Genomic DNA, 121,896 nt, shown 5'->3' with positions numbered 1-121,896 from the left:
CATTTTTTATATGAAGCTCGTAAAATTTGTCGCGTTACATTATTAGAAAATAATGTATGTCAAAATTAAGTATGATACGAGAATTTCATGCATGCGACATTCGGCCATATACTTACAATGAAATTAAGGATATAAGTTAAAGATAAATGTGTATTTGGTAAATTGGAGATATTCGAGATTTCAAACATAACTCTTAACATATAGTCATGGCCAACATTTGCATGAAATAAATTGTTAAAAACAAATGTTTATGATTAAATTCTTCTAAATATTATTCAAAACTAAATCCTAATTTGTAATATTTCTAAGTTCTTCTTGAAACAGAAAGCTTAAACGAAATAAAGATGTATAATTTAACCGTAACCAATAACTTAATCTTTAATAAAATACTGAAAAAATTTATGGTAATTAATCTGTCTAAATCTACCGTCTACTGACTCAATTGAGATTGGCACCGTAATTGGCACATATTTCTTTAATTTTATATATTGGTACCCCTGTAAAGAAATAATCCAATTGTCAAATAAAGTGAAACTATAGAAACAATATAAAAAAAAAATAAACAATTTACATATTTATATTTTTGTGCAATGTAGAAAAAGTCTAAAAAAAAAAGATAAAAAAGACAAAATTTAAAAAAAATGGTGCAATCAAAAAAATCTAAACCTTTAAGGAATTCATCAAGTACACTTCTTTCAATGTGAGAAATGGTTTGAAATAATGTTTCGCACACAAAACTATAATAATATTTATACTTGTTCCTATTCTACCCACCTACATAAAATTTGTCTGTTCAAATTTTAGGTGCATTAAATGCGTTGCAAGAAACATGAGATTATATGAGAACAATGATTATTTTATCAAATTACCAAGGCATTTAAAAACAAAAATTATTCGTTTTATTACACGTTGCTTACAAGAAATTTATGTTCCAAGTTTCCAAATACTTCTAAATGATGCAATAACAAATCTAAATCTTGTTTCGTTTGACACAGATGATAATCTTTTACTTAATATTTCTATGAAAAGCACCAACATACAATCTTTATATTTTAAAGGAACATCAAAAAATTTATCATACGAAGGTAAATTTTTTATTTCAAAATTCTGTTTAAATTACGTATTTAATAAATTACATAATTAGGGATATTACAAGTTTCGAAGTTAAGACTATTGAAACAATTGGAAATATTTAATTGTTTTCTTGTAAATGATCAATTTATTGAAAATTTAGCTACTTCATGTACATCATTAAATCACTTGAGTATTCCTGGTTCACAAATATCAGATGATTGTTTCAATTCTTTACAAAAATTGGCTTTAAAGAATCTTAATGTTTCAAATACAAAGGTAAATTTTTTTAAATATAGTTTTAAATTTAATATTAAAACTAATAATTATATAATAATAAGATTTCAGATAAATTTCTTTACAATATATCAAAATCAGAATTGGTTGACCATTTAGAAGAATTAAATGTAAGTAATAATAAAAAAGTTACTAATTTAGGATTGAGCAAATTACCCTGGGAAACACTGAAGTATGTTGCATTTCATGGCTGCAATACTGATGGTAATTATAAATAGGTTAGAAGAAAATGCATTTTAAAAATTGGAATCTAATTAATTTTTAGAAACATTGTTTGATGTGATTCAACCAGCAACGAAGTTTATGATGTGGAGTGTTCCTTGCTAAATAATATAACAAAAAATAAAAATATGGCACCAGTAACAGAAGAAATTCAAAACTATTTTTTTTTGATTAGCTTTTTTTCTTTTTGATAAAAAAAAAATCTCACTTTGAAATTTTTTTTAATTTGCGCAAGTGTTTTTTTTAAGTGTTTTACAAAATTTAAAAAATTATGATGTTTTAATAAATCGTATTGACCTATTTTATAAATAAGCAATTTTTTTGAATTCTAAAATTTCCATTTTCATCTGAATCATTATATCTAAATAAATATAGAAATCTATATAATGTAAAATTGAAAAGAAAATAGAATCAGTCTCAAAAACAAAGCTGAGTCGAGGACATTTTTCAGTTTAATTAGTAGAAAGCAATAAGATGTGCAATAACCCACACAAATCAATCTTATAAAAAGGATACATAAAAGTTACGATGAATTTTAATTAAGCTCGATATTTGAAAAAAAAAAATTTTAAAAAATAAAATATAAATAACACACTTTATTCCTCCTAAATAATATAAAATAAGTTTTATTAAAATAATATTTCAAAAATTTAACAAACAAAATAAAAAAAAAAAAAAAAAAAAGAAGTTGCGTTTAGCGCCTCATATGCAATTTTCAACTAATTTTCTTACATTTTTCATTGTTTTTTCGTTTTTAAAGTTAAATAGAATGTGAAGAGAAAACAATTAAATCTACAAAGAACTGTTATGAGTGTATTTAAATCTATGGATTGATTTCTTCAATTAATATATTTTTTTTTTACACTTTTCATCTTTTATTATTTTATATTTTTCTTTTTAGAACTAGAATTCAATATGTTGTTATTTTATAAAATTTTCCATTTATAAATTGTTTAATTAAAAATTTAAGAATTTTACTTCCAACATTTCATAGTAATTAATTTCGGAAGTAATGATCTTACTTAAATTTCTAATATATATGTAATTTATATTGCACTATAAAATTTTGATTTAATATAATAAATTTGAAAAATTTTCTACAAATATAAATGGAAAATTTTATATTGATAATATTTTTTATGCTGTAATGTTTCTTTTGTCTAAATGTATTTTTTTTTTTTGGTTTTTTTTTTTGTTTTTTATTAATTTGAACATTTTTCACCTTACCGAATGAGATTATATTTTGTTTTTTTTTTTTTTATTTCATTTTTAATTTTATTTTTTGTTTTATTAATTGAGTTAAGCAACTTAATCTATTACATATTTCTAGTCAAACTTTAAAAACCTTTCTGTTTTATTTTATTTAAAAAGAAACTTGGTTTTATTGTATGTATTTGTGTATACGAAAATATTTAATAAATACAGTATAATTATTTTGAACAGCATTTTTAAAAAAAACTAATTTTAAATTTAAAAAAAATTTTTTAACAAAAATTATTTTAGCTTCTTGGTTACAATAATTTATATGCTGGTGTGATTAATATAATATTAAATTTTCAACATAAATAATTTTCTTACTTTATATAAAAAAATAAATTGAGTGTGACTACTAAAAAATATATAAAATTTTTATATTTTATATTTCATAATAATAGCAAACAAAAAGAACACATTTAGAAAATTACATAATAGACTAAAATAATTTAAAGTTTTACAAATCACTTTGTTTTAGCCAAAAATTGAGTGAATAAATTAAATTGTAATTGTAAAATAATTTCTTATTAAATAATAACAATTAACTTTTTTTTTCTTTAATTTTTATTTTTATAATACAATAGATATAAACAAAAGAAAATCTTTTATAAATAAATAAAAGAAGTTTTTTGTTTTTTTTTTGTTTTGTTAAATTTTTACTTTATTTTATAATTTTTTGCACTAATTACTTAAACTTTAATTGACTCTAAAATTCTGTTGAAACTTATATTTTTCTTTTTTTCTATCATTGATTCTCTTTTCTTTTTTTCGTTTTTTTTTTTTTTTTTGTTTTATAATATTTGAAAATAATAAAATTTTCAATATACATAAATTCATTATTAGATTATTATCAGGTATTTGTTTTAGCCTTCCTGAAAAATATTTAATTTAATAAGTTAATCATTTAAAATTGGTAATATATTATGTATATAAAGGTTCAGAAACAATATAATTTCATTTTATACAAAAATTTTAAGAGCTAAAATTGACTAATTTTAATATTTTTTTCTATTTAGAGCGAGAAATTTTTTCTAAAGCAATAATATGATAAAGAAAAAAGTAAAAAAAAAAAAAAAGAAAATTCATTTTAATTCTCTTAATTTAAAATCATCTATTTTTAATTTTTAAAATATCTATTTTATTTTTCAAATATTTATTAATTTTGTTCAAAAATTTTCATTTATACATATATTTACATATATAAGTATATATGTATATTTATAAATTATTTTTATTTTTTGCATTTCATTTAAATTATTTATGTTAATTTTTCTAAAATTGAAAATTTTATTATAATGTATATAATGCATCTATATATTGTATTTATATAACAATAACATTCTGTTTTTGCGATTTAAATTTATATTTTTTTCTTATTAAGAGCAGATTATTAATTTTTTTTTTTTAAATATGCACTTTTCTTCTACTCAGTTATTATTTTTATATTTAATTATCATGGTTTTATTACACAAAGATGTTTCATTTAATATCGTTTTTCCGTACAATACCAAAATATAAAACATCTTAGTTGGGCACTGATTGGCACAGATATTTTTTTAAAAAAATTTTTCGAGGTAGAATTTTTGCCGATAAAAATTATTAATTTTTTTTTTTTAAATTTTAAATTTTCTTTTCGAAATATAAAATATAAAAAATAACAAGAAAGCAATATAATAATATTATTAACATATTGTTACCAAAGAAAAAGGAATGTATGTATGTATTATTTTATATTAATAGTTAAATTAATATTGATTTGATATTAAATAAAAGTTATACAAAACAATTATGTCATAATATTGTCCTATTTGAAATATTTAGATGATAAAATAAAATAGATTTAGTATTCTTTCTTTAAATTTTGTTTTGATGTAACAGATTTTTATTCATTATTTTTAATAACATTGATTATATATATTTTTATTTTATAGTTTTATATAAATCTTTTTTTCGCTCTTTTTTTTTTCAAAATTAAGTTGCGGAATTTTTCTATCACACTGCACTAGTTTTACTTTCTTTTCACTAATAGTTGTTTCGAAATTAATTAGAAAAGTTAAATATAAGAAACAAAAATAGAAATAAAAGAAAATAAATTTTTAATTATTGGACGGAATAACTATTTAAATCTATGTATTTTTCTTAATAATGTTTTTAACGAATTCATAATAATTTTTTTTTATATAGAACATTTTAATTTTTTTAATATAATATAACAAGAAATATTTTACATAATAAAGAAATAAAACAAAACATAAACCAATTTCAATAAAAGTTAATCTAATAATTCTAATTTTTAACAACTTTATATAAGTATAACTATTTTATAAATTTATGAATAATCGAATAACATGTTAATATTATTTAACAGTTTATATATTATACAGTTAAATATATATATTTATATATATATATGTATATATATTTGTTTTATATGTATATATACTATATCATAAGTACTGTTATACATTCGATAAATATGTTTTTTTAATATATGTATATACATATATATTTTTTTCTTTATTAATTTTTAAATATATTTTATTTCAACAAATTTTAACATTTCTTACAATGAAATGTTTTACAAAGTTTGGTCTTTCTATTTATTTTGTAGGCAAGGTTAAAACTCTTTTTTTTTAGCATTTTATAAAAAAATAATGGAATCTACGTGTTAAAATTGTCTTTTGATAAATATATAACCATGTAAATATTTAAATTTATTAAATTTTTTTTTATAATCTTGTAAATATACATATTTTCATATTTAAGTACTATTATTCTTAATTTTATATAAAATTCATTTTCTTTTTGTCTAATGTTTTTGAATATTAAAAATAGATTTTTCCCTAAACTAAACTGCATTTCCTTTTCATAACACAAAAAAAAACAATAAAGAAAACAGTATACAAGGAATGTGAAAGACTTGAAAATTTTCCTATTATATTATTCATATAAGTAACAATAACAATCATTATTTATCGATATTTACATATAAATAAATATAAATTGCATTTATTTCATATTTGCTAATTTTTTCCAATAGATACTAATTTATATAATAATATTTTTAATTTTGAAATCTTATTTACAGTATATTATCTTTTCTTGTAACAAATGTATTTTCATATATTATATAAATTGTTCAAACATCTTTTCCAAGAAATATTTAATTTAATTACATTTTGTTTTTGTAATATTTTGAGTTAGCTTTACTTTTTAGTACTATTTATTTCTTATGAGTATGTATTATCATATACATATGTCATAAATAAGGTAACATATATGCATTCATCATGTTATCAAAAATTCATTGGTGACTTTTACTTAGTAAATGTGAATTGAATTCATAAACACCACCACATTGTTCACCACATATGTTACATTTCCAGGGATTACTTTCACTATGACACCCTTTATGAAGAAAATATAAGGTTTGATCAGGAAATTCAATTTTACAAAATAAACATTGCAAATTTCTGTTTAGAGAAGACATATCCATTTCTTGTTCGCTTGAAGTGATCATTCCATTAGATGTTCCTATATTGTTGCACGAAATTATTTCTGTTGGTAAACTATGTTTTTCAGTATTATTATTCATACAATTGTTGTTATTATTGTTAGTTATTGCTGCCACAGCTGCTGCAGCAGCACTAAAATTGCGAACTGCAATATTGTTCGCTTTAGCATTTAATCTTCTTTTTAAATCTTCTCTTAATAGGGATTTCAAAGGTGACACCTAAAATTTAATTATTTAACAAAAATTACAAATTTTATGAATTAAATTTTTTAAAAATTTCTACTTTTATCGTTGACGCTATATTTCTATTATTCAGTGACTCCGGACATTCTTTTCCCAAATCGGTCCCATTTTGGTCATCATTTTTATTGTGATTATTATTGTTAATAATGTTCTGATTATTATTACTGTTATTATTGTTATATTCATCATTTTCGTGCTCCTAAAAATATATGATTCATCAATGATTTTTCAAGAGCCTTTTGCTTAATTTTACCTGTTTAATAGGTATTAAGCTAATTGACGGTGTAATGGTGTCTTCAATTTGAAAGTTTTTCCTCAATTGTTTCTCAAGATTAATTGACTTTGGTGAGCTTGTAGATATGTTGCTGTTTGAATCTACAAAAGGAGGCAATGCTGGTGAGTCGTTTGTTGTTTCCTGTTTAGACGCTATTTTATAATTATCTGCCGGTTGCTATGTTTTTAAACATGTATATTGAGCTTGAATGTAAAAAATCTAAAAGATAAAATGACAAGGATTACCTTTGATGTGTCAACATTTTCTGTCATAGAAATTTCCACGTGGGGTGTTAGAAAATGTAATGGAGGCGTCGCATTATCTGTAGATCGTAAAGATTCACCACTATCGCTATAGCTTGGTGTTACAACTGTAGTTGGGGTTGTTCGTAGTGATGTTGAAGGCAAACAATACAGATTTGATTGCGATGGATTTAAAGCTAGAAGAAGTGAAGATGATGCAGAAGAACCTGGATTATCTAAATCGATGCCATGTCTTAAAAATTAGTAATAAGTAAATTAGTAACAACTTTCTATTTTGTGATTTTTAAATTTTTAAATTTTAATATTTACCTATTGAAAAAATGCACTCTGAGTGATTTCATTGTACCAGCTCGGAAACTGCATAGAGGACAAGTTTTAACAAGATCATGTTGCCCGACGTGTTCATTTTGAAAATGAGCTCTCATTGCTATTTGCCTCTGAAATCCACGATTACAAATTGGGCAGTGGTAAGGTAAAGTTTTAGTATGAGTGGTAAAATGCTCAGCTAAATGATCTTTACGGAAAAATCTTAAAAATATTGTCATTTGAATAAATTGTTTTTTAAATTCATAAAACTGTTTAAAAAATACAAAGTTAAATACATTTATTTTTATAAAGTGCTAATACGACAATGTTACATAACTTAGAATAACTTTAAGTACCTAATTAATTTATAATTAAAAAATATTTTTTGAAAATAATTCGGTAAATAGTCAGAATTATTCACAAAAATCAAAATTACTTTACCTTTTTTGACACACACGACATTCATAAGGTTTAACTGTAAATATTAGGTAAACGTTTATAAAATAGGAAGAAATAGAAATACGTTTTTGTTTTTTCAAAATTTACCTCCAGTATGCCTCATTTTATGTCGTCTCATATTGGCTCCATTCGAAAATTTCATTAAACACACATCACACTCAAACAGTTTTCTTGAAGATTGAGAAGACGAACGTTCTTCTCTTTCAGGTAATTGTGCCATTCCTTTAGAATCCCCATCTTCGGCTTCCTTTTTAGCTGCAGCTGTTGAAGAACATTGAAGAACATGTTCCAAAAAAATGGTATTTGAGTCGGTTTCAAAACTATCGCAATGGTTACATTTAAATTTCTTCATTTTATCTACACCTGCTTGTAATTCAGCAGCTTCATTTTTAACTTTTTCTATACCAGCTGATATTTTAGCCATTAATAAGGCAGTCACCACCTCTGGTGCAGTATCATTTTTAGCCATTTATGTGCCTAAAAAAAATTATTTTATTAATGAATTTTTAAAAACACTACAGATATTTAGGTAGGTGTTATATGCATATTACCATAATTATTTATATTGCAATATACTAAATAATAATATAATAATGATTCCTTTTAAAAATAAATAAATCTACAAAAATATATCCTTAAAAACAAATATAATCAAATTTTTAATTCAAAATCTATTAATTTTTGAAATAAATTTTTATTAATTTCTTAATAGTTAAATATTCCCCGGTATTAAATTAATTGCCATAATATCTTCTTTTGTAAAACTAGCCTATCTTATTAAGGTCATGATAAGTGTTTTTACATAAAACATACTAAACACTACTTTACTTTTTTCAATTAAATAAGGCTATCTTCCACATATAACTATTATAACGTATACATACATACATGTATTTAATTTTCCATATAAAGGGAATAAAAAAAAATTTTTTGATCTAGTTCATCATCCACCTACGTCCCTCTCAATACCATGAACTAATTTAATCAATATTCAAATAAATACCTCAGTATGAGTACCTTGATGATTTGTTAGGATAGGTGCTTTTCGTGTAGAATATAATTACAACAAGATATTTACGAATTCCAGAACTGATCTTACATAACACAATAATATTAAAGATACTGGATATCAACATTTTATGGAGTTAGAAAAAATTAGGTTAATAGGTTTACGACTAAATTTTAAACTTAATTCACTTATTTTTATTTCAAAATATAATTATAAGAAAAATTAATGTTTCTTCTTTAATTTTAAATGAAAAATAATAATTCTCACTTATTGAAAAAATTATTTTAATCCCATTCCTAATACAAAAACCAACCATACCTTCTTTCTTGACCTACAAAACTTTAATTGCCCTTACATTAACTTAATATTATTTAGTGCATAAATTCTTGTAAACGTATTTCTCAATCTTTTATATATAACACATCCAATATTACCACTTTTTTTTATTCCAAGGCACTATTTATCAAAACAATAAGTTTAATTAAATTTTGAAATCAAATTTACTATAAAAAAATTATTAAAATATTTGATTTGATTATTGGTTTTTATTTGAATTGAAAAACAAAAATAGGTCAACTACTGTCAAAATCATTTCAACACTGTCACTTATGTATCGCAACTATGTATAGAATAACTACATTCATAAATGTATATGCAATGTTTAGCCTAATTTCGATTATTTTGGTATTATTTGAATGATTGCAAGTAGTTTATGAAATTTAACTTACAATTTATTAATATTTATCAAATTAAACTTACACTTTGTAATATTTTTAGCCAGTTATTAAAGAAAATTAATAAATTAGATTTTCATAATCCCCCCAAAAAAAATTATAACTCCAAACTCCCACTAGAAATGAAAACTTTCAAATTACCTTCAAAAAAATGTATGGCCAGATAAGAGCAAAATGGTAAATAAAATAAATTTAAGATATTGCCACATTTTATGAATTTTGAATTTAGAAATTAAGCTGTCAAATGAAGCATATTACATAAATATTATTAAAAAAAATTACATTCTATTAAAATTAGTATATGCCGCACGCGGTTGTCAAAAAAAAATTAGTTTCATGGTTGTTTAGGATAATCTACGACAAAAATTCAAAATTTGAATATTTATGCAAAATCGAAATATTTTAGTAACGGATTGTTTACACTAGATTTGTGAAAACTATTTTCTCACCTTAAAAATACTCAAACTTTATGTACAAATGGCTCCGCCGTTCCATTTATTTCAAGTGCCGAAACAACTTGGATATGCATGCAGAACACAAATATAACAGTAACTCTGAAATCTCCATTTTACTTCATTATTGGAATTATCTTTTTATGGTTTAGTAATAATTATTATTATTAAAAATTTTTTTATGTGTTCATTATGTATGTCGGATTCGCAAAGAAATTTAGCTAATGTAACAAAGTATTATGTGCAGGAAATTCGCCCAATCGATTCGCAAATTTAACAAGTTTAACGAATGCAATTATATTAGAAAATAAGACAAGATGAAGTATCTACGGATAATGAAAATATGATTTATAAACGAATTTTTTTAAAGGTGTATAGAATTTTATTGCGATATTTTACTTGAAAATACTGTCAATTCTTTGCAAAGCTGCCATTGTACAAAAAAAAATTACATAATTTCAAACGTTATATATGAATACGCTATATAATGAATTCGCCGTACATAATAAACCTATTAATATAAATTATGGGAAATCAAAAAAATTTAATTGAACACAAAATTACTGATATCATAATTCTTAAAACGGGCTTCAATTGAATTAATTACGCGCTTAACGTTGCTTCAAAAATCTTTTGCTTGAAATATTTCGCTTTTTTGCAAAAGACAATAACTTTGAGCAAAATTGCTTAGAATACGTATCACATTAAAATCAAGAATAAAATTTTGTATTTAATTTAATCAATAATTTTATTTAGATTAATAAAAAATTAATTGTTAAAATGTCATCACTTTCTCGACAATGACAACCCCCTTATAATGAGCATATTATATATGGCGAATTTTACCCAAAATTTGGCAATGAAAATATTTGGTCCGCCCATGTATAATGTAATGTAACACATATGTATGCGCACTTCTCGAAAATTGAGTATATATAAAAAAAACATCGACGAATACGTTATCGTCAGGTGTGGTACCAAATCCAGTTCCAGAGAAATTTATAAGTTAACGAAATCGCCGTATTCGGTAATATCATTTTAAAATAAAACACATTAAGAGATATATATATATTTTTTTATTTTTATTTTTGCTTTTCATCAATATATTCCAATAACATTAAAGTAATTTTTTTTTTCTTCAGGTGATAAAATTCTATCGCATTTAATACTGCTTGAAATTTGGTTTTAGTATTTTTTTTTTTTTACTTATTTTTATAATTGATAAATTTTTTTTACATGGATTTTTTAAAAACGGAAAAAAAAAAATGATTATTTTTTTTTTAATTTATTATACCCAATAAAAAAAAAAAAAAAACGTGAAATTTTTCATTTTTTTATTATTTTTGATTTTTTTTTGTTTTTGTTTTTTTTTTTTGTTTTTGTGAATTTAGTCATGAAAATGTAGCAATGAATTTTTGTATTCTTCAATTTTTTTTTTTTTATTCAAATAGAAAAATTTTTTTCTTTTATTTTTGGTAAATTTATTTGTTTTTTTTTTTATTATTTCTATGCAATTGCAATAATCTACACTTGATTATTCATTTTTTTACTGTCCCTTTTTTTTCTTTTATTTTATAATATAATATACAAGTCATTTATATATATATGTACATACATACAATTATGAATATTATAGATTTATGCAAATATAATTTCATTTATATTTATTTTTTGTTTTGTATACGTATAATATATATATAATTTGTTTATATATATAGTTTTTAAATTCTACCTTAAAAAAAAAACAATATTTTTATAGTTGGATATTTTATTTAAAATATGTGGTATATATTATTATATGAAAATTAAAACAAAGGAAAAAAAATTAAAATACAATAAAATTATTTAAAAAATATATATATGTATATATATACTTATATATGGAATGACAATTATTATTTTTACAAAAAAAAAAAAAAATTTTTTTTTATGATTTATTTATAAAATATTTTTATTCAATTATTTAATTTTTATTTAAAAAAAAATGAAAAAATTAAATTAACAATAATTAAAAAAAAAAACATCAAAAATTAAGAAAAATGTTATTTGATCTAATTTTTTTATCATTATTGTCATTATAAATTTTTATTTTCACATATTATGCATATTATTATTTTTTTTTTCATTTATGTTTTTTTTAGGAACGAACAATATTTATGATATTTTGTTTTTAATTTAATAAAATTAATTAATTAATTGCAAGAGAAATTATAGTAATAAGAACACTGCAAAAACAAATAGAAACAATTTTTTTTTTTATTTTATTTTTTAAAAATTTAAAATTTTTTTTTATAAATAAATTTTGTTAATATTCTGTTTTTTCCTAATATATTCTGGATAATTCATACTTTGTTTCATTATATATAATTATTAGAGTATTAAAGCATAATATAAAATTTTTTATTAAATATTTTTCAATTATATAAATTATATAAATTAAAGAGGTTTTAACATATTGACGTTTTTAGTGCAAAACAAAAAAAAAAAAGAGGAAAATAAAAATAATTTTCCTCGAACTAGTGAACGACCGAAGAAAATTTTCGATATAAAATTGCAACAAAAAATTTACAATCATTAAGTATATTTTTTTAATTTTATTTATAGTTCGAAAATATTTAAGAAAATTTATTTAATTTTTTTTTAAATTCACAAATTATTTCTTTTTTTTTAAATGTCATTTTTAGAAATTTGCTTGAGGAACAAAAAAATTTATAGACAACGTTTTAGCAGAGCACATTACTCACTAGTGAGGGAATTTTTTTTTTTACATACAAATTGTTATTGTAGCAGTTTTGCAAAACTTTACTCTGATACATCAATACATTGATACAAGATATTTTGAACTAATCAGTGAATACCCATTATATATATATATATATTAAAATAAATATAATTTAATTACCATCATATAAAGTGATTAGATTATTATTCAAATAGAACAAATAAATAATATAATGAAATAAAATAATTAATAAATCAAAATTAATGTTGAATTTTGAAATTATAATATTGAAAACATAAATAAATATTAATTGAATAATATTCTACCAACAATAATATGATACATTTTAGAAAATAATATATGGGTTTAAAAATCTTTGAAAATCGAAATTGCGATACAAAATTTAAAAATAATAATTAGGAAAATTTTTTTAGTATTCAAATAAACTTAAAAATTTAATATAGATATTTTTTTTTTTTCTAAGTTATTTTTTGTTTTTTTTTTTTTCTTTTTTGAAATTTATATAATAAATATATAGATTATAATAATATTTATAGTTAATAATTATTTTTGTATAGATGAGCTTTTATTTTATTAAGTATTTAATAATTATTTTTTAATATAGCTGCTTTATAATATAGCTGCATTTTCGAAATATGTGTAATATACTTTAATATTGTATCGCTTGTATTTTCCAAAAAAAAAAAAATATAAAAAAAAAAATTAAGAATTTAATTAATATTACTAATTTTATTAAATTTTGATGTTTATAAAAAAAAAAATGTGTAATTTAAATAAAAATTAAAAATATTTCGCTAAAATACAATTATAAAAAAAAATGATTAATAAATTCTAATTTAAAGTAGTTTACTAATTGACTTTTGATTAAATCAGTCATTTTAGTAAAAAAATAATTTTTATTTTAAAATATAAGTGCATATTTTAAAATTTACGATAAATTTTAATGTTTTATTTTCCTTTATATACTTAATTTTTTTTTGTCAATTAAAATTTTCTTTTTATGGAAATTATTTATTTATGTATTTTACATAAAAATTCTTTATAATTGAGCAGTGAAATCTTATTCTTTTTAATATAAAATTGACTAAATTATTAAATTTTATTTTTTTTTTTTGAATTTAGAATTTGAGAAAATTACTTTTTTTTTAATTTATTTTTTTTTTTGTCTAATATTTTAATTAATAACTTTGTTGTTTTTTTTTTTTATTTTGTGTAAAAACATTAATTTTTTTATTTATTTTATCAATTTTGTTGGCATCTATTAATTAATATTTTACCTTTAGTTAATATTTTCTTTTGTTGATTTATTAATAAGTAAGTATATTTATTGATTTCATTCAATATCTTAATTTAAACGAAATTAAAAAATATTGTTTCATTTTGACATTATTATTATTATTTTTTTTTAATATTTTCAAAATTTTTTTAAATTTTATATTTCTAAAATTTCTAATTTGTTTTTGTTTATTTCTTTTCTTTCGTTTTTTTTTTCTTTGTAATTATTATTTTAATTATTCATTATCATCAAATATAAAATATTTTTGTATTTAAAATACCATGACAAAATATGCATACATTATAAATATAATTGTTATATAACATGTAAATACAATAATGTTTATAATGTTATCCCAGTAAAATATTAATATTGGTTTTCTTCAATTCTATATCTTTTATTGTATATTATATATATTTGTATATAAATAACTTATGATTGATATTATACATAATATGTACTCGTAATATTATGTATTTTTAAATATTGGCTTTACAACGAAAGTTAGTGAATTTAAAAAAGAAAAAAAAAAATACATAGTTTTAATAAAAAAAAAACCCAAAATATAAATATTATAAAAAAAATTTTTAATTATATTATTTAAAGTTGAAATATTTGATTAAAAAAAATTTTTTTTATTTAAAAGAAATAAGAAAATATTATTAAAGCATGATTGAAATTTTCTACAAAAAAAAAATTTAACAAATTTTCTACTTAAGTTGTAAAATCACAATTTATATTAAATTTATTTTTATTATACATAAATATATTTATTAATACATATTGTATATATAATATATTATATTTATATATATATATATATATATATATATATATATATATATATATTTCAAATGCATTTTTTTGAACTCCTTGAAAATTTTTCTTTATTTGCAAAAGAAGAAAAAAATCTTTTAAAATTTTTAATTAAAAATAAATTATAAAATTTATTTTCTGATTTAACTTAAAACAAAAGTAATTGTTATTTTATTTTATAAATGCAATTAAATCATTTCGATGTTTTTATTTGTTTTGTTTATTTATTTCGTTGATTCTTCAATTCTTTATTAATTTAATACATACTACTATAGCTTGAGTCAAATAATTTTATATTAATATTTTAGCTGCGAAAGGGAGCTGCTCAATTTATAAAATATTCAAGGAGAATTTATATAAAAAAAAAATACAAAAAATTGAAAAAAAAAAACACTAAAAATCAATTAAACTAAATTTTACATTTTGTTTTTTTATATCTTGTCTTCGCACAATGGCCAAAAAAATTAATAAGGCACTAGATATTTAATTCTTAATCGCATAATGATACAATTTATTAATTTTTTATTTTTATTTATAATTTTTTTTTCATTATTTTTTTTTTTGTTAATACTACATCTAAAATCTAATAATTTCTGTTCAAAGTTCTTGTTATACATATATACATATAAATATATATATATATATTCATATATAATTGTTAATAATCATGTTTTTATTTTGTTAAATGTTTTGATTTTCCAAATAAAATTAAAAAGAAAACCAAAATAGATTTTTTTTAAAGAAATAAGAAAACAAAAATATTAAAAATTTAAAAAAAAATAAAATCTGCATTAGTTTTTGGAGTAAAATTTATTCAACTATGTAATTATTGCAATGTCGTCATCAATAATTTTTATTTTTAAATTTTAATTAAATCCTTTGACTGTTTTTTATTTTTGTTTTCTTTTTGTAACACATGTACAAATTACATTTTATTATATTTTTATTGTATTATGTGTATGTACAGTAATATAAATATATATATATATATATATATATATAAATAATTGTAATATAATCTATTTATTAACTTTTATTATATTTTAATGTTTTCTGTTTAATTTATTTTAATAAATTTTGTTTTACTAGTATTGTGGTATTTTTGTTTTTAAATATATAAATATATGTTTTATAGTATATTAAATTTATGCAATTTATTTAGGTACGACACATGCTGAATAAAAAACCCAAAAGGTTTTTTGTTTCTTTTTTAATTTAAATTTTTCATTTGCGTTTTTTACTTTTTTTTTTTTTCATTTTGTCATATTTTGCGATTGATTTTGAATATTTTATTTATAGTTTATTTTAGTTTATAGAAATCACAAAAACAAAAATAAAAGAAATAAATTAAAATAAATATTTATAAAATAGATTATAGTATAGATAAATATATAGCTATAGAGAATAAGAAATAGATAGAAAAAAATTAAATACACTGATTAATCGTAAGGAACAATAATTTCAAATTTTTTACCAATATTATTTGTTAAATGTTTAATTTTACTATAAATTTGTTATGGTATTTAAAAGAAAAATTTTTTAAAACTCAAAAAGAATTCGTAAAAATTTACAAAATATAAAAAAAAAAACAAATTAAATATATCGTATATAATTTAATTAAAATAATATGTGTACAATTCCGTTAAGCATTTAAATATTATATTAAATAATTACAATGTAAATATTTATTAAAAATGGTATGATGATTAATTAATATAATAAATTAATATATTATAAAATGCATCAATCACTTGAAATGATAGAATATTATTAAAAATTTTTTTTAATTTTCAATAAATAAAATCATTTTCTAAATTTGAATTTCTTTTTCTGAAAATTTTTTACAATATTTTTGAATAATATTCCATCATTTAAAGTTATGGGTCTTAAAGAATATATAAATTTTTATATTATATTCGGGAAAGGTTTATTATTTTTGAAATTCGTAATAAAATCCGAATTATTTGTTTTAATTTCTTATTTATTTTAATACTAAAATATTTCTCTTTTTTTGTTGAATATCATTTTTAATAATAATTTATCTTTATTCAAGAAATGTGTTATACTGTTATATAGATAATAAAAACAGGTATGTATATATTATTAATGTAATTAAAAAACAAAAAGACTGAATATATATTTTTTTAATTTATAATAAGTTTTCCCATTTTTATTTTTTACATTGTATATATTATTTATATTTTTAATACAAATTTTCTTATTTTATAATAGAAAAAAAATTAACTGCATTAAATTTTTAGATAAAAACGATATGTTTTTTCTTAAATATGAAATATTTGAATTGAAAAAATAAAAATGCAAAAAATTGCTACTGATAATTTTTTAAATGTTTTTATTATTAATTTTAATATTTTTTATCATTTATTGAAAAAAATAATCAGTGTATTTTAAATTTTTGGTATTTTTTTTTTTTTTCATTTTTTCTTTTATTTATTTTTGTTTGTTTAATTTATTAAGATTTAATATTGATAATAGGTGCAAAATGCATTTAGATAAAGAAAACATTAAATTTTTTTTTTATTTTTTTGTTGATAATTATAGATTAATATGATTATATGTTCTTAATTAATTAATTAATTATGTCAAATTTATTATCATTTTTTTTTTTTGGTTTTGAAAATGTAAATTATTTTAAGAATAGATATATTTCTATAATAAAATAAAAAGTCATGCATTTTATAGAAAAAGGAACAAAAATTTACAAAAATTTTATGTACATACAGGTTCTTGTTTTTTTTTTTTTTATTAATTTTTTAAACTTATTTTGATGGATTTTTCTTATGATGGTATTTTTTAATTTTTTTGTAAGTCTAATTAGTTTTAATATGCGATATACCTATACCACCTGTAAAAAGTTTGATGTCACATCTCTTTCCTAATATAATTTTAATTTAATATTTTTTTTTTTTGTAATAAGGCCAAAAGCAACTTTCAATTGAACTTATGATTTAAATTAAAAAAATTAATAATATTTAATCTAACAATATGCAACGAAAGGGCAAGAAAGCTATGAAGAAAAAAATAGAAAAAAAAAAGAGTATAAAAAATAATTTGCCTCATCCCATTAAAGTATACAATTTCCTCTTTTCTTTTGATAATAAATATATAAGTAGGTAAATTTTTGTTTCATTAAGAATTTAATTTTGTTACTTAATTTGAATTTTATGGGATTTTAAATATTTTCGCAATAAATGTTGTTTAAACAAATTTAAACAACATACATTTTGATTTACGACTTTAAATTTTTGCCTTTTTTATTTTTAACATATTATATTTTAAATCATATGTGTGGTTATAACTTTTATTTTTCTTCTAAATATGTGTAACAACTGAACTAAACAATTTGTTTTATGTTGATTTTCGGTTTCAGTCAGCACATTTTCACAGAAAATGTTCTAAAATTTATATTTCTATTAATTTATTTTATATATTACTTTTTGTATATAATTTTTAATTTTACCATTTCAATTTTTTTTTTCCCCAAAGCTTAATAAAATTGCTACAACAAATTCCAAAATAAGTGATTTTTCTTAAACATAATTTTTTTTCCTTGTTTTTTTGTTAATTTTTTTTTTCTTTTTTTTGTTTGTAATTACAATTCAAATTTTCCTTACATTTATGCAATTTCAATTTTTATTATTTTAATACTTAAATTTAAATATTTTGGTATATAACTTTTCTTTTGTTGTAATGAAAATAAAAAGGAAAATCAAACATGTATGATTGGAGAACATCGAATTGAAAATGTATGAAATGTATTTAAACATTTTAAATGTATTTCAATGCGACATTCGTTAACATTTCAGAATTTTTTATTAAAAAGGTTTCTATTTTCGTTTTATATCTTTTTACTTCTTATTATATATATTTATATTTACATATATATATATATATATATATATAATTACATATTTTTTTAGTTTGATTTTAATATAATATATCCAGTAAAATATTTTATTAATATGAACTTTTATTTAATTTAAATTTTTATGTTTTTTTATTGTAAATAATAGGCGACAGTTGTGCTTCCAAGTTTCAATTTATACCTCTTGCCATAAAGGTTTACACTTATTATCTTTTTTTCTTTTAATTACACTTATATTGTATTATGTTTTCCATTTATTTCTAAATTAAAAATATTTCGTTTTTTTCCTTTGTTTTTGAAATTTTTTTTACAAAATTTCAGAGCATCCACATATATCAATTTTCATTTTCTTTTTTTAATATTCTTTAAGAATTTGATTATACAAAACTCATTTTATTATTAGAATGAATTTCTCTCTGGTGCAAATTTCTTTTGATTATATTTAAACAGTTTTTTTTTTTAAGTTTTTTTTTTTAAATCTTAAATTCAACTTAATTAATACCAAATTTTTATATTTAATAGTAGTTCAAATATGATACTTTAATAAAAAATTTTTGTTTTATAAGGAATTAAATTATAATTGAATAAAGATTAACTTAATTGAATAAGTAACTAAGTTGATTTTTCAAAATAATCTAAATATTTTAATAGAAAAATTAATTGAAATACGATTTATTTGATAAGAAAATAATTAGAAAATTTATCATAGCACAAAAAACTTTACAAAATTGTATTTTATGTATTCGTTTGCATTAAAAATTTTTACAAAAAAATATAAGAATTTGCACAAATTGTTTAAATCTTAGTTATAGTGCATTTTTATAGACAATTTTAAAATGAAAAGTAAGTATTTATTTTTTTTTAAATACAAAAATTTTATACATTTGATACTTAAAACTGTTGTACTAGGCCGACATTTCGATATTCAAGTTCAATTGAAAATAAAAATTAGAAAAATATTAATAATCCTTTTAGTGGTACGAAAAATACCAATATTTTTCTTAATTTTTAATATTTTTAAAACTGAGGTTTCAATTGAAAAAGAAAAAGCAAAAAAGAAACAAAAAAAAAATATTTTAATTTAAACAATTTTCTTGTTAAATAATAAGTAACACTAATAAATTTGATTCTTAGTTTCATTTGGTGCATTAATATAAGGCTCTTAATTAAATTATTTTAAAAACAGAGAATTATAACAATATTAAAACAAATATTATGCAAATACATAATTTTTAAATTTTTGATTTTTTTTGATTTTCTTTATGATTAAATTTTTGTTTTGATTTTATTTTATTATAAATTTTTTAATTATAGAGTTTCATACAACACTTTTTCAATATTTTCATATTACTTTTGAATAAATTTCAAATGTGTATAGTAATAAATTTTAATAGCAGAATTTGTTTATAAATACATTAAAATTTGTTTGTTTCAGAGTTGCAAAATGAGATTCCAAGAAGAAGTTTAATATTAATTTAATTGGAGTTTAAAATTAAAATTTCAAACAATTTTTGTCTTATTAAATAACTAATAGATAAAATTCTATAAATGATATTTTCATGTTATTAAGAACTAAAACTTTGTAAAAAAATACATAAAGTCTTGAATAAATATAAAATATAAATTCAATATAAAGGAAAATATCAACTTCGAAGCAAAACATATAATTTGTTTTACAAAAAATTTTTTAATAAAAAAATATGTATTTTACGATTTTTTTCTCAATTTGCAACTTTCTTCGGATTTAAGGAAATCGGTTTTGATCTTGATCTTAAATATTCAAATAATTTTTTACTATTCGACAATTAAATTTTGTTTTGTAGGATTTTTAATAAAAATTCTTAATTTGTTTTTTATTTTAAATATTTTTTTTAAATGTTATTGACGTTGCAGTTTATGTATAATTTGAACTCTAAACATAACCATAAATATCTATAATTGCTGGCTATTTTCGATAAATTTTATTTTGTTATAATGTAAATTGCCAGTCATTTTTTTTTTTAATTTTTTGGAAAAAAATTCGAAGGTAAATATTACGTTTACCAACGATAACTACCAAGAATTTTTTTTCACATATTTCTCCTATATTCAGTAATATTTATATATTAATATATATATATATATATATATATTTAAAGTAATTATTATTTTTTTTATAAATACAATTATTATATAAATATATATATAAGTAATTATTATTATATTATTATGTATTAAACATATTTATACTTATTCATTTAAATATATACATATTATGCTTAAAAGATGCGTGTATATTTATTTTATTATTGTACATTATTTAATGTATAAATTTTTTTTTGTTAATTTTATGTATTAAAAACATGTATTATACAAAATTAGAAAAGAAAATTACATCTTAAAATAAACATAATTATAAATAACAAGAAATAAAAAAAAAAAAATTAATAATTTTTGCGAATTAAAATATTAAATTTTGTTGTTTTATTATTTTCCAATTTTTAAAATTATTTTGATGTTTTTTTTTTGTTTTTATTTTTACTTGTATTTTACAACATACTTTAATTATATTACTAGTTATTATTTTTTAAATATTGAACCACTAAAACGAGTTTTTGTAGTAAAAACTTATCTCGATATAAAATTATATATAATAATTATAGGTTAGATCTAGATCTAAATATCTACAAAACACAAACATTCTAATATATTTTACATGTATACATAATTGTATATCAATATATGTATATATATTTTAATATATATACACATAAATATTTTTATAATCAACACAAAATAAATATGTATAACTTATTCAACTTATTCATAAATTTTTTTTTAAATTAAAAAAAAAAAACTAAAGATTCCTTTTTTTCTTCTCAATTACTTTAATAAACTCCTATCTTTATTATTTTATATCTTTATGTGTTTTGATTTTTATATTAGAAATTTTTTTTTTCTATAATTAGTTTCTACAATTAATTTATGTCATACATTATTATTTTTAATCATAACATAATAATTTAATATTACAATTTTGTTATAAAAATTCATTTGCCTAAAATTTCAGATTTTTAATAAAAAAAATATGTAATTAGTTAAATGAACAATATACAATTTAATTTTGAAATCAACATTTTCATAAAATTTAAAAATGATAGAATTATTGAATTGAATATTTTTATTTTTGGTGCAAATAAATGAATGAATTTATAAGAAATGAAACAATAAAATTTGTGTAGTATAAAATTTTAAATTATGTTTTAACATCATTTATAAAATATAATTTCTAAATGCACCCATAAATATTTATTTAAAATAATATTTATTTTTTTAATTATAAAAATAAAAGGTATTCCAACTAAATGAAAATAATCTATAATCTAATTTAATCAGCAATTGAAATTATATTATTGAATAGGTCAAAACTTAGTGTAAGAATTACATTTTAATTAGAGGCAAAATTGTTTTAACAATGTCATACATTATTATTAACAGATATTAATATAATTAATATCTTGTTTTTACTAACAAAATAAATAAAAAACATAAAATTATAAAAAAAATATTACAGAAATTAGTGTAAAATAAACACGAAATGTTTTCAAATACAAAAAATTTTAAATTTTAAATTCATTAACCAATCTTATAATTGAAAAAGAAATTCTTTTGATTGCATGTTGCATTGCGAGTTTTCAATTTATTGTAATCGCATACTTCCGCCACATTTATTTATGCTAAATTTTGTAATATTATTTTACGGTTATAATTTTTCATTTGCATAATAAATTTTAAACATTGCCAGGTCTAGGTTAAACATTGCCAGCTATTAATTTTTTAGGCTGATTTATTTTTGGCTTTGACGAAAGTAGGAAAACTATTCTTAAATCGCAATTATAATTATGTTATGACATAAAAAGATAGTAGACACTTGAATTTTTCCTTTTTCTTTCCTTTTTTTTTTTTTGAATTCAATTTTGTAATTTATAACTTTGCTTTCTTTATTTAAATTTTGTTTTAGTACGCTTGGTGTAAATATTTTTTGTTTTCTATGATTTTTTCATATTTTTTTTTTATTTTTCTTTTTTTTTATTATTATTATTTTTAATTATTAATTATTATTTTATGATTGATTATCGACAGTTTTAACAGTAACCAAAGTTCGTTAGTTGATTATTTTGTTTTCAATTGTTTTTATATTTGTTTGTTTTCCTAATTTTTTTTTTTTACTTGTTTTTCATTTTTTTTTTTATTAATTAATTAATTAATCCTTAAGTTTCAATAATTAACTTCTCTTTTGATGTTGATGTTTCCTGTGTTGAATTATCGTTAGAAACATCTTTAGCGGGGGTAGATGATACACTGGAATTTTGGGCGGGTAATTCAATGATTTCATTATCCAGATTAGTGCAAGAATTGTTAACGCTACAATAGAGTTCACCGTCCTAAAATGTATGATGATAAAATGAAAACGATACAAAAAAAAACAAAAAATGATTATATATTAGTTATAATAGAAAAATATTTTTAGAAAAAGTAAATTTTTAAAAGAAATTAATTATAAAATATTTTGTATAAAGTGTGATTTTGGTGCATTAAGAAAAAATATAATAACTTCAAAAAATATATTTTTATTTTTTTTATTTTTTTTATTCAATTTCAATTTGTATATCTAGAATATAATTCGTGCTTTAAAAAAATAAATTCTTAAAGCGTGCATTCACGGCAGAAAATAAATATTGAGCTAAAGTAAGAATGAAAAAAAAAAAGGAAATTAAATAAAAGAATAAAGAACAGAAGGTAGAAAAAGGAAAACAACTTTTAAACCACACATATTATAATATTTTTATACACGGACATAATAAAATAGTTGTAGATAATATAACATTTTAATTTTTAATAGAAAATCATTTGATTAAATTGCAATCATATCCGCCCCATTACGTACGTTTAAATTGTAAACACATATTTAAAGTGTTTCGGCTCAGAATTAACTCTCCGCTGATAGAGAATTAAATTTTTTTTAATGAATAACATAAAAAAACAACACATAATGTACAGTATGGTATGTTACAAAAAATTTTCATAAAAACTATTGAGAAGAGATTTAAAAAAATGTATTTGTATGACTTTAGTTTGAATTTGTGTGATTTTGGAAGTGACATGTGTACAGTCGGTTGTATTTAATATATAAATATTATTGTGTACTCGGTACGTAATGGCTGCGGTAACAAATAAATATATAATTATTAACAAAAAAAACTTTTAATAAGTTTTTAATTATTTTTGTTTTTTTTTTCTAAAAATCATTAACCTTTTTTTAAAATTTTTTTATTTCAACTTTTATTTTCCATAACATAAACTTTTTATCAATTAATTTATATTGTATATTAATAAATTTCTTTGACTTTTGCATTTTATTTAAAAAATTGATTAATACTTCCACATTCTCTAGTCTTCTAGTAATTAAAGAAGAAAAATTTTACGAAATTTAAATGATGTAAAGAAATCTGACAATATTATATTATTGAATATTTTATTAATCATGGTATTTATTTAATTATTTATTTATGTAATAATTGTAAAAAAAAAAATTTAAAATTAATAATTTACACAAAAAATTTATTTCACCAAGATTACTTTTATCTGGAATTTCTTTTTTGAGAATATTTTCATAAATTTAAAAATTATTGAATATTTGGAAAAAAGAAAAAAACAACGAAAATTATTTACTTATGATTATGCAATAAAAAATGAATTTATATAATTTTTTGAATAATGAAATGAAAATGTTTCAAGAACTTAGAGTTTATTGTGTTAATTTTTTTCTTATTTATTCGAATAATACAATATAAACTGTTAAATAATAATGTTTGGATTGTGTGCTTAGTGTTTATTTTTCGGGTTCTGGGTACAAAACATCTACGTATTGTCCTTTTTTCTTATAACATTGAAAAAGAAATGTGCTATCTTTCAAATTTTTCAAACCTCAAAAACATAATTATTTGTTCTTAAAGAATTTTATAGTTGAATTGCTAATTTTAATAATTTGTTATAAGGAGTAATTTTGCTATAACATCTTATTTAAGTTATGTTCTATATGAAACGATATATACGATTCTGAAATTGTAATTTCTTTTTTAAAATTTTTATATAAACAATTTATAATATCAACTATTTCCATGCTATACTCATATACTTTAAATATAATTGTTCGATACAAGAATATTAATTGTGTCAGAACTGATTTTCTGACAAATTCATAAAGGTATAATCTTAAAAAACTACAATGTTGTTAAACTATTTTTATGTTCTATTTTAATTATAATTCGAATTCGAACTGATTACATAACATTATTAAAAATATCTTAAAAACAATATAAAAATTTCATTATTTCGTTTTTTCGATATTCAATCGAATACCAATTTAGAATTAAGGAAACACTCTATGATTTTATATTTTTTTTTCTATTTGCAAACTATATGAATTCAGAAAATGTAATGTAGTAAAGAGATGGGTAAGAAAATTTAATATGAATAATACATTAATGATGCTATTTTAAGACTAAAGTCTTAAAAATATAAATTTCATATTAAATATTTTATTAAACAATTAAATTAATTATATAATAATATTCTAAGAATAGTGAAATTAGATCTATGTATCAGTAATTATAATTCTAATTTTTCGCTTATATCTAACATTAAGAAATTAATAAATAATTTATTAAAAATTTATGAAAAAATTTATAAAAATTTTCATATCTTTTCACATAAAATTAAACTTAATTTGATATAAATTTAAAATAAAGCAATTTGAATTATTTTTAAAAATAGCTAAAAACCAATTGAAATTAATTGTAACAAAACAGACTATCAAAAATGTGTAAATAAATAAATAAAAAAATAATTACAATAAATTTTTTTTTATTAAAATTCGAATTATAAAAAGAAACTAGATTAATAAACTAAACTAATAAAATAAATGTGTAAATTAATTTTAAAATTTTGTTTTGTTTTTGTGTAATTTTAGGCATTAAAATTTATTCAAAATATTTTTGTATTAAATTTTTGTGCTATATTATTTAAAAGGGAACTAAAAAGAAGGTTTATACTCCATTTTCATTTATAAATTTTTTTCAATAGTTTTGTCAAATTTTTTAAATATTAAATTATATAGGATTTTTACTACAAAGAAAAGAGAAAAAATATATGTTAATTTTTTTTTTTTTTTTTGTAATATAATTTTTTTAAATTCGTTTTAATTTTTACTACAATTTGCCAAAAGCTTAAAATATTTTGTTTTGAAAAAAGATAAATAGAGAGTTATGAATATTTTGTGATCTTAAAAAAAATAGTTTAATACTTTTTGTGTGATTTTATGTTTCTAATGTTGAAAAATTTAAAGAAAAATAATATTATTTATATAATTTCATTTAAATAGCAAAATCTAGTGTGTACATAAAATAATACAAAATTATATAATAATAATATAAAAGAAGCTGAAATGACGAAGAAATTATGAAAAATTAAATAATTTTTAAAAGCAATTTATCAGAATTAAAATTTAATTTCAATTTTATTTAAATTTTATTGACAAGTTCAGGACTTCTTCTTGTTTCGTTACGTTGAAAAAGTGTTTGATTTTACATTGTAAAGTTTAATTTATTTTTTTTAATTGTGTAAAGAAAAAATGGATTTTTATTTTTACAACAAAAAGAAAATTAAAAATTAGTTGCGGGGTCTAAAGAAGAAGGTATTTTAACTCCACATAAAAAAGAACATAACTCTTATATTGATTGACTTTAATATTAATAATTTATAATCCTGAATGAGTCAATTTATACTGTTACTTTTGTGAAAATATATTATTATGTATAATAAATTTATTAATGACAAAACATATAATAAATTATTTAAGTAAAATAAATCTTATTTTTTTTTATCAAAAATTATTTTAATATTTTATATTTTAAAATAATCAAGAAAGGATCTATACGAGAGAAATTTATGAATTTAAAAGCTGTCATCATTAAAAAAAAGGGTTATTGTAAAACAGAATTTTGTAAATTTTTCAAGTAATTTACAAAAAAAAAAGCCATTTAGCTACATATGTAAATAATACTTAAGTATTACTACTTTAATTAGAGTATTTAATACATTGCTTTAAAATATACAAGATATAAAACTTACTCATACGAGTATAGTTATAACTTTTAAAAATTTTGAATTACTAAATTATTGAAAATTTATTAATTATATCAATAAGTCCAATAATCTACGAAATATATGACAATGTTTACAAATTTATTCTTATCTATTATTTTGTACTTAAAGAGTATTCAAATAAAATTTTAATGTTTTTAATTTACATTATAATTTTTGAGAATATTATAGAATAAATTATATGAATAGAATTGTGCATATCAAATATGATACAGTATGAAATATAAAAAGTTTTTTAAATTGTATTTATGATTTATAATAATTGAATATTACAATTTTAATAGTTTACAATTTTTAATATGCAAATATTGAAAAAAAAAGTGTTATATCTTTGTTCAAATTTTTAAAGTAAAAAACAATATTCTATTTTCAATTTGTACAGTGTATATAAAAAAAAAAAAAACAAAAATTTCAATTTTAAAATTAATTTGTACCTATTTTACTGTATCCAACTTTTAAAATTATAAATTTCTAAAAATTTTTTCATATTTAATATAATAAAAAAACAAAATAAATAATTTCTTTTTGAAGTAATCATGGTGTAATAATTTAATGTAAATAGGATCATAATAATTAATAGAAAATTAACGAAATATAAGAAATATTTCTTCTTTTAAATTATTATATTTCAAAGAAATTTTTGTAAATTTTTTTATTTTATAATTTTATATATTTAATTTTTTAATTACATTTTTTTTTATAAAACTTTTTTAATATTTTAATAATGAATTAATTATTTTTTAGAATTTTTTGTATTTAAAAAGAAATTTTATAATTTTAAATTATTTTTAAAAAGTAAATATAGTAATTTTTAAGAACAATTTAAATTTGTAAACATTTAAATACATTATTTAAATAAAAATTTAGTTAGTATAATAAAACGATAAAGAAGGAAAGGAACTTTTAAAAATTATGAATTTTTTTTTGTTTTTCGAATTTTTTATTCTAAAAAAAAATTCAAAATAAAACAAAAGAATATTTTTTATTTACTAAAACATTTGATATTATTATTTTGCATTTTAAATATGATTGGTTTGATTACTAAACTCTACAAAAAGACGAATATTAAATAATTTCCTCCCTACCCCAAAAAAAATATAATTAAAAAGAAAAAAAATTAATATTAATAGAATTCTACTTTAATATAGGAAAAGGTATGAAAATAAAATATATATTTAAAAACCTATCTAATATATATATATATATATATATATGGAATGTAATGAAAATTTAATTAAAAAAATTGAAAAATTTCCGAATTTAATATGATTATAATTGGAATTTTTGTTTCTTTAATTTTGAAAATTTCAAAAAAAAAAAAACAGCAAACAGAATAGAGTTACTAAAATTCATTTTTTGTTTTGTTTTTTTTTTTTTATCAACAATATTAACTACTTACATTTCCCCCTCTTAAAAAAATATATTTATCAAAGAATTATTTATATAATTAAATTGTATATATTATATAATATTTTTATTTTTAATTATTACAAAAGGAATTAGAAATATTGAAAATAATTTCTAAAATAGAAATTTTTTTTTCTACAACTTAAGAAAACTTCATTTTTTTCGGCAATTATCTTTTACGATTTAAATTGAAAAAATAAAAACCAATAGAAATAAACATAAAAATATTAAATGCATTTTACGAATAAATAAAATACATAAATATAACACTTAAATTAATTAAATTTAATTGAAAAAAAATCTTTTTGAATTTCTTTCTTATAAGACAACATAGTAATTGAATATTATTATAGTATAAAATATATATATATATCACAAAAATAACAAATATATTATATATATATATATCTATACAAAATTAAATGTAGTAAATATAATAATAAATTTATATAAATTTAAATATTATATTTAAATATAATATTTTTGTATACATATAATATAATTATGCAACAGAAACAATAATTATTTTTTTGTTGTGATAAAATGAAGAACAAAAATTAAATAATGAATAATATAAAAAAAAAAAAACACTAAAAATCATAAAATAATACAAGGTGTACAAAAAAAACATACGATATCGGATGATATTTATATATATATATAAACAAAAAACAATAAATTAATGTATATAATTCATATATAAATTAATTAAAAATAAATAAAGGAAAAACTAATTCGAAAATAAGCACAATTCTGCGCTAAAGCATTTATATTTTTTAATTGTAAAACAAAAAAATTAAAATGTGTGTATTAAAAGTGTAAGTTTTACCGATGTACACAAAACGAAGAATTGCTCACCAGTTGGGCACAATGTGGAACCTGAAAATTCACATATTGGATTTTACATTTATGCATTTTTTTTTTTTTTTTTTTTTTTTTAATATTTTTATATAGAATTATTATAAAAAAAAAATAATTTTATTTATCAAAAAAATTTTCTATGTATATATTTTGTTTATTAAAATTTGATAATTATTAAGATTGTGAATTTTATTTTTTCAAAGTAAATAAAAAAAAAAGTTTTGATATTGTTTCTTAAATACACCATGTATTGTATTTTTTCTTTTAATTTTTCCAAATTCACAGAATTGAGAATTATTTTTCAAAATATAAATATATTTTATTATTGAATAATAATATTATTGAATAAAATAAAGTCACTTTAAAAAAATTTAATGCAGGAAATTTCTAAAAGTAGATAAAAAGGTTAAGAGAATATAGATAAAAATAAATTTCTGCAAATTAATAATTATTTGATATTCCATTGATTTTAAATATTTTTCCATTCCTCATTTATATTGATTTACGGTTGTAGGATAATAATTAGATCCCCTTTATAGTAAATCACTTAAAGTATGAATTGTATAAAATTATAAATTTTTATTTGAAAATTTGAAAATTTAATAAGAAAAAATCAATTTGTTTTTCAGAATTTATCAAAAAGTTAATTAGAGATTTAAAAATCAATTCATTTCTTAATTTATATTTAAATAAAAAAAGGTTTGGAAATTTTTATGACGTAAGACATTTGGATTTTATGCAGAACAATTATATACAAAAAAAAAAAACATTTTTTTTATTATTTTTTCAAAATTAAACTTATAACGAATCATTTATTTATTTTATTTTTTTTAAAATTAAATTTACTTGATCTTAATATAAAAATTTTTGCAAATATTCCTTGAATATAGCAGCATCATACAACAAAATGCTAGGATAAAAATCTTATAAAAACATTTAACGAAAAAGCAGAAATTTGTTTTCGAATGAAAACCAAAGAAGAAAAAAAAAACAAATAAATCAATTAAAAAAATTAAAATTTACAGAAAGAATAAAATATTATAAAAAAAAAAATTATGTTTTTAGATTAGTTTTCAAATCAATATTTCTTTTTTTCATTAAATGAATTCGACCATCGATCGTCCTTTAACTAATTATACTTATATTTAATAAAGAAAAAAAAAAATAATTCAGAAGATACAACATTATTAAGGTATCATTGAAAAGTAAAGAGATTTTTCCATGCAAGGATTTATTGTTATTTTTGAAATGAAGGATATCGAATCTTTTATTTACTCATGCACTTTTTTCAAATGCAGATGGATCAATATAATCAAGCTTTCGTTTTCAATTGAAAAAAATTGTTTTAAATGTATGTATTTGAATGTTTGTTTTTTTTTTTTTAAAGAAACGATTACATATTACATAGCATTAAATAAAAATTAGCGATACAATTAAAATAAATATTAAACAGAATTACTATTTATATACACTATCTTAAGCTTTGTCTGATCTAATGTATATATTTCAACAAATTTTAAGAGAATAATTTCTCTTCGCATTTTTTATATTATTATAACTATATTTCGAGAATGCAGCAACTACGAATTTAAAAAAAAAAAAAAAAAAACAATTTTAAATTAAATTTTTTTATTTAAAATTTCTTTTTAGTAGCAATAACACTAAAAGTATTTGAATGAAATGAAAGTTGTATTTTTATTATGCAAAAAAAAAAAAAAACGGGAAAAGAAAAACAAATTTAATTAAAATATTTGAAAATTTTCCCTGACATCTAAAAAACCTTTTTAATTCCCCCTAAAGATTTATTATTTAATGATTATTTCAAATTTTTAACCAATATTCTAAAATTCAAATTTAAACTTTCATATAATTAATTAAAGAAATTATGAACCTAGATGTTCTTATAATTTTACAAGAAGCAAAACTATAATATTATTTATGTAATTTAAATATTTACTTTATTTCAGTAAGCAAAGTAAATATCTCACAATTTTTGTCCAAATATATGTTTTAATAAAAATGTTTGAATTTTGTTGTAAAATTTCAATAAATTGAATACGAATATGTGATAAAAAATATATGAATTGGGACAAGGCCTCTATTCAAAACTACATAACCTATAATACGACGAATCAAGTTTATTTTTAAAAAAGATAAAATAAAATGAAATATTTTTTTAACTTTATACAAAATTGTCCATCCCTTTTCTTGTTCTTTAAAACAAAAGATTGGATAAGCAAAAGATTAATAAAATGAGATAACATAAATGCTATTAATTATTAACTGAACGGAACAAAGATTATATGTATTAGAGACTATAAAAATTTTAAAACCTAATAAAATTATTTCTTAAAAATATCCCATTAAAAATAAATATGAAGACCATAATTTAAAATTTTATATAATTATTTAGATTTTCTTGTTATACTCTACCTATATTAATTAAATTATATATAAAAATTTTCAATTTAAAATCTTTAAAATTTATTTAATTTTTAACTTCTAATTCTAAGCAAGTTTCCTAATCAAAATATTTCTAGTACACTTTCGATAGAAATTTTAATTCTCAATCAAGTATTGAAACATTTTCTTTAATTATGTTGATGGTTACATAATAGTTAATATGTTTCAAATGTATATTTTAACGTAGCATTTTAAAATAGTTGTTATAAATAAAAAAAAAATATTATTATTTACTTAAATTTTTGAAAAACATGATTTCCATTAATTTTCTACAATTATAATATAAGCTTTAAATGTATATTATAATTATATTAGAAATAAGACTATTATATTTATAGAATTCGAATTGTAATAATGCAAAATAATAAACTTATGCTAAAAAATCATAATAATACGCTCTTTTTAATATTAACTAATCTAACACGTTTTGCTTTAGATTTATATTAAAAAATATGTACGCATATTTTTAATTATTTTTTTTTTTTGCTTATTATATACAGAATTAACATATTAAGTTATTTTTCACAATTAAATAATCCTTAGTCTAAATTTCATTTTAATACTGCTACTTACTTTACAGTCACACGTAGTGCACTGGGTGGACGGATCATTAAATATGTGTCCAGAAGGAAATTGATGTCCTTTATACGTGCACAAATTCGATGTGATGTTACTCGTTTGCTTTAAGTTATTACAAGGATCATCGGGGCATCGCTGGCAGCAATCACCTTGTTTCAACGGCAGGGGATTGTCACAGGACAAAGGGGGACATTCAAGTTGCCAACAATCAAATTCACCGAACTTAAAAGAAAAATATAAAATATTATGATTAATTTAATTTAAGAATTTGTACAAGTACATATTATACTCGTAATATTAAATAATAATTCCTGAAGTGTTGAACGTCATTTTTATACATTAGTTTTAATTTAATAATAAAAGTATTTTTTTGGTACATACGAGTATAACTTTTATTTTTTACTTACCAAACATTCACAAGTTTGACATTGATAGATCCATTTTTCGCCACTTCTGAAAACCACATTTTTCAATTCCTGATGTTGACAAGTCGCGTTTGTACTGCACTGGGGACAACACAATGTTTTCTCAGGAGTTGATTCCCAAGCAGAGCAATTACATTTAATTTCTTCACATGTAATAACTCCATTGTCGCAAGTGCAATTTGTACAAGGATCATTTCTAGGAAACACACTAGCACCATTTTCAATTTCAGTATCTTCGAATATACAACCTAAAACATGAAAGAAATAAAAATATTTTTAACAATATTTAATAAATAATTTTCATTCGACAGTGGAACTATTTACAAGTTATTGCATCAAAAAAAATTAATAAAAGTAAAATATTTTTATTAAACAAATAATATTTACTTAATTTGCATTCATTGTTTTCTAAGCCTAATGGACATTCACATCTGTAATGACCATCAGTATTAATGCATTTAGCTGTTGGATGACATGTACTTTTGTCAGTTAAACATTCATCAATATCAATACATTCAGGCCCTAATGAATGATAACCAGGTTTACATTTACAAAAGTACCAACCCGGCATATTGACACATTCTGACGAATTTTTACAACTATGTTGACCCGTATCACATTCATCTAAATCCTGCTCACATGATTCACCAATAAAACCTAACCAACAAGAGCATTCGTTTGGTTTGTAACATTGACCACCATGTAAGCATGTCTGATTGCATACAGCTAAAAAAATCTAATTTATATATTTGTATATAATCAATTTAAAATTTTAATGAAGAACATACGTTCACAATGATATCCATCACCAATATAACCTGGTTTACATTCACATTTATATGAACCTTGTGTATTAATGCAATTGGCATTCTCATGACAATTATGTAAATTTGATAAACATTCGTTGATTTCAACACAAGTAAGTGATGTTTCTCTTGTAAAACCAGGTAAACATTCACATTTATATGATCCTTGAGTATTAACGCAATATGTATTGGAATGGCAGTGATTACCATTAAGGCCACCTTTTTCGGCACATTCATCGATATCTGTAAATTAAATAAAATGAAAATCATCAATTTTACTACTTCAATAATTAAAATAATAAAATCTTGAAGGAATATAGAAAGACTTAGATAATAAATACCCAAAAACCGGTTATATACATAATGAAATTATGGACATAAACATTTACTAATTTTAAAATTATTATTCGACATACATATTTCTGTTTTAGTTGTTATCATTAAATTATTCGAACTTTGAATTCAATTGAGTTTTTTAGTTTGCAGTGTTTTTAAGTTTGAAACAATATTTATCATTTTTTAATTAGTTTTGAATAATAGCTAGATAGTCATTTATTTTAACCGAAAAAAAATTGTTAATTTTAAGCTAATTTCCAATTTTTATTACAATTTCTTTAATTTTAGATTACTTGTCAAAAAAAAAAAATTTTTTTGTAATATCCGACTCGACATCTATTATTGGTATTTTTAAAACTGGAATGTAAAAATCGATATTTACAAAATATCTGAAACAAAAAAATTTAAAATGCAGAAAATTTTAGGTAATAAAAATAGCAATTAAACAAAATACATAGCTCTGTAAAACTTTTATCGGAATTTATAGCATTAAAAAAAGAAAGAATGAAATTAAATAAGCAAATATTAAGTGATTCAAATTTCAATAAAGTTTTTCGATGTGAATCATCGAATTCATAAAAAATAAAAATTACTCGGCAAACTAAAAATAAAAAATAATTAAAAATCAAAACCGGAAAATAAATGTTAAACCTTACCCGAACACTGGAACCCATTTCCTTCAAAACCCTGGTGACATATACATGTATATTTTGTATATAAATTAACACACGTAGCATTGGCATGACATGCATGTCCTTTTGAACAAAAATCGTCGCCTTTTATTAGCAAAAGCATTTTGCATTTTTTTTTTGTTTTTTTTAGTAAGTTTATTCGGAAATTTTTACATAAAATAGTTTTAAATTAATTGTTAGTAATTAATCCGTTAGGAGAAGATAGAAAGAGACATGAAAATAGAAATTTTTATATAAAAAATGTATTTTAGTGTGAGTTTTTCAATAAAAAATTCAATAAAAACCAAAACAATACAAAAAGAATATACAGAAAACATTTGCAAAACCAAAAAAGAACATTTTGTGTTTTCAGTAGAAACGAGTTTTGAATGCAAAAACACTTAATACTAAAATAAGTTCTAACATAAAATTTAATTCAAAGCAAAAATGAAAACTAAATCTATATGTAAGAATCTACATTACAAATTGAGCAAAAAGAAATTTTATACAACTTTAAGGCAAAAATAACTTCAAGCTAAAATATAAAAAAAAAATAAGTATTTTATTTAATTTACCTTTACAAACTTTACAACATTCGCTTTTAGCTTCTATTAAACCTTTAGATAAACAATTAACCTCAGGACAATCAATTACAGCACAGGCCATAAATCCATCACTGCACGTGCAATTACGGCATCCTTCAATATAGTATTCGTTATGTTCAAAATATCGTCCTTTTAAATAACAATTTTCTAAAAAAAAAAGAAATTTGTAAATATAATAAAAATTAATTAAAATTAACAAAATAGAATTACTTAGACATTTTTTGCAACATGATCCTTCTTCTAATACTGGATAACTACAAGGAGTTGGCTCACATTTCTGTTTATCACATATTACCATGCCTTGCTCACATTTACACACATCGCAACCATTATTCCATGTCATTCCATCTTCTCTAATTGTTCCATTTATATTACAAGATATCTTACATTCACATTCTTGAAGTCGAGATATTTGAGTTTCTGCAGCATGCAGCTACAATTCATTTAAAAAAAAAAAAATGTGAAAGAAAAAACAAAACAAGAAAAAAAAAATAATATTAAAGTATTTCATTTGCCAACTATTTAATATAAACAAATAATTTATAGCAATAAGATTAAAACCATAGAATTTTGGAAAATTATCAAAAGGAAAATCAAAAGAACAGTAATATTGTAAATAAAATTAAAAAAAAATTATAAAAAGTTAAATGAATTTTTAATTTGAATTCCAAAAATAAAATTAAAAAAAAAATAAAATTAAAAAAAAAATAATAAATAAAATAAATACCCTTTGTGAAAGTTTGATCAATTTATTTTCTAATTCTTCTATAGTACGTTGTAGGAGATTAAATTGTGCACATGAAGGACACTGTTCATGCATATGGGGACACTGTGTTACATACCCATAGGGTTTAACAATTATATTTGCATTTTGAATGCAGCCCTAAAATAATTTACAATATATAGGTTTTTTTTTTCGTTTTTGTTTTTGATTTCTTTTTACATTAATTTTTTTTTTTTTTTAAAGTTAATTTTAAATTGAAAATTAAAAGAATTATTAATTTTACCATAAAAGTACTATGACTTTCTGAATTCCTCTGACCAACGAATAATTGCAAATTGGAAGCACTGAAATTCCTATCAGGTATAAAATTATTCACTCTTTTATATAGGGGATGGCAGTCAATTATTAGTTGTATTTCGGGACCACTTACAGCAAGTGCAATTTTATGCCACTTACCATCAGCTAATTTACGTGAAAAAGTTTCTGTTTGAACATTTAATTGACCACTTTCTGTTATATATGAAAAGTGAAAACGTATTTCATCACGATTACCACTTGATTCTAATTCCATATACCTGTAAATTATTTTTAAAAAATACAATATTCATATCGTATTATAATATTTTAAAAATATATTTACCTAAACTTTCCATATGAAAATGCAATAATTGATCCTATATTGCTTTTATCTTGTTTAATAATTGCCGTAAAAGTAAATTCTGATGATTTTCTTAATAAATTTGTTATTCGGTTCAAACTTGTTTGTGGAACCATTAACATTCTTCTACTATCTAGAAAATAAAAATAAAAAATAATTTTATATTAAAACAAAAAAAAACTATTATAAGAACGATAATAAAAAAAAATTTAGTTTTTAAATATTTTTTTTTTTCTAATTTATGACTGAAATTTCAAAACAAAAAATATTTTATATTAAAAATCAGAGGAAGTTTATCCAATCAAGTAAATTTTTGCCGAAAAAATATTAGTATTTTGTATAATATGAAGATAGTATATAACTTTGGAAATTCAAAAATTCATAAGAAACAGTGGAATTTTAATATGGTTAACTGCGAAATCTATGGCTAATCTATATACTTATGTTTTTAGATTCTACTTTTATATAGAATTATTTAATAATTTACGATCACAGCAAAGTTATTGAATAATAAAATGCAAAGGTTCAATTCAAAATTTAATTAAATCTGATAAATTTTTTAAACCAATAAATTAGAATAGTAATATAATAGTCAAATTATATTGGTTTTTGAGTTAAAATACAATTATATTCCGGAAATTAAAAAAAAAAAAAAACTAGATTTTTTGTTATTATTATGTTCGAACGTATTTTCGAAATGTATACTAAATTTGCTTTACCGTTTTTAACACTAAGAAATAATAGTCTGAGATATAGAGACTCAAGTATATATTTTTTTGCTAGTATAATAATAGATTTTCTGTAAGAACGTTAAAAATTCTTAAATAATTAATTAAATTTAACTTACTATTATTTTCTAAACGAAAAGCGATGCTACTATTATGATAGCCCTTACATGTTAACGAAACACCAGGATAACTAGAATGATTTTTATATAAATTTAACTCTTGCAGCAAATCTATGCTTGGATCCATGTCATGACTTTGAGCTGTAAAAATTTATAAATGATATAATATTATTAATAAAAATATTTATACTTATTTTATTAATTTAAAAAATTTATTTTTAAAATTATATAAATTATATATTAATAAAAAATTTTTATATAGTAGAAAAATAAAAAAACCAAAGCACCAAAATCCCCACACTTATGAACAAACTGTTATAAATGTTTTTTTTTTTTTAATGTACTTTCATTTTTTTTTTAAACAAGTGATCACATTGTTACAAGCATTCATTAACTTGTCGAATTAAGATATATATATATATATGTAGAAACAAAATACCATAATATATTTTATTATATTGTATATGAATATTTAATTAATAAAATGTAAATATATATTTTATAATATTTATATAAAATGATATGTAAATATTAAAATAAAAATAAAACCAAGGTTATTTTTAATTAAATATATATGTATATATAGGAAAATCTCATTCCATTCCAAAAAAAAAAAAAAAAAATTAATATTCACCGGACACATCCCCCAATCACCATTCCATTAATTGTTTTCTAAAATTTATATATATAAATATATAAAAAACATGGTTGACTTTTATATTTTTATAAGATATTTTAATTATATTTTAATATGTCTTGTATTATCTATATATGTATATAAGTTCCAAATATCTGTTATATAAATTAATATGAACTCCTTTTATTTGTATAAAAATATTTCAATGAGCTATAATGCATTTTAAATATATTTAAATGTTATTCTATATAATCCTTTTTAAAATTCTCTTATTTTATAAAATTTATAAATCTGTTTTCATTGGCATATAATGTACTACACATGTTATATGTATAATTTATAAAAATAAACTAGTATAAACAAATTATAAATGAACTAAATTCAAAATATATTGCCAAACTTTTTTTGTATTGTACTAAAATATTGATTTTTTTTTTATTATTTAAATTTTTATTTTATAATTCTATGCAAAAAATTCGTATCCTTTAAATAAATATTAAAATAAATAAATAAAAAATTTTATTTTTATATATTTCTGCATTGTTTAAATTAAAAATTTATTTAGAATATTTGACTATATTTAAAATTTTTAATAAAATTCAAAATTGTACTTATTGCTGATCAATTTAAAATAAAAATGATTTTAGTTTAAAACTTTTAGTTTAAAACGCTTTTAACACTTGAATTTTAATATTAATTAAAATTTGAATAGAAAATTTTTTTTTATCAAAAATAAACTTTAAACTTAAAAATTGAAAATTTAATTAAAAAATTTCGGTTTATACAAAAGATGTCCTAATAACGACACAAATATATTATAAAACTAGCAATTTCACATGATCGAAGTTGCAAACCAAAACAGTTTTAATAATATCACATAATTTAAGTTAAAACGTTTTGTAAATGTGTCTTGATATCTACAAAACGTAAACTTCATAACTTGAATTGAAAAATTGCATGAGATTTTTTATCCACAGATTTTGTATTCGAGACGTTTTCTATAAAACATTTACGATATCAGGGTGAGTCAAATACTAGCGATAAATGTCAATATTCAAAATATTTTGCAACAAGCACATCTATGGCTTATAAACGGTAAATATAAGCTAGAAAACCTATTAATTTTTACTATGTATGAAACATTTTCTAATAAAATACAAAAATGAATAAATTAAAAAAATATGTAATTGAAAATTTGGGTTTATCAAATTTTGTTTATTTCTTCTTATTTATTCAAGAAGATGGCTAAAATAATTGTTATTCTTTTAATAATTTCGAAAAGAAAAAAATGCATATTCTTCCTCTATATTTATAAAACATAAAAGAGGACAACTGAAAGCACTAAACTATATAAGTAATGAGGAAATATTTTTACATACAATGTGCTTTCTTCAAGGTAAAAAGTATAATAATTTTTTGAATTGTAATACTTAAGTACAATATAAATTATAATTCATAATAAATATTTTGTTAAACGCAAAATCATAGGGCGTCATAAATTTAATTATGATTTTAAATTTTCTTTTTTTTTTACAAAAAAAAGTACTTTGACCTATATATTTTTTTTGCCGAAAATAATAAAACAGTAAGATAATATTTATGTTACAAGCAAATGTATGTAACAATTACAAATTACGCAATAAAGAAATTTGACCTAAAAGGAATTTTTAAGGACGTGATATAATTCTTTAAGTTTTGTTTTTTTTTTTTATTTATTTTTCTGGTATAGTATTTTGCAACATTTAAATAAATCTGAAAATACATATATATATTTTTTTAAATATCCTAGTAAGTTATTCATGCACATCATTTATTGTTAATTTAGTAGGTACTAGCTATATACAAAATTTATACTTTTGTGTTACTTTCACAATTGATTTTCTTTTTGATTTTTTTTTTTGTGTTTCTTGAAAAACAAGAATTGGTAGATTTAAATATGTTTTTTTTTTTAGTGTAAAATTTTAGAATTTCAAACTGAATTCTTTGTGCAATATTTGAAAAAAATATTTTTAAAGTTATATGGCAACTATGAACTAATTTTAATAACAACGGTCAGTTTTAACTTATCTGCACGTTTGATTCTAAAATATCGTTAAATTACTTGGTATAGCAGTTATACACAAATCACATTTCCAATCGTTTATCGAAATCAAATAAGGTTCCGAACTTTACTAATACGAATCATTTGTGAACTATGTGTATACCCAGTGGAATTAGTTTTTGATTTATTACTACGATGAACTAAGAAAAATTTATTCATTAGAGTCTCTATATAACGAACACCTGAAATTTCGTATATTTTACACAAAGAAATTATAAAATCAAAAATAAAAACTCTGCCAAAACCAATAAAATTTTTGGCAAACTTTTCGTCAAACCGAAATTGTTTCAAATTTATTGAAACTTAAGTAACACAATTTATTAATAATACAATGAAGGTCTATATTTTGCAATATATTTTCAATTTAATATTTAATTTAATATTAATTTATTAACGACGAATTTTTATTAACCTAATTATCTTAAAAATTCACAATAATTAACTTTTTAATATTTTTTAATACTATCTCTATCATATACGTTTCAAGTCAGTCATACACATTAAGTATGATAAATAGAAAAATATACATATATTCTATAAATATTTATTATTCTGACTTAAAAACATATGTATATATATACTAAAGGCTACAATACCAAAACCCTAATCTAATTATTTAGTTCACTTTATCGTAGATATTCAAAAGAATAAATATTTTCAATTACATTATTAATTATAATATTATTAATTATTTACCATCACTAAATGCTATTAATATAATTAATAACTTTTACGAGTATACTAGATAATTAATTGTTTTACAAAATTAATTTTATTAAATTTTGTATATTAATATATGTACTTATAAAAATAAAATTCTTTTAAATTGGAATCTCCTACCATCGATGTATATTCTATTTTTACATTCAAGGATAATTCAGTAGCCCTAATACATACTAGATTCTTACAAAATTATTACAAAAAAAGGACAACACAATACTTTTATTCAAGTTAATTTTTCTAAACGTGCAGAAAAATAAAATTCATACTAAGTATATATATTTATTTTTTTTTATAATAAATTAAAAATTATTATCAATTTGTCATAAATTAATTGTTTTAATTTAATGATAATATATGTATGTGTATATAATTTGAATAAATAAGTATATTGTTCCATCTCCACAGGGTTATAATGAAAAATAAAATAAAAAAAAAAAAAATAAACAAAAATTAATTTTTTTTTAAAGGTGAAAAAATAAACAAAAAATAATTAAAAAATTAAAAACAAAAAAATTAAAAAAAAAAAAAATTAAAAATTCGACGAAAAACATTAATGATGAAAAACTGAAACAAAACAAGAAAAATAAAAACAACAATCACAAAAAAAATATATATATATTTTGTTAATGTTATATTTATATGTACCTTATACATAATATATATATATACATATATGTATGTATCCATATTATATAAAAAAAAATAAAAAAACAAAACCACGTAAGTATGAAATTAAAAATGTAAAAAAAAAAATTTTAATTAAATTTTATTTTAAAAAAAACTTAAAATGCATTTGAAAAATAATAACAAAAATCATAATAAAGACCTAGTAAACATGTGATACATTATAATTTATAACAGTGAACTAAGAAGAAGAAGAAGAAGATATTATGCACGGTCGTTTTCGCGATTTTAAAAGGACATGTGATAGCTATGTAAAATATTTATATAAAATGAATATTATTAAATAATTCAGGCACAGAACTATGTACTCGTATGTATATATATAATGCATAAAAACTGAATTATAATATTCTATATATTTATATTTTTAATGTTATACAAAGCCGTTTTGTAGTATTGTTTATAACAGATATAAAATTTATGTTATAGGAATCCTTTACAATTTCAGTACAATTGAATTTTGTTCTCAAAATTTCTTTATTTTATGAATAATAATTTAAAAAATAAAAAAAATTTTAGAATTAAAAATTGCATATTTTTATTTATATTATGAAAGAAAATTTTTGGGACATACAGAGTACCTTACGAACAAAATTACCAACGAAATTTGAAGTAACATGCTTACGAACAAAATTAACCAAATTTTTTAAGTTAATACAATCAAAACTGTAGACCGAAACAAAAAATACATCTTCAGTTTATCATTCGAATAATTTTACCAATTTTTAATTTTTTAATTTAAGTACTAAAAATTTTGATCCTTTTACTATTATTAAAATATGAAATATTGAAAATTCCATTTTAATTCTTCTAATTGATAAATTTTGTAAAAGCGGCTACATAATCGAAGCTAAAATATAATTCGACACCAAGCTATATTAAATTACATTGTGAATATTATAAAAAATATATACATAATAAAAATTTCATACATCAAATATGAGACATGAATGTATTATTCTTCTATATTGCATTAGTGAGCAAAAGGCTCAGGTTTACTTAATTATTAATAGACTCCTTTCTTTTATAAATTATTTGTGTGGAATAATTATTATTAAATTATATAACAAAGTCCAATACAACATTTTTAGGGCTCAAATATAGGATCAAATGTAATTCGAATTCAAAACATCTTGTAAAACATTTTGTATAAGAGTTATAATCTCCTAGCCTAATATGCATTTTTTTTCTTACACGTTTGTTTAAATAAATATACCTATAAATATATTTTAAATTATATATTATGAAGCTGTTTAGTTATGCTTAAGACATTAATTGGAATGCATTAAGTATGTATAAATTAATACTGGAATATTTGGTTAGAATATGGTTCTACAACTAAATATCTACGTAAGTATCAGAATTATGACTTCCATCAAAATTATGGCAATTATATATTTTTAATTCTAAAACGTTTTTACAGTTAATCAAATGAAATTAATGAATAATAATTATATAAAAACAATTGAATTTCATTTTTAATTTAATTTGGGATACAACCCTTTTAGTAAAATTTAGTAATTTGAATGATAGAATCCAATAATAATATCCAGAGCAGGGGAAGGTTTTTTACATGCTAATGATGAACGAGTTACAAATGATTGTCTATGAACCATATAAATACATACGCATATGTATGTATATATGCATGTCTTAAATTCAAAAAAAAAAAAAAGAAAGAAAAAATTTTGGTTATAGTTTCAGTTTTTGTAAAAGTATAAGAATTGTACAGGTGTTTAATTTTCCTACAAACTCTCATATTTTTTGTCTATGCATTGTTTAATAGCACAGTTTATTCAGACATAATGTATCACATGTATATTTCGGTTTCAAAAATAAAACAAATGAAAAAAAAAAATTAAAAAACAATACAGAACAAAAATGAAATCAGAAAGAGCTATTTGTTTACCACTTCCATTTTCGTCATATTAAAACATTAATCAGGCGGGTAGCCAGAAAATGTTTTTTTTTTTTTTTTGCTGAAAATAACAATAAAATTGGAACATCACTCCTCACTTTAAAGAATACATTTTTTCCCATATCTCTTGAACTATAAACAAAAAAAAAAGGAAAAAAAAAAGAAAAAAATAAAAAATAAAACGAAAATAAAAAAAAAACAAATTAAATAAAAAACAAGTAAAAACGTTTCAGTCGGTATAAACCGATTGAATTATACCCTGCACCTTTCGTTATTGTGTAGCAATTACTCGAACCTCTGAAATCATTCAATAGAAACTTCACGGACATGTCTGATCTATAATCGAACACACAACTGCCAAGTTTCATGGATCTGACTTTATTATTTTTCCAAATATTAAGAATAAGCTTTTAGACTTGTATGGGATCTACTCGAACCTGTTAAGCAATTCCACCAAAACTTCAGAAATATATGTGACCTATAACTCGACATACAACTGCCAAGTTTCATGAATCTGACTTTATTATTTTTCCAAATATGTAAAATAAGCTTTTGGAGTTGTATGGCAAGTACCCGAACCTGTCAAGCAATTCCACTAAAACTTCACAAATATATCTGATCTATAATCGGACACACAACTGCCAAGTTTCATGAATCTGACTTTATTATTTTTCCAAATATTTAAAATAAGCTTTTAGACTTGTATGGGAGCTACTCGAACCTGACGAGCAATTCCACCAAAACTTCAGAAATATATTTGAGCCATAATTGGACATCCAACTGCCAAGTTTCATGAATCTGACTTTATTATTTTTCCAAATATTTAAAATTAACTTCTGCAGTTGTATGGCAGGTACCCGAACCTGTCAAGCGATTCCTCTAAAACTTCAGAAATATATTTGACCTATAATTGGACACATGACTGCCATGTTTCATGAATCTGACTTTATTATTTTGCCGAATATAAAAAATTTGCTATTGGAGTTGTATGGCAGCCACCCGAACCGGTGCAGCTATCCCATTATAATTTTTAGGGCATGTGTAGAATATAATTGGACACATGTATACAAAATTTTATATTTATAGCTGTATTAGTTTTTGAAATATTTAAAATAAACTCTTGGAGTTGTATGGCAGCTACCCGAACCCGTTGTCCGATTTAGTCCAATAACAATAGGGTTCGTCCTTGGCACAAAAGAAAAAACTTGTGAAAGTTTGGTGTCGATTGCATTATTCGTTTTTGAGTTATCGTGCGATCGGACGGACGGACGGACGGACGGACGGACGGACGGACGGACGGACGGACGGACGGACGGACGGACGGACGGACGGACGGACGGACGGACGGACGGACGGACATGTCTAAATCGACGCAGAATTTTACGCTGAGCAAGAATATATATATATGTCCATACCGCAGATGACTCCTTCAAGTAGTTACAAACTCCATACCAAAGTTAATATACCCTTCACGAAGTGCAGGGTATAAAAAGCAAGAACATATTTTGTAAATATTTTTTTTTTCCTCTTTGATGTTAATATAAAATGCTTTAATGCACTTCGTCTCAAACTAACCCATCTCATGGAAACAGATGTCCAATAAAAGTGTGTTTCTCTATATATTTAACAAATTAAATAATGAGCTGTTGAAAATAATTGTTATATTAAATTAGAATAATTTTTAAGACTTTTAATTAAGCATTATTTAAGGTATGTATACAATATATAAATATATATATATATATATATATATATATATATATTGTGTATATATATATATAAAATTTTTATAACCATATAAAATGTTCAAGTGAGTAAAAAAAACGTCGTTCATGTACTTTTAGGTGTGGTTTAAGTTATCTCATATATTGCACTAAATAACTGCAGTCTCTAATGTGTAATGGAAAAGTTCATTTTGTATCTACATATGTACATATGTATGTTACAATGTTATAACGTAACTACAAAAATTTTTACAAAAATGAAAATGACACTCATACAACTAATTATGGCGTTGGTTTAGGTATAAAACAAAACAAGATATTTTCAGCGGCGAATTAATTCAATTAATTTCAAAATTCATATACCTAGGGTTATACAAACATTTAAATTAGGACTGCCAGAAATCAAACAAAATTACCGCCGCCAATTTTACTTCGTGCGGTAAAATAACCTAAATTCCAATTTTACCACTGTTTTGATTGTTAAAAAACTGCTGTTTATGCGTTGAAATTATTTAGAGTTCAACTATATATAGAGCTCTTCTTTTTATTATATATAATATTGCAATGCAATTAAAAAATCACCTGAATTATATATCAGTATTTCTAAATCTCGATACTAAATTTAATCAGTAATTCTAAATCTCGAATGTTTTTATGCAAAGAAAAAAAATCTCCTGTTCTGTGAATATCTTCGAATTTTATATTAAACCTTTAGCGATGTGTTGTACTTATATTATAGTTTAATATGCAATAATATTCCATATTCAGTAATAAAAAATTAATATTAACAAATTAATTTTAAAGGCATTTGTGTTGTTTGAGTTTTTAAAAGAAAAAAATTGGCTTACCCTCAACATTTAATTAATTAGAATTGAAATCAAAAATTATAAATTATAATTATTTTTTTAGCATATACAGTAATAAGTAAACTAAAAAATATTGTTCCTAATGTAGTTACTCATAACAAATTTCAACTGGCCACTCTATGTACTTACAATAAATTTTTTTTTTTGTTATTTACTATTCAAATATATAAAATAAATAAACACATTTTGTGTTTAATTAACAACATTGTAGTAAATTTTTAAAAATCAAAATATTATTCCTCAATATTATTTACAAAGGTGTTCAGGTATGTACGCATAAAGTACGAAAAAAAAGGAAAAAGATAAAAGCAAAAAACAAGAAAATAAACACCTCTATACTAAAACTAATTTAAATCTTCTTTCAAACAATTTACTTTACTAATTTTATAATTGATTTAATTCGATTATTTTTTATTGAATTTAAATTGGCTTAAATAAAATGTGTAAATATTGAAATTTAATTCCAAATCATTTACTTACAAAATTTAACTTGTATAGGATTTTCATTAAAATGGATTTAGGTAATTACATTTATTTTTTCTCTTTTTTTTTTTATTTATTTTTCATTTTGCAATTCGATACACACGCAAAATTGTGGATAAGGAAGACAACATTTCGATTTAATTAAGTAATTATAATATTAAACTATTTTTGTTATATTTAAATTAGTGACTGTTATACAATATCAATGCCTTAATGTGATTGTAATTACATACTTAGATATATGGAAATTATTCGATTTTTTGTTTTCAATAAAAATCATAAATTAATTGAAAAACTGTTGTTACAAATTGAAGACACGAAAGAATGAAGGTGTCTACTAGAATTTTTAAAGTTTCGAGTAAATTAACCTTCTTTCAAACCAAAATAATTCAAAAATGTGATATAACACCTTTTAAAGACAAATGATTTCTTAAACTTAGTCGTTTTTTGAAAAACAGTTTTTTCCATATGAAATATAAAACATATAACACTTCTATTTACACAATAAATTCATTTTCATAAAAATTGTAGATGACACCTTCATTTACTCGTATCTTCAATTGTATAGTTTATCATCAAAGAAATATGGTTTCGGAATTGAAAAAATTATAATATTAAATTTTTTTTAGCTTCAATCCAAAAATAGCTATTTTCGAATTTGATAAATCAGGTTTATTTGAAATTCTGTCTTGAGAAAACTTTAAATTATTTTAATGTTACCAGAAAAACTTTTATCTTAAATTGATTTTTGAATCAAAAAACCAATCTTTCATTTTTCGCATTTAATGATCCAAACTTAAAATTCTTGACAAAAAATGTTTACTTACTTATTCCGTATACAAAAAAAGGAAAAAAAAATTTGAATAACATTGTGGCATTTAGCAATGAAAATTAAATATTTTTTCAGACAAAATTGATTAATTCCATCATGTATAACAATAATTACCATACAAATTAGTTATTTTTTCTTTACTTTATAAATTTTACTATATAGATACTTCGTTTTTGTTTAGCAATTGATTTTAAATTAATTAAGTCCCATCTGGCATACATATTATAATATTTACTAATTAAATACGTTTGTTCAAATATTGATCGATTTTAATTTTGAATAATTGAATATCATAGGTTATACTTATTATTAAAATAAATATTTTAATAGTTTTCAGTTGGTACCTGTCTAAAATATAAAAATTGAGAATAAGTATATTTTCAATTGAAATTCATATAAAATTTTAGATTTTGAAATCTCACAAAATTTTCTTATTTAATTATTGTATACCTAGGATTAACAATTATTAGATCTAATTTCAAAAATCTCAAATAAATATATCAGAATTTTGAGAATATGTTAAAAAACAATTAATTTCAAATATACTAAGTAAATTTTATTAAAGATTTTCAAAGAAAGTTTTAATTTTAGATTCGGACAATTAAACTATTATAAATAAATAAAAATAAGTACTTATAGGGTTTTTTTTAGTAAATAAATTTACAATACATAAATACCTAAGGAAATAATATACAATATTTATAATATATTCGTATATAACAAAGCACATATAGTTAGGCACCTAAAATATGATACTAAAAATAATTTCTCATTAAAACCTACCAAAAAGTAAAATCCACTTGAAAATGAGGTTATGAAAAATACAAGGTGCTTAATAAATTAATATTATACTTAGTAAGTATATACATATGTATATAAAATTTCTGAATTATTAAATTTGAAAAACAAAAAAACCTTGTAAATAAACTCGAATTATAAGTAAATATGTAATATGTAGCTACGTACATAAGTAATAAGCAATATATAGATAAATAAATAGCGATTTGTATATAATATACATGAGGAATATATATGGATATACATATATAACAATATCAACATGATATTAAATGTAAATGTCCATTAAAATAATTTGATATTACTTTTTTACTTGTTTTTTTTTTTTTTTGAAATTTTATTATTATACTATTTACTTTGTACTTTAATAATATACAAGAATTAAATAACATAAAATTAAGTGAGTATGTGTGATACAAAAATATTGTACTTTCTTATATACATTATATGTATATATATATATATAAAGATTTGTTGTACAAGATAATAATTAAAATCTTTTTTATATTATTTTCGTAGAAATTGTTTGGTGCTTATTTTTTTTATAAAAATAGATGTTTGTTCCAATACACATAAGGCAATACTTATTGCATAGATATACCTACATCCTTAAATAAATTAATTAAGATATACATACGTATATATACGCTTATTATTTAGCAAACTCGCAAATTTATTTTGATTGAAAATTCACAATAACGCGAATTATTTGGAATTTCTAATAAGATTGTATTGATTATTTTAATAAAAATTCAAAGATAAGCTTCCGGGATTCTACCTAAGTATTCCAAAATATTTTCTCATAGCTAAGTTAATGGATTAAATGAACAGAGTTTATCTTTTTATCAAATTTTTTAATGGACTATATTTAAATATAGCTTATGTATATTGAATTTCTATTTATGCAATATTTTGTTTTTTAATAAAGGGATGTAGGTACCTACATATTTATGGAGAATCTCAAGATAAATTTTTGTATTAAGTAAACAAAATTAAAATTCTCTATGGAAAATATGGAAGTTAACAATAATCATATAACAATTTATTGCTATATAATAAATATTTACATATTATACCTATATACCTAATCCAATATATAATAAATATTATATTATATGAAATTCCAAAAATAAAAATACACATTCCCTGTTGCCGGTAACATTGTTATTTTTCCTAGCTTCATTAAATATTCCTTAACTAAGAGTTGCGTAAGTCATTTCATTTACACAAACAGAATAATAAAAAAAAAAGACTAAGTTACATATAATATCTAGGTATTTTACGACCTCGAAAACTAATTTTTCTGTTTTTTTTTTCTTAATCGTCCTCAAAATATCCTGACAATAGGCCATATAAATATTTCAAAATGAAAAATACCTAAATATTTATTTCATACAAAAAAAAAATAGAGTAAAAAAATAAATAAATAAAAAATTTTCAGTATTGATTCTTATTATTTATGAGTTATTTGTTTACTCACCTACATATTATTTGATTTTGTATATCAAGGTATAGGTATCTATAAAAATTATATTATTCATTGATGATTGTTTTGAAGGTTATCTAGGTATACCATGCCTATCTACCAAACTATCTTTATATAATTAATATCTTGCCTATATCCACCAGAAAATTTTGCAAAAAAAAAATTCACAATTTTTTTATTCTCGCAAATAATATCAAATTAAAATATCGATAAAAAAAAGTAGGTAACCTACCAAAAAAAGAATTCAATAAAAAAAAAATTCAAAATCTATAAATATTAATATTAAAAAGTACAATTAAATCCTTATTCTTTTACTTTAAATACAAAACCCATTTTAATTTTACAAGCAAAATAAAAAAACAATTTATTTCGTCTTTATCCTTTAATATTCTATTAACTAATTATATAAAGAAAAATTCATGTCATGTAATTAAAAAAGATAGATATATTCCTACACGTTCCGATGTACCTACCTACCTATCTGCCTACCTATCTTCTATAATATCTTCATCATTCTTTATTGAATTTTTGTTCTTTTTCTATTTAATTTTGAGAGAAAAATTAATATTAATGTATTTTACTGTTAAAAACCTTGACTTAAAAAATGTGTGCAAAAAAAAATAATTTTTTTTTTAAATTACAGTTTATTTAGAAAAAAATATATGCAAAAATATTTTTTTTTTTGCTATTTTAGTGAAAGACGAGAGAAAATATTCAAATATCCTTAACAAACAATTAAAATTGTTAACCAAAACAGTATATAATATTAATCATCATTTTATATTATGTATACAGATGAAAAGTACATAATGTAGCATATTATATACTTAAATATTAATATGTACATAAATATAATATATATATATATACATACATTTATATTCACACGTACATTCATATGTTTTACTACTATACAAAATGATTTTCTGTTTTAATCAATAATTTATACACGCAATTTTAACGTGTCTTTGAACATAAATACCGGCAGAATAAATTAACATAGAGTTTAAAAAAAAAAAAAAATTCAAAATAAAAATTTTATATTGAATTTTATTAAATAAATTAATAAATAAGAATACTTAATTTATTTAAAATGAAAATTTCATAAATTGCTATTGAGCTTAAAAAGATAAAAAAAGAAAATAATAAATTAATTATTATAAATAAAATCATTTTAAATATTTGTTTTATTTTGAGTTACTCTTCTATGTGTCCGTACATAACCTCTTAATGTTATAATGACACTTGCTGCAAATAGGCCAAAATTTAGTAGTTATACCTACATAACCCCTAAAAAAAAATTTAGGCATCTCATTTCAACTATACCTATATATTTAGGTATATATAGATATTACATAACACTGTTAAAATTGCATGAACTAGAAATACCTAGAAAATGAAAATTTAAAATAAAACATAAAAATATAAAAATTGCCTTGAGCATGTCGGAAGCTATACTTATATAATATATAAATATATTTTATATATATATATAATTTTTCACTTTTTTTTTTTTAATGTATATAATATGTACATAGGTACATATTGTGTATATTATCAATAATAAAATCATTCATTAATATATTAGATGGAATTAATATAATTATTAAAAATAATAAAATATGTATTTGTATTATTTTACCTGATTTTATTGAAACTAGAAGTACAACCAAGTTCATAATAAAAACCTGGATCCATCTCCAGGGTGATCGCAACCTTTTAATTAGCTTCTTATGGCTCATTGCAGATTTTATTCAAGAATTATGTTTTTTCGTCGTCGTCGCCTACAGCTTCTTTCAACTGAGATTCGTTGTTAAAATTCTTATAAAAATTTTTAGTTGGCCGCAACATATCATAGTTCCAAATAAATTAATTTTGCCGCATTCCAATAAAAAAACTCCATTAAAGGATCAATGATGTCATTATTATTGAATAGTAATTTTTTTTTAACTCGTTTAATATATATAGAATGTGGAAATCACTTAAAATATTCTGACACTCAATTTGAACACAATATTAATATTAATTGATTTTTTATAGAATTTACTGTAATTTCTAATTGCACTTTAATAAATAGTAATAATTTTATTATTTATTTTTTATATCAATTATTTATATTTTTTAAATTAAAATTTAATATTGGAATATATTTGAGCAAAAATCATGTGAGAATTTTAACACCTCATTAAACATACTCGTGAACACAAACTCCTGAAATCAATAGTTTTCTTCGAATGGAGTAGAGGATATCTTCTGTCTAATGATTTTTATTCCAATGTTATGGTACTGTCAAGTAAAATGTTCTAGTTTTACAGCATTGCAGTTCTTAAGTTCAATACTTCAGCATTTAATTTGTTTATTACTTTTATGTCAACTGTCAAATTTTATTTTTTATTTTAAAGAAATCAGTTTTTCGAAAATAATTATTTTTGAAAAATAATATGCTTATTAAAAATAAAATATTTTATAAGATACACTTTCTTATTAGAAAAAAAAAACGATACAAATTTCCAATCCAAACCTTTACTACATTTAAGGTTTTTTATATTAATAAATCACTTATACTCAAACTTCGATCGCCAAAGAATTTTAGTATTTTAATTCTATTATTTTTTAATTTTCGTTTTTAGGCTACAGCCTTTACCTTATATTCTGCATTGATAACAAAAATATGGATTGTGCAATATGCATACCGTAATTCGTACTGAAAGCTCACAAATCATATCTCACAAAAATACCTATTGTGAATTTAATTTGAATGTCAAAATATAATGTCTTTTTAATTAAGTACATAAACTTCCACTTCCACTTGACCTTTCTAATAAAACTGTAACTTTACGACAAGAACTAGAAACACTATGAATTTGATCAACCGGCGACACAAAAATTAATTTTTTTTATATTTAATTATTTTTCAATTAATTTTGATTTTCCTTAATATATTTCTTTTTAACTTGTCGTCCGCCAACCAAACTTCTGTTCTTGTCTTGTCCAAAGCAAAGTTCTTTCCAAAGTCCCTATAAACATTAATTAAGTTTTTACCCAATAAACAAAGTAGTAATTTTGTTGTATTCTTATATGACTCTGTGGTAGAATTCAAGTGCATCAGTTCAATAGAACTTGGACACCTTTTCAAAGTACTTTCGGATGAAATTTTTAAACTTTTAGAAACTAATGTGTGTTCTTCTTTGTAGAAATTTCTAAGAGAATGATGTAGTATTCAATTTGACTTTTAATTTCCTAGTGGGCTAACTATTTGGGTATGAAATTTTCACTGATCTATTAATTTATATAAAAGTAAATCAAGTGAATTGTTATAAGAATTTTCATTTAAGCATTTGTAACGCTAGCTGATTGTTTGATTTTCAAACTAGAAAGAAAAATTCAAATATTGAGCAATTGATGATGGATGTGTAGAAAATCTTTCAAAAATTACGTTTTTTTTAATTTTGACAGACGACAAAATATTTGTAAACTAAGAGCTCCGGCTTTAACAGTAAACAGAATAGTGTTTATTCGATACCTTTATTTTTTCAAAATTTACTATTTGACAACTTATTGATACAAAAATTTTGAATATTGAATACAAAATATTGAATCTGTCACTTTGAAGTCCTGCTTTTAATCTTGACATATCAAGAAACTACTCAAAACTATTAAATTGTCAAATTTTGTAATGTATTTTGCATATTGATTATATTTATCACGTACTTTTAGCCATCATCCTACGACAACTGCACTTGAAAACTTGAAAGCTGCTGACACATTTGCACTTTAAAATTAAACATGCATGCACGAAATTAAAATATTATTTTAGAGTAGCACTTCAAGATGAACTTATTTCAATTTTGAATAGCAGATTTAAGTTTTTTTTGTATAATGAATTTAACTTATTATGAATTGAATTTTGAAACTGTCAACTTTTGAAGTGCTGCATTGCGTTTTGATTAAGTTTTAGATTTAAGAGTTTAAAAGAAATTATTTGAGTTTATTATTTTGACATTTACAAAAATTTTTATAAATTTTAAGTTTCGTATTTAATTTCGTTATAAATGAGAACACAACCAATCGTTTGTTCAATCTCTGCTGTAATAAGAAAGCTTTTCAAAGGTTTTTTATTTATAAAAAATATTTTTATTTATTAGAAATTTTTAATTAAAACCATTCCTATATTTTGGCTGCTTATCAAATTTGTTTTACCCTGTGGTATTGTGGTATTCAATGAAACAATAAATGCAGAACACTTATTTCATTTATTCTATTTCACCTACATGTTTGCACTACCAATTTACATGTTTTAAAATGTTTTTCATTTCACAGTTAAGTACAAGAAAAAATGAAAATAAAAATGAAAAAAGAAAAAATTCTTGTTTTACTCATAGGAGTCTAAAATTGACATTTCGAGATCATTTTTATTATGATTATTTATATGGAGTTTATAAAGAATTATGTTACACAGAAATGAAAACTAATTCTGGAGTAGCTTGAAAGAAGCCTCATGTGTAATGAGTATAAAATTTTCAATCTGTAATTTTAACATATCAAAAAATCGCCGTATTAATTTTTCTAAAGACTTAAATAAAGAGCTGAAACATCAAAATATTGTGTGTCAATTTAACTCAATGACACTATATTGACTGCAATAAACATAATTTACATCTTTATGTTGCTCAACATTCATCAAAAAGAAAAACAACAATTTTGTTAAAGATCAGCATTTTAAAATTGAAAAACAATTTTCTAAATAAAAGAAAAATTTTTAAAACAAATAACAATGCCGAAAAGACGAGCAAGTATGTAATTTAAAATTTTTCTTTTCGTAAAAATAAGCTACGACTCTAAAATTTTAGATAATGAAATTCAACTAGCCCGTGGAAGATTGTTGGGAATTTTACAAGATCTAGCTGAATTGGATGATGATTACGATGAAAATGATAAAATTAACATGCCTCTACGAGGGAGACCTCCAAAGCGCGTCAAGCAAGACAAGTCTGAAAACGCGACTTCTGTACATGAGAGCTTTGTTATGAAACTTTTTGATCGAAGCTTGGATCTAGCAAAATTTCAAGAAAATACAGCTTTGTATGCAGTTTGTCGTGCATGGAACATAAATAGGCCAAGAGCAAACAGCGTCGATTGGTAAATAGGTTTTTTTAATGAAATATTTGTAGTAACATGAATGCACTTATATAGCGAGGTAAGAAATCGATGCCTAGAACCTCCTAAAAGAGAAAAAATGCTAGAGTTAACCGAAAACATATTGAAAAATGAAATAGGATTGATAACAGCAATGCCAGCACCAAAAGACAAAATTGATGAAGATAGAGAGGTTAAGGAAAAAAAAATCATTGAGGATATTGTAATTGTTTTTTTGAATACGTACTATGTCTATATCAATATTATAAGATCTCTAATTTTTCAGTTAATTAATTCTTTAGATTCAACAAAAGAAGAACTTTTGAAAGCGCATAAAGTTGAATGGAAAAAAAAGAAAGAAGATTGGATGGAAAAAACAAAAGAAAGACATAACAGATACGCATTGAGTTTTCAATTATTAAATGCTATAAAAGAAATGTAGCCAATGTGAAGACTCAATGAAAAAAGAAAATTGTGACATATGCAGTATACTGGTATACTTTTATTTAAGAAATTAAAAATAAATTTAACATTCTACATTATATATTTTATTTGAATCTTATATCTTACAACGTATTTAAAAAAAGGGTTTGTTAATTGTTTTTAAATAAAAATTAAGGAATTGCCAATACTTTTGTATACATAATTTTATTTAAACCAAAGGATAATAATATAACTCATTTTTTTAATATAATTATAATAATGGAATATTTTACATTTATTTTCTATTATATTAATTTTTGATGAAAGGCAATTGAAGAAAATTCTAAGCTTTCACGTTTTTTTTTTGTTTTGTTAATTTCAATTTATTACAATAGATTTTTTAACGCAAAAAAATACTATTATCTTAAGACGCTTTTCTTAACGTTTGAGTTTGAGGATTTTGTTTCAATTGTAATATAATCGATCGCATGCGAGATACATCTTTGCTTGATTTACTAGCCTTAGGATTAAAGTCGCATAATTTGGCGATTCTTTCCCATTCGGTACCTGGTTCAATTTCTTCATTTTCAAGTTGAACACATTGTTTTTCGGCATTTCTAAAAAGAAAGATCAAGAATTTATGAAATTGTCGTACATAAAAATCAATCAAACTATTTTTACAAAAAACTCAAAAATATCTATGAATCTATTTCAGTAAAAAATAATTCTATTTGCTAAAATTGTGGATAAAATTTTTACACAAAAAACAGAAATAATTATGTGTGTTTTAAATGAAAATTGAAAAAAAAAAATTAAAATTTATGAGATAATACAACTATGTTTGTAGACAGAAGTTTCTTTGCAAAATTACAATATAAAATATAAAGTTTACTAGCAGAAACTTAAAAGAAAATATCAACCACTAAACAATTTCACATCAAAGATATTTGAATTGTTGTAATAAGCCTTTATACTTACTTAGCTGATTCCCTTTTTGTTAGTAAAAAATTAAAAGAGTAAAAAATATAAACAATGAGAGAACAATTAGGCCAAATAGATGCATATTTTATCATTTTAATGTAATAACAGAGAAAAATATTTTTTGTAAATATTTAAAAACGTTTTAAGTGTCGCAAAGAAAATAATAGCTAAGCCACTGGTTTAGCGTTTAAATATAAATGATATAAATACATAATGTATATTACAAAAACAGCATTTTTTTTATTTTCAAAGGACACTCAAATATATTTAAATATGAATAAAAAATTCAAATAAAATTAAGTAAAAATTTATTGATTTATATTTACCTATTTGATGCTTTAGTTTTAGATATTGTTTCTTCGTGCTGTCTATACCAATCTTTAAGTTCTTGTTTTGCTTGTTCACGTAATTCCTCCTTTTTCTTAGCTTCTTCTGCATCCTTTTTCTCCAAAATTAGTTTTTGTTCTTCTCTCCACAATTTAATTTTTTCTGGTTCATCCCGGACGGGTACTAACAAACAAAAAAATATGAATTCAGTAAATATTAATACATAAAAGCAAAATAATTAGGTAGGTACCAGGGTTTTCTTGTGGTTGTGAATTCATTATATCAAAACTTCCATTTTGCTCGAAATCTCCCATAATCGTTGGGGCTAAAAGAAGTTGTTTTAAAATACTGTTATATGATCAGAATATTTTATGTTTTTGACAAACATGTTTTATCTTCCCATTATTGTTACCAACTTTAATAAAGTGTGGTGTTTGAATTTTATATCACTTTAAGCAAAGATGGATCTATCTATTACTTCCATTTTAAGCTAGATATATTTTATTAATGCTAAATAATAAGTTATACTAAAATGTTTCCAAGACTAAAAACTAAAAAAAATTAGCCATTTCTAATAGAGGTTTCAATTTTTTTTTTAAATATCATTATCATTTAAAAATTATTTCCAATATAAAAAAAGAGGGCGTTATAGTTACATCCGGACTCCCAATTTGTAAATTTTAAATATGCAAAAGCAAAAATTTTTTATTTAATAATGATGTACATAAGTGACATAAAATTTTTAGAAAACCATGTTTTGTCAAAATAAAAATCACTTTAGTTTTCAAAGAAATTTTAATATTGCACTAGGTTACAAATGATTCAATCACTTACCAATATTATCAGAGTTGATTCGTACAAAATCATTTTCTGATTCTAATGAAGCAAAAGCTGATTGTTCCCTTGCTAAGAAATCAGCAGCTGGATCGCTTTCAATACCCCCATTTTTTAAATCTTCCATAATTTAATATGTAAAAATTTTCTTTTTCGAATTAATTTTAAAGAAACAAGAAAAATTTTAAGAGATTACGAATACAAAAACCCACAACACTTCACTTTTTACAACTTCATTAATAATGTCATACCCTATCAATGGATAATTAGCTTAAAAATGTTGTAATGTTTGTTGGATACAACTTACTTAGTCATTTCCCAGCAAACAATATATGACATTTAAACGTTGAAAGAAAATGTCATAAAAATTTACAAAATATCATTTCTAAATTTACAATAAATATGAGTATGTACAATATCATTTTAACTAAAAAACTTGTAATAATAGATCAAATCAAAGTACTTTATTCAGTAAAATTCTAAATTTAATTCTTTCCAAAGAATGAATGGGATTTGAAAATGACAATAATTAAAAATATTCTTAACATAAAGATGAGAAGCTACCAAATGTCAAATATGTCGCTAGTTGAAGTTATTTTGTGTAATATGAATATGGTGCTAGCTGATGTGGACTGTCATTGAAAATTTCAATACCCTTTTTTAACCAATTTCTATAAAAGCAAGACGTTGTAAGTAAATCTTAAAGGAAAAATACTTTAAATTTTAGTTATTTATATTTTTCCCTTTAAAATATTTGTTTAAATAAATTTAGAATCGATTATTTTGTATTTTTATAAAGTTTAAATGGCGCAAAATAGAAAAATAAGTGTTATTTTTTTTCGATATTACACGTGCTTATAGGTTATTTTATTTTTGTTTTAGGTGCAAAGCGTTATAAAAAATGACCAATTCAAAAGGTTACCGTCGTGGAACAAGGGATATGTTTTCCCGTCCATTTAAAAAACATGGTGTCATTCCTCTTTCAACTTATTTAAAAGTATATAAAACAGGCGATATTGTCGACATCAAAGTAAGTTATGTTTATCTTATTAATAAAAAAAATATCTAAGCAATCTGTTAAAATTTTTTAGGGACATGGTGCCGTGCAAAAAGGTATGCCATACAAAGCATATCATGGTAAAACTGGAAGAGTGTACAACGTAACTTCACATGCTGTTGGTGTTATTGTAAACAAAAGAGTTCGTCACAGAATTATTCCAAAAAGAATTAATGTACGTATTGAACATATTAGTCATTCTAAATGTAGAGAAGACTTCTTACGTCGCGTCAAGGAAAACGAACGCAAATTAAAGGAAGCAAAAGAAAAGAAGATAATGGTTAACTTAAAACGTATTCCTGAGCAACCAAAAAAAGCACATTTCGTAAAAAAAGTAGATGAACCAATTCTATTGGCTCCAGTCCCATATGAGTTTATTGCTTAAGGATATAATAGTTACAACAATAAAGAAATAATTTGAATAAACTTTTCGCTTTTCATTTTTACAGATCAATAATTTTATAGGGATCAATAATTTTATACGGATAAAAGGGATGTTTTTTTTAAGCTTTCATTCAGTATTGAAAGTGCAGTTTGAAAAATGTTTCAAAACCAGAACTTTTAAATTAATGCTTCTCTTATAAATTAGAAGTTCACATAAAAATAGCGGGGTAGCGTAAGAATTAGGAATATGTATTAAATACTAAAATTATAAAACATGCAGGGTATTTTCTAATTTTTGCCTTTAATCAAATTGAACCTACATATCAATGCCTTTTGAAATTCATTACAATTTTATAACACTATAAAACGGCAAATTACTTTCTAATTACTTTAATATTTCTTTACACTACATTCCTTCTTGACTTTTCTGTAGTATTTGGCCAAATCTATTTGTAATTAATAAAGATGTATCTATAAATCTATTGACGCAATTGCTAAGGCACGTTTCTGTTTTTGAATCCAATTTGTTACTGGGTTTGTCCACACATTTATCCCAACATATCTCGTTGAATTCGTGTATCTAAAAATTTTTATCATTTTGAATTGATAACAAGGATTTGTTGATATGTATATTTTTTACTCACTTGGGCATTTACTAGGGCTTTTTGCTTTTCCACCATTAGAAATTCTTGCAGTTCCTTATCATCAATATTTATATTTGAATCATAGTCCCCCATGTTATATTTTTTGTTCTTTTTATCGTTATTTAATAAATGTTATCAAAATGGGATTAGAATTTCACAAAAATAGGTACATATAATATTAAAAAATTTTCTTCACGTTTTTATTTGAGTCTATAAAGCGGCGACTTTGGAGTTTTTTGTTGTTTTTCAAATAAAAAGTGACAAAATGTTTCCCAAATATTTGACATTTAATTCATAGCAACATCTTCTTGATAACAAACAGCAACATTTTCTAGTGTGCTATCATTTTCTTGAGCAGAAAAGAAGAAATTATTATGATTAGTAATTTATTTACTAAGAAAATGAACATAAGATGGTACACAAGACCTTTACAAAATATATTAAAATTAAAATTAGTTAATAATAATCAAGATAGGTGTTATAAAAAGAAAGCAAGTTTTTTCGGATTATGGGTAAATCAAATACAATACATTTTAGCACAGAGGTTAAGAAGAGGATACCAATTCACGATATTTTACCAAAGATTGCTAGGCGATGCAATATTTTTAGACCTCCTACAAAGTTTCCAGACACAGGTAAATTTTAGATGTACTTTAATTTAACTTTTCTACTTCCAACATTAAATTATGTTGTTGTATAAAGCTTAAAATGCGATTTATAGGGTTTCTTATAAATGCAAAGCAGCCGGTAATGAAATATTGCAGATTTTAATTTTGTATTATGACAAAAACTTATTTAACATTAAATAGAGTTTAAAATTAAAATATTTGCATTTAGCTTCTAAAACTTTAATATTTATTAATGTTTTAATGACACACTTACGTTTGCTTTAAATTACATTTATGTATCTCTATCCAATTTTACATAATCGATATTTTTAGTTTCGAAGACGTTTTAATCGGATTTTGTTTTCATCAGTGGGAGCGTTAGCTTTCGATTGGAGAGTTCAACGAATAAAATCTGAAGATCTAAAATCTTATTCAAATGAAATAGCTTACGCTAAGAAATTACTAGCAGATACTGTTTATTGTAGAGCATGTGGAAAAAAGAAAAGGATTAGTGAAAAAGTAGAGGGTATTGAATATTGTATTTGTAACAATCCTCAGGTAGAAAATGATGAATGGGTGCCATATATTGAAAAAGAAGGTTTAACAATATGGAGAAGAGAAGAGAAATCTGCTCTATATGCATATAAAGGTAGATTTTGTTATTAATTTCTTTTAAACTTCAATAACATACTTATAAAAATGAATTTTTAACTTATAAAAATCTTTATAGTGTATGCCAAATATTCTGACATTACGGCAAACGATTTCCTTCACGTTCAAACGGATTTGGAATATAGGAAAGAATGGGATGATTCCGTAGCTAAATTAGAAATAATTGATGCAGATCCAACAGATTGTGGAAAATCTCAAATAATATATTGGGAAATGCAATGGCCTGTAGGTTATATTAAATTTTCATTTATATTAAATTTAATTAAATTTTTTTATAAATTAGAAATTATTTGCCAATAGAGATTATGTTTATAATCGACGATATTATGTTGATAAAACTAATAATATAATAATAATATGTAATAAAAGTACATCTCATCCTAAATGTCCAATTAACCCAAAAAAGCAAAGAGTTGAAGAATATTGGAGTTATATGGTTATAAAACCATTCAAATCATTCAATGAACCAGGTAATAGTGAAAAACAGAAAAATAATAAAAAATTATCAAATATTTTTCAAGAATAGTTAATTATCCAAAATATATTTTTTAGGTCTAGAATACGTTCTTACATATTTTGACAATCCAGGACTAGCGATTCCGTCAACTATTACTTCCTGGGTAGCTCAAAAACAACTGCCAGAATTTCTTAGTAAACTTTATTTGGCTACTAAAAAATATGCGCAACATAAAAAATCTCATATCAAGAAAGTAAGATAACATTTTTTTCTTGTTTCAAATTCATCACATTCTAAACCAATATCAAAACTATTTGTTATTTAATTCTTTCTTTAATGTGTAGAATTTTGTGTTTCTGTAAAAGTTTCGTTACCACCACAAAAACTTTTAAAAACAATATAATTCAAATAATTCACAAAATTTTAATATAGCAAAATTAATGTTTGTGATATTTTCGTTATAAAAATTAAATATTAAATATTGAATTTAGCAACTATAATATTTTTTATTATTCTCAGTTTTTCTCGTTTTATTAAAATTTTCTAATTTGAAAAATAAAAGTAAAATCGAAATTTTCTAATACTTATTCAGCGTATAAGTAAAATTTTTATTGTGATACACAATGATTCTGAAATATGAGTAAATATTTTCAGTTCCATTGTAATTTTTACTTTACTCGAAATAAATAAATACATAAATAGAAAAATTTAATAAATATATGTATATGTAATTATATATTAAAATGTTATATATTAAAATATTATGTTTATAACAATATTAATAATATTGTATTATTATATTAACTGATTCAGTTAAAATTTTTATTAGTATAAATTTTCGTATATTCTACATTTATTGGTTGACTCAAAAATCAAATCAAAAACTTAGTTGAAGTTTTAATTATTTTTAATTAATCTCATAATAAGAATAATGAATTTTAAAGGAAGTAAACTTTTACAGATAGCACCATGGGAAACATTTCAAGCAGAAATTCAATGACAAAGAGATGAAAAAAATAAATAATATTTTGTTTAAAAAATATTTAAAAAAACAAAACCAAGAAAACATCAACTTGTGTACAGTAGAAATTTTAGGATATTAAATTAAGTCAAATATAATTAATTTACTTCGATTATTTTATTATTTCGATTTGAATGTTTAAAAGCGTTGATTATATGTGGTTTTCAATTATTTTTAAATTAAAAAATCAACAACAAAAAAAAAAAACTCAGAACAATGTGCGAAGGAAAAAAGAATTTGAAATTATGTTTTTATAAAATTAGGTAAATTTATATAATAATTATATTGCATTTTATAAAATGGAAATTAAACATTAAATATAAAATGGAAAGAAAAAATATAAATTGCCAAAGTTTTTATAATTTATAAAGTTATAAAGGTAGAGCTTTTTTTTTTTAAATTGTATTATAGAAACATTTTTTTTTTAATTGTTAAGTTTGTTATAAATTTTTACTTTTATGTATTGTTTTTATATTATCATAAATAACTCATTTTTGCATGATTTGTAAAAATTAAGATGAATGATTTATTATACATTTTTATGAAAAGTTTATAATGCAATAAGAGATTTTGATTTCTAAAAATAGGAGATATTGTAAGAAATAATGAATTTTTTGTTTGAAAGAAAAAAAAATTATGAAACTAAGAAATTAAAGTTTCTTTATTTTGATATTGGCTTTGGAAGACCTACATACATGTATTCTCGACAAAAAAGCATCAAAATATTATTATTTAATATCTCAATTAGTGATAGAAATATAATAAACAATAATGGTAAATGAATATGAAGTTTTATAAATGAAAATAATTAAAGTTTTATATTGATTGTAAATTGACTTTTAAAACATTAAAATTATCATTATTTATTTAATTATTCATGATTTAATAAAAGTGTATTCGTTTTATTTCTATTAAAATATTGTATTATGTATTTTTCTTTTTTTCTTATTTATCCATATTAAGAAAGATTTTCTAGTTAAATTGATTTTTTTCTTTAGATTACTTGCTATGAATGAGATCTTCTTGTTAAATATTGTTATTCCTTTAAAACTAAAATTTGCGAATCATACAAATTCAATTAACTGCTTTTGGGTTTTTGAATTAAGTAATCATCAGGATATCCGTGTCAACGGTTCCATTATTTTACTGATATCCCTTTATTAATTTATTTTATTAAAATTACATAAATGGCAGGTATTCTTCAGGTTCTGTGTTTAAAAGATGATAATAAAGAATTTTATTGGATATAAATTTTTAAATTATATTTATTGAATTAAATAAGTTGTAGTTTAAATATTCAATTTGCATATTAATATTTTACTTTTTTATGTTTTTTTTATTTGTATGTTAGATTGTGTAATTTAGTGTTTTGTAATGAAATGTGTTATGTATGTTTAAAATATTTTTTTAATGCAAAATTTACGTTACTCGAAATTCAAATATGATTTTTTTATAAAAAAATAAAATTTTACCAGAAAAATATGAAGTTTTGCGTTTCTTATAATAAACTCATTTATATGATCAAGCTAAAATCTGTTTTAAAAGAAATTTAAAAATATTTAATTTATTGTTACATTTTTTTTTTAGATAGCAACCTGGGAAACGTTTCAAAGGGATTTGGCACAGTAAGTTCGGAATCAATGAAATCAAATTTTTATAATCAGAATTAGTTCGGATTGTAGAATTTAATTCTAGTGTTATTGATAAAATATATGAAAAAAGTATCAGTAAATTTTTTAATTATGAATATATTATGTTTTTTTTTGCACTTGTATTCAGTTTTCGAAATGAAAAATATTTCTTATAATTTATTAATGTCATTGCATTCGTGCTTTTACATTATTCAAATATGGTTATTATTTTTAAAATAAGAATATATTTTATATTATTATTATTATTATATGTATGTAACTTTTGAAAAGAATTTTCAAATAAATTAATATTTATTACATAAGATAAAATGTTTTGTTAAATTTTATCCTGATTAATGGATTAAAATAATCAAATTAATTATATTTACGAATGTATTAATTATAATGAATTATTATTTTATATAATATGTAATTGTTACTAATTCCTTTATTATTTGTTATTAACAAATTATTGTAAAAAAAATATTCATTTACATTTTTAAAATGTAATATTGTACCTCATTTAACAAAACTAAGATATTTAAAAAACATTATAAATTTGTATATAATTTAATATAGTATTTATAAATATTATCAAATATTTTATTTAAAATCCATATTATTAGTATTATTTAGAAAAATCTTATTCTTTTCTAATTTTAATTATTGTTAAGGAGGATTAATAAATCATTTAATGAGGTTAAATTTATTTTTAATGAGGATAGATTTTTCATAAAAATAATAAAATCTTTTAAATATTTTTGTGTTTTTAAATTCTATGATTTTGATTTCTAAAGAAAATCATGTGGTTTTCTTTTTAATTTGTTTCAATTATTTTAACAATTTTGGTTCCAAGCTAATTAATTAAATCAGTTTTAATTAATTTTATTTATTTATTTATTAATTAACAACAAAAAGAGGCTACTTAAAAAATGATCAATGAATAAAGTAAAGATTTTGAATCCTTAACATTAAATAATTTCTATTATTGCAAAATTTAAAATTGTTTAATCATATTGTAAGTTAATCGTATTGTCTAAAACCGAAATTGTTGAATTAAATACTCTATAAATTGTTTTCGAAATGTATGGTATTAATAAAAATTGAAAAGAAATGTAATAATTTAGTTTTTAGTATTTTTATAGTTATTCTTATATGGAATAACAAAAGATATGATTGCATCAAAAATGATTTTACTACAATGCTTCTTCTTTGATTTTTTTTAAAACTCCTTGTTACTTATATGTACTACTTCTAACTTATAGAATTATAAAATTTCATTTACAAATTTATTTCATTAAATGTAAAATTTAATTAATTTTGTATGGATAAGAGGACATATATGAAACATTAGAAAATATTTTGGGAATTATTTTACAAAAAAAATTTTTTTATATCATTATCATCACAAAAATTATTTCAGACAGTGAAATCACATTATTTATGTAAATAACATTTCCATGCATACATATTTTATGAAGTATATAAATATAAAATTATTATATAGATATTCCACATAATATCAATTTATTGTTGAAAATTAATTTTTATACTTAATCCAATATAAATTTGATAAAGGTATGAAAAATTTCTTTACGTATTTTAAAGGACGTGTTTGTAAAAAATTTACATGCAATGATTTATATTTTATTATTTGTTAAAATATTCATTATCTACAGAGTGTTTGAGTTTACATTATTTAATTGTTATTGTCATACCTTAGTATCATAGCTTAAAATCAAAAATGAGATATTCCCAAAGTTTTACGTAAATCATTACATTGTGGTATTGAAATTTAGTTTAATATTCTTAAAAATCTTAATTTTTTCGTGCCACAATTAACTAAAATAATATTGTGGATTAGAATATTTATTTTATTGCAAAGTATGAAATTTACTATTAATTTTATAATACAAGTATAATATTTTATTGAATTTTATATTACAAAAAATTAAATCGGTAATCTGAAAATAATTACCATCTTTGTGTTTTATGTTACATATACGTATAGACATACATAATTCGCATGTTTATTTCTGCAAACAGATTATAGGAGTTGCCTGCTAGAATAGGAGCACTTTGTACCTTTAAAAATACATACTTTATAAAGATTGTGTGAAAACGAAAATGAATAATTAAATAACATATTATATTTTTTGTATATAACATAATAATGTAAGGTCATACTTGTACACTTGTATAATATCCTTAAATATGTGAGAGTATCTATGTATATAAAATTTTATATTTCTTATTTAAGAACATTTTATTTACATAAAGGTAAATATACTTATGTATCTCTTGCGCCATTTTCTATATACTAAGATTTTATTTTGTTCTTGACCTAAGTTCTAAGATTTTGAAGTAAACTTTTCGTGTCATTCATACAAAAGGATATTTAGATTTAAAAGGATAATAATATTGTGTATAACATGATAAAACTAAAGATAAAATATTTTTTATTATAATAATAAATGTACATATATAATATATACATATGCATCTATATATTTTAGTAGGTTGGTATCACTCCTATATTCGAATAAAAACGAAATATGAATAAAGAAAAAGATTATTATTTTAACAATAAAATATTAGGGAACATTTTTTGTAATTTATTTTACATTAATATAATAAGAAAATCGCGTGATTTCATATAGTTAATTTAGTAATTGGTCTATTTGTCTGGGCATAAATTATTATTGAAAATTTTCATTTTTATAATATGTATCTACATATGAGTATGATATGTCAAAATAGTTTCATGATAATAGTTTCATAATATAGAGAATTCTCAAAATAAAAGTTTTATTGGGTTTGAATTAAATAAATAACACTATTTTTAAAAGTGCGTCTAAATTTATTCGAACTTCTTTCTAAAGACTCAATATTTTACTACCTCTTAATATTTTAAAAATATTTCTCGGACGCACATGTACCGTTATACTTACATGTTTAGACTTTATTTTAGAAATTAGGCGTACTTTTGTCAAAAGGAGTAATTTATTTAGCTATATACTTGCCTTCGTACATACATTTCGTTTTGAATAAGTGTGTAAAATTAAGAAATTCTTGTAGGATATAATAAAGTAAAAGCAAATTCTGAAACCAAGTGTATCGGCTCTGTTTAGAAAATAACAATACAACAAAGAAACTGCTAGACAGAGGCGTTTTAGGAGTAACTTTGCAACACCGTTGAGTCATATTTTTAATAATTAAAGGGCTTAAATTTGGATATAACATTTTAATCTTGAAAAATGTACTTTTCGGAAATCTTACTACAATTTTATTGCGTGTCAAAAGTTTGAATATTGTACAACGTATGTAAGTGGATACATACACACTTGCTTATGCATGCAAATAAAAATTTTTCACATAAAATTTTTTTCTTAGTATGTAAAATGGGCGCAATACTTGGTCGTTAGCTATTGTACGAATAACATTTATTAAGGTAAAATTTTAAATATTTTTTTTTGTTTTACTTTTTTGTCAAAAATTATGTCAAAAACACATAGTACGTCTTTTTTCGTATATGGCTATATCTTATGTTTTTTTTTTTATTATTTTGTTTTCCTTTTTTGATTTCAGATCATGCGCATTTCAAGGAGACACTATTTCATATACGAAGAGAGTAGATATCTACCAAGAATTTATTATTATTATTATTTTTTTTTGCAATCATATGGTCTATTCATTTGTATAAGTTACAATCTAACATGGTATTGTAAATTTGGTTTTAGATTTGAACACAAGTATATTAAATCAAAATTTAAATTTAAAATTAGAAAATTTACGTATAACGTTTTATACAATTTGCGTATAACGTTTAATAACGTGCGTGTTCTATTTAATTTCATAATTCAAGCCATGTGATATTTTTAAAAAAAAAATTTGGAAAAATAAATAGAGAAGGTAAGTACAGATAAAAATATTTTAGATAACAAAGAAAAAACATATATACATAGATGGTCCATTCTTTTAGAAATATATTAATGTTTTCTAACAAATCCCTGATTTTAAAATATCAGCACCTTTTATACACTTTTCAGCTCGTGAGTTATAATTATAGAAACGTGAATTAATAATGCTTTAATTGAAGTCAGAGGATATCTAATGTTCAATTAAACTAAATATTTTATATTACTATACGAGTATATATGTATGAGTATACATATATACTCATACATATATATATATATATATACCAAATATATATATAATAAATATATATATACCAAATATATATATACCAAATATATATATAACTTTGGGATATATAATATCCCAAAGTTATACAGAATAAAAGCTTTCTTTATAAATTTTCATTAAATTTTCTTTTTATTGACCGCATTGCCTACAATAAGAGAGGTATTGTGTTATCATAAAAATACAATGAAAATAACAATATCTTAATGTGAGACGTCGCTTAATAAGCTGTCGCTTGTGGTTTTCTTTATACCGTTATATTTATTCCCTCATACTCCCTCTGCATACCATGCTTGTTTATCGAATATGATTTACTTTATGGATCAAATGAATTAATAAACTATATGTATTATGTCTTGAGTTGAAGTAGATTCAAGCAATGGAACTATTTCAAATCTTAGAATATATACTTATAAAAAAAAGAATTACTGGATTTTTTTTAAATTGAATATTTTATTTTTTAAAAAAAATTTTCATTAGAATTGATTTCCTCAAAATATTCTTGTTGATACTTGAAAGTTGCAGTTTTAACTTCATATTTCGATGTTAATTAACCTGAAACTCATTAAATTTTGTTATAAAATAAGTGTATAAAAGATATTCTTGTGATTTTGTACAACCCGTTTTCTATAAAGTAATAAAAGAATTTTTTTAAAAAAAATCTTAATATTATTAAGGAAATACTAAATGCAGTCGGTTTTGTGATGATCACATCAAATTCTCTTTTTAATTATAAGTATGTGTATGTAGAAAACTGAATAAATTCAAAATATATTGTACTACGTATATATAAGAAAAGCAAGAAAAATTCTCTCGATTTTTTGTATTTTTATTATTCTTTCAAATTTTTACACACTATCGATGTGATGCAAAAGCATCTAAGTGATTAGTTTAATAAGTTTCGCAGGACGTGTGTGCTATGGGAATTAAAAAATTTAAATAAAACTAAAAAAAAAAACAAAAAAAAAAAAAAACAAAAATTTTATCTTTTTTTATTATTCCTTTTTTTTCGTACATTTTCATTTCATTAAAAAAACAAAAAAAAAAACCGAAAAAGAAAAACATATTTTTTTTTTATTTTTTTTCTTATATATTTTTGAATTTTTTCAAGAGATTTTTTGATATATTTATAGACAAAAGAATAGGAATTTCTATAAGTGTTTTTTTTTACTAAATAGAATAAAAATTCTTGTTTAAAAAATTAATTTTTTTTTTAAATAAATTTTTAATTTTCATTCTAAAATGTTATATACCAATTAAATATAAGAAACAAAAACAAAAAAACAAAAGTGCTATTATTGCCAGTATTATTAAGGGAAAATTAAAACCAAAAAATATTTATTAAAAAAATTTATTAATATTTTAATTTAAAAAAAAAATTTAAATTGAAATTAAAATTAAAATGAAAAATTTATAATCTATATATACATATATATAATATATAGCGTCTTATAAAATGAAAATTAAGTTAACAAATACGTATACCTATACGATATTATAATATATTATTAAAAATTATTTTATTAAACGTACATACATACCTAAAATATATATATTTATATATTAAGTTTGTTGTGTTTCTGTTTTCTGGTGTTCGTTCATTTGTTATAAATACACAACAATTTTTTTCGGGGTATCGAAAATATTTAATAAGAATAAATACAAATCAAAATACATATATATGTAAATATATTGCATATATCAATGATATATATGATGATAATGGTTTAAAACACAATATAACTGTTATATTGTAGTACACATTTATGTTTATATGTGTGATTTATAGGTATATATACATATTATACAATTAAATATGATAAAATAATTATATGAAATTAATTCTATTTAATAAAATTTAATCACAAAATTATTAATGATATTGTCTTATAGTTTTCCAGATTTTTATAATAAAAAATTTATAAAAAATAATTGTAATAAATATATAATATTTAAAAAACCAAAACAAACCAAAAAAAAAAAAAATCCTGTAAAATGGTGTCTTTCAAATTCTTTCGAATTTTTTTATTAATTTAAGTGCCAATTATTTTTTATATTATAAAAAAAAATTATAAAAAAAATATATATTTATATTAAAAACAATTTAAAACATTTTTTGAATATTTGGAACAAAAAAAATTATTAAAATTAAATTGAAATTTTTTAATAATAAAGGATGAAAAATGAATTTAAAAATTTATAAATATTTTTTATTAAATTATAATTAATTTATTTATATACAAAATTATATATATATATATATATAAATTGAACAAAAAAATATTGTCATAAAAAAAGAATAATTAATTTTTTACCTATTGTTTTTAATAATATTAATTTACTGCTATGATATATAAGTAAATATTTAACAAAAATATTTAAAATTATTTTTTATTGGAAAAATATTTAATTTATTAATTTTAATAAAATATATAAAAATTATTTACAATATATATATCTTAAATATAATATATATATATATAACTACTTTAATAAGTTAAACAAAGTTTAACTATAAAAATTAAGATTAAAATTAAAAAAAAAAAACATTTTAAATATTGTGTATACATTTTATATTATATACATCTTATATAAATATATATATTATATAAAAACAAAATAAATATACTAAAATGCATATATATATATACTTAAGAATAATCAAAAAATGAAAAATATTTTCATTAATAATTTAAAATAATTTATTGAATATTTATATATAAAAAAAATAAAATAAAATAAAAAATATTAATATGATTGTGTGTTGAAAAATATCTGAAAATAAAAACAAATAAACAAAATATTAAAAAAACATTATAAAAATCATATGTAAAATACAAAAAAAAAATACTTAACTTATAAAACAGGAGTTTATAAAAGTTTATTAACTATATAAATATACTATATACAAATATATATATATATATATATTATAAATATTTATATATATATATATAATATATTATAGATAACAAAATTAATTATTTATATTTATATATTTAAAAAAAAAAACGTTTTTTAATTTCAAAAAAAAGATGGCCTTAAGTAAAGTAAGTGAACTGGAGAATAGTCAAACTGGAAGTCAAAAACGACATAGATCTAGGTACCTATAATAAAATTATAAATAGCGATTTTAAAAACAAAAACGAAAAAAAAAAGATAATGAAAACAAAATACTCAAATATTATTTAAAAAAGAATATATATATAAATATATATATATATATATAGATATATATACATTTTACGTTTTTATTTTTCTCTCTTTTTTCGTTTTTTAATTTAAAATTTAAAATAAATTTCATTTTTAAGATTCATTATATATGCTTCGTATATATCATTTTTATATCTGTCTCTCTATATATATATATACATCTCTCTATATCTCTCTCTCTCTCTATATATATATATATTTATAAATATATTTAAAAAAAAATATAAATAATGTTTTTAAAAAAGTACATGTTTCATTGTATGTTAAATTATTATAAAATGTATATGGTACATATATATAAGAGTATTTTATGTTATTATATATTATTTTATATATTATATAGTATTCACAATAAAAAAAAATTCATTGAGAAGGTTATAATTTTTTGTTGTATCTTATATTTATTTCTTATTCTTATTTTTATTCATCCATAATATATTATATATATTATATATATTATATACAATTATTATATATATAGAATTAATAATATTAAAATTATATTATTATATTTATGTAGATATATAAAATAATTTAACACCGTACCGAACGTGTTATACGTATGTATATATAAGAAAAATAAGAATTTTAAAAAGTTTTTGATATATTTCAATTTGTATTATAAATTGTTGGATTTTTTATTGGATTTTCAATTGGATTATATTGGATTAATTGGATTATATGTATATGAATGGTACGGATCCAAAGAGTGTCCTGTTGAAAATTGGTAGTTTTATTTCTCGGCAAAGTTAGGTTATTCGGTAAAAATTATCCCTTATAGAATTTTAATTGTTGAGAAAATCTTGGAACGAAATTTTGGAAAATTATATGCATTTATCTGGCATCTAGATTCGGTATTTATTTTGAATTAGTTTAGTTTTGAAAAGAAAAGATGAGTACAACAAATTGTTAGTTATTTCGAATTTTATTTGAAAGTAAGAAAATTGAGAGCGACTATAGTCTATTATTCTATATTTTTTAGAGTATGGTCACCCTATATACTCTTATAATATTCCCCCATGAAAATACTCTTATAATATTTACGCGAGTGTAATTGTTTTCACATTATATACTTTAATAATTTAGGTTATACAAAATATTTTCAATCTTATTTTAAAAAATAAAAAAAAGAAATAAAATTCTTTTACAAACACATACAAACATTTGTACGTAAAATTCCCAAAAAATACGTATTTTAAATAAGAACATATACCTACATACATGTGTATTTTGTATTTTAGAAAATTTTTAAATTTCTTATAATTTAACACTTGTTGTTATTTAAAATAAAAAAAAATTATATTGAAACAAAATGTATATATAAAAAAATATGAGAAACATTCATTTTTGTATATAAATAATTTTTTGTTTTTAAGGTGGCGTCAAAGATAACTCATCTTATAATATTATTGTGAGGTCATGGTTAGGGAATTCCATTAGGGAGAACATATTATTATTATATATTCATGATATATATGTATATGTATTTACATAGATTTTTTATATAAATGAATATACACAGAAAAAAATAGTAACAATATTTTGTATTAAGAGAATTTATAAGAAAATTATGAATTGAAAATTTTCATTTTTTTTTTTGTAATTAATATTTTATTGCTGTACATAGTTTAATATATATATTATTAATATTAAAAAATTTTGAGAAAAGAAGTATGTATTTTCTAAAGCAATAAGAGGAAAAGGATTATTACATTTTTATGCCTGGAGTAAATTTTTACTATAATAAAATTAAAATACTCCTACCATTTTAAAATTTTTGGGGATTAAGACGTAGGTTTTCTGTTCATGTATATAGAATACGGTATTATGAATTTAATGCATTAAGACATAATTTTATTGTTTTGTAAATTTTTAAAGATATGGATATACCCAAACTACTAAGTGGAAATGAGATGGATAGCATCTTCGCACTTATATCGAAAATTTTGAGTCGTTCAAAGTGAAAATAATTCTTCATTACTGCAGGACTTAGTTTTTGGTTGTCATTTTAATTTGCACTATTTAAATTTTGATCGTTAACATAGGATGCGTACATATTGTTTCTACTTCAACGATTGTGAGGCGGCACTGTAATTGATTTGTGGAACACTAATTGACACTCTTTTAAGGTTGATAAATATATTTGTCTGAAAAACTGTTATATAACATCAGCGAGTTCAAAACGGGCTTTTAAAGAAAATTGAGGTTAAAACACAGTTTTGTATATACTTAAGAAATATGATGATGAAGTTATAGAGAAGATGTAATTTTTAAGATTTGGGAAATAATAGTGTTTTGAAATTTACTTTGATTACCGAATACTCGTGGGGCGGATGTTAGAAGTACAAACATAAGTATTTAAAATGATGGGGAGCAATTTCAACGAGGCATCGAAGCCGTTGTTTAGTTGTTTAGTATATAAAAACTAAATGAGTTTTATATTGTGCGAACATTTTTGTGAATGTTTTAATAATAGCAAGATCTTACGTATTGTAAAATAGCGCTCAAATAAACAAATAGTAAAATATATAGCTAATTATTTATATATGCAGTTATGTTCGATTTCATTTATTTGATACCATACCTTTATTTTACTTATATGCGTATTAAATTTCAATAAAAAAATTGAAACGTAAAATTTTAAACCTCAGAACAAAAATTTTTCAAAAATTTCCATAAATCCTTATAAAGCTTTTTATATTACCATATAAACGCCATTTAAATTCACTGATATAAATCATTATGACACTATATGATATATATGTATATATATATATATATATATATATATATATATATATATATATATATATATATATACATATATATCATGTACACATATCTACTTTAAATTTATATTCTATGCTATTGAAAAATCGACTATATATATCAGCTATATCTTTCCATATTATCATGAATTTCCTTTAGAAAAAATTTTTTTTTTGCCATTTACGATCCTTTCTCTTTTTTAAGTATATATCCTTGAAAAATAATATGGTCCTTGTATAATTATATATATATATATATAGGTAAAGATATTTAAGTATATATGTATAGTTTATTATATAAGAATATTAAGTATATATATCATTATGTGTATCATGTATAGAATGACCACTTTGTATTGATTTTCTCAAGTTTTCTTTTATACTCTTATATTTTTTTTTCTTATATTTTCCTTTTGTTTCTTAGAAATAATTATTATTTTTATTGTGACTAATTTGAAATTTTTGTTTAAAGGAATTTTTTACATACATGAACCTATAATATCTGTAAATATGTATAGATGGCGGATTTTATAATGAATGTTGTATATATACTTATATATACAATATATAATATGTACAATATATATATATATACATTATATATATTATTTAAGTTTTTTTAATATGAAATTTTTAAAGTACACAATTATATGGGTATTCATTTTTAATGCCCTCATTTTTTCGTGTAATACCTCTTCTCTGTATATATAAATCTAGATATAATATAGGTATACATATTAATATATGTATATCTAGACGGTTAGTGATGTTCTTGAAATATATAAATGTACAATAAAATATTCATTTATATATTATTATGTATTTGATTTCTTATAAAAGGAATTTAGGTGCATGAGTACTATAAAGAGAATGTCTGCATATACATATACCCTAATTTTTATTTAATTTTAACAAAAAAAAAAAATTATTTGTACTTGGTGCGAGTATAATTAAAATTTATATATACATATATTGTATATAAAATGATTATTTACATAATAACACGATGTCTTATTTTTAATGAAAATGTAAAATAAAATTTTTTTTTAAATTTTTTAAACAACATTTTTTGTATACATTTTCTCAGAATGTTTTCTTTACAAGTTTACAAGGGGAAATTTAAAAATACATAATTAATTTATATTTGATTATGAGTGGCGTAATAATTTTGTACTTGAGTGTAAATGTTGTATAATTGACTTTTGATTTCGCTTCGTTTTCCTCTTGTTATTTTATATTCCGAAAATTTGTAAAATAAAATTTTTGGATACTTATTTTTCTGATATCCTTCAGATTTTCCATATTTCTATAAGAAAGAGAAAAATAAACTTGATCGTGTTAACTCTATAATACTCTTCGAATGTACGTTCGCACAGAAATAATAGTTGTCGTGTTACCATACTAAATATTGAAAAATTTCTGAACTGCAATTTAAATAGTTTCTAAGATATGATCAAACAACTATTTAACTAGAATGGCAGCTACCGCAATGAATCAAGAAATTTTAACCATCTTTATCAGACATAAAAGTCCTAATAATATACATACTTTCTGTGAAAATTTCTGCGATAATGATAAATAACTTTCGAAGTTGTGTGACAACTAACATATGCCTTTCATGATATCTCAGCAGATTTCACCGAAAATAGTGGCAGTTCCGGTATTTTGAACATACGTTCGTCTAGGCATAAAAATATACACAATTACTTACTTTAGCTTTACTTACTTAATTTGGTCTTATTCGTTAATTTCGTTAATACATATTAAATTTTTATTCGCATCCTAAAAGTATGCTTATTTTACTATATTCAAGGGAAATTTTCCATTATACCAAGGAAAAGCCATTATACTTTTATCTGGATATATTTTCTGTGCTTATATGTTTGTGACTCAATATAAAACTCTTATATTATTAAAATTTCTATAATTTAATGTCTAAGCGTGCAATTTATTGATAAAATATATTTATTGTCAAGCATCATTTGTTCTTAATATTAATTCTAATTCAAATAGATAAATTTACATATTATACTATAGAACCCTTCATTGAAATACTTTTCGAATTTATTTAGAAAATACACTATAAATACATGTTATATAATATAGAAAGAAATTTGAAAATAAAATAGGCACGTGTAAATATTATAGGGTAATCATTTCATTATCCTATAAAGGATAAATCTTTATTTAATACATAATATTCTATATATGAATTAATTAATTATGCCTAAGAGTATATGTGCGTGTATAATTATGTCGGAATGTATGTGTATTAAAATTGTTTCCTTGTTCTCATTTTGTAAATTACATACTATAAAAAATAATTATTCCAAAGAGATTACATATTATATACACATATTTCTGTTTAACCCTATAATCGAAGAATAGATATTTGTTTTATATACTTACTGTACTCTAATGTCTAATATTTTTAATGTGGTTAATAAGTTGAAAAAAAAAATGGTATGAAATTAATTTTAATGAGTATATAAAGAATAAAAAAAAGTGAAAAGAAGAAAAAACAAAAATTTAATTCAGTCTACTTAATTTTAACTATTAAGTGATAGTAATCTACTAATTAACGCTAGAAAATCCTATGTGAAATTTTGTTTTGATTGTTTGTTTAACAAATAATTCGTAATAAATTAATTAATATATTTTCATTAATCTTTTGAATGGAAAATAAAATTTTGACCAAAAATTAAGTATTTTAAAATAGAACGAATATAGTTGACTTAAGATAAAATAACTAAAAATATAGTTGATTATTATTAAGAAAAGTATACCACATATGATGACGGTACTCATTATAAAGACTACAACAAGCACGTCGGTAACCACTTGTAATACTTTTATACTCTTCAGTCGCAATGTACAGATTTTACCGTGCTGCATTTCTGTATATTAGTTCTAATACCAAACTAATATTTTCTTTGTTACAGTATCTATAATGTACTTCAACTTCCCCTGTAGTCAAAACTCCAAAGAATCTTGCAAGCGCTACATAGTTTTCTTCTAATATTAATGTGTTGTTAAACCCACCATAGGGTCGTCTGTATTGTCTACATAATTCTTTCTTGTAACAAAAAAGCGGATTTAACTTAATGATGGTGGGATTTTGTTCACAAATCTGATGAGTCGAATTAGTCCCAACGTGCTTCTATTCATACCACACGGCACCATAATTCTTAATACTCCTACTTTATGTAAATGGAAAAATTTACGCCCTGCCAAAGACGATTTCCCTTTACGGAATCAAGATTGTGTAATGTACAAAAAAGACAGCCACCCTAGCAATTAGTTTATACATATTTTTGATATTTTAATGATAATCTTTTAAAATTTTGCAATTAATGAGTGCAAATTTAGCTCTCCAAAAATCTGGTTACATTAAGTACCAAAGCACTCTTTGTCGCTCCATTTTTCACTTGCTCCTTGGAGGATCTTATAATATGTTCTGTTACATTTCGAGGCACGTCATATATTTTATCTCCTTATTTTTTAAATAATTATACTTATTTAAAATAAATATAAAAGTTTCGACGTTTTAATTGCTTGTATACAACATCATTGTAAATAAAATATTAAAGTAAAACAATTTCATTGTTTATTTAAAATTTAAAAAAAAAAAAGAACAATTTGAAGAGGCAGGGCTGGATTAAGTCTATTAAGTAAACATACATATACAAAATTTGCAATAAAATTTGTTTGCCTCAAGTCGTTTTTGGGGCAGAATAATTAATGTCCAGATAAATTAAGAATTGAGCAAACACGAATGCTTTTTATAGTGATTTGTGCATTGCAACAATTTGAATTTCTCCAATTTCATTTCAAAATGAATCCACCCCTGCATACGTGCACAAATGAACATTTTGCTTTTTTTGTATACGTTTGTATGTATTATACACTAAATATTTATTTTACCTTTTGTGACTATAATGGTTCATAAAAATTTGATATGCAAAAATTGTTATTTTAAATCGTAAATATTTTTTAAAAAACGGATGTTTTTTTTTATTGTTTATTCGAATAGCAAAACAAATAAGAATTAAAAGTGTGCATGAGTATGCATGGATTATGAATGTATTCAAATATTCCTAATGTGTCAATGTTTATATTGTAAGAACAACACTACATACATATATAATATTATTGTATATAATTTGTACATTCCTAATTTATTTCTATTATGTTTTTTTTTTGAAAATTCTTCTGTTAACAATTTATCATAATGATAAATGCGTCATCATTGAGAAATAATTGAAATAAAATAAGGAATAAAAACTTAAGAATTGAAAAATATTTTAAGAATTAAATTTAGAAAAAAATTTTTTTTATTTTTTTATGCTTTTTTGTATATTTGGAATTTAATTGAAACAGCTAAAGACGTAAATTTATTTTAATAATATTAAAATATTGGTATGGTTTCATTTTTTAACTAAGAATGAGAATTTGTAACGACGTAAATAGGGCCTTGATGAGTACTTCTTTTGCGTATTATCTTTTCGAAATACGTAGGATAAGCAATTAAAATTTTATTAATAGGAAACCAATTACAATATAGTTAAATACTTTTCAAAGAAAAAAGATAAAAATAAGTGACAAATTGATTTATGACTAATTTTTGTAGAGGAAAGAAAAAATTCTGTTTTTTGGATAGTTTTACTATCCCCGACTCTTCTACCATTATTATTAATATATACCTGCTAAACTAACACCTGTTATTATTCCTCCGACATTTTGCTCTGTTTAATCTGACGTTGATTCCATTTTTAAATCGTTTGTATTTTAGCCTCCATCGCTGCTTCATGACTTCATTTTTGCATAGATTACAAACATAATTTGTAAGTCAATTAGAATTATACACTCATGCTTATCAGGACCTTCTTAACCGTGCTTCATATAATATTCTTTGTCAAAGTGTTGATGCTCACAAATTGTGATTGCTAAACTTAAATCTTATATTTAAACTTACCTTTATATACTTACTTCTCGTGCTCACATTAAAAGATATCCTTCTCTTCTAATGATAAATAGTATTTCTGTTTTAGTTGTAACCAAACCTAATTTATGGACATTCACCGGAATATAATTCTCGTCGCATTATTTGTACCTAATAACTAGTCTCTCTTCTCCCGGCCGTATATCAATTACAAGAACCATCCTTACTTACGTTGTCTTAACAAGTGTTTATTATAATAGATTAATAGAATTACAAAGAACTTTATTAACAAAAAGTAGACGAGACAGTTTTTATGTAATTGGTATGGAAAAAATCAATAAGAGAATGCTTTGAAATTTTATTATTAGTTTATGTCTATAATTTTAAAATTTATTATTTTTGTAAAATTTTTTTATATCGTTTCAAATCTCATTCATAAAAAATCAATTTTTATATATGAAAATTTCTCATTCAAGAAAAGATTCAACTTTTTTGGTCCTTGTTATTTTATATTTTTTCTTTCATGTTTTTTTTTTATTACAGATCGACAACCAGATATGCAGATGTTGAAAAGAATAAAACTAAAAGCAATACTCATACTACAAGTTTAGTTTCCCTTCCTAGTGCTATTAAATTAAGTATGCTTAATAGTGGTCTTATTTCTATAGGTAAGAAAAGAAATAAAATTTTTGATTCAGATAAGAAAATTTATTAAAGAAAAAACCCAATTTTATGCGACTCTAAAAAAATTTTTTTTTCTATTGTTTTTCAGATAAGGTTCAAATAGAGGTAAAAGGTAAGAAAATTTGATCCTTCGTATTTTTAATATAATAATGAAACAGATACAGTATGAAAACCGATCCCTTCATAAGATACGATAATTTTATTTTCTCAATTGCTTTCTAAAATTTCAATGAAATGATATTAATAATGACAAAAGTAAAATTAATACAAAATTTCAAAACACTATTTTTAAAAATTTATTGTTTTTTATACACCAGCCTTAAAATATTAAAAAATTTCTCTCAGTATCAAGGAAATTTTAAAATTCCCCACATTTAATATAAATAATAATGACACAAAGTGGCGTTAAAAGCAACTGACATTGACATAAATAGCAAACCACAATTTTAATTTTTATATAAAATTTAATCAAAGGTTGACGTTGCTCTGTCCATGTTTTGTCCATCAAGTAAAATTTGTTGTAAAATATTACTCTTGAACGTTGACAAAATCAAACCTTCACAAATTTTGTATCAGATCAAACAATTTGTTAAAAAAGTTTTGTGTGTAAACACTCCTTCCTATTTTACATGAAGCATTTTATTAATACTATTAATTTAATTAAATTTTTATTACAGAAAAAAATGCTCTTTCTATGGCAATGCCTGATAGACCAGTAGATTTAAAACATTTTTTGAAATTATGTGAACAAAGAAGAAAATTTCCAGTCCTTTTTAAATTGGAATATCAGGTATTTATTGAATTATATATAAAAGTTCCAGGAACAATTGAAATTTAATATAATTTGAAATTTAATTATATTTTTAGATAGCAACTAAAGCTGATAATAACACTTGTAGACATGCAATGAGAAAAAATAATTCAATAAAAAATCAGTATCAAAAATGTGTTCCGTATGATTATAATCGTGTGGTATTGAAAAAAATTCCAAATATTCCAGATTCTGATTATGTTAATGCCTCCTATGTCGATGTAAGAATTTCTTTATTTTAAAATTATAAATTATTTTTCATTTAAATTGATTACTATATTTTGTATATATAGAGTCTTTTAAAACCAAATGCCTATATTGTTACACAAGGACCAACAGAAGAAACTGTTAACGATTTTTGGAGAATGGTTTGGCAGGAAAATGTTAGTGCTATTGTAATGTTAACAAAAACTTTTGATTTTACAAAAGTAAGTTTAAATAAAATGCAAATTTAAATTTGTTCGAATAACAAAAATTGTTTTAAGGTAATGTGCGTCCAATATTGGCCACCAAATGCCGAAACACATGAATCTTACGGTGAAGTTAACGTCCATATGGTAAAAGAGGAACAATTAGCAAATTTTCATATTAGACATTTTAGATTATATATGGCACAACTTGGTGTAAGTATAAAATAATACACAAATATTGCAAATTAAAAAAATTTCAACTAATTAATAATATTGTTATTATTTTAGGCACTAGTAGAAGAAAGATTAATATTACAATTTCATTATACTGAATGGCATTCCCACACATGTCCATTTTCAAATGCTGTTTTAGAATTTAGAAGACGAATACGTGCTGTTGTTGGAACAGTAATACGTACTAATTCAATTGGTCCAATATTAGTTCACTGCAAGTATGATGAGCAAATATTTTTATTATTATTTAAATAGAAAAACAATTCAAAAAAATATTATATTTTTAGTGATGGTGGTGGTAGATCAGGAGTATTTTTAGCAATAGATGCAAATTTAGAACTTGCTGAAGAAGAAGATTGTTTTCATATTTTTGGTTATTTTAAAAAATTACGTCAATCTAGGAAAAGTTTAATTGATTCTATAGTATGCTAAACCAAGATCTTTTATGAATTTAAAATACTAAAATCTATTTATAAATTTTTTAGGATCAATACAAATTTGTTTATGATACTTTAGAAGAACATGTAGTATGTGGAAAAAGTTGGTTTCCAGTTGCTGAACTTTCAGAAAATTTAAAATTAAAAGCTAAAAAGGATACAGTAACTAAAATGAATAAATATCAAATGGAATATTTACAAATATGTAAACAGACTCCTAGGTACCTAATAAATATAAAAAGTATATGCATAATTACTTGCATAATTACTCACTAAAGAGTTTAACACACTCACTAATTTAATTAAATACTACTTATATAAAATTCTCAATTATTGTAATACTACAAATTTTTCATATAGATTTACTATTGGTGATTGTGCTGGTGGTCATAGAGCAGATAATAGAGAAAAGAATCGAGATGTACTTTGTGTGCCTCGTAAGTGTATTTTATATGTTTTATTCAATTGAAATTAAAAATTTATTTATAGAAAATCTAATAGTTGTATTTATTCTTGTTTTATTTCAGCGGATAATTTTAGACCTTATTTAATCTCCTTTCAAGGAAATGCTTTTACTGATTATATTAATGCGATTTTTGTAGATGTAAGTCTAAAATAAATTAAAATTCATTTTTTTTATTATTATTACTCGTATTAAAATTAATATATTATTTTAGGGGTATACAAAACCCAGGGAATATATTGTGACAGAGTGGCCTTTAAAGCATACATTAGGAGAATTTTGGTCTTTAGTATACGATCATGAATGTTCAGCTGTTGTTGTATTATGTCAACCGCCAGCTAATTCTGTCCAATTTCCGGCATTTTGGCCACAAAAATCTAAAGAAGAAAAATATGGTCCGGTATTTTCCGTCCATTTAGCAAGCGCAAAACATTATCAAAATATTAAACAATGGGAATTCAAAATTAATAAGAAAGTAAGGTGTTAATGTTCATATTTTATAAAATCATAAATTTTAAATTAATAAATTTGAGTATAAAATGTCTAATCTAATTAACATTTCAATTCTTATAGATTATTTCCTTAACAGAAATGATGGCTGGTGTTAAAGCACCAACAAAAACTGTTCAACTATTTCAGTTAACATGTTGGCCAATGGGGCATAAGGTTGTTAATTTTAATTATCAATATTGAATTTAATAAAAAAAAAAATTAATTTTTAAGGTTCCAACGTCAACAAATTCTTTAGTATTTTTAATGAATATGGTCGAATTATGGAGACAAAAAACTGATTATGGACCAATTTGTGTTGTGTCTCCGTAAGTTACACACGATATTTCACCTTTTAATATTAATTTCAACAAAAGCAAAAATTTTTAAATAATTAAGTGTAATTATTATTTTTTTAGAAATGGTAGAAGTAGAGCTGGCGTTTATTGTGCTGCAAATGCATGTATTGAACAAGTTATACAACATGGTGAAGTTGATGTTTTTCAAGCAGTTAAAACTGTTAGACGTCATAGACCACAGTTAGTTGAAAATATGGTATGTTTTTTTATTATTAATATTGGGATAGTGTGTTTTTAAATTAATTTTACAAAAGATGTAATGTAGAAATCTTTAATGTAACTAGTTTTGAAATCATATTTTGCTGAATTATTCTAGTTTATACAATATTTTGTAAAAAAAGATTGTAATTCATTGTTAGTCTAATCTAATTATTAGTTTAGTATTATTTAATATTGTTGGTAAATTGTTAAAAATTTTATTTAAGAAAATTTCAAAATCTATTAGAATAGATTTTAAATATATAACCTTATTTTTAACCCCTGTTTAATATCACAACTATAATATACTTGTATTTTCATTTAATTTTAATCGAACTCGCTTAATAGAAAATCTTAAAATCACGTAATTCTCAACATCAGAATGTCTAATTTCATTCAATTTCGCTCCTTTAAGATCACATAATAAAAATTAAAAAAAAAAAATCCAGAGAACAATCCAGACAATCTGCTTTTTTTTGTAAATCATAAGTGTAAATTAATTTTACAACTTCCCTAAATTCTTAGACATTTTTCTATTTCACATTAAGCGTGTTCGACTGTAAATTAAATTTACCCTAATAATAAAGGATTACATATACTTTGTATTGTCCTAAGCTTAGGTTTTACAATATTTCTTTCAGTGCAGGAAGGTAGTCTTTTATTTTCTTTAATTTTATGAAATGTTAAGGATATCATAGAATGTATTTCGAAAATATTATTATACAGGGCTATAACGGCATAGGCTGTCTTAAATTAAAGAGATACAAACTTTTAAATAAATTTCTGAAACAATTCAGAACGAAATTGTTTGGGGTAGTTCTTTTCAATTTTCTATTAAATTATATCAAATATAATTTTAATCAATTTATAAATTTATACGCAATAATATTTTTATATATTTTTTTGTTTTATTTTATTTTCAGGCTGAATACAAATATTGTTATGATTTAGTATTGCATTATGTTCTACATTTTTTGAATAAAGATCGAAAATAGTTAATATGGAAATTTATCTTGGGAAATATTGAAATGATTTTTCGTAAAGAAAAATTAAAAATAAAAAAAAATTTTTTTTGTTTTTGGTGCAGAAGAAAAATGAAAAATCCTTTTTGAAAAGGATTCAAAGTGCACATAAATATGGAGATCTTCTTTGTTTTTCTTTTTGATTTTTGATTTGTTATAATTGTTTAATTTTAGTTTTGGAATGTTTTTCATCCTTTTTATATTTCCTTTTTTTTTTTCTTGAAGAGAGGCAGACAAAAATATGTTTCGTCCATTGTTATGATTTTGGGATAACATCAAATAATTTAAGATCAATTTTGGTATTATGTACGTAACATATGTCTGTACATAATATTTCAAAATATTTATATAAAGATGGAGAAAAAAGGAATAAAGAAGAGAAAAGGATATGAAAAACGTTTTTTTTTTAACATATTTTTTTTAATTTCAAGTGATTATCAACAGCTGTCTTGAATGATAATTATTTTGTTGAAAAGCTAAATATAAAATGAGAAAAGTTTTACTACTTAAAAATGCGGTTGCAAATTATTATTGTTATATATATTAATACATAATATAATTATGTATACATATATACCTATATACATATATTTTAAAATTATTATATATATATACAAATATATATATATATATATATATATATAAAATTTTAATTGCTTTTGTATGCATTCATTTGAACATACAATATTGATTTATTAAAACTATTTTATGAAAAAAAAAATGAAAAATAAAACTGTTTTATATACCTATATGTTTCTATAAATATATATGTAGTATTGTAATAATTTGGAATTATTTATTAGAAAAAAAAAGAGTTAAAAATATTTAAAAAAAAAAAAATAAAAATTTGTTTATATATTCAATGCCAAAAGAAATTTATATATTATATATTCTTGATTGTTGATATTATATAGATCAATTATGTACAAAAAAAAAAAAAATTGAGTAAAAAAAAATCAGAAAAAAAAATGAAAATATTTTGTTTTATTCATTAAAATTACAAGTATTTCAAATTAAATACAATAATATTTATAAAAAAACAGGTAAAAATTTTATGCAACTTTTTAGGCACGTCATACATGGTATATAGAGACCTGTTATAATTTATAGGAAAACGTTATTCTGCGTAATGAGAAAAATGGGTTTTCGTTATTCACATTCGTGCGAATCAGCATTAAACACAATATATGCGATTGGAAAAAAGCCAGAGAAAACAATCCAGTAATTTTCAGCTATTTTTTTGATCTTAAGAGAGCATTTGTGACGGTAAATGAAGAAATATTATTAAAAATATATGGTAAAAAATTAAAAATGTATGTTATTTGTAAACGTATGGTATGACTGTAAAGTATGCTGTAGAAAATTTATAATACAATTATTTTGCCATAATTTGGATTTCTGAGCATCAACTTTTTTTTGGTATGATAAGATGAGCTTGAAAAAAAATAGGTTTCAAATTCTGCAGAATAAAGCAATGTGTATCATTCTCAAATGTAACAGAAGTAGTGCAGCAGTAAGTATACGAGTATGTTGGGTGAAATTAAAATGGAAGTTATCACGTTGTCAAGTAACATATTCAAGAGGCATCGAATTACATCTTTAGTACAATACTAATTTCTGTTCACATGTAAATTGCTGGTAGAACGTCTGCATTCGAAAACGTTTAACCATGAAGAAATTATAAAATTATCGTTCCCATCAAAAGTGCTGATGTAACGTTTACAATTTTGCACGAGGCCGGAAATGAAGTTAAATTTAATTACTAATAAATGTTATAAAAATTACTAAATTAATATTATAATTATAATTAAAATTAAATAAATATTAAAAACAAAATTCTCAAACCACCCACCTATCATCGAATTTTTGCTTATTTCAACTTTTCTCAAAAATATTTTTAATAAAGAATTTATTTTTATTGTACGTGGAGTTTTAATAAATTATAATTAATCATATATTTTCTAAAATCAAAATAATTTTTAAAAATTTTTCTATTTTAATCTTAAAATCGATTTAGAATGAAAAATTTATAATCACCTACACTGTAGTAATTGTTTAATAAAAATCAATTTAAATTCTTAATACAGCGAAATTAATAATTTCTATAAATTTCATTTATCAAAAAAATGTTGCATATTATTAGGCGAACATTTTTAATAAAATAATGATTAATGGATGAAAATTTTTAAATTTTTTTTTTATAAATATGCCAGAGTAAAGTGAAATTAAACGAAAATTCTTATTGTTTAATTGTTTAAAAATGATAAATAAATTGTTTACATCAGAAGGTAATTATCTACTATTAATTTGGTTCCTTTTTTTTTCTTCTTACATCTAATGATTTAACAATATTTTAACAATTCATTCATCCGCATTTTTTACAATTTTCTATTGAGATGATCGTTGATGCGTCATTCATAATATTATAGAATGTTGAACATTATCAAATTTGTATGTGTTATAAATTTGCACATACAAACATTTATATGAAACAAAATTTGTTATTTGTTTTTTAGGATTTTGATTGGATATTGTAATAAATTATTCGTTTATGATTGTTAAAAGAATTTTGCAATAAATTTCATACATAAGTTAAATCGAATATAATATTTTTATTACATATTAAATGAGGCTCAATGTTATCTGATCAATAGTGGATTGGTTATGGCACCTCTTGCCGAAGTGCCTCGGGTTCAAACCCTGGTCATGTCACCAAAATAATTAGGTTTAAAATTTATATAACTTAATGTACAATAATATAAAATAAAATGTTAATATAAAAATAATCGACCATATATCCATAATATTCGATATTATGGAGGTAGCAAAAATAGATATTAATAAGGTTCAATATTTAATGAAAAGATAAAACTACGGTAGGCTGATTACCGTCTAGTTGACCCAATGACTTGTAAAACTGAGGCCTCAAAGTCAAGTGGTGGTTCCTAATGCTCCCAAGCAGTATGGGAAGAAAAAAAAAGCATAAGGCACAATATAACCTGCGCAACTGTTATTATGATTTCAAGCTTCTTATTAGAGACTGTTAATTAAATTTTAAAATGGTTATACGGTCTGCGAAGTATTCTAATTAATTATATATATTTTAAACTAAATTATGCAATTTAATATAAAAATTTATGAAATTTTATTCATAATTTTTGATTGTGTACCCTCTGTAAAAAATTTTAAAATAATTAATTTTCCTATACTCACATCCTACAGTTAAGAAGAAAAACTAATTTTATCTACATTCGTTTTTTGTTGAAAGGAGATTCTTAAATAAAACAAAAGAAAGAAAAAGTATCAGAATGCCAGTTAAAAAAATTTTTTTTTCTCAGTTTTTTTTTTTTTAATTTTTGGAGGAATTTTAAACTATTTGTTATTTAAAGAACAAGAAATGAGCCAAAAAAAAAAAAATTAAAAAAAAATTTAGAGACAGTTATTCTGACTATAATAAGGTAATAATATGAGGTTTGGATATGCTTATCGTTTTGTAAAAATTTGAAAGAGATGGTCGACTGCGTCTTACCACTTTCTATTTGACTCTCTTTTAAAGCACACTTAATTCTCTCAATAAAAGAAAAATTTTGACAATAATTTTCGTAAAATTTATGTAAATTTTCTGTATACGATCAAATCTATTACAAATTGAATTTTATCTGTTATACAAATATTACATTTATTTGCGGAGCTATCTAGTTAATTGAGTGATGTAAATGAAAACCTTTGTAAAATAAGTTTTTTAAGAAATTTTGGCATTCTTCTAAAAGTAACAAAATACTTTTTATATTTCATTTTATAACAGTTTGTTAATTTATATACATGTTATTATTTAAACTCCCTTCCTTAAGTGAGAATTATACATTACTGATATGAATGTGAAAATCTTTTGAAAAATTAAATAATTAAAATCTTACAATCATTCAAGATTTATTGACAAAAAGTACAATTAAAATAAACTTTTATAATTGGTGCTTTACTCACTGTAGTTCATTGAACATTATGATGAATACAATATACCTATTGCAACGTGTTATTTATATTATATTAGTCGAGATCGGAAAAAGTCGAGGTTATTATACGAAATTTTTTTTACATTAATACAAACTAAAATTACTTATTTTACGATCGCTTAATTTTAAGCTTAATCAAATTTTAATTAAATATTGTAATTTTTAATTGGAAAAAAAAATTTTCTATGTATATAATTCAATTTAAAATTAATATTAAAATTAACTTACAAATAGCAATTTTATGGGATTTTATCAAACACAATGAGAGTTTGAAGGAAGAAGGTGCTACAGTGTGAGTTTCTCAATATTAATAGTAAGCAAAAAAATTAGTATAACAGTTATTATGATGTTAAATATGAGAAATTGAAATATTAATTATTTTTAATACGTTTTTAATTTTAAAATGAATAATTTAAAGCGGGGAACATAATAAACTTAAATTCAAATTTCGAATAACATTCCAATAAATTAATAAGTATGTATATATTTTCCGGATCAATTCACATTTTAAATTTATATAAAAGAATTTCGTCTATTTTGTATAATTATGTTAATTTAATTCCAAAAAAATGTATATATATACAATAATAAATAAATAAAAAAAGAAGAGAAGAAAAATAAATAAAATATTAATAATTCTCGCATGTGAAGGTCATAGAAGAAAACTTGATTTAAAGATATTATAAATTTATTACTATTGTTGTTGTTGTTGTTATTGTTGTCATTATCAAAATGCTATATATACTAAAATATACGCGTTATGTGTATATTTACATACATATTACCGAAAACAGCATCTTTCTAATGTCCATATATCCATTCAATGTATACATACATAAATGATGGACCAGAAAGAAGCATCAAAATCAAAACTAAAAAAAAAAAAATTTCATAAAAGTTAATAAAAAAAATCAAAAGATGAAAATAAAAACAGCAAACTAACTGGTATTAGTATAAAACTATTACAGGTATTTTAATCAAACCAGTTTTTAAAGAAAATTTCATGACATTATACGAAAAAATTTTAATTTTAACATTTTTAGTTTATTCAAACGTATTTATCAGTTACAAGAGGGACGACACTAAATATCATTCTTGGAAACTTAAGATTGCAATAATATAGTTACTTATACATACTATTTGTTTACATACCCTATACACGTTTTCATTGTTTATTTTTTTATTATTTTTTTACTACGTTTTTTTATTTTTTTTACTATACTTTGTTTGTTTACTATCATAGTTATCAAATAAATAAATAAATAATAATAATAATAAAAAAAAAATATTGTAAAAATGCCAAATGAAGGAACGACACCATCATCAAGAAGGGAAAATAATAATGTTCCACCAAATACTGTTGATATTGAGGAACCGGAAGAAAAAAAAAGTTTAATAACACGATTAATTATTTATCTTAAAATATTGCGTAAATATTTTGTAATTGAACCGCTTTTAGTGTTATGGCTATTACCATCATGTTTCTTTTTAATAGCTATCCCAAATTTGGCTCTAGAGAAAGTAATTATATACATACATACATAATTAATATAGAAATTACAGTATAAGTTACAGTGCTAAAATTAAAAAAATTATATTAAAATTTTAATTTTACTAAATTTAAATAAATTAATTCTTAAAATTATGAAAATAAATTAATTTTCAATTCAAAAATCTTTTATATGTATAAGAATATAAGAGAAAAAAAAAATGAAAAATTTAAAAATTCTATTATATATGAATATGTGAATGTATATTATAGGCATGCCGAGTCAATTTAGGATACAACAAGTTAATATGTGATAATGTATTAGAAAAATCTGAAGATATTGATTGTGATGTTTTTGAAGAAAGTTCCTATGACAAAATAATTGAAAATGTGTTTAATATAACAAATAATTCAACTGATTTTAATTATGTTGTATGTAAAGCGGAACTTGAAACACAAAAAGCAGTAACATTTATTAATGGTGTACGTGGTCCAGTTTGTAAGTATCACATTAATATTAATAATTTTGATATTACAATTCCCCATATTCCAAACCCCAAGAATTATTTTGTATGTAATGGGTACATTATGCATGTATATTGTATATGGGTAATTAATTAGTGATTATTAGTAAATTTGTTATACTTAGGTAATTTCTCTTTCTAAAAAAGATACAGTAATCTCTCGTTTAAAGTCATTATTGTGACCAAAAATTTACGACCTTAAAGCGAAATGGCTAAATGAAATTGAAAGGTTCATATATATTTAATTTTTATTAAAGAGAAAATAAATCTCTTCAATTTTTGGTTATTTAAAATGGTATTAAAAATTTTAAGAGATTTGTACTGAATTGGAGAACATCGGTGCGACGTTATGCTAGGCATTACTGTATTTGATTTAGAGTTTGTTAGAATTATTTAAAATTATTTTACGATACTCAAGATTTGTATATGAATTACTTAAAGAATATAATAAACTCTTGTTTATCTTTCCGTACATTTAGAAATACATATATAAGTATGTTAATTAAAAAATAATTATTATACTTTATTAAAATATATTTAATATACCAAAAAGTATTATATAATTTGTTTTTTTTATTTTTGTATTATTAAATTCTATATTTATAGAATTAATTTGTATAACACACAATATTGTTATAATACCGGATACATGAAAATATATTGTTTATGTATTATACATGAATTTATTGAAGTAATTCAATATCTTACCGGTGGCATATAATAGTAATATAATAGTTGAGTAATACTTAATAGTAATTCAACAAAAACAATGTAAAATTCAAATTATATTGTAAGTATTTTGTATTAAAATTTATTACAAATTTACACTTGACACATTTATAATAAAATTAAATAATGTGCAATATTAGAAATTTTTAACTTTAATTATGTCTATTTCAAAGATCAATCAAGTACATGTGCACTTTTTTGTTGTATAACATAAATTAAGAAATTTCATGTAATATCGTAAAAATTTATAAATTCTCTTATTAACGTTATTGTGTTGTGTTGTATAGGAATTTATTGTTGTTTGTTGTTATTTACAATAATAAAATTTGTTTATAATAATAATTGCTAATGTAGGAATGTAAAAATTTGCTTTAACATTGTGTTATACAAAAATTCTCATATATACAAACAAATATTTGCTTTATTTATAATTTTGTTTAATTAACAATTATTTTGTTTTTATTTTTTAAGCTTCGGTTTTTCAAGTTATTGTTATATTGTATGCCGGAAATTTAAGTGATAGACTTGGTAAAAGAAAACCATTAATGCTTTTACCATTAATTGGAGAATTTTTATCAGCATTGGGTAAGTATTCGTATATACAAAATTACATTACATATTATAAATGCTTAAAAATATTTATATTCGAATTGAAAAGTACAAATGTAAAAGTCATCAATTTTAATTAAAAAAAAAAATCGTGATATTTCTATTATTTAATATGAAATTAATGATGCATTAAGAGTGAAGAGTTTTTCTATTTTCAAGTTTAATTATTTGCATATAAAAAAAATATAATTTTAAAAATTCATAATTATTTAGAAAATAGTAATTACTTTTACCTATTTTTAAACTTTTTTCTAATATTTGTTATACAAAGTACTTGGATAACTATTTAGTAAATATTATACTGAATTATGCATAAAAAATATGACATAAGAAAATTTGACATTGTTAAAAAATTTTAAAAATGTTTAACAAGTTTTCATTCTATTGCGATGATTTTCGAAAAAATTGATTTAATTTTGCATTTGAATCAAAGAATATATGAAGTTCGTAAGCAAAATGTTTAGTTAGAGTCTTTGTAGTTTAATTATAATTCTTAGATGGTCTTAATTTTCGAAACTTCACGTGTGAGTCGCCAATATAAAATGACATCAGTTTGGTTTGCATTTTTATTTTTTAATATCAAAAGTGTGACGCGCGACCGACCAATCCAAATTGTTGAATAATTGAACGTATGAAATTAATTTCGTTTACGTCTCTAGAGTGTATTCTTAGTGTCTTGAAAAATAATTGATTTATCGATTCAAATAAAAATTGCATGTAAATTGGGAGCCTTTCTCTAAATTACTAATTCAAATACTTAATATTTTGTATTGCTTAATGAACATTTAAATTACTTCAGGATGCATGAATTGATATTTTTATTTACCTACTACTTCCTACTTTTTAGTAAAACAATATTCATTTAAAATATTAAAGCCTTATACTACGGCTACTACTATATATACTATAATATGAAATTATTTCAAAATTTTTACAATTTTTCAGTTTTATTAAATATACAATAGCGTATTTTTGAAAACTGGAAATTAATAATAATTAACAATATTTTTTATAATTATACAGGGTGGTGACGATGTGCGAATATTTTGCACATCGTTACCACTCAAGTAATAATTATTACTTGAAATTTATAATATCTATGCGCGTACTATATTATAATTTTCTTTTCGATTTCAGAAAGTAGTATAATAACAAGTTAACAAAATACATACGATAAAAAATTTTCATAATTAATAATAACTGTTATATAATATATTTACGTCATAGTCTAGTTTTCTCATTTTCAAAGCAATTTTTCATTCTCTATAATTGAATTTACTAAATAAACAATAATCAATTTACAATTTATTAAGAAAAAATTGCATACATTTGGGAGATTTTAAAAGTTTATTTCTCAAATATGAAATTTTTACGCATTGTTATTAAAATATTTTTTAAGAAACATGCATACCTGTTTTGAGATTTTTATTCATTTCCAGTTTTTTTAATATTTAAATTGTCTACATACGAGTAAAAAACAGATGCATTATGAATAAGAAATTTATTTATAATTCTTAAGCTCTTAAGAATAATATAAGATTGATACTATAAGTATATGTAGATTATTCATTAATTTGGTTGGTTACAGGATGATTTTAATATTAAATTGAATGATAATTACAAATATGTAAATTAAAAAATTATAACAAAATTCTTTATAGCTTTGTTGATTTCATCAATTTATTTTGATGAAATACCAATGGAATTTGGTGCATTTTTGGAAAAATTATTACCAGGTTTATTGGGAGGCCCAACTCTTATGATAATGGGAGTTTACAGTTATTTGATAGCAACAACAAAAGAAGAAGATAGAGTTTTTCGGTATGTTAGCAAAATAATTTGTGCCTATGGCCGTTTAACAAAATGCAGATCTAATATCAAATTTACGTATTTAGTAATTTAAAAAGCATTGCTGAATAAGTCAAATTGACATTCGATTTGCTTTCCGCTAGGTGCCTTATATAACACAAAAATTTAATTTAATATAAAATTTTTAAAAGGAAGCACTAAGTTAGTGCCACTAACTTTATTTTGTAATTAAAATTTCATAACTGTATTTTACAGTTTAGGCATTTTTGGAATGTGTTTAACAATAATCACAATTGTTGGATCACCTTTTAGTGGTACACTTTATACTCAATTAGGATATGTCAGTATGTACCACAATTTTATTTTATTATATAACAAACAAATTTGCAATTATTAATTTATTTTTTTTAATTTTTCCTTTAGATGTTTTTATACTTGGGGCTGTACTTTTGGCATGTGGTATACTTTACTTATTTTTATTTGTTAAAGAAGTTGAACAAACTGAAGCAAAAGATGTTAAAAAAGAAAAATTTTCGTGTAAAGAAGGTCTATTGGTAGCATATGATAGTTCAAAAGTTTTAATTAAAAAGCGAGAAAATGATGGCCGAAAATATTTAATATTATTAACAATATGCTATTTTCTATTAATTGGACCGGCAAATGGTAATTTTTATAAAATTTATGAAATTTAATTTTAATTTTAAAAAATTATTTATTAAATATTTTAGGTGAAGCTGATCTTTTATACCCGTATACACTTATTCGTTTGAATTTTAATGGAGATGATTTCAGTTACTTTTATACATTTTCACAAGCCATCGCTGCATGTGGTAAATTATTTATATTTATATTAATTTTAAAAATTTTAATTAGTTTTAAAGTGTATGCAAGTTGATTCATTTGTAAATATTGCATTATATTCGTAATTGTTTTAAAGGCAGGCCCTAGAGCTTCTTGGTAATTTTAACGAGAAGCTGTGAAGGAATATAATACGAGCGGATAGGAACCAGGTAAAATTGCTTAGGGATTTTCTAACAGGGCACTGCCGATTCAAGGGTCATATGAGGTGGATGGACTTGGAAGGCCAGAGCATCTTCTCAGTGAGGGTGGAACCACAGCAGAAAGGGGTGCCACTGGGTGGTTACGTCTTCGAATTAAGAAAACAACAAAAGATCGAGAAATCGATCCCCATAAGAAACTCGAGTTTGAAAGGAGGAAGGGCCACAATAGAACCGGTTCTTGGATCGCGGTGCAATCGTTACCCAATGTCTAATCTAATATAATCTATAGTTTATTGTTTTCAAAATAATCTATTACAGTAGTTAAGCCAAATATTAAACAATCACGACTGATTCATGCTAGTTATAACAATATTTTAGTATACAAATAGGCAAATTACTGGGGATTCCATAATTTCTTAATTATTAAGATTAACTTTTTTTACCAAATTAAAACTAATGACACTCTAATATACATTTAATTTAAATCTACTTTTAAGGAACTTTTATTATGACAACAATTTTGAGTAAAATGCTTAAAGTAACAGATGCAATGATTGGACTTTTAGCATCAATATGTTCTGTAATTGCACGTGTTTGTTTCGTAAGTAATTTGTTATTGTTTCGGTATACTTAATTAAAATTATTAATAACTATTTTTTGTATATTATATTTGTAGGCATTTGCTAAGGAATATATATTGTATTATGCTGGTGGTGTTTTTGATATGTTTGTTGTTGCTAGAACAATTTCTTTGAAAACTATTATATCATTATTTGTTTTACCAGAAGAATTAGGTGAATAACAAATACATTCATATTGTATATCTAAATATTAAAATAAAATTATTAATATTAATTGTTTTCAAATATATTCAATTAATAATTTTAGGACGTATTTATTCAGTTTTGGGTATAGCAGATGCTTTGGGTACATTTATTTTTACACCAATGTACAGTAGTTTGTATAATGCTACTGTAGCTAATTTTCCTGGTGCATTTTATTTGTTCAGTGAAATATTTTTAGTTCCAAGCTCTTTTATATTTTTGTAAGTATCATACATTCAATTTATTTTCGACCATTTTCTGTCATCATGTTGATAAAATAAATTTTCTTCTAAAAATTTTGTATACTTAGCATTGTTTACTTGTTGTTGAGGAAGAGAAAACCTCCACCATCAGATCCAGAAGGAAAAGGTGAAAATGGAATCGATAATATTGCAATGGATGATAAAAATCCTGATACAATGGATACGCATTTATAAACTGTAAGAGAAAAAAGAATATTAAAAATTTTTTTATTAATTTTCATTCGGAACCCTTTTTTTTTAATATTAGTTTTATTTTTTTTTTTAATTTAAGATATTTTGTTTTTGCCTAGAAAATTTTGTAAATATGTATTTTTATTTTAATTTGTTGAATTTAATTATATGAAAAAAATTTTCTTTTTTACTGAACTTTTTAACAATTCAATGCATGCTCTCAAGTCATTTTTTTTATTATTATAAGTATTGTACTTTTAATAAGTGAAAATAAAAATAAATTAATTCTAAAACTCTAGATGGCGTTATTAAATTTAAAAGTATAAAATTAGTGGATAAATGAGATCGTTGTCTCTATGTTATGGCTAAAAAAAAATACTTCTCGAACAAAATAATTGTTCTAAAGCTTTGTTCTATTCCTTAGCAGAAAAACATGCTTCAGGGGGCCGACATGAACAAAACTGTAATTTTTAAATTGATTTTTTATTGTAAGAGTAGTGGAAAACTTATGTTTTGTGAAAATTTCTTTGAATTATCTAAATTGAATTTTCGTTATTTTTATCGAAAAAACAAAGAAAATTCTTACATTATGGTAAATGATAACATTATAAAAGAAAATAGCAAAAAGTAAAGAGCTGACATCTGTATACAATTTTTTATTAACTTTTTACTTTAAATATCTAGACTTCATAGCTCAGAATTTAAAAAATGTAGAAGGACACTTAGAGCAGCTTTATAACCTATTATAATAGCTCACAATCACACCGAAAGGAGGGCTCATGTGTCATATGTATGTATGGGACGACCATAAATCTAATGTCATGCGATGTTGAGGTCAGAAGGTGTTTGTAAATGTATGTATATGTAAGTAACCACTTTTTAAGTGTTTATTTCTGTTTAAATAACTTAGAAATCGCATTTTTTGAGTTATGTCAGAGTTGCAGTAAACGAGCGAATCTACGCATATAGATACATACATTAAACGAAAGTGCATGTTATCAATATTAAAAATGAAAGTTGTCATCCAACACATTAAAAGGCTGAAGAAATCAATAGATTCTGACAGACAGAAACAAAACAACGCGAAAATTATAGAAACAAAAACCTGATATATTAGCATATTATAATAATATGTATTGTTGTTGCTATGATTAGAATTTTTTGTATACCATGTGCGTTACATTAATAATCATTAACGTGTTTGTCTACGCAAGAGATGAACCAAAACAAAGTCAAAACAAAAAATCAAAATAAAAGTTATAACTGGTATGTATGTATGTATTTGCATAAACTTATTATATTGGACGGCTTTTGATATACAAATTTTATATTAATTGTACATACAAATATACACGTTTTGATATTCAAATTTTTGGGGTGGACTAATGCTTTGAATCTATTATTTACATGTACATATTTTTGCTACTAGGGTGGAATTTTTTTATCGAAAAACAAACTGTGAAATCTTAAAATCAACTCGTTATAATTTTAATAAGGTCTAATAAAATTTTATTTTCTAAATAAAAATAATTTTTAACTTGTTTTCAGAAATTATTCGCAAGTATTGGAAAAGCCTAATAATCCATTGAAAATATTGAATTAAAATTTACAATACACGTACAATGGGAACAATCTTGTTGAAGAAAATTTTACGATTTGTCATAAATCAATTTTCTTAAAAAATAAAAAGGGGCTATAATAATTTTTTAAATTTTCGTTAATTTTGCTTTATCGAGAAAAATAAACTTTCATAACTTGATTTAATTAAATTTAATATTTTCACTTTCGGTTTTATGGCACAATTGTTTTAATAAAATTTTTTACTGAAAAAAAAAATGAAAAATAAATAAATAAATTTATTGAATGAAACTAGCTTAAAATAGAGTGGAAAATAACAGTGGTATTGAGAAGTTAGAGACTGAATAAAAGTTCATTCGAAGCGTATGAAACGAAATAACAGTAATATTAAATACGATAAAAAGAAATTAATTGTTTGCTTTAATAAATGACGAAAAATGCATAAATTACTCTATTATACGTGATGATAAAATAATGTCATACAATTGGTTTTTATCTACATATGAAATCGGAAGTTCCTGCACATTGGACTTCTTCCTGCACATTGGAATTGTTAAGAATTTTTTAAAATTTATCGAGAAAGAGAATATACGAAATGAACGGGAAGGTATTCTTTGAGACGGGTATACCTATAAGTGTTCCTTGAGACGGGTATACCTAATAAATGTGCATTTTTAAAATAAATAGAGATGAATTGATTTTTTTCCTTTACATAATATGTAGATGTCGCTATCATATGTGTAGCTTCAAATTGTTTAGCAAGCATACCGTATTTCTAATATGTTTTATTACTGAACCCCTTAAAGTTTACTCAGCAATATTATTGAATAAGCGTAATAAAAGTTTTTATATTTTATACGAACACTTTAAAATAGAAAAATCAATTAAATATATTCAATTTTTCAGTTAAAGAAAAAATTATTCTTAAAGTACAAAATGGTGTGAAATGGAGAAATAAATATTAATATTTTTGTACTCGTATATCCTTATTATTTTTGCTCTACTAAAAGGGAACGAGAATTAGATATATACATAGTAGTTTTATATACCTATACTAAACAAATAAAGAATTGTGACTATAGGAATTAATAATCAGAAAATATTTTGTATGTATATATGTATGTAGGTAAATAGGAAAACAAAGTGTAATTTTAATGATAGAATCAGAAATTATGGAAGCGGAAAGATTATTTAAATTTAATAAAACGATACGCGCGCGTCTGATCCGTTCATTCTTCATCTTTTGTAACAAATCATATTATTTTACGAGTATTATATTTTTTGTTTTTCCCATGTACATATAATGTTATTTTGTATTTATGTTTTAAATATCCTTTAAGAAAAAAATATCGATTAGGTTCAATGGAGGCAGGGGGTGAAGAAATTATTGTAAAGGAAAATTGAAATCCATCATAAAAATATTTTCATTTTTTAGTGTTTTTTGTTGTATTTTTCAAAAAAATAATAAATTATAGGCAATATCAAGTATGGAAAAATATCAATATTTTAAAGTTTTCGCTTATTTTTTCAATTCTTTTATGTTTTTTAAAGAAAAATATTAAAATGAAAATTTAAACTTTTAAATTTATTTTAATAAAATTATAAAGTTAATAAAGTGCCTAAAGAATTTAAATTTTATATCAAAAAATTAATATTAAATAATTATAAAATTTATGAGTTTGTGATTATTTATAAATAAAATTAATTTTAATAAAGTTGGGTCAAACCAATGGTTTGTATTGTAGCACTTTTCCCTTCAACAAGTGAAAATTCTGCTTTTAAATACAGTCTATGTATAACTATCACACTATTAAAATTATTTTCATTCATATTTAACTATTTCTAGGATTGCATATATTTAGGATGACGCATATATGCAGTCTTTGAAATAAAGCAAAGATTAATATAAAAAGGGGTTAACATAACGCTCGATTTTAAGGGTTAATTGTGTGAGTTAAGAAAAATAATTATATTTTTTAATGTTTTAATGAATTTACCGCTAGCTTTTTATGTTTATCGAAATTCGAAAACGCTTGCGGTTTCGGAAATATAAGGCGCCAAAAATTCAAATTTTACAAATTTCAAGAGACAATAACTTGAGAGGGGGTGGAGATGGAAAAAAATTTTCTTCTAACGAAATGAATTATTTGTTAATGTTTGGCTGGGGTCTAGAAGAAAAACGAAATCAAAAAATTGGAAAAAAAGACTTTAGATAACGGTAAATTTGAACGGCCATTTTGTTTTTCTAAAGCTTAGCAATAGTATACCGCGCTAGGGGAAGAAAGCCGCTGCCTTTATGCGTTTGCAAAATTTCAAAAATGTTTATGGTTTCATTGCAACAAATAGTTAAAAAAAGGCCATTTTTAGGGTTTTGGGGGGGTATAACTTCTAGAGGGGGGGAGATAGGTAAAATGGATATATAGCAGTTGCACAAATTTTCACTTGAATAAATCACATGAAAGTGAATAATTTCTTGCTTAAATACAATTTAAAAATGCAATTCTTTCGGTCAATGTGTGTAGCACAGAAGAAATGAAAAAGATTTTCAAAAATTCAGTTTTAATTTAGATCTAAATATAAAGCTGGTTCGATAATTCAAGACTATAATAGAAGCAAGTTCGAAAATCGAACTATGTTCAAAGTTCTGCAAATATGTAAAAATCTGAAAGTGTAATAAACCAGTTAGTTCCAGTATATCTCATGTATCTGTTTTTAAAGTTTAGATTAGCACTTAAAGTGCATATCCGAATTATCAAAGATCCGAAGTACGTAGATACTCAAAAATGTTTTCAAATTTTGTTTTTGAATATTCTGTACTTCATCATAAGAGAGAATCAATTTTTGAAATTTAATTTTTACATAAGTATGCGCAATAATTTTGGAATTTATTTCAACAGCATTACTGAAAATATTACTGGGGGATAATAAGAGTGATGGCACCCATTCATAATTTACTTTAATAAATAAATACCATATATAATTAATTGATATTTCTTGGAACAAATAATATGAAGTTTGTGCATGTTATGAATTTTAAAGTATAGAATTTAATTTAAATACTGCAACTTTTTAAGTATGCTATAAAAGATTTAAATAATATAAAAATTATTTTAAATCTATTGTTGATGGCTATCTTTATACGAAAAAAACAAAAAAAAAACGAATTTTATAAAAATAGATTTTATGTGAAAAAATTTTCTCTTTTTTCTTAAACTTATCAGATTAATTTTTTACCTCACCTCATCGTAATATCTTCTAAATTGTTTAAAACTTGCATGATTTATATTGAATTTAAAAGATCGCCGTCAAACAGAAAAAAAAACAAAACAAACTTGTATGTAAGTTATTCACTTTTTTTTTATAATTCACATTTGCATAATATAATAATTTGTTTTTACATACAACCTGAATTCATAACTCATTTTGGTAAATTTTTTAAATTTTATGATAATAACTGGTATATGATAGATGGGATGTTGTACTGTTTACGCAGTAAGTTTTTTAAAACTTCATTGAATTTCAATGAGCCTTAAAAAGATATTGTAGCAAACACTGATGACAGGTTATAGAGAAAGAAGACTGTTAAAAAAAAAATATCGAAAAAAATATCGTAAAAATAGACAACGAGAAATTTAAGGTTTTCAAAAGAACATTATTCTATTTAATTATATTATTAAATGCCATTAGAAAATTCATTTATGCACTCAGTTGTATTTAATTCATATTTTTGAACAAATTTGAATTTTCCGAATAGAAATTGGTATAGATCTTTTGGAAAAATTTCTAATATGATAACTGAATACCAAAAATTTTAATTTTAAATTAAAATTTGATTTTGATGTCGCACTCAAGTTACTTAAGTTAGATTTGATTAATTTCAACTTAAAGAAACATTGAAATGAGAGGGACGGAAATGGCCATTGGTATAATATTATAAATTATTATTTCTTTTTGTTTAAAGCACTGACAATATTGATAAGGGCTAAGCAGATATTTTAATATAGGTGGGATATACCGATGGTTAATAGAATTTCTTTCGGAATACGTTTTTTGGCACTAGCCTTAATTTCGTATGGTCCTCTTTTTGTGTTGTATTGATTTCAGTGCCATACGGGTATTAATATGCAAAATCGGTCTGATTGCAATAGATAAAGTGGAAGGTCGAAGCAGGAAAAAATAAAATTATATAGTGTGGTTCTAATTGACTGGCTAAATTGTAAAAATTTAAAATTTACTACTTAGCATATCTTTATGTATGACAATCAGTTAATATTAAAAGTGAGTAAAATGGTAAAAATTGAAAATTTTTTAAAATTTTGAACGACCCCCTACCTTGTCAAAAAATTGAAAATTTTTTAAAATTTTGCACGACCCCTACCTTGTCAAAAAATTGAAAATTTTTAAAATTTTGCACGACCCCCTACCTTGTCAAAAAATTGAAAATTTTTTAAAATTTTGCACGACCCTACCTTGTCAGAAAATTGAAATTTTTAAAAATTTTGCACGACCCCCTACCTTGTCAAAAAATTGAAAATTTTTTAAAATTTTGCACGACCCCTACCTTGTCAAAAAATTGAAAATTTTTTAAAGTTTTGCACGACCCCCTACCTTGTCAAAAAATTGAAAATTTTTTAAAATTTTGCACGATCCCCTACCTTGTCAAAAAATTGAAAATTTTTTAAAATTTTGCACGACCCCCTACCTTGTCAAAAAATTGAAAATTTTTTAAAATTTTGCACGACCCTACCTTGTCAAAAAATTGAAAATTTTTAAAATTTTGCACGACCCCCTACCTTCTCAAAAAATTGAAAATTTTTTAAAAATTTTGCACGACCCCCTACCTTGTCAAAAAATTGAAAATTTTTTAAAATTTTGCACGACCCTACCTTGTCAGAAAATTGAAATTTTTAAAAATTTTGCACGACCCCCTACCTTGTCAAAAAATTGAAAATTTTTTAAAATTTTGCACGACCCCTACCTTGTCAAAAAATTGAAAATTTTTTAAAGTTTTGCACGACCCCCTACCTTGTCAAAAAATTGAAAATTTTTTAAAATTTTGCACGATCCCCTACCTTGTCAAAAAATTGAAAATTTTTTAAAATTTTGCACGACCCCCTACCTTGTCAAAAAATTGAAAATTTTTTAAAATTTTGCACGACCCTACCTTGTCAAAAAATTGAAAATTTTTAAAATTTTGCACGACCCCTACCTTGTCAAAACACTGAAAATTTTTAAAATTTTGCACGACCCCCTACCTTGTCAAAAAATTGAAAATTTTTAAAATTTTGCACGACCCCCTACCTTGTCAAAAAATTGAAAATTTTTTAATATTTTGCACGACCCCCTACCTTGTCAAAAAATTGAAAATTTTTTAAAATTTTGCACGATCCCCTACCTTGTCAAAAAATTGAAATTTTTTAAAATTTTGCACAACCCCCTACCTTGTCAAAAAATTGAAAATTTTTTAATATTTTGCACGACCTACCTTGTCAAAAAATTGAAAATTTTTTAAAATTTTGCACGACCCCCTACCTTGTCAAAAAATTGAAAATTTTTTAAAACTTTTGCACAACCCCCTACATTGTCAAAAAATTTAAAATTTTCTAAAATTTTGCACGACCCCCTATCTTGTCAAAACACTGAAAATTTTTAAAATTTTGCACGACCCCCTACCTTGTCAAAAAATTGAAAATTTTTAAAATTTTGCACGACCCCCTACCTTGTCAAAAACTGGAAAATTTTTTAAAATTTTGCACGACCCCCTACCTTGTCAAAAAATTGAAATTTTTTAAAATTTTGCACAACCCCCTACCTTGTCAAAAAATTGAAAATTTTTTAATATTTTGCACGACCTACCTTGTCAAAAAATTGAAAATTTTTTAAAATTTTGCACGACCCCCTACCTTGTTAAAAAATTGAAAATTTTTTAAAATTTTGCACGACTCCCTACCTTGTCAAAAAATTGAAAATTTTTTAAAATTTTGCACGACCCCCTACCTTGTCAAAAAATTGAAAATTTTTAAAATTTTGCACGACCCCCTACCTTGTCAAAAAATTGAAAATTTTTAATATTTTGCACGACCCCCTACTTTGTCAAAAAATTGAAAATTTTTTAAAATTTTGCACGACTCCCTACCTTGTCAAAAAATTGAAAATTTTTAAAATTTTGCACGACCCCCTACCTTTTTAAAAAATTGAAAATTTTTTAAAATTTTGACCGACCCCCTACCTTGTCAAAAAATTGAAAATTTTTAAAATTTTGCACGACCCCCTACCTTGTCAAAAAATTGAAAATTTTTAATATTTTGCACGACCCCCTACTTTGTCAAAAAATTGAAAATTTTTTAAAATTTTGCACGACCCCCTACCTTGTTAAAAAATTGAAAATTTTTTAAAATTTTGCACGACTCCCTACCTTGTCAAAAAATTGAAAATTTTTTAAAATTTTGCACGACCCCCTACCTTGTCAAAAAATTGAAAATTTTTAAAAATTTTGCACGACCCTCTACCTTGTCAAAAAATCGAAAATTTTTTAAAATTTTGCACGACCCCCTACTTTGTCAAAAAATTGAAAATTTTTAAAATTTTGCACGACCCCCTACCTTGTCAAAAAATTGAAAATTTTTTAAAATTTTGCACGACCCCCTACCTTGTCAAAAAATTGAAAATTTTTTAAAATTTTGCACGATCCCCTACTTTGTCAAAAAATTGAAAATTTTTAAAATTTTGCACGACCCCCTACCTTTTTAAAAAATTGAAAATTTTTTAAAATTTTGACCGACCCCCTACCTTGTCAAAAAATTGAAAATTTTTAAAATTTTGCACGACCCCCTACCTTGTCAAAAAATTGAAAATTTTTAATATTTTGCACGACCCCCTACTTTGTCAAAAAATTGAAAATTTTTTAAAATTTTGCACGACCCCCTACCTTGTTAAAAAATTGAAAATTTTTTAAAATTTTGCACGACTCCCTACCTTGTTAAAAAATTGAAAATTTTTTAAAATTTTGCACGACCCCCTACCTTGTCAAAAAATTGAAAATTTTTAAAATTTTGCACGAGCCCCTACCTTGTTAAAAAATTGAAAATTTTTTAAAATTTTGCACGACTCCCTACCTTGTCAAAAAATTGAAAATTTTTAAAATTTTGCACGACCCCCTACCTTGTCAAAAAATTGAAAATTTTTTAAAATTTTGCACGACCCCCTACCTTGTCAAAAAATTGAAAATTTTTTAAAATTTTGCACGATCCCCTACTTTGTCAAAAAATTGAAAATTTTTAAAATTTTGCACGACCCCCTACCTTGTCAAAAAATTGAAAATTTTTTAAAATTTTGCACGACCCCCTACCTTGTCAAAAAATTGAAAATTTTTAAAATTTTGCACGACCCCCTACCTTGTCAAAAAATCCAAAATTTTTAAAATTTTGCACGACCCCCTACCTTGTCAAAAAATTGAAAATTTTTTAAAATTTTGCACGACTCCCTACCTTGTCAAAAAATTGAAAATTTTTTAAAATTTTGCACGACCCCTACCTTGTCAAAAAATTGAAAATTTTTAAAATTTTGCACGACCCTCTACCTTGTCAAAAAATTGAAAATTTTTAAAATTTTGCACGACCCCCTACCTTGTCAAAAAATTGAAAATTTTTAAAATTTTGCACGACCCCCTACCTTGTCAAAAAATTGAAAATTTTTAAAATTTTGCACGACCCCCTACCTTGTCAAAAAATTGAAAATTTTTTAAAATTTTGCACAACCCCCTACCTTGTCAAAAAATCGAAAATTTTTTAAAATTTTGCACACCCCCAACTTTGTCAAAAAATTGAAAATTTTTTAAAATTTTGCACGACCCCCTACCTTGTCAAAAAATTGAAAATTTTTTAAAATTTTGCACGACTCCCTACCTTGTCAAAAAATTGAAAATTTTTTAAAATTTTGCACGACCCCTACCTTGTCAAAAAATTGAAAATTTTTAAAATTTTGCACGACCCTCTACCTTGTCAAAAAATTGAAAATTTTTAAAATTTTGCACGACCCCCTACCTTGTCAAAAAATTGAAAATTTTTAAAATTTTGCACGACCCCCTACCTTGTCAAAAAATTGAAAATTTTTAAAATTTTGCACGACCCCCTACCTTGTCAAAAAATTGAAAATTTTTTAAAATTTTGCACAACCCCCTACCTTGTCAAAAAATCGAAAATTTTTTAAAATTTTGCACACCCCCAACTTTGTCAAAAAATTGAAAATTTTTTAAAATTTTGCACGACCCCCTACCTTGTCAAAAAATTGAAAATTTTTAAAATTTTGCACGACCCCCTACCTTGTCAAAAAATTGAAAATTTTTTAAAATTTTGCACGACCGCCTACCTTGTCAAAAAATCGAAAATTTTTTAAAATTTTGCACACCCCCAACTTTGTCAAAAAATTGAAAATTTTTAAAATTTTGCACGACCCCCTACCTTGTCAAAAAATTGAAAATTTTTAAAATTTTGCACGACCCTCTACCTTGTCAAAAAATTGAAAATTTTTAAAATTTTGCACGACCCCCTACCTTGTCAAAAAATTGAAAATTTTTAAAATTTTGCACGACCCCCTACCTTGTCAAAAAATTGAAAATTTTTTAAAATTTTGCACAACCCCCTACTTTGTCAAAAAATTGAAAATTTTTAAAATTTTGCACGACCCCCTACCTTTTTAAAAAATTGAAAATTTTTTAAAATTTTGCACGACCCCCTACCTTGTCAAAAAATTGAAAATTTTTAAAATTTTGCACGACCCCCTACCTTGTCAAAAAATTGAAAATTTTTAATATTTTGCACGACCCCCTACTTTGTCAAAAAATTGAAAATTTTTTAAAATTTTGCACGACCCCCTACCTTGTTAAAAAATTGAAAATTTTTTAAAATTTTGCACGACTCCCTACCTTGTCAAAAAATTGAAAATTTTTTAAAATTTTGCACGACCCCCTACCTTGTCAAAAAATTGAAAATTTTTAAAAATTTTGCACGACCCTCTACCTTGTCAAAAAATCGAAAATTTTTTAAAATTTTGCACGACCCCCTACTTTGTCAAAAAATTGAAAATTTTTAAAATTTTGCACGACCCCCTACCTTTTTAAAAAATTGAAAATTTTTTAAAATTTTGCACGACCCCCTACCTTGTCAAAAAATTGAAAATTTTTTAAAATTTTGCACGACCCCCTACCTTGTCAAAAAATTGAAAATTTTTTAAAATTTTGCACGACTCCTTACCTTGTCAAAAAATTGAAAATTTTTAAAATTTTGCACGAGCCCCTACCTTGTTAAAAAATTGAAAATTTTTTAAAATTTTGCACGACTCCCTACCTTGTCAAAAAATTGAAAATTTTTAAAATTTTGCACGACCCCCTACCTTGTTAAAAAATTGAAAATTTTTTAAAATTTTGCACGACCCCCTACCTTGTCAAAAAATTGAAAATTTTTTAAAATTTTGCACGACCCCCTACCTTGTCAAAAAATTGAAAATTTTTAAAATTTTGCACGACCCCCTACCTTGTCAAAAAATTGACAATTTTTAAAATTTTGCACGACCCCCTACCTTGTCAAAAAATTGAAAATTTTTTAAAATTTTGCACGACTCCCTACCTTGTCAAAAAATTGAAAATTTTTTAAAATTTTGCACGACCCCCTACCTTGTCAAAAAATTGAAAATTTTTTAAAATTTTGCACGACCCCCTACCTTGTCAAAAAATTGAAAATTTTTTAAAATTTTGCACGACCCCCTACCTTTTTAAAAAATTGAAAATTTTTTAAAATTTTGCACGACCCCCTACCTTTTTAAAAAATTGAAAATTTTTTAAAATTTTGCACGACCCCCTACCTTGTCAAAAAATTGAAAATTTTTAAAATTTTGCACGACCCCCTACCTTGTCAAAAAATTGAAAATTTTTAATATTTTGCACGACCCCCTACTTTGTCAAAAAATTGAAAATTTTTTAAAATTTTGCACGACCCCCTACCTTGTTAAAAAATTGAAAATTTTTTAAAATTTTGCACGACTCCCTACCTTGTCAAAAAATTGAAAATTTTTTAAAATTTTGCACGACCCCCTACCTTGTCAAAAAATTGAAAATTTTTAAAAATTTTGCACGACCCTCTACCTTGTCAAAAAATCGAAAATTTTTTAAAATTTTGCACGACCCCCTACTTTGTCAAAAAATTGAAAATTTTTAAAATTTTGCACGACCCCCTACCTTTTTAAAAAATTGAAAATTTTTTAAAATTTTGCACGACCCCCTACCTTGTCAAAAAATTGAAAATTTTTTAAAATTTTGCACGACCCCCTACCTTGTCAAAAAATTGAAAATTTTTTAAAATTTTGCACGACTCCTTACCTTGTCAAAAAATTGAAAATTTTTAAAATTTTGCACGAGCCCCTACCTTGTTAAAAAATTGAAAATTTTTTAAAATTTTGCACGACTCCCTACCTTGTCAAAAAATTGAAAATTTTTAAAATTTTGCACGACCCCCTACCTTGTTAAAAAATTGAAAATTTTTTAAAATTTTGCACGACCCCCTACCTTGTCAAAAAATTGAAAATTTTTTAAAATTTTGCACGACCCCCTACCTTGTCAAAAAATTGAAAATTTTTTAAAATTTTGCACGATCCCCTACTTTGTCAAAAAATTGAAAATTTTTAAAATTTTGCACGACCCCCTACCTTGTCAAAAAATTGAAAATTTTTTAAAATTTTGCACGACCCCCTACCTTGTCAAAAAATTGAAAATTTTTTAAAATTTTGCACGACCCCCTACCTTGTCAAAAAATTGAAAATTTTTTAAAATTTTGCACGACCCCCTACCTTGTCAAAAAATTGAAAATTTTTTAAAATTTTGCACGACTCCTTACCTTGTCAAAAAATTGAAAATTTTTAAAATTTTGCACGAGCCCCTACCTTGTTAAAAAATTGAAAATTTTTTAAAATTTTGCACGACTCCCTACCTTGTCAAAAAATTGAAAATTTTTAAAATTTTGCACGACCCCCTACCTTGTTAAAAAATTGAAAATTTTTTAAAATTTTGCACGACCCCCTACCTTGTCAAAAAATTGAAAATTTTTTAAAATTTTGCACGACCCCCTACCTTGTCAAAAAATTGAAAATTTTTTAAAATTTTGCACGATCCCCTACTTTGTCAAAAAATTGAAAATTTTTAAAATTTTGCACGACCCCCTACCTTGTCAAAAAATTGAAAATTTTTTAAAATTTTGCACGACCCCCTACCTTGTCAAAAAATTGAAAATTTTTAAAATTTTGCACGACCCCCTACCTTGTCAAAAAATTGACAATTTTTAAAATTTTGCACGACCCCCTACCTTGTCAAAAAATTGAAAATTTTTTAAAATTTTGCACGACTCCCTACCTTGTCAAAAAATTGAAAATTTTTTAAAATTTTGCACGACCCCTACCTTGTCAAAAAATTGAAAATTTTTAAAATTTTGCACGACCCTCTACCTTGTCAAAAAATTGAAAATTTTTAAAATTTTGCACGACCCCCTACCTTGTCAAAAAATTGAAAATTTTTAAAATTTTGCACGACCCCCTACCTTGTCAAAAAATTGAAAATTTTTAAAATTTTGCACGACCCCCTACCTTGTCAAAAAATTGAAAATTTTTTAAAATTTTGCACAACCCCCTACCTTGTCAAAAAATCGAAAATTTTTTAAAATTTTGCACACCCCCAACTTTGTCAAAAAATTGAAAATTTTTTAAAATTTTGCACGACCCCCTACCTTGTCAAAAAATTGAAAATTTTTAAAATTTTGCACGACCCCCTACCTTGTCAAAAAATTGAAAATTTTTTAAAATTTTGCACGACCGCCTACCTTGTCAAAAAATCGAAAATTTTTTAAAATTTTGCACACCCCCAACTTTGTCAAAAAATTGAAAATTTTTAAAATTTTGCACGACCCCCTACCTTGTCAAAAAATTGAAAATTTTTTAAAATTTTGCACGACCCCCTACCTTGTCAAAAAATTGAAAATTTTTAAAATTTTGCACGACCCCCTACCTTGTCAAAAAATTGAAAATTTTTAAAATTTTGCACGACCCCCTACCTTGTCAAAAAATTGAAAATTTTTTAAAATTTTGCACAACCCCCTACCTTGTCAAAAAATCGAAAATTTTTTAAAATTTTGCACACCCCCAACTTTGTCAAAAAATTGAAAATTTTTAAAATTTTGCACGACCCCCTACCTTGTCAAAAAATTGAAAATTTTTAAAATTTTGCACGACCCCCTACCTTGTCAAAAAATCCAAAATTTTTAAAATTTTGCACGACCCACTACCTTGTCAAAAAATTGAAAATTTTTTAAAATTTTGCACAACCCCCTACCTTGTCAAAAAATTGAAAATTTTTTAAAATTTTGCACGACCCCCTACCTTGTCAAAAAATTGAAAATTTTTAAAATTTTGCACGACCCCCTACCTTGTCAAAAAATTGAAAATTTTTAAAATTTTGCACGACCCTCTACCTTGTCAAAAAATTGAAAATTTTTTAAAATTTGGCACGACCCCCTACCTTGTCAAAAAATCGAAAATTTTTAAAATTTTGCACGACCCCCTACCTTGTCAAAAAATTGAAAATTTTTTAAAATTTTGCACGACCCCCTACCTTGTCAAAAAATTGAAAATTTTTAAAAATTTTGCACGACCCCCTACCTTGTCAAAAAATTGAAAATTTTTTAAAATTTTGCACGACCCCCTACCTTGTCAAAAAATCGAAAATTTTTTAAAATTTTGCACGACCAGCTACCTTGTCAAAAAATTGAAAATTTTTAAAATTTTGCACGACCCCCTACCTTGTCAAAAAATTGAAAATTTTTTAAAATTTTGCACAACCCCCTACCTTGTCAAAAAATTGAAAATTTTTTAAAATTTTGCACAACCCCCTACCTTGTCAAAAAATTGAAAATTTTTTAAAATTTTGCACACCCCCAACTTTGTCAAAAAATTGAAAATTTTTAAAATTTTGCACGACCCCCTACCTTGTCAAAAAATCGAAAATTTTTTAAAATTTTGCACACCCCCAACTTTGTCAAAAAATTGAAAATTTTTTAAAATTTTGCACGACCCCCTACCTTGTCAAAAAATCGAAAATTTTTTAAAATTTTGCACGCCTCCCTACCTTGTCAAAAAATTGAAAATTTTTTAAAATTTTGCACGACCCCCTACCTTGTCAAAAAATTGAAAATTTTTAAAATTTTGCACGACCCCCTACCTTGTCAAAAAATTTAAAATTTTTAAAATTTTGCACGACCCCCTACCTTGTCAAAAAATCGAAAATTTTTTAAAATTTTGCACGACCCCCTACCTTGTCAAAAAATTGAAAATTTTTAAAATTTTGCACGACCCCCTACCTTGTCAAAAAATTGAAAATTTTTTAAAATTTTGCACAACCCCCTACCTTGTCAAAAAATTGAAAATTTTTTAAAATTTTGCACACCCCCAACTTTGTCAAAAAATTGAAAATTTTTTAAAATTTTGCACGACCCCCTACCTTGTCAAAAAATTGAAAATTTTTAAAATTTTGCACGACCCCCTACCTTGTCAAAAAATCGAAAATTTTTTAAAATTTTGCACGACCCCCTACCTTGTCAAAAAATTGAAAATTTTTAAAATTTTGCACGACCCCCTACCTTGTCAAAAAATTGAAAATTTTTTAAAATTTTGCACAACCCCCTACCTTGTCAAAAAATCGAAAATTTTTTAAAATTTTGCACACCCCCAACTTTGTCAAAAAATTGAAAATTTTTAAAATTTTGCACGACCCCCTACCTTGTCAAAAAATTGAAAATTTTTTAAAATTTTGCACAACCCCCTACCTTGTCAAAAAATCGAAAATTTTTTAAAATTTTGCACACCCCCAACTTTGTCAAAAAATTGAAAATTTTTTAAAATTTTGCACACCCCCAACTTTGTCATAAAATTGAAAATTTTTAAAAATTTTGCACGACCCCCTACCTTGTCAAAAAGTTGAAAATTTTTTTAAAACTTTTGCACGACCCCCTACCTTGTCAAAAATTGAAAATTTTTAAAAATTTTGCACACCCCCAACTTTGTCAAAAAATTGAAAATTTTTTAAAATTTTGCACGACCCCCTACCTTGTCAAAAAATTGAAAATTTTTAAAATTTTGCACGACCCCCTACCTTGTCAAAAAATTGAAAATTTTTAAAATTTTGCACGACCCTCTACCTTGTCAAAAAATCGAAAATTTTTTAAAATTTTGCACACCACCAACTTTGTCAAAAAATTGAAAATTTTTTAATATTTTGCACGACCTACCTTGTCAAAAAATTGAAAATTTTTTAAAATTTTGCACGACCCCCTACCTTGTCAAAAAGTTGAAAATTTTTTAAAAATTTTGCACGACCCCCTACCTTGTCAAAAAATTGAAAATTTTTTAAAATTTTGCACGACCCTCTACCTTGTCAAAAAATTGAAAATTTGTAAAATTTTGCACGACCCCCTACCTTGTTAAAAAATTGAAAATTTTTTAAAATTTTGCACGACCCCCTACCTTGTCAAAAAATTGAAAATTTTTTAAAATTTTGCACGACCCCCTACCTTGTCAAAAAATTGAAAATTTTTAAAATTTTGCACGACCTACCTTGTCAAAAAATTGAAAATTTTTTAAAATTTTGCACGACCCCCTACCTTGTCAAAAAATTGAAAATTTTTTAAAATTTTGCACGACCCTCTACCTTGTCAAAAAATTGAAAATTTTTAAAATTTTGCACGACCCCCTACCTTGTTAAAAAATTGAAAATTTTTTAAAATTTTGCACGACCCCCTACCTTGTCAAAAAATTGAAAATTTTTTAAAATTTTGCACGACCCCCTACCTTGTCAAAAAATTGAAAATTTTTAAAATTTTGCACGACCTACCTTGTCAAAAAATTGAAAATTTTTTAAAATTTTGCACGACCCCCTACCTTGTCAAAAAATTGAAAATTTTTTAAAATTTTGCACGACCCCCTACCTTGTCAAAAAATTGAAAATTTTTAAAAATTTTGCACAACCCCCTACCTTGTCAAAAAATTGAAAATTTTTAAAATTTTGCACGACCCCCTACCTTGTTAAAAAATTGAAAATTTTTAAAATTTTGCACGACCTACCTTGTCAAAAAATTGAAAATTTTTTAAAATTTTGCACGACCCCCTACCTTGTCAAAAAATTGAAAATTTTTTAAAATTTTGCACGACCCCCTACCTTGTCAAAAAATTGAAAATTTTTTAAAATTTTGCACGACCCTCTACCTTGTCAAAAAATTGAAAATTTTTAAAATTTTGCACGACCCCCTACCTTGTTAAAAAATTGAAAATTTTTTAAAATTTTGCACGACCCCCTACCTTGTCAAAAAATTGAAAATTTTTAAAATTTTGCACAACCCCCTTCCTTGTCAAAAAATTGAAAATTTTTTAAAATTTTGCACGACCCCCTACCTTGTCAAAAAATTGAAAATTTTTTAAAATTTTGCACGACCCTCTACCTTGTCAAAAAATTGAAAATTTTTAAAATTTTGCACGACCCCCTACCTTGTTAAAAAATTGAAAATTTTTTAAAATTTTGCACGACCCCCTACCTTGTCAAAAAATTGAAAATTTTTTAAAATTTTGCACGACCCCCTACCTTGTCAAAAAATTGAAAATTTTTAAAATTTTGCACAACCCCCTTCCTTGTCAAAAAATTGAAAATTTTTTAAAATTTTGCACGACCCCCCACCTTGTCAAAAAATTGAAAATTTTTTAAAATTTTGCACGACCCCCTACCTTGTCAAAAAATTGAAAATTTTTAAAATTTTGCACGACCCCCTACCTTGTCAAAAATTGAAAATTTTTAAAAATTTTGCACGACCCCCTACCTTGTCAAAAAATTGAAAATTTTTTAAAATTTTGCACGACCCCCTACCTTGTCAAAAAATTGAAAATTTTTAAAATTTTGCACGACCCCCCTACCTTGTCAAAAAATTGAAAATTTTTTAATATTTTGCACGACCTTGTCAAAAAATTGAAAATTTTTAAAATTTTGCACGACCACCTACCTTATCTCTTCTAGGTTAGCCAGAAAACGCGTTTAAATTTAAATATTTTTGCCACAGCCTATTATCATATATTGGCAGAATCTGTGAATTCCGAGTGATCACAAAAAACACTTAAAATCGATCTATCTCTTCTAGTATAGAAAGAAAACGCGTTTAAAGTTTTTCAAAATATTTTTTTAAATATCTCGAAAAAATTTTTTGACACAGCCTATTATCATATATTGGCAGAATCTGTGGATTCCCAGTGATCACGAAAAACACTTAGAATTGCTCTATCTCTTCTAGTTTAGCCAGAAAACGCGTTTAAATTTAAATATTTTTGCCACAGCATATTATCATATATTGGCAGAATCTGTGATTCCCAGTGATCACAAAAAAGACTTAGAATCGCTCTATCTCTTCTAGTTTAGCCAGAAAACGCGTTTAAAGTTAAATATTTTTGCCACAGCATATTATCATATATTGGAAAAATCTGTGGATTTCCAGTGATCACAAAAAACACATAGAATCGCTCTATCTCTTCTAGTTTAGCCATAAAACGCGTTTAAAGTTTTTCAAAATATTTTTTTAAATATCTCTAAAAAATTTTTTGCCACAGCATATTATCAAATATTGGCAAAATCTGTGGATTCTCAGTGATCACGAAAAACACTTAGAATCGCTCTATCGCTTCTAGTTTAGCCAGAAAACGTGTTTAAAGTTTTTCAAAATATTTTTTTAAATATCTCAAAAAATATTTTTGCCACAGCCTATTATCATATATTGGCAGAATCTGTGGATTCCCAGTGATCACGAAAAACACTTAGAATCGCTCTATCTCTTCTAGTTTAGCCAGAAAACGCGTTTAAATTTAAATATTTTTGCCACAGCATATTATCATATATTGGCAGAATCTGTGTATTCCCAGTGATCACAAAAAAGACTTAGAATCGCTCTATCTCTTCTAGTTTAGCCAGAAAACGCGTTTAAATTTAAATATTTTTGCCACAGCATATTATCATATATTGGCAGAATCTGTGGATTCCCAGTGATCACAAAAAAGACTTAGAATCGCTCTATCTCTTCTAGTTTAGCCAGAAAACGCGTTTAAAGTTAAATATTTTTGCCACAGCATATTATCATACTCGTATATTGGAAAAATCTGTGGATTCCCAGTGATCACAAAAAACACTTAGAATCGGTCTATCTCTTCTAGTTTAGCCATAAAACGCGTTTAAAGTTTTTCAAAATATTTTTTTAAATATATCTAAAAAAATTTTTGCCACAGCCTATTATCAAATATTGGCAAAATCTGTGGATTCTCAGTGATCACGAAAAACACTTAGAATCGCTCTATCGCTTCTAGTTTAGCCAGAAAACGCGTTTAAAGTTTTTCAAAATATTTTTTTAAATATCTCAAAAAATATTTTTGCCACAGCCTATTATCATATATTGGCAGAATCTGTGGATTCCCAGTGATCACGAAAAACAGTTTAAATCGCTCTATCTCTTCTAGTTTAGTCAGAAAACGCGTTTAAAGTTTTTCAAAATATTTTTCGAATATCTTGTAAAATAATTTTGCCACAGCTTATTATCATATGTTGGAGGATTGTGTCTGTTCCTGGTGACCTTGAAAATTACTTATAATCATTCCTCTCCTTGAGCATTCTTTTGAGAAATCTTATTTCGAACAAGAGTTTTTCAAAACGAGTTTTTTGAAGGAAAAAAAGGATTTTTTCAAAGGATTGCCAGGCCAAAACCATATGGCAATCGTTTGAAATTAACTCGATTTGCATTCCATTTAAAAAACTGCAGAGCGAATGTTTTCGGTATTCATGGAATAGCTCTTGGACTACTACCTGAAAAGGGCTAGGGGATGCTGCTGAATACGTCCAAACTGTTGCAACAATAAAGCAAACCAATGGTAAGTGGAAAAATGTGGCCAAGTGGCGCATGATCTACGTCGCACAGCAAATCTGATGTTTTTCCCTCGATGCTACTTTATTAAACATTGGTTTGACTTAACCTTATTTTTATTTTTTTTAATGTTGAATACACAAATTAAAAACATGATATTATCAATAATATTAATTAAAATGTTTTATAATAACATTCACTATTAACTTCATATTATATATGTTTCACTATTAACATTCACTATTAACTTCAGTATATATGTAATAATTTAATTCATTTTATACCACATACAGAACTATAATATGGTGAAAGTTTATATTAAACTCGTGCCCAGTTTTATATTACACTCGTGTCGTTATCAAGACAGCTGAACTGATGTGCAATTCGAAAAAGTTAATAAACTATAATTATTTGTAGAAGTTGTTTTAAAAGTGTGTAAGAAAATAGTAAAAATACTCATAAAATTGCAGGTGACAAATATTTTTTTTTTTTAAATTACATAAATGCAGGTGTGTAATTGTTGTCGCATATATAAAAAAAAAAATTTAATTTGTATTTAAAAAATTATTGGTATCGAATTGTTTTCGGAATTAGTTTTTAATTTCTTTCATTAAAAATTTCTTGTATGTGTGTTAGTTCAGAAATATTTTGGGTTTTTTTATTTTTGAATTTTCCAAATTATGCAGTGGAATATGTGGCAAAATAAACAACTGAACTATAATTTTTTATTTCTATACGTTAAATTTTTTACCGACCGTATTGTGAATACAATAGGAAGGTTATGTAATGACGGATGCACGGCTTGTTCAATTTTCGATATATATCATGCCTCGGGCACTGCACTTTTTAGCAGGCCTGTTTTATATTTTTGATCATTATGAAGAAAATATTCAAAAGAATTACTTGAAATTTCAAATATCAAGTAATTCGCTCAACCGTGGTGGAAACCTCCTAACTTTTGGAAGAAATCAGGTGTCAGCAATTGGACGGGCCAAGTACACATTTTTGCGTATATAAAGAGAAATAATCAATTAATTTCATTGAAATTTAATATTTAAAGTTTTCGTATGAAAACAATGAACATATAATTTTATTTGGAAAGATCAGGGCTCGGAAAATGATCTGAGGGCCGATTTTACGTTTTTTACCATATCTACGTACCGAATTAATGGAATTTCTTGAAATTTGATATGGGAATTCTGGTTGTTACCGAAACTAACTGGCGAGCATTTCAGGGAATTCGGGTAGCACAAAGCGAAACTCTACTAAGAGCCAAATTTACAGTTTCTTAGGTATGTTAACTATAAGCTTAGGTATGTTAACCATAAGTTAATATTGGAAAGATGTATTTAGCATGCATTTTTATAATATTTTTTAACACTTTAACTTAACTAAACACTGTTGAAATTTGATCTGATGTGCTGACCACATCAGATTTTTTTTATTTATTTCAAAATTTTATGAATTGGAATTTAATATTGAATTTTTCAAAGATTATGAAATTCATGAAATTATAGAAGTGTGAATATGATCCAAAATACAGAAAATCTACTTAAAATTTTGCAGCAAAATAAATTTTTTTGGAGATTGAATGCTGTACAGTGAAAATAAGTAAAGCTTTTACTGCATTTTTAGAGTCAAGAACAATAACTGTTTAGCGTTGCAGAAAATTTGTTGCTTTCAGGTCTGAGTAAATATAGAAAGGTTTTACATAATAGAACTTTGCATTTTTTCAGAATAAATAGAAACTATTAAAAGACATTTATTATCAAATTATTTCAACACATATTTTTACCGACCGCATTTCATACAATAAAGGAGGTTATTGGATGGCAATATATTTTGCATATCGAGTTTTCGGTGGGAATGCACTTCTCCATAGTAGGGAAATGTAAATAAACTATTTTTAGAGAGCAGTCTGTCTGTTGGTGTGTCTGCCTGTGTGTGCACGCGCGTATCTGAAAATGGATTACATAAGACTTTTTAAGTTGTGACTTTAAGTGTGATTGAATTCAGCAATTTAAAAGTTTTATTTTCTCTTTCTGACATATTGCAATTATTGAATAAATTATTTTTAAACAGTATTAAGATGCGTACAGTATTACCAAACTTGTGTAATTTACGGAGCAATATTGTATAAGCACAAATGAAATTATTTCAAGTTTATACTCTTTATAAATTATAGTCTTAATAATATCGTAAATTTAATAGGGTTCATTTCGAAATGAAATGTTTTATATTTCAATTGGAAACCCAATTTCATATTTCTACGTTATTACAAATTTCATCAATAAAGTTATAGTTTTAGTGTGTATTAGTTACTTACATTAATCATATTGTCTTTTTTATTCACTCATAAATTTCACTTAACACAAATAAGATTTTTTAAATATAGCAAAACTGAGAATTCAGAAAAGCAGGAGCAATCATTATTTAAAAAAAAAAAATAATGATATACTAAAATAAAGTGTGACTTTAATTATGCAAAGCCATGCCATCACATTTCATTGTTAAATTATGTTCTGGCTGTCTTTTTACCAACACAATAAAGTAAAAAATACAACATGTTAAAATGTAATAAAAACTACAAATTTATTAAAATGTCCTTACAATTTTAAATAAATATAGTTAAGAGAAGAAAAATCAACATTTTATAATAAAAATAGAATAAAGAGTAACACAGGGGTCTTATGAAGATTTAGAGCTAATCAAAAACAAACCCACGTAATACTCTCAACTACGTCAAGCTTTAAATAAAGAGGTGGTTGGAAGGAGCAATTAACACATATTTTATTTCGATAGATGGCTTCACCTGCTTTATATACAAATCAAATATCTAATCTGCAATATTCAAATTTAGGTTATAGTGTTTACGGCTGTACACAACAGAATTTACATGCAGAACATTATTCTATTCGAAAACTATTTCCAATTTGGAAGAGTTCGAAGTATAGAATTCTGGAGTTCTGCAAAAATAACCCTTGCAGATGATATCAGTTGCTTTGTGCAATAACTGAGTCTAATAAATAAAGATTTATTCAAATTTGATACACAAAATTACAAAATGCCCTGTAGCTTATAATAATTATATCGAATATGCCTATCAATTTATCGTATATGTTATAATCATAAACTAAACAGAAGTAAAGATAAACTTAGTAACTTCAAAATAGAAAACAAAATGAAAAAGGATTTCTGTCAATCATATATGTAATGTATATATAGAAATGAATATAAATCCTCTATATTTTAAGGATAAAATATTATATAAAAATATGAAAATATTTCGACATATTCATAACTAAAGTGCGTCATTTTTAATTCATTGTACTCTCCTCAATCCCTTCTAATGCATATTTTGTGTATATGTGTATATTAATGTGAAATTTTCGAAATTGAATAGTATTCTGATTTATTATACCAGTATGAACGTATGTTCGAAGCGTATACTAAATTTGTCTTACCGTTTGTGGCGCTAAGAAATAATGGTCTGAGATATAGACTCAAGTGTATGTTTTTGATAAGTGTCGAATTCTGAGTTAATTTAGATTTGTTGGTCCGCCCGTCTCAGCGATAACGCAAAAACTAGTTGAGCTAAGTTCACCAGATTTTCACAAATGATTTATTACCGTAAATTCCAGAACCCTTTTTAAATTGGACTGTTTCGGGTAGCTGCCATACAACTTCCAAATTTATGTGGCTATATCTCAGAAACTATAAAAGCTCTGACATTGAAATTTCACTGAAGCGAGTATATTAGTAGGCCAATGTGTTTGATAAAATTCGCTGAAATTGTTTAATTTTCATAACAATTGTTTGACAATGGTTGAACTTCAATAGTAGCTTGGCCATATCTTAGAGGATATTGAAAACACACTATGTACTGAAATTCTGTATAAATTAATTTTGGTAGTATGGCAACTTAAAGTCATAGTCAGCTATGGCATATTTATTTCCACTTAGGATAACAAATTCGTACAAGTATCATAGAGTTGACACGGTCAACCCTATTTTTTCTCGTTTTTGTTTTCTATTGTCATATGAAACTTTTTCCCCCCGCTTGATTTTTTTTCACATTTACTTTATGTTTTGTTGAATGTCCTTTTCTTCCTTTTACATATTTTTTTCTCCTATTATGTAATTTCATATTTTGTGATTGTTGCTCATTCCTTTTGTATTCATTTATTATTATTTAGAATGAAATTTTTGGTTTTAAGGCAGAACGTTGACCCAAATTTTTGTATTATGTTACTTTAGCATTTTTATTATTATTGTATACACAATTCCAAATAGAAAGGATTCATAAAAATGATTATCTAATGTGTGTGCATAGGTAAATTGTAAATTGATTCTACAATGTGTACGAATTAGAAAAATTTGTTTTGAAATCTAAAATTAAAGTAATAAAATCTAAATTCGTATTAAAAGAGAAAGAATAGTGTTGACTTGCTTTTTGTGTGATTTCATATTTTAAGTACATAAAGGAAAGACCAAGTAGAAAATCCAGTCACTACTTTTTATTCAAAATCTATGTGTTTTAGGTCAGTATGTAAAATGATATGTGGGTTCTTTAGTTAATGGTTAATTTTATTAAAATTCAAAATTATATTTGAGAAATAAAAAGTTTCTTTTAAAGTTTCTACTAAATTTGGCTAGGTCTATGGTAACGAATGAATAAGAATTTACAGTAATTGCAAATAAATGTATTAAGAGCAAAAAAAATATAAATAGTTTGGTAACTATGCGGCATTTGGAGCATTGAATCAATTATGATTATTTATGAATATCTTGAAACATAAATGTTTTTTTACTTCAAAGAGAGTGCCTATATATATGCAATTTTTTATGTATGTATTACGGAATTTTATAATGAATTGCGATTATGCAAATTTAAACGAAATTCATACGCTCATTATTATACAGTACGATTCTGAATCCAAATAATTTGAATCCGAATTTTTATTTCGATTACCTTTGTGTTTTTATTTTTCTTTCAAAAGTTTTAGGACTTAAAAAAAAAAAAGGCAACTAACTTTTGCTCAACTTCGGGCTACAATTTTATATTTCTTTCATAGTCTAAAGTAAAGGTTATTTAATTTTATTGTGCACAAATAAAATAAAATATATATTTTTACCGACTGCATTGCATACAATAAAAGAGGTTATGTGATGGCACCAAATTTCGGATGTTGAGCTTTCGATGGGAAGGCATTTCTCCATAGAAGAGAAGCGAAAATAAACTATTTTTAGAGGGATATCGGTATGTCATGCTGCTGGTCTGTGTGTTCACGATGAAATTTTATATGTTAGTTTATTTTGACACGGGAACTGGTCCTTTTCCAGGGCCGATTTCACGTTTATAAAGAGAAATAATCAACCGATTTCCTTGAAATTTAACATTTAAAATCGGGGTATTGAAGTAATAAATCATAGTAGATCAGGCCTAAGAAATCGAACTGAGATTCGATTTTACATTTTTACGATATCTACGGAATGTATTGTTGGAATCTCTTGAAATTTGAAATTCGAGTACTAGTTCTTACCGACACTGGGTTACAAAAACAAGACAATACACATTGCGGTCGATTATGTGCTGATCACATCAGAATTTTTTGCTTATATTTATTTTTCCCATTTTTGAAAGAAAATTTTTTTAAAATAGTTTACGTCCTTGCTGTCGGTAATACTTTATATAATTTTTTTCTTTTAGTTTTTTGAAAAGAAGATGTTTGTGGGTGTTTGTGGGTATTTATTGTCCCTTTTTTTTGTTTGTTTTTTTTCTTATATTATTTTGAACTCAATAAAAGAATAAAGAGCATTGATCTTAAAATTTATAGTTGAAAATCTTTTTTCACTGATTCTTATTTTAATCTTGAACTTAAAAAGTTTCTTTATTTATTTTGAATTTTACAAATAAATTTTCCGGGAAAGCTCTTTATTTGTATACAATACACATGTATTGCAATTTTGTATTTTATAAGGTCATTGAATTTTTTAAATTTTAGAATTATTGTTCAAGATTTTTTTTTTTAATAAATTATATTAAAAATTTAATTTTAAAATTTTCATTATCAAGATTCTATAAGTAATATTGTAAAAACGAATTGTCAGCGCCAAGGCTTTCTATTATTTTCGAGGTCCAGTTACTATTAATAGATGTGCGAAGGGTATGAATCTTTCCGAAATTCTTAATAATAATTTTTGGATTTAAATTATGTTTAAAATATAATAATTACTTATGCTGTTATTTATTTAATTAACAAAATATAACAGTTAATTGTGCATAAAAGTTAAGGGTTATAAGTAAATTTAAGTAGCTCCTACACTTAAGGTTACCGTTTCAATTGTGATTAGAATAAAAAAGAAAGCAATTCTGGTTAAGACACCAGATTACTATGAGCTGAAAGCTTTTCATTCGAATTCATAGATGTCCGAATATTTGGTGATAAATGTTTTAGAAGCTTTGTAAAATTTATTTGTTCTAGGAGTGTAATTAGTATAAATGGCTTTTTTATAATATTTTGTATAACAAAATTCTCTTATACAACAAATACGCTTTCTTTAAAAGTTTTCGAGTTGTATAACAAGTTTGGTTGTCATATTTAACATTAAGTTTTTTTCAATATCCAAAATTCTGATTCCTCAATGTATGCATTTTTTAAGTGTAAACACAGCATTGCTCCATATTTCTTCTATGATAAAAGAGTTTTGGTCCTTCTTTTTTAGATATTTCTGAATTCAGTGAGTTGGAAAACTGGACTGATGTAGAACATTAATGTTTCTACAAAACAAATAATTTTTTTTTCTTATAATGAATTTCAAAAAATTTTGTAAGTTTTCTA

At 22.7% G+C, this 121,896-nt stretch overlaps 10 protein-coding genes across 22 annotated transcripts; 6 read left to right on the top strand and 4 right to left on the bottom strand.

Annotated features, from left to right (window-relative positions):
• Positions 1-531: 531 nt before the first annotated feature.
• On the top strand, positions 532-1,890 carry LOC129612284 (uncharacterized). Its single transcript, XM_055525840.1, has 5 exons — positions 532-700; positions 805-1,085; positions 1,145-1,350; positions 1,413-1,572; positions 1,634-1,890. Exons 1-5 carry the CDS (start codon positions 642-644, stop codon positions 1,693-1,695), a joined length of 768 nt encoding a protein of 255 aa, XP_055381815.1. The 5' UTR covers positions 532-641; the 3' UTR covers positions 1,696-1,890.
• Positions 1,891-5,923: 4,033 nt separating this feature from the next.
• Positions 5,924-9,761, bottom strand: LOC129612254 (zinc finger protein ztf-16-like). Of its 3 annotated transcripts, none has more exons than XM_055525797.1 (8): positions 9,672-9,761; positions 7,991-8,380; positions 7,886-7,919; positions 7,448-7,666; positions 7,121-7,370; positions 6,855-7,052; positions 6,642-6,800; positions 5,924-6,577 (listed from the first exon to the last, which is right to left on the bottom strand). In XM_055525797.1, exons 2-8 carry the CDS (start codon positions 8,370-8,372, stop codon positions 6,149-6,151), a joined length of 1,671 nt encoding a protein of 556 aa, XP_055381772.1. In that variant the 5' UTR covers positions 8,373-8,380; positions 9,672-9,761; the 3' UTR covers positions 5,924-6,148. The 3 variants fall into 3 exon arrangements, with proteins under 3 accessions (XP_055381772.1, XP_055381771.1, XP_055381773.1); XM_055525796.1 differs by lacking the exon at positions 9,672-9,761 and adding an exon at positions 9,347-9,484; XM_055525798.1 differs by lacking the exon at positions 9,672-9,761 and adding an exon at positions 9,350-9,466.
• A 12,250-nt stretch (positions 9,762-22,011) lies between these two features.
• On the bottom strand, positions 22,012-52,637 carry LOC129612221 (protein kinase C-binding protein NELL1-like). Of its 8 annotated transcripts, XM_055525753.1 has the most exons (16): positions 51,301-52,637; positions 45,045-45,112; positions 43,461-43,601; positions 37,407-37,547; positions 36,542-36,692; positions 36,185-36,476; positions 35,905-36,060; positions 35,388-35,610; positions 35,148-35,324; positions 34,558-34,677; positions 33,548-33,808; positions 33,147-33,485; positions 32,742-33,007; positions 32,329-32,556; positions 29,261-29,310; positions 22,012-23,243 (listed from the first exon to the last, which is right to left on the bottom strand). In XM_055525753.1, exons 4-16 carry the CDS (start codon positions 37,531-37,533, stop codon positions 23,084-23,086), a joined length of 2,550 nt encoding a protein of 849 aa, XP_055381728.1. In that variant the 5' UTR covers positions 37,534-37,547; positions 43,461-43,601; positions 45,045-45,112; positions 51,301-52,637; the 3' UTR covers positions 22,012-23,083. The 8 variants fall into 8 exon arrangements, with proteins under 8 accessions (XP_055381728.1, XP_055381729.1, XP_055381724.1 ...); XM_055525754.1 differs by lacking the exon at positions 45,045-45,112; XM_055525749.1 differs by lacking the exons at positions 43,461-43,601; positions 45,045-45,112 and having other exon boundaries at positions 51,301-51,722; positions 52,303-52,637.
• A 1,680-nt stretch (positions 52,638-54,317) lies between these two features.
• Positions 54,318-55,425, top strand: LOC129612251 (protein lin-37 homolog). 2 transcript variants are annotated; one of them, XM_055525792.1, is made up of 4 exons: positions 54,318-54,451; positions 54,509-54,797; positions 54,852-55,017; positions 55,081-55,425. In XM_055525792.1, exons 1-4 carry the CDS (start codon positions 54,433-54,435, stop codon positions 55,234-55,236), a joined length of 630 nt encoding a protein of 209 aa, XP_055381767.1. In that variant the 5' UTR covers positions 54,318-54,432; the 3' UTR covers positions 55,237-55,425. The 2 variants fall into 2 exon arrangements, with proteins under 2 accessions (XP_055381767.1, XP_055381768.1); XM_055525793.1 differs by having other exon boundaries at positions 54,852-55,037; positions 55,097-55,425.
• LOC129612252 (clathrin light chain) lies at positions 55,424-57,611 on the bottom strand. The gene is made up of 4 exons (XM_055525795.1): positions 57,360-57,611; positions 56,776-56,850; positions 56,525-56,708; positions 55,424-55,834 (listed from the first exon to the last, which is right to left on the bottom strand). The coding sequence occupies exons 1-4, from the start codon at positions 57,484-57,486 to the stop codon at positions 55,642-55,644; spliced, it is 579 nt and encodes a 192-aa protein (XP_055381770.1). The 5' UTR covers positions 57,487-57,611; the 3' UTR covers positions 55,424-55,641.
• A 353-nt stretch (positions 57,612-57,964) lies between these two features.
• Positions 57,965-58,842, top strand: LOC129612262 (60S ribosomal protein L21). Its single transcript, XM_055525814.1, has 3 exons — positions 57,965-58,048; positions 58,242-58,389; positions 58,451-58,842. Exons 2-3 carry the CDS (start codon positions 58,261-58,263, stop codon positions 58,799-58,801), a joined length of 480 nt encoding a protein of 159 aa, XP_055381789.1. The 5' UTR covers positions 57,965-58,048; positions 58,242-58,260; the 3' UTR covers positions 58,802-58,842.
• Positions 58,843-59,094: 252 nt separating this feature from the next.
• LOC129612280 (mitochondrial import inner membrane translocase subunit Tim8) lies at positions 59,095-59,683 on the bottom strand. Its single transcript, XM_055525835.1, has 2 exons — positions 59,445-59,683; positions 59,095-59,380 (listed from the first exon to the last, which is right to left on the bottom strand). The coding sequence occupies exons 1-2, from the start codon at positions 59,535-59,537 to the stop codon at positions 59,207-59,209; spliced, it is 267 nt and encodes an 88-aa protein (XP_055381810.1). The 5' UTR covers positions 59,538-59,683; the 3' UTR covers positions 59,095-59,206.
• A 111-nt stretch (positions 59,684-59,794) lies between these two features.
• On the top strand, positions 59,795-64,064 carry LOC129612266 (stAR-related lipid transfer protein 7, mitochondrial). 2 transcript variants are annotated; one of them, XR_008697217.1, is made up of 7 exons: positions 59,795-60,079; positions 60,386-60,701; positions 60,783-60,949; positions 61,008-61,194; positions 61,277-61,434; positions 62,143-62,465; positions 63,790-64,064. XR_008697217.1 is itself a non-coding variant. In XM_055525821.1 (6 exons), the coding sequence occupies exons 1-6, from the start codon at positions 59,819-59,821 to the stop codon at positions 63,829-63,831; spliced, it is 1,131 nt and encodes a 376-aa protein (XP_055381796.1). In that variant the 5' UTR covers positions 59,795-59,818; the 3' UTR covers positions 63,832-64,062. The 2 variants fall into 2 exon arrangements, 1 of the variants encoding a protein (XP_055381796.1); XM_055525821.1 differs by lacking the exon at positions 62,143-62,465 and having other exon boundaries at positions 63,790-64,062.
• Positions 64,065-70,837: 6,773 nt separating this feature from the next.
• Positions 70,838-84,832, top strand: LOC129612225 (receptor-type tyrosine-protein phosphatase kappa). The gene is made up of 17 exons (XM_055525757.1): positions 70,838-71,142; positions 79,506-79,630; positions 79,735-79,758; positions 80,324-80,436; positions 80,514-80,678; positions 80,751-80,885; positions 80,943-81,080; positions 81,156-81,319; positions 81,389-81,524; positions 81,587-81,759; positions 81,899-81,975; positions 82,066-82,142; positions 82,216-82,476; positions 82,575-82,667; positions 82,725-82,819; positions 82,910-83,045; positions 83,971-84,832. Exons 1-17 carry the CDS (start codon positions 71,075-71,077, stop codon positions 84,040-84,042), a joined length of 2,052 nt encoding a protein of 683 aa, XP_055381732.1. The 5' UTR covers positions 70,838-71,074; the 3' UTR covers positions 84,043-84,832.
• A 4,262-nt stretch (positions 84,833-89,094) lies between these two features.
• LOC129612265 (proton-coupled folate transporter) lies at positions 89,095-95,724 on the top strand. 2 transcript variants are annotated; one of them, XM_055525820.1, is made up of 12 exons: positions 89,095-89,603; positions 89,845-90,070; positions 91,296-91,409; positions 93,095-93,254; positions 93,498-93,586; positions 93,666-93,905; positions 93,971-94,072; positions 94,741-94,844; positions 94,920-95,037; positions 95,132-95,288; positions 95,378-95,507; positions 95,602-95,724. In XM_055525820.1, the coding sequence occupies exons 1-11, from the start codon at positions 89,379-89,381 to the stop codon at positions 95,502-95,504; spliced, it is 1,662 nt and encodes a 553-aa protein (XP_055381795.1). In that variant the 5' UTR covers positions 89,095-89,378; the 3' UTR covers positions 95,505-95,507; positions 95,602-95,724. The 2 variants fall into 2 exon arrangements, with proteins under 2 accessions (XP_055381795.1, XP_055381794.1); XM_055525819.1 differs by having other exon boundaries at positions 95,378-95,686.
• Positions 95,725-121,896: the final 26,172 nt, after the last annotated feature.

Source organism: Condylostylus longicornis, unplaced genomic scaffold (assembly GCF_029603195.1).
Source record: "Condylostylus longicornis isolate FDR11 unplaced genomic scaffold, ASM2960319v2 ptg000064l, whole genome shotgun sequence".
Lineage (NCBI taxonomy): Eukaryota > Metazoa > Arthropoda > Insecta > Diptera > Dolichopodidae > Condylostylus > Condylostylus longicornis.
Note: the sequence above shows the minus strand (reverse complement) of the source record. Positions and strands in the feature narration are given on the sequence as shown.

Bases quoted from the DNA above. Each gene is read 5' to 3' on its own strand.
- LOC129612254 (XM_055525797.1), bottom strand. From the start codon at position 8,372: ATGGCTAAAAATGATACTGCACCAGAGGTGGTGACTGCCTTATTAATG. The intron at 7,920-7,990 runs GTAAATTTTGAA...TAATATTTACAG, and splicing joins TAAAATGAGGCATACTGGAG to TTAAACCTTATGAATGTCGT. The intron at 6,578-6,641 runs GTAGAAATTTTT...ATTAAATTTTAG, and splicing joins ATATAGCGTCAACGATAAAA to GTGTCACCTTTGAAATCCCT.
- LOC129612221 (XM_055525748.1), bottom strand. From the start codon at position 51,400: ATGAGCCATAAGAAGCTAATTAAAAGGTTGCGATCACCCTGGAGATGG. The intron at 35,325-35,387 runs GTAATTCTATTT...TTTTTTTTTTAG, and splicing joins ATGTTGCAAAAAATGTCTAA to AAAATTGTTATTTAAAAGGA. The intron at 29,311-32,328 runs GTAAGTAGCAGT...GTGAATTTTCAG, and splicing joins GCACTACGTGTGACTGTAAA to GTTCCACATTGTGCCCAACT.
- LOC129612266 (XM_055525821.1), top strand. From the start codon at position 59,819: ATGATTAGTAATTTATTTACTAAGAAAATGAACATAAGATGGTACACA. The intron at 60,080-60,385 runs GTAAATTTTAGA...CGATATTTTTAG, and splicing joins TACAAAGTTTCCAGACACAG to TTTCGAAGACGTTTTAATCG. The intron at 61,195-61,276 runs GTAATAGTGAAA...TATATTTTTTAG, and splicing joins CAAATCATTCAATGAACCAG to GTCTAGAATACGTTCTTACA.
- LOC129612251 (XM_055525792.1), top strand. The intron at 54,798-54,851 runs GTAAATAGGTTT...GCACTTATATAG, and splicing joins AGAGCAAACAGCGTCGATTG to CGAGGTAAGAAATCGATGCC. The intron at 55,018-55,080 runs GTAATTGTTTTT...CTAATTTTTCAG, and splicing joins AAAAAATCATTGAGGATATT to TTAATTAATTCTTTAGATTC.
- LOC129612252 (XM_055525795.1), bottom strand. From the start codon at position 57,486: ATGGAAGATTTAAAAAATGGGGGTATTGAAAGCGATCCAGCTGCTGAT. The intron at 56,851-57,359 runs GTAAGTGATTGA...AACTTCTTTTAG, and splicing joins AATCAACTCTGATAATATTG to CCCCAACGATTATGGGAGAT. The intron at 55,835-56,524 runs GTAAATATAAAT...CTTTCTTTTTAG, and splicing joins AAAACTAAAGCATCAAATAG to AAATGCCGAAAAACAATGTG.
- LOC129612225 (XM_055525757.1), top strand. From the start codon at position 71,075: ATGGCCTTAAGTAAAGTAAGTGAACTGGAGAATAGTCAAACTGGAAGT. The intron at 81,081-81,155 runs GTAAGTATAAAA...TTATTATTTTAG, and splicing joins TATATATGGCACAACTTGGT to GCACTAGTAGAAGAAAGATT. The intron at 81,525-81,586 runs GTATGCTAAACC...TAAATTTTTTAG, and splicing joins AAAGTTTAATTGATTCTATA to GATCAATACAAATTTGTTTA.
- LOC129612262 (XM_055525814.1), top strand. From the start codon at position 58,261: ATGACCAATTCAAAAGGTTACCGTCGTGGAACAAGGGATATGTTTTCC. The intron at 58,390-58,450 runs GTAAGTTATGTT...AAAATTTTTTAG, and splicing joins GCGATATTGTCGACATCAAA to GGACATGGTGCCGTGCAAAA.
- LOC129612265 (XM_055525820.1), top strand. From the start codon at position 89,379: ATGCCAAATGAAGGAACGACACCATCATCAAGAAGGGAAAATAATAAT. The intron at 91,410-93,094 runs GTAAGTATTCGT...AATTCTTTATAG, and splicing joins AGAATTTTTATCAGCATTGG to CTTTGTTGATTTCATCAATT. The intron at 93,255-93,497 runs GTATGTTAGCAA...TGTATTTTACAG, and splicing joins GAAGAAGATAGAGTTTTTCG to TTTAGGCATTTTTGGAATGT.
- LOC129612280 (XM_055525835.1), bottom strand. From the start codon at position 59,537: ATGGGGGACTATGATTCAAATATAAATATTGATGATAAGGAACTGCAA. The intron at 59,381-59,444 runs GTGAGTAAAAAA...AAAAATTTTTAG, and splicing joins AAGCCCTAGTAAATGCCCAA to ATACACGAATTCAACGAGAT.
- LOC129612284 (XM_055525840.1), top strand. From the start codon at position 642: ATGGTGCAATCAAAAAAATCTAAACCTTTAAGGAATTCATCAAGTACA. The intron at 1,086-1,144 runs GTAAATTTTTTA...TTACATAATTAG, and splicing joins AAAAAATTTATCATACGAAG to GGATATTACAAGTTTCGAAG. The intron at 1,573-1,633 runs GTAATTATAAAT...ATTAATTTTTAG, and splicing joins TCATGGCTGCAATACTGATG to AAACATTGTTTGATGTGATT.